This window comes from Anas acuta, chromosome 14, assembly GCF_963932015.1.
Source record: "Anas acuta chromosome 14, bAnaAcu1.1, whole genome shotgun sequence".
NCBI classification, from domain to species: domain Eukaryota; kingdom Metazoa; phylum Chordata; class Aves; order Anseriformes; family Anatidae; genus Anas; species Anas acuta.
Window position 1 is genome coordinate 3,423,205 of NC_088992.1, and position 144,179 is coordinate 3,567,383.

Below are 144,179 nucleotides of genomic sequence, written 5' to 3' on the forward strand. Positions count from 1 at the left end.
TTGTCTAAGCAACTATCCTCAATGTTTTCAGCTTGCAGAATCCTGTGATCTGAATGCTAATCCATGCTGGGCATGACTTGACATTGAAGGAGACTGGTCTGGGGAGAAGGGAAGAATCTGGACAACAGGTGCTCTTGTCAGCATCCCTTGCCTTTGAGGAAAGCATAACTTATGATGCAATTTGTATTGCAACATAAATCATGGCTGCCTGTAGCTCAGTGTAAATCCTCTGGTGCAGAGTCTGCAGTTCATGTGATATGGTGGGGGCTGAGGGCTGATGGTGCAACAGATGTTGGTGAGGAGACCAGGGGACAAGTGATTGCCTCCACGACATCCAGCCTTCAATAAGTGACGGACAAGGCCAGCTTTCTGATAGTGGCAACTCCTCAACAGAAGATGGGTCAAGAGCAATATTTTGGGAAGACTTTAAGGTCCTTCAGTTATAGGAGGAGGTACACAGATGCTTTGGAACAGCCCATTCAGATTTCTACCTGCCTATTGAGAAGCTGTTAAAAAAATGAGACAAAACAGAGGAAACCTGAGATGAATAAGGTCAGCCCTTTTCTTCTGTGTTAAAAACAGAGGAGATTTTGTTTGGTTTTGGACATATAGCAACACGGCCCTTCTTTTTCCATACAGAAAGGGAACATTACTGTGCTCAGATGTCCAAGAGAGCTTCTGAGCATGCAGCATGTGACATTATGGGATCTTTAGGGAGATGTTCAGTGAATTCTGTTGCAGGTGGCTGTTTCAGCCTCCATGTGCAGGAAGTGGGAGAGGCCTTCTAAGTAGAAGGAGCCTGGGCTGAACAGTCTCTGGGAAGAACTCTACAGCCAGGCCTGGTGAGGAGGCCTGTGCTGTTTCTGGTATTATGTCATTAGGAAATACCTTGCACATAAAGCTGGATTGTAGCAGAGGGGTCCATATGACTGTACAGTGTCTGTGCCTGCTTTAGAGAACACAGGGAAAGCCATCTGCTTCTAAACACTCTATATTTCCCTCTTGTCAATGCATACATATGAGTTTCTGGACAATCGGCACCTGGGTCTAACTGAGGTGCTCAAGTCTTCATACAGAGCAAACTCAGCATGAAGCCAGATCACACTGGTGACTTATAAAGCCCAAGATCCCAGTGTAAGACATTCAACCACCACCATTCTCTGTACTTGAGTATGACAATGCAACTATGCCACAAACCCATGCAATGATTTTGAGTACTGAGGCAGAAAATCCCTCTGAATCTTGCCGTCATGGTGTTTTGACCTCATTCGAAGTTAACTCTTGTATATATTGTTTGAACATGATGTGTTGTAATGTGCAGACACCAAAAGAACAGCAAAGGTTGATATTTCATGGCCTTTGTAGAACTAACTCAAACATACAGGCTATGGCTAGTTAACAACGACTAGTGTTATTTTCTTTCTTAAGAATATAATTCCAGAGGGCTGGAGAGGAAACTGAGAAGTAGCCACTACTCCTCTGGATATGAGAGGATACTTGATCTGAAACAGCTGATAAAATAGTTGAGTGTTCTTATAAAATAAATCCCAGCTTCTGAAGAAGCTGCAGAAAATGGATTTTTCGCAGCTTCCACAGTCTTAGAGCAAGAATCCAGAGGATGGAGGTGGGACATGTTTCTCATCTAGTCATGCTCTTAAGTAATGTTCTTGTCACAAAACCCTCAAAAAATGGCAGTCACCTGACACTGGAACAGATGTCATTGTTCTTCAGCCAAACTCAACTTCTAATACCTTTTTTTTTTCTTTTTTTTTTTTTTTTCTTTCTTTCTTTTGTGTTTAAGATAGATTATAAGCAAAATAGAAGAGAGAAAAGAAAGTCTGGAGGAGCTTAGAACTTTACTGCACATACCACGAAGAGGCACCAGAATGGAAAGCTCTGCTGAGCTTTGAGGAGCCAGCAGGCCTGGAAGCTTGTAGGCAGGGTTGAAGGCAGCTTCCCCTTTTACTGGGACTTGGAAAATTCATTAGACCTGAAAATTGCCAGATCTACTCCGAAGGGAAGGGAGAAGGGTCATGTAAAGTTTGGAGAAAATTCAAACTGCTTTTTCTTTTTTTTTTCTTTCTTTTTAATTTGCAGATTGTGAAAAATTGACCCGAGCTTCCAATTGTAAAATTTTGTCTAATAATAAAGCTGGGTGGGGCTGACCCAGGCAGGAGATACAATGATGAAGTGTTGCGCCTGGGCAGTTTCCACTGGCAGAGATCTTCTGGAAGCCAGACTGGATTTTAAAGCTCCCCGCAGGAGTGAAGCTGGCCACTGGTGCTCATTCTGTTCTGCTGCTTTGTCAGCGTTAATCCATACATGCAGCAGCACCCCTGTTATTTATAGTTGACCTATATTCGAAAACTGGTTGCGATGGTGTATAAGAAAGACACAGAAGGTAACCTGTAGGACATCTAAGCCAGAGAGGTGTGCAGTGTGCGTATCCAAGGGGAGAGTACGGAACAGGTTGATAATGAGTTTCGAAGGCCAGGATTTGTTGGCCAGTGATTAATAAAATGAGAAACTGAGGTATAGTGCAATTAGGAGGATTACTGTGAGCTCATAACTCCTCCCCAGCTCCTGAGAGAATGATTTGTTAAACTGACCTTTTCCAGGCCTGGGCTGGAAAGATATAAATTAGCTCATAATGCGAGAATATTTTTGTTTAATAAAACTACCCCCAAATTTGTTTGGAGTTCCCAGGCTTCTCAGGAAAAAAAGAAAGAGCTATTATGTTCTACAAAAACAATGACATTTTACCCTCTGTATTTACTCTTCCCCATAGAAAATCTGCAGTAGGCCAAGGTCTGCATGACAACGATGCTTGGCACTTCTACCGTGTGCTTCACATGCCCTTACAAACAACCAAACATGCCTGGAGAAGCACTTCATTAACCAGTCACTGCTCCAGCCTTCTCTGCCATAAAACAAATTACTTGAAAGCCTTGATGATAAATAAACAAGGGTGAAGAAGGGTGGACTAAACATAGATGGAGAAAGCCACTCAAAGGCTTAAGTATTAAAGCTTTAAGGTGAGCTATGAGCTGTGTGAAGCCATCCCTCCTCACTGCTTGCCCCAGCTCCTCTCGGCCATGGCACACACAGACGTTTTGGGAAGATGCTGGCCAAAAGGCACCGGCCAGAAATCAGCCTATTGCTTCTTCAGTGTCCCCAGTTTAAACCCTAGTTGCTGTTTCAGGGCTCATTTTGCAGTGCCTGAGAAGTGCGTAGCCACAATCTGGCTGTAAAAGGATAAAAATGAAGGAGCCATTTTACACCTAGATGGAAAACGGCAATCTGGCCAAGCCACAGGCTCTGCCACCTCAGTCATCCTTGCTGGATCAGGGCTGGCAAAGAGTATACAGCAAGATATGGAGAGGTGTTTCAGCAGCTTTGACAGGGGTATCAGTGTTTTATTTTGAGCACAGGGCAGGAGCCATGTGCACAGACAGGCTTCAGGTGGGCTTCAGGCCACCACAGGCCCAGGCGGGGCCTGGTGTCACCATGGCAACCAGCGGCCTGAGGCGAGCCTGCGGCCTGTGCGCCTCCTTCTGGGCTCTGCCTTGTCTTGCAAAAGTTTAACTTTTATCGTCTTTGGCTGAGTAGTTGGGTTGTTTCTTCATTTCAGCATTTGCTCTATGCCCTTAGGAGGAGAGGTTGCCACTGCTTCCCTCTTCCATATGCCATATCCGTTAGTGGTGTGCATGTTCAGGGCTGGTAGCAGAAAATGGCTGCATTTACCTCAGGAAACATAGGAAAGATGAGGAGAAACGGGGCATTGAGAGGGGTACTAAAATATCCCTTGTCCTTTGAAAACCTCACAACGTGGTTTGCTTGAGTACCAAGCAACTTAATTGTTGAATGTATTTAAAAAATATTAAGCTCTGCTTTTTTTTTTTTTTTTTTTTTTTTTTTTTTTTTTTTTTTTCCTCATGTTCAAAGAGAAAGAGCCTGTATTGGTATAATTCATTTTTTTTTAAAGCCTTTTAAAAGTTCTCTTTGGCAACACCTCTTTGAAGTCTAATCCAATTTGCAATATATGTCTTCCAAGTTAATCCCAATTTTTTCAAGGCAACCAGTAATGTTACATAAAGGCCTTCCAAAGAATAACAAGAGTGCAAGGCACAATATAGTTAAATCTCCTGATAAGGGGAACAATTCTGCTGTTATTTACAACAGCATAAATCCACAGTCGCTCAGGCAATGGTCTGCCCATGCAGGATATGCCTTGTGGAATCCGACATTTCTTACCTTTGCTGGGCTTGCTCTGTATTTACCACTCAAACTGAGATTAACTTTAAAATGTTAATTTTTAATGAGGCAGAAGTTTTATTTTAGAAGGCTCCAGGAACTCGTTCGAGCTTGTGTTCATTGCAGAGCTTTATAGCTTTCCTTAGGATCCCACCAGACGTTGCATATGCATTTTCTAAATACATTTCTATGCAGTCTGAGCTGTATTAAGTTTGATCACCAAAAAGGGAAAGTTAGGACTTCTTTTTCTGTACAGAAGAAGACACTGATTAAAAAAGGGTGGAAAACCTGATATGTGGAAAGAAAAATACATCAGAGGAAGTGAACTACAGGGCTGCACTACCAATCCTTAAATATCATAAGTAGAAACCTGTTTAAGTCTGGCAGACAGAACTCCCTGGCTCAAGACCAACGTTGGAAAAATCAAAACTAGAACTAAAAGGTAAACTTTCAAATGCTGTAAAAATTGTTAATGGAACATTTTCCCAAGGGACACAGTAGAGTCTCCATCACTTCACTCTGGTTTTATTGTACATGACAGTTTTCCTCACACAACCTCCTTCTCCAGATAAGCCTCCAGAACTCCAGCTGATCATCTGTCTTGGCTCCTCAGATACCAATACTCTTTTCGCTCTAACTAAATTACTAACATAAATATACCACAAAAAGATTTTCTCAGTCCACATTGAGCTTGATGTCGATTAGTTCTACAAGGGCTTTTGTACTCCAAAACTTATCTGTTGTCTTAGCAAGGCTATTTGGTCTAATGAAAAAATGTCTCCTGCAAAAAACATGCATTGGTTAAGCCATGCTTTATTGAATTTGGTGCAAAAATAATTGTTTTGAATGAAGAGAAGGACCATCCCTGTTATTGCTATGCTGCCTTGTCCTTCAAAATGGACAACTCTTCACTCAGTGTTGATAACTGTCTGCCAGCCTGAAGGTTATTCTGGTAAGATTTCCCCCAAAGTACCTTAAGCACTGGACAACATTATTGCTTCTTTGTCATCCGAAAAAAATCTAGGCAAGAGTGGTGTCTGGTTCGAGGTGTTGCACGTTTGGTTGTTGCACTTCATGTTCCTGAGTGGTGGGCGCAGCGGTATGTAATGCTTGTGAGCCAGCTTTTTCTGAGCCATAATGGCTTTCCAGGACTTTCATTATGTGGCCCATGTGTTCTACATTATAACTCATTTTTCATTCACACAGCAGTAAGAAGATAGGGCAGTCCTGCTTATAATTGTCTTTTTTTTTTTTTTTTTTTTTTTTAACAAATAATCTCTATTTACCCTTTGCTGATGGCTCATTTGCACCGTGAATGGTATGATATGTCTAGTAACATGACCCAGCAGATTTACTGCACAACTGGCAACATTAGAGCACCCTGAAACATCAGCCAAAAACCTATGACATCCAGAATAGATTAGGTAGATTGTTATTGCAGATACAATATACTTCTACAACATTGTTCTCAGGGTTCTTTTGGATACTGTTGAGTGCATTTGGCTATGAAGCATAAATCTATTTCCAATTTGTATTTACCTTGCAACATGTATATGCTATTTGTGTGTGCATTATACCCGTGTACACACAAGTGTCTGTGTCTTCATGTGTTTGGGTATAAATACATACACATGTAACTCTCTACCACTGAAATATTTTTTTTAGTTCAAGAGCACCTCACATGCCACTGCAGTTATTCTCTTTTGAAGATTTAAAAGACATGTTCACTGAAAACACTTTATTTCCTGGAAGATGTGCTGTTGGTCTGCAATGTTAGGAGAAAGTAATAAAAATGACTATTGATGTGATTGAGAAATGAATGAAAAAAATGTATCATAGATTTTAGAAATTGAAATTAGTGATGTATGGAGCTGATAAAATACTGGGCAAGATTTTTCTTCAGAAAATGTGATGAAAATAGTTTCCATTAACAACATCTTGTTGGCAGGAACTAAAACATAACATTTGTACTTTTCAGCAGATACGTTTCAGTGCCCAGGTTTTCCTTTTTCCAGTGAAAAGGTGAAGTTTTTAGCAGAAGGAAAGCACTGTCCATGAATTTCCTCTAGTTGGAACAACATTTTTTCCACAGAAATACATACTTTGATTTTATTTTATTTTCATTTTTAAATAGGACCTAGCTGTGTGGTTTTCTGGCTTCAGACAGCAATTCAAGAGCTGGCTTATACTAATATCTGGCTAGATGAACAAACCTCAGTTAGATTTAGGTCATATGTTGAATGCTTATTTCCCAAATTATTGCCTTGTGGCTTGTGAGACTTAATAATGGTTCACTAGCTCAATCTGATCCCTTTGTCAGACTGTTAAACAGCTCATTAGGTCATGCCACAATCTACACAGTGGGCTGATCCTTTTTTCTGGTCAGAAAAAAAAAAAAAGGTCACTCGCTTGTGATAAGCACTTCTTTTATCAGTTATGGGCATAGTGAGTTTGTGTAGCCATAGCAGGGCTGGACATAACCCCTACTCCAATGGTTGCACAGGTATAATTATAGACTGGGAGATCCTTAAGTCTCTCCTGGGTGTGATTTTCCCAAGTACTTACTGCAGGGCGATGTACATAAACCTAGAAGTTGTTGGTACAGATCTTCTGGGCAACCAGTGGCTGCTGTGGCTGTAAGAGATGGTGTAAGCGTCCTTGAGTGGGACATGTTGAAGTCAAGAAAAGGATTAAAATACTCACATCTCCTGTAGCATATATCTGTGCCATTGTCACCCTCTTCTCTAGACTTAATCACACCTGGAGACTTTCCCCAAATTGAAATAGCTATGGTTATGTTTTGCTTTTGTTGTTGTTGTTGTGTTTTTCCTTTCTCTTTTCTTTTATTCTCTTTTTCCTGGCTGCAAAAGACCAGGCCTTACGCAAAGAGCAATGAAAGAGTATCAGCAAAAGTAGTTGTTCTCCCTTTACCAGAGTTACATTTCCAAGAACACGGTCCCCAAAGAAAAGAAAACGCAACTTATCCTTTTAATTTTAAACTGAAAACTGAGATTCTACTTCACATTTTTAGGTCTCCTTTGCCAAGAAAAAAAGTTAGAAAGGCCAGTGGTTTGCAGACCTACAAAATCCACCCCGAGCTGTTCTGAAAATAAACAGCATCAAAACTAGATAGTTTTGCTGAAATATAACCCTGAAGTAATAAAACAAATGACTAACACTTTCTATTGGTCTACGTAGTATAGCACATGAAACATACATGTAAGCAACTCAAGATGAATGAGTCATCTTGCCTTAATAAAGCTTACAAATACTTGCTAAATATTTGAGAAGTCACATGCCAGGAGCCTTCATCACTTGTTTTGTTAGACTCCTGCTTTGCCAAGTCAAAACAGTCAGAAATCATAAAAAGTAATCCACACAATCTGTCTGAAAATGCAGTTTTCTAGCATTATTTTCCTTGGTTTACAGCAGCATGTCCTCCTTTCTGCCATCAAAATTTTGCAATAGAGAGCATGACTTCCTCTTCTCATAAGGTAAGCAAATGTTTTGCATTTATCAAGTTCCCAGAGTCTAAATGGAGATAGAGAGTCAGCAGACCTCACATGTTTATGTTTCTGTACTGGAAATGAGCCACAGGAAGTTGCAGTTAAAAGGCTGCTGTGTCTCGAGGTTCAAGGGACACAATAGACTTCAATGCCTTTAACATAACCCAACATCTGAAGCTCTATTTGCCTTAAATGTGAACTGTAAGTGCTCCGAACATCCATAAACAGGGCCAGAAAACAGAAGGCTACACTATTTGTGAAGCCCACTAGTCCGTGTTGTTTCACAACCTCATTTTCTTCTTAAAAAAGCCCTAATTACCCATACATGCCACCCCCACCAATCTAAAACCCATCCAGTCTAGAGAAACACTCAATTGCTGTCTGGAAAGAAATAATGCAACATATCTCAGAGGTGCATGAAAAACCTGCACTGGTAATGGGAAAAATCTGGTACTTTGAACAATTTGGGCAGGTGGAGGGATTGAGGTCTCATTCAATGATTTCCCTTCAAGTTACTGATTCAGGCTGAACCTGTTAGTCACTAAACAAATGCAGTAAGCCACAGTCAACCAGGCTGCTCTTCCCTTGCAACTGTGCGCCATAAATCAGAACTCAGGTGTGTCCCTTTGGCGACAGAGATAAATACGTGATTGAATGTCAGAGGAGCAAAACAAGTGGTAGCAAGGACCAAACGTTATACATGGAGTTGCTGGGTAATTAAATTGACTTAATTGACAGTGGACGGATAAAAATTCTCTTGTGACCTGGCAATTGTGTTACATTTGCCATCTAAGGGTTTAATGCAGACTGAGCTCTCTGCTGTGCACATGCTCAGTGCCTGGGAGGAGTTGGTACACTGCTGAGGGGACTAGCCAGAGGCCTGCAGTTATAAACAGGAAGAAATATCATTTGGCTTTTACTATAAAATTTGTGTCCCACAGCCTTCCTCCCATCAGAATGCATCATTTGTCTCTGGCGCAAAGGAAGAGCTGTAACATTACTGGAAAAAGGAAAGAAGTTGCTCCTTTTTGGGGATGGCTTCTCTCCAGTTTTGCTCCAGTTCAGCCCTTGTGCATTGCAACAGCTGTATACTGAACTCCAAGCCAATTGTAACTATGAAAGCCAAGTTTCTAACTGATTGATCAGCTTTCTTTCTTTTTTTTTCCCACTCTTCAAACCCCAAATGTTGCTAGTAATAATATAATAATCACCTTTATACGTGCAGATTGTGGCTTGTCCCACACGGTGCCTCTTGTTAAGGTACCCTTTGCAAATTAAGGAGGCATATACTCCTTAAACAACCTTGTGAAAAATAAAAATAATTGAAAAAAAAATTGGCACACTGGTGAGAAATAATACTTCCCAAGCCCTTATCCAGAGCGCAAATCATGTTTTTCACTACATCTATTCTCTATTGGGGTGCTGGTATGTGCAATGTTTTCTCTCTGTTGATTTGCTTTGGGGTGCTAAAGGAGGCCATAGGTTGTGAATTACAACTAATTCCCCATGCCCTGCTCTCCGTGGTGCACACACAGAGAAAATGCATAAAGTTAAGCAATGTGCAACTAGAAGAAAATGTACTGAAAACTGAAATTTTTTTTTAAGGTTAAGAGTACCACGTTGGAGCTACATTGTCGTGTGAGGGTATAGGGCCGCTTTCACTGCAGTCCATGAGCAGTTTCACTGCTCCACCTCTCCAAACGTTGTTTCCAAACACATTTGTTTTAGACAGCCATACACAGAGTCACTTCAGTGTTTACATTTTGGTGTTTCAGGCATTAAAAGAAGAACAGTAAATTTCTGGGTATTTTGGGAGGATCTAAAACTGAACACTAGGGATGCAAACAGGACAACCCTTTCTAGATAGCCTCCATCCGTCGCGTAACCCCAGTCCCCAGGACCTTGCGCTTTTCACAGGATCTTTTGTGCACAAATCAGCTTATTATTGAAGGGCTGCGGACTCTGTTCTTTGGAGGAGATGGCTAACAGTAGAGAGATCTCTGCCAGTCACACCCATACCAAATAAATTGTATTGGAGATAAGTGTGTCAGAAGTGCATGTGGATAATTCATAAATTTAGTATACTTATTTATTTTTGAAAAGGATTACAAATTACGAATACATGTTAGAAATCCCCTTTGCCTTAATTGGTGGTCAGCTCTTACGTGAACTTTCTCTTTTCCTGAACCCATTGCTAGTGTCTGTGGTATTTTTAACTTCCCAAATCCTTGCCTCAGGCTCTTGAAAAAATTGTGGTTTTGTACCTGTGGCTCGATGTTGTATCATCTTCTTTTAGCTGTAAAATTTTGTAGATGGGAATGCAAAGAAAATGGAAACGTAGCGGTTAAGCACTTTTGCCTCCTTCAGTGGAGGAGCTGTGTTAAACAACTGTGTGTATGAAATGAAAACAGTACAAAGCTCTTTAAGATGTATTAAAATTATTGGCTTTTCCTTTTAATTAAAACAGGTCTTGGGGAGGAGGGGAAATGAGCATCACTAAAGCATCACAGTGCTAGAGGTATCTGTGGAAATGACGTTGGTTATTTTTTGCATAAATTATTGTTATGCAAAGGTGTGCCTGTCTGTGCATAGTCACGGAATGTCTACAGGAGGGAGAGATTTCCTTAACTGCACAAAAAGATAATGGGACATGAATGGGGATTTTAGCAAGAAGCACACAAAAAGAGCAGATTTTGTAGTCCCACCAGCTAACGGATCAGCTGGAACATGCACAGGGCACTTTTGGAGCAGAAAAGCAGATCTGTGCACTATTTCTACGTATCTTCATGGCAATTTATATCTCCCAAGGAAATAGCACTGCTTATATGAGGAAAGGAAAAAAAGCAATGACTTGTCCTTTTGGAGAGAAAAGAAAATGTGTTCTTATTCCTGTCTCTATTTTCAACATTTAGAGATACCAATTCTACTAACTTTGTCAGTTAGTTTTAAAAAGCTTATGTGGAGAACACACAGCCAGTTATTAAGTCATTTGTCTGTTGCAACAGAAAATGAGGAAGGGTTTGATCTTCACTCATGTAAGGGCATTGTCTTTACTCATAAAAGCTTTCCTTTGAACATGCAGGGGTTCCTAACCAGAGGCTGGATCACACCCCCACCCCTCTCCTACTAAATCCCGAGAGAGGTTTTCCTTGTGGACTTTTCCATACATCATCCAGGCAAGAGGGCAGTGGTTGCTGCCCTTCTCTTCCCCCCACCATCATATTTTCTCCCCTCACGGACTGAGCTGTAGGGCTGCTTTGCAAGCTCCAGCCCCACCCTGGGATCCAGAAAGGCCTGGTACCTCCCCACAGGAGGCTTTTTTCTCCAGATCACCTCCAGAGCCTGCTGCCCAGTATCTCTTCGTTTCAGAGCTGCCTACCAGAGGCTGCTCCCTGGATCATCTGGGGCTTTCCCTTTCCACTCTGGAGATGGAGAGACAATATTGGTCCATGCAGGAAGGTGGAAAAGCAGACCTTGTCTTGGAAACTGCCTCTGGGGATTTTTCAGGAATACCACAAAGCTATCTAAACAGTTGTGGAAAGGCAACATAACCCCACAGCAACACAAACTCAAGACAGGGATTTATAAACACAGATTTGGGAATTCTTTTGTATTTTGTGGCTGCTTTCAAGGAAATCACTCAGTGACACATCAGTGACAATGCATTGACTCAATTAGGTTTTCAACTACTGAAAATCAGTGACCAAACCAGAGAGAGTAAGATTAACACAATTAGTTATTTATGAGCATTGGAGTTGCAGTGAATAAGACTCTCTTTCCTCCACTGGAATGCTTAAGTGGAACGATATTTTCCTTTTTGATAGTATCTGCCTTGGTGTCTCCTTCACTTCATTAACAGGGACACATCAAAGATTTTATACTACTGTAAAACAGTCTGAATTATATTAATACACAGTGCTGCTATATGTCTGGTTTCCTACCATTTTCAGAATATGGAACTTATTTTCATTTCTGAGTATCTTAAAAGATTTAGCACCCCTTCCTTTTCAGTAATCTTCTTTGCGTTTGCTGTGCACTATGTTCCTTCCAATAAAACAAAATATTCAGACTCCCATTTTACAAGCTTTTAAAAGAACACCAGACTCCAGCAACTTGGTAAAATCTCTTTTCTACCAAAGCTTTAAAAAAAGAGTTGTAGATAACTTGGGAATGTGTGGCATTCTTATTTGCCTTGAAAGCCTTTGATTTGACAGTATTTGCAACCAAGTTTTGTAGGCAGTTCTTCAAGACAAGCAGTAACGGGACTTGCTTATCTTGGGCTGTGCAGCTCCTCGGTGGGAATAACCCTCCTTACATCCAATCTAAGACATTTCTTTAGCAAAATGTGCCTTTGCTCCTAATATATAATTGTAATCAGCACTGTTTAGTGGCTGTCAATTTTTACATAACAGTGGTATGTGTATAGTATGGCGATAGTATATTTTTAATTCCACTTTAATGATTTCATTGATTTTGTTCATGAGAAAGATCTTTAATTGGGCCTGAAAGGAGAACATTTTGTCAGTACAGCATTATTACCTTTAATATCATACTTTACATTTTAAAATTTCAAAATCATTTAAATCTAATCTAATTATATAAATATATATATATATATTAACGTTATGGTAAAGTTGTGTAAGCCTCATTAAAGCCCAGTTAAATCTTTGTAACTCTTTAAGGTGACCTCAGACCCTAAAATGCTTCAAATTAGCTGGAAATACGGTGTCAAACAAAAAGAGACACAACGGAAGGCTAGCCAGAGAATTCTACAAAATCTAATGACTAGAAGACACATTTCCCATTTTCAACAATCTGTTTTAGCCACTTCCAAAATCTTTATTTGATTTTGTTCCTTGAGGGTTTGATTTCTACAAACTAAAATAAGAAATTTCGAAATTGAGATATGTTGTTTATTTTCACTTACTTAAATCCTACTTTTCTTAAGTCAGTAAAAATAAAAAGATTGAGGCTAGCTGATTACATTTATCTTATTAATTTTACACATGGAAAGCCCCAACAACCAAATTGTGCTGTTTTATTTTTATTTTTTAATTTTGTTTTATTTTTTTCTTATAACAAGAAATGGATAGAGGTTTAGAGTTAAGGAATTTTTTTTTTCTATGCACCAGAAGGAATAACAGACAGAGCAACAGCTTAAATATCACTTGTGGATCATAAGACCCTTCTCATGTTAGTCCATGCAGCTGAACTGCATGATAGCAGCTTGTTAGTCCATAGGTTTTTATTGAAATGCCTATTGAGTAAAACATAATTCATGCTGCTGTTCACCCTTAAAACAGGAAATAATATACCCATTTAACTTAATCACAATTTATATTACATGTGCATATTTCTAAACAAGTGCTGTAGATGGAGAGTTTGGTAGCAATAATATTTATGAATTACACTTTTAGTTAGCAAAGGAAAATGTGTGACCTCTTACATTTTGTTTGACATTTGAATTTGGTATCCCGTATATGTGACATGGGTGATGGATGCTTATTAACACAGTGTATAAACAGGAAATGCTTCTAAGCTGACCATTTATTAGTGCTGTATGTGTTACAATTTGAATTTTGGTTGCAGTATCCTTCTCTGATGACTGCAGAGCTGAAATGTAAGGCGGATTTCTTTTTCTCCTGCTTGCTCCCCTGATTTAACAGAGTATAAAACAGATTTAACAGAGTGTATTTTTTGTACCTAAATCAGCCTTCTTTATGGAACCTGAGTAAGTATATGAACACGCAGGTTTTCCTATGAATTGTCAAAAAATATAGTCATAAAAAGTGTAACTGCTGGAAGGATTCTGTTGAGTTCGTATTGAATTTTCCTATGTGAAATAATTAAATAAATGCTCCCATGTTCCCCTTTGTGCCCTGACGTATGCAATGAGCCATTTCCCCCGTTACTTCATTACGGCAGAAATGCTGGGAAGAAGTATCATTGACTTCACCAGAGCTTTGTCAGTTGATCCACTTATGATCTATCTTTTGCAGGACTGGAGACATAATAATTTTTCATTCACACTTAATTATTTTTTCTTTAAAAAAAATACAAAAACTTTCTGACAAATATCTATAAAACTTTCTCAGTAAAAGTTTCAACGCTTCATTTCATCAAAGCAGAAGTGAAAAGCTCCACGTATTTATAAGGATTCTTCCAGCAGGGAACAACAATATATAGTTTTTCTAGAAAGCAACCCCTCCCCTCCAATCTCCCTGATGGTTTACTGGGGAAAACATAGAATAAAACAGAGAATTTGTTTCCCTTTCTGCATCCCATTTAAAGCCAATCCTCAGGAGAGAGAATTTGAAGTTACTTTTTCTAAGCACAGACTTAATATTCCAAAGCATTTGGATAAAATTATTTTTTTAACAAAAGCACTATGATGAACTAGTAAAGTATTTCAAAAGAGAGATTTTATTTCAATTACCTCTGCTAAAAGAGGTCCACTGTATGGTGCAGTATAGGTCAAGAAAATTGTTCTCCCTTTAAAAAGCCTGCAGAGTATCTCCAGTCAGATATTATAAGTAGCAAGTATACCATCAAGTAAAAACAGCAAGTAAAACCATCTTGACTGTTACAATTAATATTAAATACCTTTACTAAATACACAGCTTTCCACGTTTTGGGACCCAATCACGGGAAGGTTAGCAACCTGGAAATTGAAACTGCCAGATCTTTAATCTAACATTCTGCTTTTCGATGGAAAAAACTAACGTCTTTATAGATGAGAGTCAAAGGTTAAATTTAGTTTGTATCGAATTACAAAAATATGCTTTTGGTGAGGTTAGATTCTCATGCTCAGAGCAATTCAAACTGTAATGAAAGCAAACATTGAAAGAGATAATCCCATTAAAGATGAACTATTCACTTTAACCTCAAATATTTGGTAACTAAAATAAAACCATCCTAGTAGAAGGAGGATGAAGTTCAGCTTCTTAAGGCTGAACTTAAGCCTTAAGGGAAACTGGAACTCGATGTTATACCTCAGACTGCACGAGAAACAAAACAGCACTCCTGTTTCTAAAAGAAAAACTGATTTTGAGGGAACAAATTAATCCATGTTCTCCTCCTGAGGTCTACACAAAACGGTGGTGACCCTTTTGATAGTATGTCTTTGGACACTGCGGAGTAAATTGTGCTTTTCTCCAAACAGCAGCTCTCCCAGTAAGAGCACAACCCGTGCAGCGCTGTCGTACGGTGGGAGTTACGGAGCAGCGAGGAGTGCCTGCAGCTGTGAGCTGGCTCAGACCCACGCGTGACATCCCACAGCAGACATCTCTGCATCCCAGTCCTCCATGCCTCCCAGTACCAGCAGCACCAGGACGTCTTTCTTTCACATCGATCCCCTCAGTCATGCGTCTGATTCCTGAGAGGGAACTAATTCTGCCGGAAAAGTCAGGTCTGAGCACAGAGTAAAACCTCAAAGCAACCTGATTTCAGTTCCCCCAGTCTATCCCCTCAGCCACCACAGCCTAGCACAATGAGGGAGCGTAGTGGGGTTATTTGTGTGGGGTTTGGTCAAGGTACAGGGTGTGGTTTGGTACTAGTAGTTTAAAACTACCCATTTTTGAGGCAAGAAGCAGAGCAAAAATACTTTCAAAACCCCAGTGCTAAAGAATTGAGCTCTTTGATATAATATGACAAAGCTTTTGCCTTTCAAGATATACCAAAAAGCACCTTTAATCCCTGAACTTCTGATACCCCAATGAAAACTCACTCTGTAATGCAGTCACAGCCAGAGTCTTTCTTCATTCCCAGAGGCCTAGATGCCATTTTCAAGAATTTAGGAAGAGTTTCATATTCTTGCTTTTTACAACTTAAAATAGACTGAAGAGAGTTTTTTTTCCTAAGGTTAAAAAAAAAAAAAAAGAAAGAAAGAAAACAATCATAGACTGATATTTCTTTTTTATGCCAAGTTTCAGCCTGGAGAAAATTTTATGGCTGAGTTCTAATCCACCCCAACCCTGGTTTATAACAGAAATGCTGACACAATGATAACTATAGCGTTACAAATGCTGGCGCTATGATATTTATTGCTCCCCAGTGCCAGCACGGGTTAATCCTTATTAAACGCATTCATTTTCTGGCCTCGTGGAGAGCAGATCCTTGTGTGATCCAGCAGGGTATGGGTCCCTGGTAGCGTTAATGGAAGATATCACACAAGACATAGTAAGTGAGGAGTCTTTAAGGGGGCTTCTGTAGGTGTTTCTCAGGATTAAGTGGCCTTCTCTGGGGGCTTGAATTCAAATCCGGAGTGTCTATATCCATGAAATGTCTTTGCTGCAACAAAATAGCACACACACGGAGAGGAACTTTGTTCTTTTCAGCTACACGGAAGAGTATGGAAAGAAACATGGCGTTGTCATGTATTTCCACAGTCAGCAGTGCAGCAGATCCCCTGGATTAGGAATTATCAATCTCTTCCATGCCTGGACATTCTAAATCCTCTTCTACATTAAACTGTCCTGTTTGATAGCATTGCGAGAACGGAGCAATAACAAGAGCCCTGTTAAATATTATCTGCTAGCTGATCCTTCTATTATTTACCAGAAAAAGGGAAACTTACAGTTAAGTCGCATTCAAAATTGTTCACGTCCCTTCCTGTTCGACATTTATTTTAGCAGCACTAGGAACTGAAAAGCTCCAAACATTTTTTCCATAAAACTATGCAGGATGACGGGTAGGCTTTTTCCAGAGATTTACACGCTGACATCATGCTTGCTATATCTATATGATAAACTCTAAAAAAAAAATGCAGGAAAGTTTCAAATTTGGGTTAGAAAAGAGGAGGTTACAGCAGGCATGCTAGCATTTTGTCCTTGCTCTAGGTTCTCCAGTTTAAGCCTGAAATCACCTGCCAGCATCTCAGCCTTAGGAGTCAGTCTGGGGACTTTAAGCAAGGGGGCTGCTTCCTAGGAAAAAGATCTGTGGACAAAAGCAGTCAGCGTGTGTGCAAAGTTCACAATGAGTTCAGTGAATGATCATATTTTCCCCACAATAATAAATACTTCTATAATTTATAAATGCCTCGAAAGGCTGAGATATGTGGGGGATGCAGAGTCAAAGTGTCTTGACAGGAGAGAGACAAAGGAATGAGCCAGAGAGTGGACTGACTACTAAAATTCCTCATCTTTGATTTGTTTCTTTTAGAACTTGTCCCTAGAGGAAAAGCTGCACTTTCTAGAGAGGCTTAAAAAATAAAAAGAAATCCTCTGGGCTTGTGAACAGTCAAAGAGAATTTTAAAAACCTTCAATTTGAGCACAGAGCCAAAGAGGAATATCCAGGACTTTCTCCTCTTTTATTAAATAATTGTTATTTAAAATATGAACATTAAAAAAAAAAGTAATTTTTTTTTTTTTTTTTTGGTCAAAGGACTAAAATCAGAGATTTGTTTTCTTCATTTCAAGCAATGTTTTGCCTTGCTACATGGGGGCTCTCAACTAAGAGAGAGTCAAAGAAACTCTCATCAGAAGTACTTCAAACCAAAACAACAGTGCTCGAGCGAATAGAAAGCCATGTCTTCATCGTGGGGAAAAACATGTTTTCATTTAAAAGCCATTTTGAAAGAAAAGGGGCTAATGTACATTCCCTTGATATTAGAATGAACTGGAAATATAAATGAAAATAAAAATAGCTTTATTTTTTTTTGAATTTTCCACAGGGTAAAATAAAATGTCATGGCCTTCTCTAACAGAGAGAAAATAGTAAAATGCTCATGTGAAGAAAGCAGCCGCTGGAAAATTCAGAAAGGTGCCTTCAACAAGGATGCAGAAAAGATTTGCCTCTATTTGTCCTTCTGGCAGGTACAAAGGTTTTGTGCTGAATCATTGAGCCCAGGGAAGCAGGCTAGGTGCAGCACAGGACTGGGAGGTTTGGGGCATTCCCAAGGCCCATTGAATTTGAACGGGGGCTGGAGGATCTGAGTGCACTGCACGATTATTTGGGATCCACAGGAGGTAGTGCTGAAAGGCAGGGAGGTTGGACACTGCCACCTCACATCTGGCACATCCACAGCACCGTCCCAAAGAAAGGATGGGTCGGGTACAGACGGGCACTACGCAGTTGACTTGAGCTTGGTAGCCTGCCAACAGGGGTTCACAAAACTTCTGGCACGGAGAAAGTATTAAAAGGAGGAAAGAACAGTATTAAATCCCATTGAAATATTTGCAGGGCTGCCAAGAGCTTTCATGGCCTTCTCCGCAGAATGGAGGGGGGAATTTTGAGGTTCGTTCCTTACTTCTAGGGTTTCTTTGCTTCACTTAGCACTTGGCTGGTAATTTTTTCTCTGCCTTCATTTTGAAGAAGGATTGAACTCTACCACTGGAAGAAATGTTTTCTCACCTATTCCCCATTTGAGACAGAGAGAGATTATCACAGAAATCAAATGCAGCCTCTTCCTATCTGCCCCACCAAAACAGACTGGTCCAGCACAGCTTTGTACATCTTTGAAGTTAGCAGCAGAAGTGAGCCAGGTCTTTTTATAAGGTTGCATGTGAAATTGTCAGAAGAATGAAACCATTTGCAGATGGTGGAGTGATAAAGATGGGACGGTATCTCACTTGTATTTGCCCCTCATTTCCTTGGGAAGAGAAGAAAAGGAAAAAGGGAGGAGGGAAAAAAAAAAAAGGCAATGGAAGGAAAGAGAAACTCCAACAAACGAAATTCTTTTGACAACACAGTGTTGAAGGAGTAAGTGAGATTTCTGGCAAAACCACCAGGACTCTGAAGACAAGCTGACTGCTGCAGTATTTATTACTTTGCTTTGATGAAGCCTCTGACATCAAGGACTTTCTTAGTGACTGATTTTTGTCAGAATAATGCTGCAGGAACTGGATGTGACAGATGATTTTTTTGGACATGAAGCTTGTGCATAATGGCATGAGAAAGAGAACATAAAAAAGTCTGCCCTGAAGCAGCATAATGTGGCCCTGGAGAAAAGAGCTGTTATCACTGCTTACTGATGTAGTCGCAGCAAGAGAAATGGTTACCAAAAAATGGATCTTGAAGGCAGACAGTTCAGCACGGGGCAGATTTTGTAAGAGTTGTGTTTCCTTATCACAGCCTGGCTGGAGGAAATCAGGCTGAGGAATGCACCTCCAGAAAAGAAATAAAAATTGGCTTTATCATGTCAGATCTGTTCCCTGCATTGCAGTATTGCAACAGCATATGCAGCAACAATAAATGTGTTGTGCTTGCTGCACATTATTGGGCTTGTGACAACTGCAGATGCGAAATGCAATGTGCCTCTGGTTTCCCTTTGGTACATCTGAGTGCAGTGCCTGGAGGGTAAAACGACACCGTGATGTGCCTGCTGGATGAGGACTGTAACCCCTCAAAGAAACACAAACCTTCAAGCAGAAATGTTTTCAGACTAACTGTGGTATCTTCTATGTTCCTGTACAGCCAATTTTTCAAACATCGTTATGCCAGATACAGAGCATCTCGGATTATCTCAAGGTTGAAAAGTTTGTGAATAATTAATTTAAGACATAGTCTGGAGTAGTGGAGGATTTTCCAAATTAAGTGATCAATTAAAATATTAACCACCCTTTTGTCAAACCCGGAGGACTTTGAGATAGTAATCTTGGAGAAATCTGCAATGAAATCTCAGGTTTAAAGGAGGTACCCTGCTTGTTCTGCTTGTCTTTCTGTCAAATGGTTCAAACCGAAAATCTGACACAGAGTTACAGTGCTCTGCAGCAAAACTGCTATTTTAAAACCCAGAGGACAGTGTAACAGCAAAACACCCTAATCTTCTCTGGATATGTCAGTACATTTCTGTGTGCTGTATAAATACACCTTCCTGCTTCGATTGCACCTCATGTGGTGTCATCATGCTTGTTTTCTGTAAGAATGCTGTGAGATTTATAGTTGATTCTGGTATATTTTGGTGGAAGAAAAAGCTACATTTTCTTTCAGATGCCAAACGATGAATTTATTAACATCCTATTTTGGTTTGACTTGCCTAATATTGGCTGTACCTTGAGATATGGGCTTTATTTAATGCATAAGTCTGCCTGAATAATAATAATAATAATAAAAAGATCAAAATGCTTTATATCTAGTTATAAGTGTAGAAGAATACCTTACTGAATGACAAAACATTTAGCAGTGTAGGGCAGTACTGCCACTATCAGGCAATAGATTAATTGGGGTATGCTGCAATTCCTGCTCTCTTTTTGGTTACACAGAAAAAGAAAACTAAGCTGGCTACTGACTCTTGAAACATTTGTATGTGTGAGGTCTTCAGCAAGAATTTATAATTCATACTTTCTCAAGGAATGTGACAGGATTTCCAAGTACTGGAATGGCAAATGCTTAGAGATGTTGTAAATTAATCCATGTGTGAACCCCCCGGTTCTGTTCTCATTGTTCTCTCACGAGAAGACCTCATTTCTGTTCATTGACTCATTTCAGTTCAGCTGACAAGACAGGATTTCTCCCCGGATCTTGGTACGTGACATACACCTGTCAAGCAGAAGCTTCAAGGCAGCCCCGGGGGAGCATCTTTAAAAGACACTTCTGCAATAACAATGAACTCACCATCCATTTGCAGCCTGTTTCTCTAAAAGGATGAGCAAGCTACGAACACGCTGGCCGAAGCACTGCAGTTTTCACGGAGCATTCTCTGGAGGAGAGTGTGCTAATACCTGGGGTTGGACCTGCACCTCTTCTTGCACACTCACAACTGAGGGCAGATCGCAGCAGAAGCCAAAGGGCAGTGCCCTGCTGCAAAAGTGGTGCGAAGGGGAAAGGCGGTTGCCTCATCAGACAGCATCTGGTGTGTTTGCACCAGTACCTTGGCCTGAGGGAAGCAGTAAGCATGCTTCTGAAGGACGTCTGGCTCTCAGTTATATAAATATCTAAGTTACCAGGATTTTACAGTAACTCCCCTGAGCGTTGCTGATATCTCCTAGACAATATGGCAATATTCTGGTCCTGCTGCTCAGCTAAAACCTGGGCATGCAGAGTGCTTCCAGGAGCTGCAGTGCACAGCCTGCAAGTTGCTTCCTGACTTCTTTTTCCCAAAGACCCTTTTGGTGTGTGGCAGTGTTGCAGGTGTGAACCTGCCTAACCTGTGGCAGTGATGATACACCAGGGTTTCAGGGCCTCCGTTTTGTAGCTGCTGCTTGTAGTAAGGCTGCCTCCTCCTGTGCATGTGGGTAAGTAAAAGGGCACACGGAGCTCATGCAAGATGCCTCAGCGTTCACCTGGGTGCAGGGGAGACCTCCTACCCTCCTCCAGAAGTGGGGAGTCAGCAGGTCTGCATTCGGGCTTCTCTAAATCCTTGTCAGGAATGTGGATACCACCTCAGCCATGGGCTAATAAAGCAGCTGAAATGTCACCCTGTGTTTCAGAAAGAACACCTTCACCCCAGCAGGAATTTACTGACTGCCTTTATATGAAATCCTTTGCGCAAGACGGGAGGATTCAGCTGGTAGATAAACTGCACTAAAATATGTCACTGACTTTCTTCGATTTTGTTGTATTTTTGCAGCATGTGCTGGCTCCTAAATTTACAAACTCTTTTTAAAGGACCCCTTACAAAAATAATCATATTTAGATGGTTTATATTTGTCATATAACTATATATATAAATAATATATATATATATTAATTTTATACATAATACATAATATAAATTTTATAATATATATATATATACTTAGAGAAACTGCATTTTTATATGAGCTTTCCAGAGGATGATGTAGTCAAGCTCTGCAAAGAAATCTGGCTGATAAAGCTGTGAGGCAAAGCACGGCTTTGATAAATGCTCTGTTTCACTATTGCATTCCTACCAAGTACTGCTGCCACTCACTAAACAAATTTATTGAATTTTATTCTAAAGTTTGTGGGACTCCAGGTGTTAAGAATTTTCCTCCCAACTCTCTTATCCTACTCATAGTTTCACTTTTCTTTAAAAGAAAAGATTTAACCACTTGTAACTGTGTTTTTTTAACATTTTTAACAAATTAACATTTTCTAATAGTGGTCTCTCAGATAGGAACGAAATCCCAAGGAGCTGTGGATGCTCCCAATGGATCAATAGATGCAGGCAGCACTGGCATAAGTAAAAAACAAGTCTGGGCAGGACAGCACGTCCTGCAAAAAGAGCTTTCCAGTGAGATCATTGAGGCACTGATGTGCTGAGAAATAGTCAAAGGGAATGCCAGGAATTATTGTGAAGCGTGGCCAAGGCTAGCATCAATGTAGGATAACTTGTGTAAAACAGGCAGGCTCAGTTCCATCACTTGACACGTCTGCTTGTGTAAGTCTGTGTGCTTTGTAGAAAGCAGAGATGTCAAACTGTATCATGTCCCTGTCCTGTCGCTGATCGATTTTCCTAAGTGAGTATTTTCCCAGACCACAATCCATGGCTGGCTGGAAGCAGCCGGAAGCTTATTGTCAAGTGGTGCTGGCTTTTGTACTCATGTCCACCTGTTATAATGTAATATAGACTGCTAAATGCCTGTTTAAAGGTGACCTTGATATATCACTTTTGCTGTAATAGTTACAAGGATATTATGTTAGTGAATGGAAGGAGAAAAGGCTCATTTAATCACACTTGAATAGACTCATGGAATGGCAGAGCTTTGAAAATCCTTTTTAGACCCCGTGTGGTTACTCATTGATTTTATTTACATTGGAAATAATTGTGTACGTACCCAACTCTCTGTCTGGGCAGGACCTTGTATAGATTTCCTGTTATGCTCTTTGACTGGTCAAGTGGTGTTGCTCTTCAACACCAAGCAGGACCCTCACCATCATGGCACAAATGGCACAAATCACCCTGACCCTTCAGTTCATCTCACTTGGGCTAAAGTCATTAACAAAAATTACTGGCATTCTGCTGACAGTATCAAGGTGCATGGATTCACTTTTTTATTTTTATTTGTTTTATTTTTTTTTTACCATACAGATCTTTCTGTGATCTGTAGAAGAGTGCTTACTAAGAATTCTGCAAACAGTGCCACTTGCAGTGTCCTCTTGTATGACATAGCTAGTAATCGAAGTACAAACTCAAAACCTAGCTGAGCATTTTTTCCTTCTGTAGTTATAAAAAGTAAGAACAGAATGCGGTGCTGGAGGAAAGCCCCAGGAAAGATTTCTTCACATCAGAAACGTGGACTTATTTATTTATTTATAAATTTATTTATTTATTTTTGGCTAGTGTGTTTGTGAATGGTTCAAAGATGGCTTGACTACAAAGACTGAGACCTAACTGCAAGATGGAAAACACTTTGAGATCATTTGTTTTATTTCTATTTTTCTCTGTCAGGTAGTCACCTTTGAGACCAAGACCTGGAAAGTTTCAGCTAGGGAAATGGTGCCAATTCCACATCTGGAATCTCATTTCTGCTGCGCACACTGTTCCCCCTGTTTGGAGTTTAGGGGCTTGCTTGGGCTTCCCTACAGCTAAATGCTAGCCAGGAAAGTCGGGATCCAGGTACGTGTTTGGATTACATTACACCACCTCTATACAGCAAGCAGGGATGCTGAGACTCCCCACTTGCATGGTGCATGGTGGAAGACTCGCTGTCATTGTCAGGACCTTGGTGTCCCAGTGTGTAAGGATTCCCTGTGGGCACTAAATTCATCATTGGGAACCGAATCTGGTCAAAATCATTGGATCTTCCTCTTGCCTTCTCTTTTAAACATTTATAATTTTTATTAGCTTTGCTTACTACCCAGATTACCTTACTCTATACCATTTATTTAGGAGTTATTCCATGTTGAAGAACAGATGCACATTTGTCTGCTATGTAGAACATCTCAAAGGAAGTAAATTATACCACTATTTTAGAGTCCCTGGTGGTAAGAGACAATCAGCCTCTTCCCTCTGGCCCAGTCTCCAGCTATTCCTGCAATCACTTCATTGCAAGAAAATGAATCAGTTAGATCCATATGAAGCAATTCTGAAACCACACTCGGCTGAATGATACATTTTAGCCTTTTGGAAATATTTTCAACATTCAAGATAACTATTCCTTTGAGGGCTCAAACGATAAATCCCAAAGTGCCCGCAAGCAGTTGGGTAGCAGCCAAAAATGCCAAGTCAGAGGAAAATAATTGTTTTCAAATGGTGACAAACCTGCAAGGTCGGCGGAGAACAGAGGACCTGTGTTGCTGGCTGAAGATAGCCATGTAACTCAGGACTGTGAGCTGTGTACACTAAACAGAGCCTAACGTCTCCGCAGGGTGTTCAGAGGCTGCAAAAGCAGAAGGGAACTGGTCGGCACTGGTCTAACTCACAGGGCAGAAATGATATTGAAAGAGAACCCGAGGACATTGGGTTTAGACAGAGTGCACGCTGCCGGTGCTTTGGGTTGCTCTGTGTTTGTTCCTCGGAGGTGAGGAAACGATAGGCTTTGTATTGCTAAAGGAAAATAATTTGACAGTTTGGACTGGAGATTTCTGTGCCATTATGAAACGTGGTTTGAAATTGTCCAAGGCAATGCAATAATTACAGAGTTAACCATGTCTAAGGATGATGGATACTTCAAGTGGAGGCTGGGAGTTTGCCACTGCTGCTCTGGACTCCTTTGTACCGCGGACAGATGCCTACCCAGAGGGAACGTGCTGCACGGGGAGCCGAAGCTTCGGGAACAGCATTGAGCCAAAACTGCAGTTGCAAGTCATGTGGAATCAGCTTGAGGGAGCCTGGTGATTACTTTCTAAGGCTATCTACATATAAAAGTCTGCCTGGTGGTATAAATCAGCACGGTTCTGCTGACTGCTGTGTAGCTGCATCCATCTACTCCAGCTGAGGATCTGGACGAAAGCATTTAGGTAAAACAGAGGGCTGAAAACTACCAGAACACCTTTAAAGCTAATGTGCCAGCAAGCAAGAGAGGCATTCGGTTATGTGGAGTAGACTTCTTTCATCTGTGGTATTTAAAGCAGAAAAGTGAACTTTAGATTCTCACCATTTTACTGCATCTGTTAAAGCAGTATTGGCTTTCAACAATGAAATGAGTATTCAGGCCAAGTGTCTCTGCAGAATTTCGGGCACTCCACGAACGGATAAAATTTCAATTGCAGAAACAAGAGAAAGTACCAGACACAAATGCACCACATATTACATTTAAGGAAAGACGGTGAAGTGGGCAGGTTATACCGTGGGAATAGGCAGCAGCTGGTGGCTGACCCCAGCGTTACGGCAAAGTCACTGACGAGGCCACAAAAAATTAAGAAAATTAGTAAGCAAAGTCTTTAAGAAACCCAGCCTTTAAGAAATCCACCAGGGCTGCTCTGTGGGCTAGCAGCAGGGAACCGCTAAGCTCTGGGCTCGGGCTCCAGGCCGGGTCCCTCGTTCCCAGGCAGACAGAGTTGGCAACAGCCCGTATCGCTCTCTGGTGGCCCCTCGGGCCAGAAAGAGGAGGTATATTGGCAGCCCAGCAGGGGAGCAGCAGCCAGCTCCCCTTGCCAGAAGTCAGGTTGCTACATTGGCGGTGAGAAAAAGCCTAAAGCAGGGCCCCTTCGATGCAGCAGGCTGGCGAGGAGCAGCATGGAACAGACCTGCGGCTGTGCCACTGGGGTGGAGAAGCCCGGGCCAGGTGGGACTCACCAGTCGGAGGCTGCCCGTCCTGCGGTGAGCGGTCGGGGACCATCGTTGTGGGGCCATCGTTGCAGGTTGGAGCGTGGCTGGGCGCTGGCACGGCCCCACGGCCTCACCCCGCAGCCACGTGTGGATGTAGCTCACGCTCTCACCTGGTCACAGGTCTTTGGGGTGCCCCGTGGAGGGTTCCTGAAGACGTCTGTGCCTCGGCAGCTCTGGAGCAGGCTGCAGCTCTGGTTTCGCCACGCGCCGGGCTCCCTGCGTGTGACTTTTCTCTTTCCACTGCTGTTCTGGACAGGCCTCCCGTTCATCCTTTCGCTTCATTAAAAGGGCTTCAGCCCCTCCTCCAGCATCTTAAAAGACAGTGCTGGGAGAGGCAGCAGTGACGGGAGTGACAGACAGACCTGGAGAAACTACTGCACCCTTTTTCTTAAAGCCCCTGCAATTACCTTCCTTCTAGTTGGGAATCTCTCTCAGTGATTATCTGGCTCTTCTGATTTCCATCAGCTGGAGAGCTGCATCTCTGGGATTATCCTCTCAGCATCCTTGCCTGCCCCTTAATGTCACAGGCTTTGGCCAGCTAGTCCAGTTATAGCTTCTCTCAATTCCAGCCTCATCCTCCTGCAAGAGTAACTCACAAATAAAGCAGAGTGGGAGTTTCCATGTTAACGTGCTTTTCTCGAGCCCTCGGGAAAGGTCCTGAACATGATTTCTTCCGCTTGGATGGAAAGAGGTATTCCTGCTAGAGCCTCCATGAAATTACAGTCTTTTTTTTTTTTTTTTTTTTTTTTTTTTTTTTTTTTTTTTTTTTATGAAATGTAAAACAAAGTAAATATTACCTTAGAGTCTCTTATTCGTGTTGCAATAAAATGAGAGACTTCCTTGGAAATAAGTTTTAAGACACAAGTCTTGTAATGTTCACATTTATTGGAGTGGAGTTCACAGCTGACCCGAGGTCTGGAGGGTTTGGAAGCAATAGCCTGTGTGAACTTCCAATTCTTCCTCCTCCAGCACAAGGTGCAAAACCGGACAGTTATTCAGAGACTTCCCCACCCTCTGAAAGCTCGTGTGCTCATATATCTCTCATGGTACATAAAGAATGACATATTGCAGTGAATCTGCTGAGAATAGCTTGTAAAATACATCATTATATGAATCAGCCTCATTAGAAGTCTCCCTTTCTCATGATTTAAAACAGACACAGTACTTGCAGGAGTGGAAACCAGTGCTTTTTTTTTTTTTCTTTCTATTTTTTTTCTCTGTTGTTGGCGTGTTGTGTTCAACCAAATGTTGAAACAGAAAAAAAATAGTTCTCTGAACTCAGGGCCAGAATTAGAAAGCAAATACTGCATTACCCTGATGCCTCTCCGGCATAATTAAGGTCTCGGGTGTTTTCCTGGATGCATGACTTTCCAGCTTTGTTAATAAAATATTATTTTGCTCCTCTAAACAGCACAAAGCTGCATTCTTCGCATACTCCAAATCCCCCTGACTCTGGACCCTCTAACACCTCACATTCAGCATCCTCAGCCATTCCAGGCTTTCCTCCCCCAGCTGCTGCTGTGTTTATGAAGGGGATTATCCGGCATGGTGCCTGTGATAGCAGGAGACAAGGCTCGGTGACTCAGGGCCTCTCTCAGCCCGATTTTCTATAAGGACTGGCGTACCAGGTGCCTCCCAGCCGCCTGTCTCAGACCCCATTCAGGCTGCCCGTACGCTGGTGCAAACACTTGGAAATGAGCTCAGTGGTGTCAGTGTTTTACCTTAGACAAGGCTCCAGCAGATGCACGCCAAATGAGGCACCGCAGATCGCGGCAGCTCTGGGCTAGTGGCCATATCATGCAGGACTCATGGCAGAAAAGGGATGTGTCTTTGCTCCGAGGCAATGAAACAGCCTCCTCCAGTCCCCTTTGCCCTCCGCGTTTAGTAGAGCATGCTGAAAAACTGCAGGTACAGCAACTTTTTACTGTTTCTCTCTTGTCACTTCAACATCAGGGAATGTATCGCTATCATTTCTTGCAAGCCCCAGCAACACGCACTCTCTACAGCATGTTTTGGCTTATAAACCTCTGGCTGCACTCTTCTGGATAAAATGGATTTTTAATCAAATGTGATAAGCGCAATTACTCAGCTACCCTCAGGTCTGGCCTCCTGCTGCTCCCAACCCTGCAGCCCACGATCCCTGCTGGGATGCTCTGCTTGTGGGCTTGTCACAAAGAGTCTCACTGGCTGAACACCGTGGTACATTTTTGTCTCCCACATAAGATGTTGGGCCATGAACATCACCAGGGGTCTTGTCACACTCAAGGCTAGGACATCACAACCTTACAGGGAAGTCGTATTTATCTTGAGCACACTTTTATCCTAGACTCTGCTCTGATTTTAGAGGTGATGGGCAGCTTTTTCTGCTCTACCTGTGTAAGCTTCCATGGAAAGCACCACTTGCTCTGCTCTGCTGGTACCCATAGGCTTTAGACACCGACCTTGTATCCTGCAATATCCTCTTGAACCTGGAGTGCCTTCAGGGTTGAGAGCACAACCACGTCAGGCCCCGTGGGGGTATCTGAAGGTTAGCCTTTGATATCCAGGTTAGGACATAAAGGGCGTGCTGGGATGGTCAGAAGCTGAACCAGGGAGTGAGATGGGGCTGGGAGCCCAACAGCTGGGAGGGAAGGAAGGACTTCCATCTTCCATCTCCTGTGCTCTGAACATCTGCTTGCCTTTTTTTTTTTTTTCTCTTTCTTTTTTTTTTTTTTTTTTTTTTTCTGTTTTCTTTCCAGTAGAAAATAAAACAAATCCCTGATTTTCCTTGGACCTTAATTTGACTGTACTAGCTAGCAACCAATGGCTGGTGCCAAGAACTCTGTCTAGTCAGAAGATAAAGAAGTCTGTGCAAAACCCCACATATTCCTGTTCTACCCTAGCTCAGGCAGGTGGTGTCACTTCAGGGCACAAAACAACAAAAAAAATCCACTCTATTTCTAGCCTTGATCTTCTGTTCCCAAACATTTTCCTTATTTGTCACGACCTGAAGGATTTCTTTTTAATAGCAATTCACATAACCTTTGTGTCACCGCTGATTCTGCCCTGACACAAGCGGGTTTAGTTCTTATCACTCACTTTGTCTACCAAATGCCATTTTATGAGACCTGCTTTAGCAGAGTTTTTTTTTGCCTTGAGGACTGGGCAGCCCTTCCAATGCCAGTCTTGCCTCCTTCCTCCTGGATTTGCTGGGGAGGATCTGGTTGCCAAAGCTGGGATTTCACAGCTGTGGTCTGACGGGCTTCCTATCAGCACATACAAAAGGAGCGAGCACCAGCTAAGTGTCCCCTTCAAGGCTTCTCAGCTGGAACAACTGCTGCGGTTTGAAGTTGTTTTGTTAACTTCTTTGGCTAATTGATAACATCTGCATCTCGCCACCCTTCCTTGCGTCTCAGGCTACTTCCAAACAGATCAGATAGATAATGCTGCGGCAGATCTCGGTTTCTGTATTAGTGATATATTGTTACACTTCACGAAAATGGTATTAAAAGCTGGGGGATGTCTTCAGATAATGCTTCCTTTATAAAGGTTTCTTTCACACAGTCACAGAAACAAGCCCAGAGACACTAATAAAACTTCAGGTTATTCATTTGGCGTTTCCCCTGTGATCACGGTCAGATAAAAAAAACTTTTGAAATATTTCATGCTATTTTCCTTTCTTTTTCCCTACTCTACTACCTAAGTTTAAAAATTACATTTAGGCTTTAAAATATTGGAATTAGCTTTTATTTTTCATTATTTTTCATCATCCTCGTATTACAATAGAAGAATCAGGAATACATGTGATATTTTAGTAAATAAAGTCTTTGTATTCAGGATCACTCTTGAAGTCTGGTAATACACAGTGACACCATATAGGTCCCAAGGAGACATTATGGTTGTAATGGAAATATCGTATATCTCATATCTCAGGTCTGATATATCAGCTCGGCCATAAAAAGAAACAGGATATTTGCAACTATATTTTAACAGGGATTTTGCTGTTACCATGAGAACATGGATTACTCAGAAATTTTGGTGAGAAAACTCTTAAATGGTTTCATCAGTGTCTAGTCCCAGGAGTGTTCAGTTCTTTCGCTGCTATCGAAATAGCCATTAATGCAGTGAAAATCAGAAACTTATGAGTGTTTCATGGGTGTCTGACTGTACATCTCAGACTTAAGTCTCAGCACAGGTCAGATGGTCCCTTCTATCATATTTCAGGATTCCCAAGATCAAATCTGGGCCGTGCCTAGAGACACATGTCCGCTATGAGTTCTCTATAGCTTGACACTTTTCCATTTCTGGCTAGGCAGAGGTTCCCTCCTCCACCTCTCAGTTGCTCTTGGGACAGTTAGCGGTGTTGCTGAGCAGGGCCCGGAGATGTCTGCAGGCCCTGTGATGTGTGGGGAGCTGATGTAAGCCAAGGCTCAAAGACTCGAAGTTGCTCAGCCAGCCAGGAGAGCCTCGTGAAATTTCTTGTAAAAGGAATTTCTCAGGATTCGGAGAGACTGGTGTTACATAACCCCTCAGAAACAGTATTATACACAGGATAGGGCTATCCCCTTTATAAAATCCCCAGAAGAACCTGAAAGATGCCATGAGAACTATTATTACTGCGATTCTTTTATTTTGTGCCATTTCAGCATCGGTAACATCTACAAAAGAAACATAGATAAAATCCCAAACACAAATCTCTCATGACTTCACCTAATGCAAGCTCAACACATTTGGTCTTAATCTGAGTATCTGGGCTGGGATGAGTTCTGCAGAGCTGTAATAAAATAAATATTTTTCTGCACTGAGAATGGCTCAGCAAAAGGTTCAAAGTCAGGTCAGCGCAGAGTTCTTTACCCATGTTTTGCTAGACATGGAAATTTATCCTCACCTAAGGAGCTGTGAAAGCTCCACACCGGCTGGTGGAAGGGAAGGGACTTAAATCAAGTATCTCTTGCTCATTTTAAACATCAGATTCCATCAGAATTTGAGGAAGGCTAGGCAATAGGTACAGCCCCAGATTCTGGAAACAAAAACATTTCCACCGGAAAAGTTAAAAATAAATGAATGGGGGAATTCCATAGGGCTCCCTTTCCTGCTCTGCCCCATTCAAATTGGATTGCTCACAGAAACAAAGGGAATAAGCAGCCTCGTTACAGCAGACTCATCCCAGGTGAGCAAGTGTGAGCTACTCAACAATTAGCAATAGAGTGAGAGCTCTTTTAATTGTTTTTTCAAACAAACACAAACCACCTGTTCTGCCATTTTTCATGCAGGAACAAAAGGAAGCATGAGTCACAGGTACAGCATAAAAAGGAAGGCAGAGAGGCTTGGAAGGATGTTTGCCATTTTGATGCAGCACGTGATAGAGCTTCAAAATTTAGTGACCAATCATTTTGTGTCATTGTGTGGTTGAGGCAGAAATAATATGAACAAATGAAGACTTCACTGAGGTTAGTAGTTTTCCATTTCTTTGCAATTGCATTGTCTGTAAGCCTGCTGCAGATGAGAGGAAGTGCCCATCTTTTAGTTAGGTCGTTCCAAAGCTGTTCCTGAAGAGACTATCACAGTACAAAAGCTCTCATTAGCTTGGTGTTTAATTCTTGTCACCTTCTGTACAGTCAGGTGCTGCTGCAACTGTATCAACATAATTCCTTTTTAAGCTACTGAGAATTGATTGTGAATTCCCAATATAAAAATCTACTTTTAAGTGGTGAGTCCTTAAATGATCTAACATATAACTTTTGATCTAACATATAACTTTTCTAGAGGCTGATGCTTTCCTAGTGTGAGAAGTGATCCATCCTCTACCTAACTGTGTATTTAGTTACTGTTAACTCTATTTAGCTAGATAGAAATTCTCTATTTCTTGTTTCCAGGCCCACACTAGCCTATAAAAAGAACTCAAGAGTTTGACCAAACTTCTGCATCCACATCTAGCTCAGCCTACAGTCCTCTTTAGGAGTTCTAGTTCCAGGTTTTGCATCTCTGACTAATTACTAATTGTTTGAATCAGCCTTCAGAAAGGTCAGCCATAAGCACCCCAGATTATCTCAGCTCAAAGCAAAGGTATCAGGTGCACCCTTGCAGACCCAGGTTAGCAAGAAAACCACCATGTGCTCGTAGTGGAAGTAGATGACACTCTACACCTGGACCCAGAAACTTTCTACCCATTTAAATTCATCAAGTGCAGTGGAAGTAATCTTATCCCTCCTGGTGGTCTCCAGCTCTCCTTGTCCCATAGCATAGTAGTTTATTGAGTTGCTGCAGAGGCCCCTCCAGGAGGAGATGTCTCTCTTGGTTGAACTTACCACAAACATCAGCTGTGATGTCTTTTCAGAAGAGGACTTTTAAGGAAAGATTGAGGCAAGTATGTATTGTTTGTTCCCTGGCTGCCAGTAGAGAGGTTGATGTGTCCTGTCCTTGCAGAAGCAGTGGCTGCTTAAGTGAAAGTATTTCTTTATGGCCATTGCCATTTATCCTTTCATTTTGAAGCAGCACTAATCTCTCTCCTTTTAGGGTGTGTCAGTACATTTACAGACTATGATAAGTTGCCCTGAATTGAAGGGTTTACAACCATATGTATATTTTTTGATTTTGGGACACATATAGATCATGTTAAAAACCAGAAGTCCATTGTTCAATCAATCAAGTTAATCCTGGTGCTCCTTGATAACTATAGCTATCGCATTTCAGAGTGATTTTACTGGATATTACTGGGATTACTTGTAGTAGCCACTCAGTCTAGACAGGGGTTTCTATTACAGTGAACACAGACAAAAGGGTAAGAAATATTAATGCCCAACATCCATTAACCATGCACAAACTGCATATCAGAGAGTGGATCCTGTTCACTTGGCAGTGGTTCCCCTTCCCTTTTGTGTATCTCTCAGGAGGGCATTGGCTTTTTTAATTAAAAAAAAAAAAAAAAACACAACAGGTTGTCTTTATGATTTTAAAAGAGAAAAAGGAAAAGAGCTGCTTGGAAATATTGCCATTTAGAGATAAGGGGAGTTAGAGATCTCTTGTGGGACTGTACCAATATGGAAAGGTCCACATATTTTGGCTTGAGAGTTGTCTTCAGGACGGCCTGTCTCCTATGGCCTCTTCTCCAAGTTGTGAGCAGAGTTGTGGTCATCCTGCTGAAATGGACAGCTTAGAAGCTTGGAGGATCTCCGAGAAACCTATCATTGTGAGAGTATGGTGAAATCAATCCCAAGACTGTCATCAGGGCCAGATAAAATTATACTACCCGTTGTTTCTGAAACAAAGCCACTTAAAATGAGAAGCACTCGAGGAATGCTGGTCCTTGAATAAATGTAATGTGCCAGTGACATGTAGTTCCCACCATCCCTAGAAGATAATTCTGCCGCAACTAAATTAGGACAGTTGGCTGATTAAAATTAGACCTAGTTAATGGGGCACTGAGTGAGGTAATAAAGTTAAACTTTAAAGCATTTCAAACTCTCATTATGTTATTCTACATGTTCAGGCTCATAATGTATGGGCAAACATTGTATTTGCTGCTTAGACTGCTTGTTGTGTCCCAGATGTTATTTTGGGTATGCCATACTTCAAATTGTTGTCAGACTGCCTGTGATAGCTGAACTTCCACCAGGTCTTCCCAAGTACATTATGAGTTCAAGTATCAGTAGAAACACTTAAACACTTCACTTACATGCTACCTGTTGTGCTGTACTCGCTTGCCCAAAGATGTTCTCTTTCTTGGCGTCCTTTTAAGACTTTGGGAATTAAAAGCTAACTAGCTTGCTGTTGGAAGGGTCTGAAGATCCTGTGGAAGTAGAATTTTCTAAAAATTTTTCCCCTTTAGACAGCACAAATCAATATTTCCAGTTATATAGGAAGCTTGGAATTATTGCAAGATTACCTTAATCCCTGGGTGATGAGGTCAATTTGGTGCTATTTGGGTACATAAATCAAGGTTTCCCCGCAAAACTTCAGGTGTAGGCCTAGGGAACATGGTCTGCACGGCCACTGCTTTGAAACCACTTCTATAATCTGAGAGCTGACTTCAAAATATTTGAATGTGGTGGGTGCTGGGTGCTGTTACTGTCTGTGTCTATCTTTCAGTTTCCAGGGCTGGGCACTTTTCACCTCAAATCTTCCACAGTAAATTTGCCCATGACAAGAAGCTTTGTCTGCTGGTTGGTGTAGCTCAGCAGAGCCTTTGGTGGCTCCCAGATCTTCTCTCCAGTCAGAGGGAAATAAGTAGTGGATGTGTCTTAATTAGTTAGTCCCTGTTGCTGTAATTAATTCTAACCTAATGCTTTACAATCCTAAATATTTTTATACTGTGAGACGAGGATTGTGTTTACACCCATGTCTTACAACACGGAAAAGGCACCACTGAGAAGTTCAAGGTCCAAGTTTGTGTAAGTACCCAATTCTCTTGATCACTTTCCTCAGCAGCTGGTCTTTTAATACGGTTATGGACACGTTGTATTGGAGCAGGGTGATGCAGCTGGACTCTTGTAAATTTTAGGCTTAAAATAAACAGATTTGTCTTGCTGTGTACATGTCTATCTGGATCCAGCAGCTGAAGGTCCGCTTACACCTCCTCACTTGAACTTTCATTTCATTTTTGTCTGATTTTTGCTGATGTTCGCACCTGGTTGGTGGACAGGGTTGCTGTTTTCAGACTTGCTGAGGAAGTTGGAAATGCAGGAGGCTTCTTTGTGCATGGTCCCCTGTGATCCCTTCTATCCTGCCTGCTGCTCATTCCAGGAAGCTTGGCTCTGTTGGTCAAAGGATGACCAGAACCACTGGGAACCACCCATGGTGGTATGAGATGAACTGTGAGGAAGAATGGTGAAAGTCCAGAGATTTTCCTGACCCATAGCTTGGAGATCCTCCAAGCTTCTTGATAAAATCCATTGCTTGACTGCACTGTCACCTCCTTCAGTCCATGTTTCCTGGCTGCACAGCTCAGCACTGAATTTGAGAAGCAAAATCTTTTTCAGGCCTAGAGACAGTCCAGAACTGCACTGATTTACATGCCCTGAGATAATGGCCTCATGCTATCCTTTGAGGTTTTCTGTGTTTCTTTCATTGCTTCCCAAATGCCACTCAGATTCCTGCAACCCAAGCAATCAATGGTTTGTTAACTTCAGATTAAACCTTCGTTAAACTTTGCTGGTGGTGTGGATGTCTTGGAAGCTACAAAGTATGAAGGAGATCATCTGTGGGAAAGGCTGGCTGATGGCATTTCATTAGCCATCTGGCTGGGAGATCCTGATCAACTTTACAGTTCGTGAAAGGCTGTTAAAGTAGAAGTTTCAATGATAATTAATAACAGCATTCATCTCAGCTATTCTCTTGGTGCAGCTCTTGCTCCAACGTTGGCTTTCAATGAAGATATGCCATTGTAAGCTCTCATTTTATATAGAGAAAAATGCTTTTAAAGTTCCAGATTTAGAAGCTTTTACAGAGCTTAATAAAAATTCCCTTTTTGGGCAAAGTGCAGTTGACAGCTGTACTGGTACTGATGGTTTCTATTTAAAAACATGTTCCTTTCATTTGCTGCATCTTGCAGCTGCTGAGAATCTTCTGTTTGCTTCCTCTGAGTTTCTCTCTTAGCATCTCACAGGCATTGGAGTGAGGGGCCAAGTGCCTGGAACAACACCAGTGGAGAGAGAGAAGCTGCTTTTAATTTCTCTCTCCCTTGACTCAGCTCTGTATTGATGTGGGAAAGATCTGGACAAGTACCAGGTATTTGCAATATAGACTTGTTGGGACAGAGGCTACTCATCATCTACAGAAATGTGCAATTTCTAGGATAATAAAGTCCTATAGAAACAGTAACAATGGTGCTATGGGACTCTGCTAAAGGGGTGTGTATGTGTCCATCCAAAGAGGGGTTGGTTTCTAACACCCACCACAAAGTCTTCGTGTTCTGTATGTAGCAAATATAAATGCTGTTGATTTAGACTTTCCTTGAAAGGACAGATAAGCAACAATAACCAGAGTAAGATGTACTATTCTGACAAAAAGCCACATGAATTTACTGGGTAAAACCTCTGTCTGGGGAGTCCAGGGCTTGGCTCATCCTCCTGTTAGGTTTCTGGGTGCCCCTTGCTTCTAGGAGGCAGTCAGCAATGTGAAGAAAAGGCAATCATGTTAATCTCCTGCCTAACTAGTAGCTGGATCTCTTTACCAGCTTAGCACTTCTGGGCCATATATCCATGTAGGAACCCCAGTTGTACTTCTTTTTATGTGTATTGACTTAGTGGAGTGCAAACATGTTAAAAAGTTCACTTTCTCCTTTATACGAGTCTATAAAAAAGCTCTTAAAATGGAGTCATAGGGTTTCAACGAGACAAATGAATGATCAGCCGAGAGCTAGCAGTCCTTTCCGATGGATTGGGTGCTTTACTGTGAGGAATGGTAAGATCCTAATCAGCCTGGAGAGTTTTCATGCCTCCAGCACTATGTAATGACACAAAATATTACGATGCCTCCAAGTTACAATGGAATAGGCGGGTAGGATGCAGTAATAGGTATCACTCATGATATTTGATTCCAGTTAAAACTACGTTCTCGAGTCTCTAGGCAGCAGAGATTTCTTATGCATTTATGGGAATTTGAGTAAAACTAAACATACACACACTAGCTTGGAAATTTTTCTAACAGTTATTTGGGCACAGTAACATGCAGAAATAATTGTAAACACATGCAGGAGTAGATCAGTGTGTTTTCAGTGCCTACTTTTAGGAGAAATAACACATTAACATATTTTCTGAATTTTGCAAATGCACTGCAAGGTTGCAGCTCAATAAACCTAACTTTATATGTTCTTTTAAACTGATGACACGGTATTATATCAAGATGTTTTCCAGTTGGGAGTTGGGAAGCTGTACGACATGACAGAAGTGTTCGTAATCAGACATTTCAGCACAATTTTTGACTCACACGGAGCTGATCAAAAATCATCTCTCCGGCAAGGAACGGATCTGTTTACAAGACTTGCTGTGGAAGGGATCGATCCCACAGCCAGGGCAGTAAAACACATCCACTGCAATTGCACAGGAGCAGGTTGCAGCTTTCCAGAAGGAATCACTTACTGTACAGAACTGCTACACTTCATTTCTGCACACTGGGAAATGTTGGGTTATGTCCTGGAACTTACGTTTGCGGGGATGTGCTTATATTCTGTGTTGGTCACTGGGATCACAAACGTGGTCAATCAGTGAGAAAAGAAAGAAAATGGAATACTTCATCTGCTCCCCCCCAAACACCCAGGAGTGGTGGTGTTATTTTGGGGAGAGAAAGAGAAACACAGAAGCATTTGGAAACAACCCCCAGATAACTCTATTTCTAGAGTCTTTCTACAAACAAACAGGGTGAAAACAGGAAAATTTCATGACAGGCGCCACAAAAATGCTTTTTTCTCTCTGCTGGTAGCTTCTGGAGGTTTTCACTGTGAGTACCACCTGCTGAGCTTTGAAAGGATGCACCTGAGCTAGTGCTGGGGTTTGCTAATGGTTAACTCATGCTGCTCATGGGGCTGGAAGATCAACATTCATCCCTGGCACAACTCTTCAGGAATGGTGCCAGGAACCAGTAGCTGAACTTCTCCCTAGGAACAGAGGACAGCACTGCTAAATGCCTGCAGTCTTAAATGGTTGCTCGTTTGTCAAGGTGACACTTGTGGTCTTGCTGAAGCACGAGCTGAGAGACATCTCTGTTACCCAAAGAAATGTGTAGCCAATGGAGCCTGAGCACTTTTGTTGTTACAACAGCAAACGTTATCTGCATAATTACAAAGTCATGTTCTGATAGGGATTCTTATTTAAGCCTGTTACATGCTCCAGCAAAGCAGAAAATCCCTTACTGAGTACCGTTAATAATGGAGCATTAAGAATACACTGTTTTCTTTCCTTGCTTTATACACATCTATTTATTTTTCAAATAACTGTATTTTGGTACTTTCTAGGATTTCTCTCCTGGGTGCTGGAAAGGTCTTTCCCCTGGACCTGATGACAAGAGGCAATGTCACCACAAGTGTTTCTGGTAAGGTTCCCTTTGCCTTTTGGGAACTGGCGTTCTCCCTCCCACCAGGGTCTGTGAGAGGCTGGGACTGGGATTTAACTGGGAGACGAAGTGTGTGGGGGTTTGTCAGCTCTGGAGAATGTGCGTGGCCTTGGAGAGCCTGATAACTTTCAGAGGTTTTTCTGTAAGGATTAAACTGAGCTTTCTGGTGGAGAAATTAATGATGTGGTGCCAGAGGACTAAGACACTGCTAACTTTTGTGAAGTTTTAATTTTTAGGTAGTGCTGTGTGGAGCTGGGAGCTGGACTTGATGATCCTTGTGGGTCCCTTCCAACCTGGTATGCTGTGATTCTGCTCTATGATTCCTCTGGTGATCTAACTAGAAGAGCCCAGTGAGGTTAGTGGGATCATGGATGTCCCAAGCACGGACCCCAACCCCAGGCAGTGCTCTGGTGGTGGTGGGAACTGCTCCTCCGTGTAGAGCTGTGTGTAGCTGTGGGCACACATGTTGGAAGAAGCCACCCAAGGGACCCAGTTTCCTCCATGCTGCAGATTTGGGGACGGTTTAGCTGTGTGCTGTACCTACCCCGCTTCAGGTAAGTCCCTGCTAGGATGCATCTTCCCCCTGCTGTGGGGAACAAGGTCGTCTCACCAGTTTTAAGGCCCAGCAGTAAATTAAGCAATGGAAAAAGGACCCGGAGTCAACCCCTTTCGTGGGCTGGGCACTCTCAGAGCCGGTGAGTGTAACACTAACATTACGCGGCTTTATTACCAACATGTGCACACGCAGACTTAAAGGCCAGTGGCTAGACTGAGCTAGCATTTAGTGCGAGTGGGAGGAGGGAAAGAATCTATTTTTGTGCCAATACAAAGGATGAGTAATTACTCCAGGAACAGCTGTGGTGCCCCTGAAACTGCAGAAGGCCAGCTGATTCCTGCCATGCCTCCCCAGCCAGGAGGCAGCACCTGAGGCCTGCCAGGTAAAAGTCGGGCTCTGTGCTTTGTCCAGGTCCTTAGAGCTCCACTTGGAGGGAAGTGAGCGGGGAACAGGCTTTGCTTCACTGCTTAAAGAGTTCCTCAAAAAGGAGGAGGGGGAAAAAAAAATACCTGGGAGAAATATTTCAGCCCAAAGTAATATTTACTTGGGTGCTTAAAACTTTGTAAAATGCCCCGGAGGTCACGAGCCATTCATCCTGCTGTGTATTTCTCTTTAAGAAGGTGCTTGTAAGTAGTACTGGAACACATGTGTGATGAGGGGTTGCCATGGCAAACAGGTTTTGGCACTGTTTAAGACAGAGTTTTATTGCACAGCAGAATAAATAAGCATGTTAAAGCCGCATACAGTAACTTGTTGGCACATACATTAATGCTCCCAAGGGTTGCAATAACTTAAGCACCCTCCCTTTAAACATTTTTCAGTGTTTTTTCTTTTTTTATTGACTACATGCATTTAGTATTAGGGCTAGGAATGTCCCATTTCCACCCCCTTTTGAAGTGAGTAATTGAGGCAAAAAAGGAGGACTGTCTAATAAATCATAAAGGCCCATTGTACCCAGACAGGAGGGATGATTTTTCCTTTCCTAACCTGCATGAGGATAAGCCAGCAAGGGACCTGACTGTGTGCTAAATCCCAACCTGTTCCCTCTAGACATAGGAGTAGACTGTGGTTGTACTTCTGATAGAGCCAAAATGATCAGAAATCGTTTCACACAGTTTTCTGCAGTTTCTGCCTTGCTGTTTTGTGCCAAGCCAGCCTCCCACCACATCACAGCAGCGAGGTATTACTTCAGCCTCAGCACTTCTTGAACTACCTGTTCGGTTCCATTTGGCTCCCAGTTCGCACCAGTAAGTCCCCAGCAGGTCTGGAAATACTCCCAGCTCCAGGGAAGTGCTACAGGGAGGCGAGAGGCAAATCTGGGCCTGTAAGAGGGCTCAGGCTTGTGGTGCTCTTAAAGGTGAACATAAATTACTCTTTATAATGAAAGCTCTGGTTTAAGAAGAGTTATTAGTGTATTAGGCTGGGCTTTATTAGCTCAGAGCTTTCGGAGCCATGTGGGAGGTGTGACACTGGCTCCCTCTTCTGTGGGAAGCAGCAACCTTCCTGCGTGGAGAACTTTAAAGCTGCCAAAAGCAAGCAAAGCCCACAAAATCTCCCCCATCTCCTCCCACCTCGGTTAGGTTAGCATAAAAGCACATTAGTGCAGACGTGATCAGATAATGCCTGGCTGTAAGGCCAGTGGCGCAGCGCTGCCTCCGCTCCTGGGGAGTGAAGGATGGCTGAGGCCTTCAGCAGAGCTGGCGGTTATTGTTTCCTGTTAAAAAATGGGGAATTGGCAAGCGTGATAGGCTGAATTCTTTGTTTTATTGGTGAGTTGGGCAGTTACTGGCGAAGGGTGATAAAGTAGAGATGCTCACCTGAAAAGGAGGTTGCAGTCAGTACTGGCTGCTACTATACTCTGAAGTCAAATGCTTTGCACACTCCCTGTGTTTTTAGGATGAGGACTGTAATATATTTTATTCTTAGGGCCCTTTTTGCCTCTCACTATCTTACCAAGAAGAGCCCACAGCCATCAATGTGACCATCAGAGCCACTCATTTCTCCTAAACTTCTTGTGTATCCTCAGCCATTGCTGAACCACTCCTGGGCTCCATTAAATGGGAAAGGGGAAAAGAAAAGTTGATTAGTTTAAATGAAATGTATATGTTTGTGACACTGCAGGCTGATTAGCTCATTATGAGAAATAATAAAAGAAACTGTGAGGGAGGGATATTGTGTTGAGGGAAAAAGAAGGGAGGTGACTTTTTTTTTAAGGTGTTTTTTAGGCCTAGAAAGACGTCTCCTGGGCATAAACGGAGTTGAAGAGCTACCACTTCCTTCAGGTTGCTTGGATTTGCTTGCAATTAAAGCCTAGTGGAGCTGTCAGAGGCTGTTGACAAATATATTATAGCCAACTTAGGTTAAGCGAGAATTACTTAAAATTAATCCATCCCTGCACAATATTCCTGTTTCACTTCAGAAGAATGCGCCAGGAGGAGTAAGTACAATTCTGACAATGTTCGGGGAACCTCCTCAAGGTGGAAATTTGCAAATAGGGCTACTGTAGTATGTAATGAGAAGCTGCAGGGCTTTCAATTATCCCACATAGTCTGTCTCTTTGCAACTTGACTGACAGCTAATTATGCTGGTGCCATTTTTTTGGCAGTGGAATTTAATCTCCCAGATGGAAAGCAAATCAATCTGCCCATCGCTGCAGCTGAGGCATACTTTGGCTCAACTTTAATTTATTCTCCTAAGCCTGAGAAGGCGAGTCATTTCAAGGTGCAGAAATATCAAATTTCTTCTGTTAGCCAGGCTGGCGAGAAAGCAGGGAAGAGTTGGGATTTCGTAGGCTACGCTGTGAAGCGGTGTCGCTCCTTGCTTTGTATTAGGGAACGGCGGAATCATCTCCCCTTGATTCCTGTCCGAGGTGTCTGACAAGGAGGAAGCGTTTATGAGCTGGGTGCTAGTGATAATGGTTAAACATGAGTTGTGCAGGCATTAAGTAGGATTCGATGGAGGAATGAACTAAATCTCTGAAGAACTCAATACAGAAAGGAATTGGTGGCAATTTTCAAGCACTTCAGCCAGTGTGCGATAGCCTGGTTCCCATTGGGTTTCACGCCAGGGATATAAATACAATCCTTCTACTTACCTGCACTCTTCAGGCCTATCAATTATGCTGCTCCCTCTGGGTTGCCACTGCAGCTTTAGGTATTACCGTCCTCTGTAAAACCACCACGGAGCACGGTATGTCACTAGTTACCACGGGCTACAGACCTGATCTTCGAGTGCCCGGGCACCTGCAGCTCCTGTCAATGCTGTTTTTCAGGCTAGAAAACCCAATTTTAGCTAGGATCAAGGGGAAAGGAGCTCACAAAAAAAACTTGGTGTTAACGCAGGGAAATTGGAGCCTTGTTTTTCTGCAGACTTCTGCTTGTTTGGCTAACAAGGAGTTGTCTTGCTCTTTCAGCCTATGCGCCTCAGTTCCGTGTTTTAGCTTACCTTTTGGGGTACTCTCTCTGAATTCTTAGCTTCTCAGATTCATCAGATGTCTGGAGAAAAACAAAGTTCCTGCCTTGTTTTTATTGAGAAAAGCATTTCTACAAGCGCTCTGCTCAGGCCTGGTGAGTCAGATTCCAGCCTTCCTCACACTTGCACAAATACTTTGTTGACTTCACCATGGTATGTCTGAATGCTGAAGGGTTAGAAGCTTTCCTTTCTAGCTATTAATATCTTCCTATTTTCATATAGTGCTTATAATCATGCTGATGCTGCTCCTAATGAGTCATAGAGTGATATTTTGTAATTATGATAAGCTTGTACATAAGCAGCATTTGTTGTTGGCAAAAAAAGCCCCAACACATTCCTGTGCCTCCCATCACCCACCTTTGTTGGGATCAGCCTTTGCTTGGCCACCTTGCTTTCACTCTCTGTTGCAGGACAGGATGAGCTGAAGTAGCTTGGGGCATACCCAATCCTTTGTCCGGGGTTTGTCTAGGAGCAGTAGGAAGATTTCAGTTGGGGTTGTGGGCTGGATGTGAGTGCTAGAAGCCTGCTTGTACCTCTGAATCTCCCAAACTGCTCATCCAGACTTCCAAAAAGTTGAGAGCCAGAAAGGAGCTGAAGCAAATGCAGCAAGTTTTGTTAGCGACTCTTAAATAAATCATGAGGTAGGGAGGGCTGATTTGAGTGGGATGTAACATGAGACCCAAAGTCTAACCTGTCCATCACTGCGCTAATCATCCAGAAGACACATCTGTGCTGCTGCTCCTAAATAATCTGCCCTCCTCAAACTGTTTTAGAAAACTAAAGGTTACACAAATGTTGTTCATTGCTTCCATTTCGGGGTGGGGTGGGAGGTGGGGGCTGGACCTCAGGAAGACAGAACCCAAAGAGGCAGAAGAGCTGCAGCAGGACTGTGAGCTATTCCTCTTCAGATGGGGGGTTAGGAGAAAGACCCCAAATTTGCATTTTTGCTTAATTCCTCTCCAGGGCAAATTAACACTTCTGTCAGCAGCTAATTGCTTCTAAAACCCAGCCTGGCAACCTGACCATGACTGTGGTAGGGTAATTATACCTGCTTAGCTAATCACACAGCCTGTCAGCCTAGGATGAGAAAAGCTTCGGGAGGGTGATAGCCTGCAAAATCAGAGTGAACTGCTGAAGTTACGTGATTTTTGATGCACCCAAGAACAGTTTTACAGTGAATTTTCTCTTCCACTGTGGAAAAAGTCAGTGGACTAAAAGCAGAATAGTGGTGGAGAGCAAGATCTGAAGCAGTTGATTAAAAGTATTTTGTTGCCAGTAGCATTTTCAACCTTTTAAAGTATACGAATTGGTAAAGAGAGGACAATGATTTTAACTGTTGTTTTCAGATAAGATCCCAAAAGGTCTTAGCAAGAGAAGAACAAGCTGTAAAGTCGCTTTGACTGAGACTTTCTGTTTGCATCCCTCCTGAAATATGATTGATTTATTTTTGCATGGAGCTTGCACACTTAACTATAACAAACAAAATGCTAGGAGGATTCCCAAAGTGGTATCATCTTGGTCGCAGTACATGTTAGCAGGAATTTCCTCTGTTTTTCTTATGCATGTAACCAGATCTGTTGCTTTTTAGGTACTTGAATATAAGCCATAATCTACTCGGGCTGCACCATGTGGCTGAGTTCAAGCTTGCTCCAGGATCTTTGGCTTCTGCTTTCCTGACAAAGCCTGCTGGATTTCAGGACCTCAGAGCAGCATTCTTCAGGCTGTGGGAAACGTGGGTGAGTGCTGACTGGGAGGCAGGGCTGTGTCAGAGACCACCAACTCCTCCTCCAGGCAAACTTCCCCTGCTCCAAGTGCGGTAGGGACCAGCTGGGCAGCAGTTCAAGGTCGCTTTCAGAGTAGGCTGGGTCAAAGCAATGGAATCACAGTATTTACTGCAAACACTGCAAAAGCTTTATGAGCTTTTGAATAAATGCTAGGAAGGAGGAGGAAGCTCTGGTGTTTGTACGGAAGGAGAACACAGTGATGCTACCTAGGAGACTAGCTTCAAAATTGGCAGTGATTTTAGACAGGAGCAAAAGATGCTTCAGTTATGAGTTAGAGTGAGAACAGGCTTCCTGAAAGCTCTCAGGTTGGGGCCCTGCCCACTGTGAGCATGGCATTCTCCTTCTTATCCAAGGCACTGTAAGAAGCACTGATAACCGTTCACTGTGGTGCTGAGAGCTCAGATCCTCACCAGGTGGGAGCTGCTCCATGGGTCTTTGTTTGCAAAAGGACCTGCAGTCAAACAAGGCAAACTGCATGTCACAAGCAATCCGATGGGAGCAGTGGAACTGTTCATGGAGCCAGTGGCTGAATAAGCAGAAAATATTTCAAGCCAGGAGAAACAAGTCCATGTAATTTGAATTGCATTACAATTTACTTCAGGATTTTCTTGAAAGACAGAAGTTGCCATCCCTTCATTTTGTGTAGCAGTGTAAGTCAGATTTGTTAAATACCACTGGGTGTTGTACTTTAACTGCTTCGAAAACACCCCTGATCAAACACTTTTCATGTTATTGACATCAAAAATTTTGGGACTTAAGAAACATTACAGTAACTTCTACAGTGCAAAGAGACCAAGAAGCTGTAATTTGTTGGGTACACAGTTGGTCTGATGTGTACACTCCTGTATTAAATATCCCCATCTGAGCTTAAGAACTCAGGGCCCTTTTCATACCAAGTGTTTCCTTATGACCCTCATCCATGCTTTTGTCTACTCTTCAATCCTTTTAGTGACACCTAGTGAAATTTATGGAAAGTGCAGCACCCCTTCCACAATTAAATGCTAAAGTACTGCATCTTATTTATTGCCACTTAACCTGCTGTCATTAAAGACTGATACCAGATGCATTTGGGCCATTTAAAAATTTCAAGTTTGCATTCATACTATGGTCAAACACTTTACACATCTGCACAGAGTTAACTTATTCTCTGTTCCTCTTAACTTTGTGTACATGTTTAGAACAGCACTGTTAATTTAAATTGTCTTCTAGTATTGGCACTGTTGTTCCTCTGGAGCACTCCACTTGAAGCTGCAAGTATTCAGAATTCTGTGCAAAAAAACAAACTCTTGCAGGAGCTTAAACTACATGTTTTTAATATTTGATAATCAGGATACATATACGGAGTCCTGAGCTTACTGTTAACAGTCAGTCACATTTCATCCACTCATTGCTCTGCATCAACCCAGGATGGATGTGAAGCACTCTTTCATCAGCAAATGAAGTTTTCCACAGAAATCGAAAACGTATGCCTACTATCTAGAAAGTAGGCTAAAGACTTCAAAGGAAGAGCTTCCTCTTCAGAGAGAGCATTCATATGCAATAGCTTTTGAACATGTAACCTCTTCTTTCTCAAAGTACAAAAACAAGTGGCTTCCGTAAGGTTTATGTTGGTATGGATTTCAGCTGTGCAAACTATATGGCAACCAGTACAAACTGGGCTCATAAAGAGTAGGGAAAAAAAATAGAAAATGGCTTCAAACAAGCCAATATTCAGTGACTGGAACTAGTTCAAAAAAAAACAAACCCTAGGCCTTATTTGATATAAAAGGCTTGGACCTCTCAAAATAAACAGCCAATTAAGTCAGATTCTGAACAGGAGGATCTGAAGCACCAACAGGAAAGTCTGAATGCTCACTGCAGAAAGTTCAGTTGTGGGTGTCACCAAGCATGTAGTCATCCAGCCAGTACATGTAAGGTGCCCAGCATCTCCAAACAAGTTTCCAGGCTGATAGTTCAGATCTGGTTTCATCATCCTTCTCACAGCTACCTTTTCAGAATTTATAAAATAAAGACTTAAGGGAAAAATTAATTCAAGTACACTGACAGCAACAGTTCAAACATTTTACTAAATCAATTCACACGATTTCAAAATTGTAAATATAATTAAGAACAACAGGGTTTCTGTATCTTTTCTTCCAGATTTATCATTAAGACAATAAACAAACACAAATTAGGTTTATAGCATCTGTTCTCTTAAAAAATGAAAGGAACGCCACTCGATGTATTGATAAAGCACCACAACACAGTTACAAAATAGGGTCGGCCTGTTTCTTTCACAAGTAAAAGACTACATATTCCTAACAGCTTTCTGCTTCAACCATACTTCATTAAAATAAAACTATAAAATCTCCTAGATTACACTAAGTTCAGACGATGCCTGGTATACAGTGCATTAACAGCAGTAATGCCAACTATCAGTGCCAACATAAAACATTTTAGAAAGTAAAAAACAAAATAAAACTAAAACAAATCCAAAAAAACACCTTTATTTCCCTAGATGAGCAAAATTTAAAATAAGGGATGTTCTGCTTCACAATGAGTTAAGGATTTGGGGGAAGAAGATGGGTAAGAGGGAGCTGGTACTGTAGCTTTCTATGCTTAGTTGGCATCTAGTTTGGCCATTTCCTGCACATATATCCCTATACTCTCACTGTCGAAGAGCACGAAGTACACCGTCTTGATTGAAGAGGACATTGTTGACACAAAATAGCTGGAGATGGCTTTCAGGATCAGCTGGGCAGCCGTTTGCTTTGGGAAACCGTTTCTAATAAGAGAAACAGGAAAAAAAGAAAGGAAATCAAGACCCGCAGAACAAGCTTTTGATGGTATAACCTTGCAGGGAATGCTCAGCCTTTTCTCTAATGCAGCACAGCAAATAAAGCCACAAAGCTAGTGTTTACAGGCGGAATTAGAAGCTACAAAGTTGTTTGTTTAAGCAAGACTTAAAATGTTCAAACAGAAGAAAGCATTCCCAATACACGAACACAGAGTCCACACGTTAATGTGTTGAACCTTTCACCATCCGAAGGCTCAATTATGCTCATTTAACAGACAAGGAAACCAATGGCCAGTCAGCCTGAAGTGTTCAGGAATCTGCATATACCTTAGAGTTGCAGAGTCAAACCCATCGTGAAAGCAAACCAACCCCTGAAGAAAAATAAAAAGGGACCTGGAACTTGGTATACAAACAGCATGAGAAGAGAAAACAGAAAAACCTTGCTGCTTTCTCAGATGACTAAGCTGTGCGTGGCCAAATTTCAAAGCTGAGTACCTAGCCTAGGAACTCTGCTTACAGTTTTCTTTCCTCATTTATCTCTTGTAGCTCTTGTCTGAAAGTTTCATCTAATGTTAGGACAGGTCAAGCACAAGGAGAGCAGTCTGAACAAAGCCATGACCTCAACTATGAAAACGTTTTACAGGTCATGGCAAAAGCCCCACATTACACCTGGTACTGGAATGTGGTCTACGCTTTGCTGCTGTATTACTCAGGAAGTATTTCTGCCCACCCAGAGGGTGGTTTTGCCCTCGTCAAAGTCTGAGCAATCCCCAGGCCACAGTAAAGTACACGGAAATAATCAGCCTGAAGGTGATGGGATGTCACCCTTCTGTTAAGAGCAGGACCCAAAAGAATTTGAAGAGGCTGTTGAACATCACTTGATTGACTGACAGACACTTACAGGTACATGACAGTCAACACTCCTTGTAATAAAGTATGCATTTATGCAAATCTTTCTTAGACACAGGGTGATAAGGAGATACTAAAACCACTTTCACGTGAATTTTCAATACAGAGTGGCAGAGATGGATGGTGACTTAACAGTTCTAAGTTTGACAGGTTTCCATCTTTTTTTTTATTCAAAAAGATTGATAACATATTCTTTCATTTAAGCCAACAAGTGTGTTACACTGCCCTATAATATTGGGAAATATTATTAATAATTTAAAAATTACACAGGTAGGTGAGTTTGAGTTTCCTCAGCAATTCAAAGAAGCTGGACTAAATTCACCTCTGGTGTTAACAGGTGCAACGTGACAGCATTTGCTCACTGAAGCACCAACCTCTGCTAATAAAACACTGTTGTACTCTCCCTCTCATTACATGCTGCAAGACACAAAACAAGAAAGGCAATTGCCTGTGTCACGGACCGCTTACTGCACATTACCTGACCATAAAATACACTGTGAGAGCAATTCTGGGGTAGTGCTGCCTGTAATGGGGTATTACACCTGCTGCCCGAGGACAGTGCTTGTGATATTTCAGAGATGATGACATGAAATAGCACATCTTGCTGTTCCTTTCTTTTCTGAAAATGCCTGTTTTGTTCTCTCACTGAAGAAGAGAAAAAAAAGGAAAGAGCACTGTGAAAACACTTGTACTCTTCCAAAGACAACTGAGCTGCTCAGGCAGAACCAGCTGTGTGATAAGGTAATCAACTGGCAGCACAGTTTTGACATCAGAGCTAATTCCTGCTGGTGGCTTACACAGAGAAAGACGCCTCCACATCTGACCCCTTGCTGGTTACTTAGGAATGCTGCATCCTGGCATATTGAGAACAGACCTTTGAGGAATTTTGCTCCTGAACAGGCCAGCATCAAAATCAAGGTGCACGCTGTTTCTGCAGTGCTGATGAGGACTCTGAAGCCATGCAACTTCCAATTGAGCCATGTCCCAGTAAAGTGGTTGTGACAAGGCAAACGAAAGAAGAGCAGCCTGATCAAAGGGAGGCATGCACGCAGGGAAGCTGATAAAAATGAGCTGTTTAGGACCACTTGCTAAAGAAGGGAAAGAGAAAGTAGAAAAATCAGAAGTAGGATGCTGACCAATGGCCACGTGTGGGCTGCAAGAAGAAACAGAAGCCTCTTGCATCGATCTACTGGTCTGAGTTAAATTCTTGTGAATAGGTGGCTTGAGGCTTTAGCCAAGCTAGTGTCAATTCAGATCAAAGTTGGAGCCTCACAGCGAAATCCCTACTTTGAGGATGATTTTATTTTCAATCCCAAACTCTTCTTTCCCTGTTCTCCTGCTGGCCCTACCAGAGTGAACTCCAGGCTACCTTTGTACAGCACCCAATTTGTGCTTTCCACAAGTTGGCTGTAGCTGAGCATCTGGCCCACCGAACACTACAAGTATGCTATTTTATTTTCCCTCATGATTTATTTGAACTGCCCTCATGTAATCCCATTCCTCCACTATAAAAGAGAAAGAAACTGTTTATGTGGGTTTATTGGGTGATGTCTGCTTGACAGATGTCTGTACTAGAACAGCTGCATACATGTGGTGTCTTTGGCATTTGCTTTCTTTAAAAGCTTTACTTCTTTTAACACTTCTGACTTCATAAAAACAAGTAGAGTATTGTCAGAATATATTCTGTTTTCTCCAAAATTCATTTATGCTTGAATAACTCTAATTAAAGAGGAGAGGGAAAATATACAACCTCATACATGTCTCAGTGCCTGTTGATTCCTCTCCATCTTTTCAAAGCACCACTTCAACTGGCTTGAGTAAGAGCAACATACACATGCCAAGCTGAGAACATAGCCACAGATCTTGCCTGTCAGTAACCAGATTTCATAACAGAACGTGGATCTCATGATTATTCAGGGTTTCATCATCTTCCAACACCACTCAACTACTTTGCAACAACAGTTTGGAAGGCTCTTCACTGGGAGCTCTCCAGAAAAGAAAGGGCTCCATGGAAGGTATTCTTTTTGTAGCCTTGCTTTATCCAACAGCTAATTCACCAGGTCAGTATGAATCCTCCACTGTATTGCTCTACCATTCCATAAAGTTTGCTCAAGGTACCTCCTTAAAATGCCACCCATCCAAAACCACCTTATTTGGAGCTGTCTGATGCAAGTCACCTACATTTATTATCCTAATAAAACTTCGATTTCTTCACTGTCATTCACCCAAAAGCTCAAATAGTGCTTTCTGCCCTACAAAGAATGTGCAGGAATTAATCTAATGTTGCAACATGGCACACTGGGAAGAAGATTCTTGATGAAGATCAGCCAAATTCTTTCACGGCGATTTCAAAAGTGGCAGTTGTTCAGAGTTAAATGCACCACTGTGTGATTCAGCATAGATTTGGTTTTTCATTCTGAGCAACCAAGGGCCAAGTGCTCTAAACCTCCCTATCCTTTCCAAACGCAATAGCCTTAAATTAAAATGCTGGTCCATATTTAGATTCTTAAAAACATTATCCAGGAAAGGCAGTGAGCATCCTGTACAAATCTAGAGGACCTTCACTTTATACTCTGGCTTTCAAAAATCTTGACGAAGACTTTTAAAACCTTTTTTTTTTTTTTTCTTTTTCCTGAGAGAGTCTTATGATATAAACTGTGTGGAGTTCAGCTTGAAGACTTTGGGTGAAAGCTTGAAGTGACTTTGGAAATCCAGAGAATCAAGGCACTTCAGGTCTACTGCTTAAACAAATACTAAGACATGTAAAGGCCTCTTTATCAGGGAGTGTAGTGATAGGACAAGGAGTAAGGGCTTTAAACTAAACGAGGGTAGATTAAGATTAGATATAAGTAACAAATTCTTTACTATGAAAGTGGTGAGGCACCGGAACAAATTGCCCAGAGATGCTGTGGATGCCCCATCCCTGGAGGTGTTCAAGGCCAGGCTGGATGGGGCTTGGAGCAACCTGGGCTGCTGGGAGGTGTCCCTGTCCTGGGCAGGGGGTTGGAACTGGATGATCTTTAAGGTCCCTGCCTACCCAAACCTTTCTGTGATTCTGTATCTTCAGGCCATCCTACGACATGCAGTAAAATGAGGTAAAAGAGACCACTTTTCTTTGTGCTGTCCTCATATCCCCAGTTTATATGAACAAATTAATAGTCTGAAAAAAAGGCTTTTAATATACTCTTAAAAAGTTATTTTTATGCTCTTTAATCTATTTGTATGCTTCAAAGGTCTGCAGGGATCACTGCTAGACACGCTGAAGTTTAACTACTACTCAGAATACTACAGGCTCCATATGCAGCTTGAAGAAACCCAGAAGAAACATTGCATTCAGGGAACTGATCCAAACAAGCAAGAATTGAGTCAGCATTGTAGAAGTGAGTTTTGTACATGAGAAGGGACAGGTACAGGGGAGATGCCACTTAGGAAACATGGCCTGTATCAACTATCATGTTTATGCAACAGCCTTACCTGCCACTGCCAATTGAAGGAAACGCAATTGATTTCAGCTTCTTTTCATCGGCCAGAGCCAAGCAGTTCTTCACTGTCTTTTCCAGCAGCTCCTCGCATTTGTCTGAGCCCCAACCTGGGCTATTACAGTGGATCACAAATTTTGCAGGCAATCCGTGGCCAGCACTGACAACAGCTAGTAAGAAATGAAAGTGAAACATAATTGCTTTCCTCTCATTAGGATTAAAAGAATGCGTATGTGATTAAAATAGCAAACAACTGACAGACATTCCTTTAGCCCCTGTGAATGTTTTAGATTACGAATCACACAGCCTTAAAATATAACAACATGATTACAGAGACTTTTCCACTTCCAGCTGTACTTTGCTGTGGTAATTTATAAATCATAGTTATAATAGAGCTTATTTTAGAGAGAGCAAGAATTCATGACTGACATCAAAGGAAACACATTCCTACTGGGGACTGTGCAAACTCGTCTAATGTTGGAGGAGAAAGGCAATAATACGCTAGGACATAAACCTGTTCAAGAGATGATCATCCTTCGGTTCAGAGTTCATTGCAGAGCTACAGTAAATCCCAGGATGCTGCACTGTCGGTGTTATGACTTGTGTGACCTTCAGCTACTCCTGCTAAACACACAGTTTATTTAGCCAACTTCTGATCACACTGAACTCAAATTGTCTTATTTCAGAGCTATTAGTGTTCTGCAAACTGATAAGGAAGCCTGGAAAAGGGTTGAATTCAAGTATTTGCTTTATTTCTATCTTTGTTTCTGAGTAAGTACAAAGAAGATTTTTTGTGATTTCAAAACTTTGGGCCTGATTTTATTCAAGCTTTTATGTGCATGGGTCATCCAAGATGACTTAAACAATGCCTCTCTTAGTTAACTCTTTTGTCACATTTTTGACAGTTCGACAGGATGCATTTACAGATTTACAAAGTTTGATTCATGCTGTTTATATGCCAGCAGGTGAGGCCTTGGATGTACAGAGATACGGATAACTTGTACCATACTGATCATATCATCAGGCTACTCTCAGGGACAGGTGGGGATTACAAAGACACACGAGGGTCTGCTTACAGACTACGTACAGTCAGTGTCAAGAGCAGTTCCTGTCTCGGTAACAGAACGCATCCTGGGTTCACTGCTTCCCATCGCAGGGCAGCAAACTGTGCTCTGCCTGCCAGAAAACCGGGCAAGAGGTCCCTGCCATTTCTGACCTCACAGCTCTGTGGCTGCAGATAAAAACTTGTACGTTTTGGTTGTTTAAAAGTAGAGATGAAACTAAAACACCTTATTAACAAGCTCATGGAAGGAATAAACCTAGTCGGTCTCGCAAGGGCACGCACCGAACCTTCACAAACAGGCTTTGGGATATAATAATATAAAGCCATAGAAGCACCAGAATAAAATGGGAGTTTGTTCAAAAAAGAGATAAGAAAAATACCATTTTTTTAATTTTAAAAAATCAGTTTTGCAAAGGTGCTTAAAGACCAGAAATCCTCTACTCCATTCCGGAAGGTTTATGAGGCATTTTGTAATTTAAATATAGTAGAAATAACTCTTGGAGCACTATTATCACATATGGATACTATCCTGCAGCTGCTGAAGAAGAGAGAAAATAGACTTTGTCGTGTGGCATTCTGACAGGAGGTTAATCAGGAGAGAACACTTTAAAGGACAATGGAAGCACAAGGATTTATGTCCTTACAGGTTTGTAAATTCTCAACATGTTGAATAACCTCAGTGTTAGGCAACTTTAATTTGTCCTTATATGCAACTAAAACGTTGGCAGATTCAGACTACATCATAAATCCAAGAAAAATCTAATAAAAGCAGCTGACATATCTCTAGTCAGATGTGAAATGCTGATAATGTCTTCACACTGAGTGAATAAAATACTGCATTGATACGCATCACCTACTATAATGCTTCTCAGACTGAGAGTGTATTCTAGGGCAGCCGTTAATTAACTCATAAGGATTTTGTTGAAGACAACCGTTAATTACCCAAAGTGGCCATTCCTTACTTCAAATGCAAATGCTCTGAACAGGAAGTTTTACTTTTGATATAGAAATGAACAGAAAGAACACGGCCACATTCTGTGCTAGTTACAATAATATTCCGGGTAAGGATCTTGGTTGTTATATTAAAGGGGATAGCCATGTCATTGGGAAATCTGAACAGCAGATATCCATGTAATGGAGAAATTGATTCGTGTCAATTCTTCTCCAGCAGTCCAGTGTCTGCTGGGGTGGCAGAGAGCTCCCTACAGGGTCAGGCTGCCAAGCAGCACTCAGATCTGAGGGATGCATTGATGTTTGAGAAGAAAATTTTTTCTCTCCAAATTGTGGTCTATTTCTTAGCACAGTTTGATCAACTCATTAATAGGTTGATAAGCAATAGCGTACATAAGCAAGTGAAAAAAAAAGTAATTGATTCTACATATTTTTGTAGAACAATTCCAAGAAAAACTTATTAAAAATTTTAAAAAGCAAGGAAAAAAATTGTATTAAGCACCAGAAGTAAACAGTCATATTTTTTCCTGCCATAGCTCAAGTCTTACATCTTCCCCTCAGTTTTAGTCAAAATTCGTTTACAAAACTGCATGCACTCTATTTATTTTTATAGCATAAACACAGATGGCAGCACCAGCGTTCTATATGAACAACATGTATCAGCGATATCACAGATGGTGTCAGATTGCCATTACCAAACGTTAGTACTCCTATAGTAGATTTTTCTCAGATATTACATAAATTTTGATAACTAGGCATCAAAAAATCATAAGCTTCTACAGTGATGATTTTGGCACTTTTAGACCAATTACCCAACAGCTGCTTAACTTTAAGCACGTGCTTAAATTCAGTGAAAGTCAGTGGCTTTTTAGCAAAGCAGATGTTTAACAGAGTTGGACTCAACTGTTCTGAAAAATAAGCATCCAATTAATTGATTTTATGACCTGTGCCCTCAATAATCAACATTCTTTGTGTATGCATGTATCCTTGAACAGCCCTGTTTTTACTTGTAACGTTACGTCACCACACCATTTCCTGGCTGCTTTGGTAATGGTTACTTAAGATGCATGGTGTGTATTTTAACTCTGGAGAGCACAAGTACTGTGTAACCCATCAGAGTTGCCTGGGGACACCATGAACACGAGCAGTGTGCTAGAATGAGCTTGGCCAACTGACTGCAACAAGGACTGCTGCAGACGTTGAAGCTTGCGACCCCAGTGTATTTTTACCCTGTTTCCGAAGCGCAGAGCCTCACCTCCAGCTATGTCCAAGGGCCCGTTCTTTTTCCGAAGCTCAATGACAGCTTCCACGAACTCCTTGCCGCCTTTCTTTTCCAAAGTGCTCCCTGAACAGAGAATTGTTATTTTACTCCTCTGATCCCAGCTTTCCACAGCAGACACATGATTCATCATTATTGGCAATTACATCAGTCTAGATTTTTCTGCCCAAATGTTTTTTGGGGACTGCAAAGTAAGATCTAAACCTTTTGGGACTTCAGAATTAGCTAGTCATTAAAAACAACAACAACGACAACAAAAATGAAAAACCAAAAAAGACAACCCTAAGAACCCAAAAACCTCACGTCTGTATCCCTTGCTAACATTCTCAGACTGTGATTTTCACGTCAAAACATCTGACGTGCCACCCCTATCTCCTTCCTTAGCATAAGCATCTGTCAGTGTGAAATGCTGCAAGAGAATGTGCTAGCTCAAGGGTGGTTGAAGGTTCATAATTCCTGCCTTCAAGGTTCATTTCCCCTCTCTCTTATAAATGGTTTTAAAGAGCCATTTGCCACAATAAGAATTTGAGACTCACCTGATCTTGGTCCCTGACCCCAACAGGTGGCACCAGGAATGAAACAGTCTCGTGAGTGCAGCGGGCTGCTTTACTTGGTAACTGCCCAGCTTGTTGAGCCACCTTTAACCAAGAGGAAGAGCCTCAGAAATAAGGAGAATCTCTAAGGAACATATTCCTCCAATGAACTTCTCTAGCTACAGCTAAGGAACTGGACAAAGTCATTTTGGGAGTAGAAGAGCTGTGCAGTGTTATCAGGGCAACCAAAAGGTATGCCGTTTACAAAGGCAGTCCATCACTAAATGGTTTAGATCTTATTTTGCAGCTCTAGTTTTAGGTATTAATATAATAAAAACAGCCCAAGAAAGCATTTTCCTAACTACATAAGCATCCCAAATAATTTTGTACTGTGCATATTAATTATACAGGTAAATAAGTAAAAAGCAGTGGTATCATAAAGGCTCTTATTTGAGACATTACTTTGAAAACTGATTTCCAAAAATTCAGAATAGAATCTCTAAAGATCTAGACATTCATTTGGTGAAACCCCTTACTTTCACTGATGAGGAAAGAAAAAAACGCATTTTCTGATGGAAGTGCACATATTGTATGCTCAAGGAAGCAGAGCCCCTCCTCCAAGATTCAGTTTAACATGCAGAGCTATGGCTCTAGGAACTAAGAGGACTGCCAGAAGCTTTTGTTTTGACACCGTTGCTGAATTTCTTCCGACAGGAATATTAGAAGTTCCTTGTTTCTTGAAAAACAAGGCATTTGTTCGTTCAAAAACTGACTGTGTGACCCTACCTCTATTTTGCTATTGGCAGCTTATTGCTTTTGGGGTACAAAAGCTGAGGCTAATTAAAAAACACATCCCATATTTTGCTTACTTCATAACCAATTCACAATTGGTGTTTGCCAGAAGTCAGACTGCGAGGTCAGACTGTGTATGTCAGAGCACAATTTGCTCCTTGTACTCATTTAAGCTTATTTGCGTAAATACTTTAGTCTAAGTTTATTTAGACGAATTCCTCACTGAGATTGTTTCTGAAACTCAAAGCTACCTGTGCAACAGAGCGGGAGGCACCACCCAGCAAATCTCTCAGATAAGACAGTAATGGCTTTATCGATAGCAGCAAGTCCTAGGAGAGGGTGCTCTGAACAGAGATCCCCCAGGACAGAGGGGCTTCGAAGGGCATTGCTTTTTGCAGACGGCAGCACGACGCACAGTGCCCTTTGCTGAGCTTATTTACCTGGTGTGGCTGACACTGGGCACTTGTGAAATCACTCTGACAGGGAGGGGATGGGGATGGAAAGAAGCACTTTTCCATCCCAGTTAGATTCTTGTTTGTGTATTTCCATATCACGCTTGTGTTCACACTCGTGTATGTATCCCAGTTATATTCCCCATGAATCCATGAACTCAATCAGTCCTAAACCCCATGACACTCATAATCCTTAATTTCTCTTGTTTCAAGGCAAAACATAATTAAGCCTTGTACAGAACTTAGGAACAGAAAAGATCTATTAACTGGGTCATCTCTTTGCCATTGCAAAGTTGTTGTACATTTAATGGAATTTAGCCTAGTTTTGTTTAATTCAATCCAGGAAGACCAGCTTTTCCCCTTCTACTGGGAATTAATTTATAATTAAAAGCAATGAACAACCTTGTCAGTTTATTTCATGGAGCACTCTTCTCACAGATATACAGCAAAGAAGAGCAAGAGTAGTATATGCTGTGAATCAGTGATGGTTTCTGCATTTACTCCTAAATACGTTCTTCTGCTAAATAGTAATGCTCTATATTGAAATTATATTTCAGAACTAGGTTGTAAATTAGCTTCATCTTGGAAAGGACATACTGTATTTAATCATTTTCCACTACATTAGGAAGTTTCTTGATGGAAGTCTTGCTTCACAGCTTCAAGGTTAGTAGCTTATTTGCTCACAGGCATAAATATGTGCCACTCCCATGAGAATAAGGTCATTATCTCATGCTTTCCAAGCAGGCATCGGTATCAGTGTTGAAAACAGCGTTAGCAGAAATTTAGGCTCTAAAATTCTCAGAATAAGCCCCCAGTACATTTAAATTGTTAGGGAAAAAACAACGAAAAATTAAAAAAAAATTTAGATGGGTAAAAGTTAATCACTGGAAGCTAGGCATTTGTGCACTTCCATTCTTTCTTACAGCAGTCAGAGGCAACAGGAACCTACGCTAAGGTATGAGCAGTGCGGCTTTGAGAGAAAATTTTCTTTGTAGGGTAGCTTCTTAAGCAGCTCTTTGTCAAAGGGCAGGAGACGAGCACATTAGCTAAATGAGTCTGACAGACTTTAGAAGCACATTCTTTAGATACAGGATATTATGACACTTGTCTTTTAACGTCTCTGCATAATATTTAGCCAGCCAAGTCACAGCTGTTCCCGCTCCGACAGGCTACACAGAACTACATTTTTCTGCACGTTACTCAGAAAGTAGCTCCTTCAGAAACAGCAGCTGTGTCAGGCTTGCCCGCCCTGCGGCAGGACAAGAGCCCTTCAAGCCAGCACTGAAGCAGGGCCTTCGGCACGAAGGGATACCCCTTGCACAGTGGCTGACACAGTGTAAAACAGAGGCTGGGATAATGTGACTTTTTTTTCCTTTAAAAAAGCATGGTGTGTCATCACCCTCATCAGCAACTTCTATATTTGGCCCAAATTCTGATTTGCGTTCTGAAATTACTCAGCAGTTCAGTTAAAGTGTTGCTGCCTGGTTATGAAATCCTTCAAAATATTGTGCTTAGAGAAGGGTAATACCCAGACAGGAGTTACCCTGAGCAAACCAGAGATACAATTTAAGACGTCTGTCATGCTGTATTATGATGCCTTCTTTCATCAGTGCAGCTTAGATGACTGACCATATGAAAAATGTGTGTTGCATCTCTAGCCATGTGCTTGTAAGGACCATTGAGCAGGGCTACAAAGGTAATTGGTCTATAAGCTAAAGCCTGAAAAAAAATAATCAATCTTAAAAGAGTTCAGAAAATACAGGTGGAGTAGATCCAGCATGTCAGATGTGAACATCTGAAACTTGGCATGGAGAGAGCGTACTGGAAGTGGCCAGAAATCTAAAGATCGAGACTCAAAGTGTATTGAAAACAGGCATTTAACATGCCAAACAACCAATGTGGTAATTCATTTTCCTTGCTCACATGCCTGCATTGCACATATATTGCTCTTGCACTTCAAATTTTGATAATGCGTTCTATCATTACTTCTGAAAATCTGATTTGGTGATACAAATCAGAAATGCCTACTGAGTTGGCAATAATTAATTTCTTTTTCTTATCCGTCAGGACTGCTGGAAGTGAGAAATAAATGCAAATCTGCATAGCTACAACAAGCTTGTGGCTGCTGATTGACCATGCACACACATACAAACTCCGCAGCACTGAACTTTCCATTACCTACTTCACCACCGGTGTAGAAGTCAGAGTTTGTCGGGTGAACGACAGCATCACTGTCGATCGTGGCAATGTCAGCCTGTACAACTTGCAACTACAACAGGTAAACAGATGTATATCAACCACGTTGGACAGAGACCCAGCACAGGCTCTACATTTACACATGTACCAACGTCCATAGTTCCTACCTTTACATCTCCAAACCTTGCGCCAAAGGAGTATGCTGAGTTGTGTGTGCAGGTGTGTGTAGAGAAAGGGGTGTAGGGAACAGGAGGAGGAATATTGAGTACGACATGATCAAATCAACGTTAAAATGACAAGTCAGAGCAATCAAATGAGATCATTTCCAAAGCTTTAAGATCAGCTAATTCCCCATTTCACTTTGCAGAAACCTAGAACAACTAGTTCCCCACAGAGCATGACACTAAAATACGGAATCTGTTTAAAAAAAGAAATTCAGGATCATCAAGCCAAACAAAATAACTAGTTTCTCCATTTTGTCAGCACCAATAAGCTGACAAGCACTAATCTTGATATGAATAGCAAGTTATCATTTTGTTTCTAAAAATGACAGTCTCCTTCATATGGAAGAAACCACGTATTTGCAGGGCTTTACTGAATACGATTTCAAACATGTACGTGATCAATCTTTATTTTAAAGGCAAGGCATATTCTCTATATGTTGTAAAGGCTGAGACATGTAAAAATATACATATCTCAGAGAAATACTGACTTAAAAATTAGCCTTAAGTCTTTTTCTTATTAAATTACATAAGAACATTCCCATAGGAAATGCAGTAGTAGGAGAATTATGGGTTGCATTCCATTAAGGAAGTTTAAAAAAGAGACAGCAGCAGGTATAATCAAATAACAGGGGAAGGCAGTACATAATGCAGGGATTTTTCTTTTGCTGAAGAGCAGACAGTTGAAGAAGGATTTGGTTTTCAATTTGTAACAAGATAGATGTTTAAAAGTGATAACCCATCGATGATAATATCTGCAAGTTCAGTGTTGGTGTAATATCAGTTTTTGTTTTCAGCTGAATGTGAATGTGACGGAGTAATTTAAACACAATGGAAACATAATTTGACTGAATCAAACATGGAATCATGGTAGAAAAAATTGGGGGATAGTTAATTATTTAATCATTCCTCTTTAAATAATGTTACGCCTACTCTGATTATAAGAAAAACACAACCAAAAAACACAGAGATTGCAGTTAGAATGGAGAAACTGCTTATTTTGAAAACAACCTGACAAAAAAAAGTATTTTAGTCCTCAAAGAAGCCACATAAGAAACCCCCCAAAATAGCTAACAGTCACATATGATCATTATGGAAAAGAATTTAATTTGTTTTAACTGAATTCAGCTTAAAGATTAGCAAGTTTTCAGATTTGGTAATGTCTTTTGGCTATAGTTCTTCAACAAAAGAGAACGTGGAAGATTTGAATTTGGCTCTTATTCAATGTATGAAGCCCTACAGAGTAAATTCTGGGTTCCATAATTTCCATGTGACCGTTAGTTGTGTCAACCCATGCCCCATTTACCTAGGTCATCTTTAAGGTCAATGTCAGCATTGGTAGGATTGATAATGGCCTCCACCTCGAAGCCGGCTAAATTACTGATTTCACTGTGAATAAGGTTCAGCTGAAAAGAAAAGCATGAGGTGGGAAATAACAGGACAGCTGGGAAATCACAGAGAAGCTGCAGAAAAGTGAGCTTTGCAACACAGATGGAGATAGCATCACTGCAAACAAATATGCAAAATAAAAGGCAGGTCATAAGGAGGGTTTGTTATCCAAAAAAAATATTCAAACACAAGACTCAAACATTGTTCACACCAGGAGGAAGTAAATGTACCTACTAACAAGCTTTAGGCTGTCTTCTATCTGGAATTCTTATTTTGGCATTATAAAGGGCTATTTGTTTTTCCTGAAAGGATAGATGAAAGACACCCTAATAATTTCACGTGTTAATTACATTAGTCACATGCATGTACTGTGACTGTTCAGCACTGAAACAGGAAAAGAGATACTGCTTCTCCTTATTTAAGCTAGCAAACTGGAGCACGTCTTCAGGAAAGCAGGCTCTTGGCTCCAGAGCTCACTCCACCCCAGCAAGGGGCCACACTTTTGCTTCCCATGCTAGTGGTCCCCATACTCTGAGCTGCAGTCCCTTCACATGCCCACTTCTGCTGGCTTTGTGACCAGCAACCTACTGCAAACAGACACACTCACGTGCTTACCACTTCTAGTCATTATTTTATTTGCCTTACTTCCTTTTGTTATTTATGTTATGTTATTTTGTTATTTATGAAAGTAGAAATGTTAACCCCACCCATTAATGCCCATTAACTCCAAGTAACACCCCTGATTTCAACTCCTACCATCATATTTTGAGCAAGATTTACAAACAGATAAGAAGCCAAGGAAATATACAGACCATCAGTGGTAACTGACTGGTGCTGAGGTGCAAAGTAATGGCATGATTTCCTTGCTGCTGATGGTTTGGGTGTCTCCTGTGACCCACGTCACAGAAACAACTCCATAATTTGAGACAATTTGATGTAAATGCCAAAGTCAGCAACACTAAAACTGCAGTACACTGACAGATACGTAAGGAGGCTTATAAGCAGGGGTTTGGACCACTGCTCTGCAGCCAACCCTGGGAAGTCTGATTTCACATGCACCAGTTTTACTGGCCCCAAAACTTTGTACTTTACAGAGGAAAAAAAAAATCCAGACTTTTTTTTTTTTATGAAAATCCAGACTTTTTTTATATGGAAATAATATCATAATGCTATCATAAATTATGCTTAGATCTACAACATGCATATCCATTTAAAAAATCACCGTTTCAAAAGATGATTGGGCAACAGGGACAGCAACTACAGAAGGGAAAGTTCTCATTTATTTATGCAATCCTGAAGCCAGCTGAAACTGAGTGAGGCTTTCCTTCTAATCCAAAGCCCACTGGATTCAACATACAAAGCTTAACATAAACATTCAGGCACGGCAATTAATCTCATCAATAACTGAATTTCATCTCGTGGATTGTAATCCACATTCTGTAAACTTTTTATATCTTCTCCATGTGTGAGTTTATTAATAGGGAATACAAACCAATTCATGAAACCAATACGAATGAATGGTCATTTAAGCAGGCCAACATACACCGATTTAAGTTTTATGAATAAAATTATTTCTACTTCATTCATATGATTACATGAATTGACCTTCCTTTTCTGCAATATCATATATTTTGCATATGTTGCATGAAAAAACTGTTACCTTAATATAGGGTGATTTAGGCTAAAAATAAGTGTGATTCAGCCCCATTTTGAGTATGAGTCTGTATGGGAGTCTGTAACAAATCTAAGAAAGCTTACTTTCCAAATAGCTTAGAATCCTTTATTACTTCACACTTGGTGAGTTATTCATACTCGAGTTTGAGTCTTGAGTTTGACTACAAGCAACTGCTGTTTAAAAAAAAAAAAAAAGTCAAATCAAGTCAAACCAAAATGTTAAAGAAACTATGAATTTTGAAATAAAAAAAACAATCAACAAAATACATGCACACACCAAAAGACTGTTTTGTGGAAATTTTAGTATGTTCCTAAGCACATTTCATTCATTTTATAAGTGACTTTCCGATCCCTAATGCCCTATATTCTAAAAGTTTTTGCCCCAGATTTATTGGCTAACTACCATCTTGGTTTCCAACCTTTAAACTATCTCTGCACCTACGCATATATGGGATTTGCAAAGCAACCAGTTGGCAATTAAAGCTTCAACTTAAAAGCAACAACAAAATGCTCAAAAAGCTGCCCGTAACTGATGACGTGTTGGCAGCTAAGCATTATTCTGCTGAGTTTTGCATTTACTGTTCAACGTACTGTTAGCCAACTGTCAAGTAGTACAGTAAAAAACAGAAGTTCTCCTATAGGTTTAAATACTCCATTGAATAATTGCTCAATTTTACTACTCAACAGTATGAAGCATTTATTTTAGACAGAAGAAATTAATCCCTAAAGGGCCACTTAAAAAAACCCAACATATGACAACTTGCATGTACACGTGCAATAAAGAATGGATGTAACTTTAGGTAACATTTACATTAAATGCTAGATAAAATGCAGATGGCACTTGGCACATACATGAGTACTTTCTACTGAGCTAAGCCTTGCATTTCTCAGTTCAGACAGAATTACCTTTAAATTCTTGGAACTTTTTCTGATTTGAGCTTCATAGAAAAAACTATAGATGCCTTTTGCAGAACAACAATCTGAGATCTTTCTTAAAGTCCATACCCTGGTGCTCAGGCTTGAGGTCTTAAAAGTCTGCCTCTGCTCCATAACAGTCTCAGGAAAATTAAACTAGTTAATGTGCAGAATGTCACATTTCCACTGGGATGTCATTTGTAGGATGTGCAATCACTTAAATATTAACTGGATTTTAATATTGTATAGTGTAGAACTAACACATTTCTGCAAGTATAACTGAAGGGTTCTTAGCCATTCCCTGATCTCCAGGAACTTCTAGCTGAATGTCAGCAGCTGTCTTAAGATTTGAAGCAATAACAGTAAAAAACTGAACAATACTCAGGTTAGCAATATTTTCCATTGTGTTTTTCATTAATTAAATCTGGGGATATTAGACATATGAAGAGCCATTCTTGCAAGTAAAACCTTTCCTTTTGCCTTCTGCAAATGTGAGGCCAAGAAAAGATATTTGCTTTAAACTCTGAATTATGTGCTACTAAGAATGAGATTATTTTCTTCCTTCTCCACATCTAGCAAATTATTTCCTGTTCTAGCAGATAGTGGTTCTGCAGACTAAAGAGACATGCTGTAAAGGTGTTCAAGTATATCAAGTTCAAAAGACACTGATTGTTTGATTATTTTTTGTTTGTTTTAAGGTTTCTGTGTTTGCACGGTAGTTAACATCTCTATTAAGAACACACAACATTAAAATATGCTGAAAATCTGTAAGCACAAGTTCAAGACAAATTAAATAGCTGTGATCAATATGAACGTTTTTGCGTTCCAACTGAACAGCTCAAAATGTTTTAACACATTAAGCTTTCCTGCCATCCATGTAAAGAGTGTAGTTGGGTCTCCATTTCACAAATGAGGAAGACAGCAGAAAGATGAGGTGATTCACAGCATCTCAGAATCAGCCAACTCCAGAAGGCAGGAGTCGTATTGCCAGGCCTCCATGTGAACCATCTAAATGTGCTGTCCTCCCCGCCCGACAGGCTAGAAGGTTTTCCTTCCTTCAGAATGCTCTTTAAAAAGTGCGTCTATCTTAAATGGAAGGAAGGTCCTCCTCCAAACAGGCAATCACCTTTTGTCTTCACGTGCTTTGAAAATACGTAATGTGCACAAGCCTAAGACATCAAGCCACAATGCTTGTCTAGGCCAGCTATTGAAGGAAATTCTTTTATCATTGTGTTTATGAAAGTCATGTGGCACTAATTTAAGACAGCTACAACTAAACATTTCTTTCTCCTGTTAAGCATCAGAATTAACAGACTTTGATGAACATTTTAAATATCACTATTATCCTTTTAAACAGCAATTGCATGTAGAAGTGGCTAAGTAGAAGCACTTAGTTGATTCAAAGTCTCTGCATTTTTTAAAGATTGTTACATTTCATTTGTAAATTTCCAAAATAAAAAAAAACAATTATTTGAGATTACCACGTGTCACAAACAATTATCAACCACCACAAGTGAGCACCCAGTCTGCTAACCCTGCACTCAGCAGCAGACATCCTGGCTCATGGATGGTTTATCATCCTGGCTGATGTCTTTTTAACAGAAGAAAATCAAAAATATGTTGATTTGGAAAACAATGTAGAATACTTTAAAAACATTTCTAGGAATGAGCCACCATAACAGGGGTGTATTTTTGTTTTTATGCTAAATGAAATGTTTTTGATCACTGCAATGTAAAGTTTTATTTTTGCATTGTAGGATTTCCCATTTTTCAGTCTTAACATGAATGCTTGAAAGAATTCGGGTTGGTCTAAACATGCTGTTTTGGGAGTAAGTCATAACAAACAAGAATTTCATTTTGAACTCCCACATAACAAGATACAGAAAATTTGTGTATTTGTTAGACATAGCCTACTTTTTATGTAGATTTTTATACTAATCATTTACTGCTCCTAAAGAGGGTTTCTCTCATGGAGTCAAAAGCAAAATATAATCTGTGCTAGAAATATCTCAACAACATCTGTGCATTTTCCACCCGAGAAAATAATCCATTTCATTTGGACTGTTCCCTCACAGGAGCCAAACTGGTTTTCATTTTTCTCTTATTTACATGTACTGTGTTAGACACACAGCCTAACACCTGACCCCTCTCACGTCAATGGAAAAAATGTGGGGCTAACAGACAAAGAACCAGTATGAGGATGGGCACATAGCACCCCATGTCTTTACTGGGGGCTGCACTCCAAGGGAATGAGAAAGCCAGAAAGTCCATTTCCCAGCACAGGCTACTCACTGGGAAGCTCTCTGACAGACACTGGCTGTGCTCACCACTGCTTAAAGCAGTCCTGGAGTTCATCATTTTCTTCCTCTGAGCCCAACAGCAAAGCCCCATCGATTTGTAGGCCAGTCTTGTTAGAACACTTTAGTTCTGATTACAGGTTTCCTATGGTAACTAACTAAAAGGGGCTCAAAGTCAGGTATAAAACTCTTTCTTACTTGCCTTCTTGGCAAGTAATGTCATTTATAAGTTTCGGGTTCCAATTTAGTCATCAAAATGTTTATAAAAATATGCTCTAAACCACCCCCTGTGGAAGTACTCAAATAGCAAAAAGCCTACCAAAACATAAAAAACTACCAAACCAACAGTCTGGCTCTAGCTGTAAAATTAACTGGGGAAAACAAGAAGTCTTGCAAGAAATAATGTTACTTTCATGCATTTTAAACTTAGTAAGCAAGTTGTGGAAAGGTAAATGGAGAACAACCTCAACACGAAATAAAAACGAATCAGAGGATACATTCCACAATGGACAAAAATGGTTCATCTTTTATGGCTTACAACACAATGATCTGGTTACCGAATGATAGAAGAAAGATGCAGTTTTACTTAATAAAATTTTGTATGGCAAACTAAAGGCAGATTTCAAGATAAAAGACCAAATTAATTTATTGAATTGTCTCTTTAAATGAGTTGTCTCTTTAAACAGGTAAGTATTTGTATTAAACCACCCCATGTCCTCCCAAAGCATATTCACAGGGAAAAAAGGATCATTGACTTATAGCTTTTAATTAAAGCATCGTTCATTATTACGCAGCATTAACTTTTGTAAAAATAAATAAATAAATAAATAAAACAAAAAAAACAAAGCAGAACAAAACACAAAGCAACTACTATAATCAAATGTCTAAAGTAGGTTTTGATTAAAATATATAAATCCTTCACAACAGGAATGAAGAGGGATGCCCTTCAGAAGAGCCTGTTCATTCTTAAAATAATTTCACGTTTGGCAACAGATTAGCAGTACCAATTATGCTGTCTGTGAATAAGGTGAGATAGATTACAAGCACACAGGCTTTCCTTCTATTTGAATATTTAATTACGTAGGCACAAAGACTCATTCATGTATTTTTAAAGTGTTCTAGAAGTTGTTTCAAAGAATTTATTTCTTCAAAAACTAATATCACACACCCCCACATGTGCTCGGTAGGGAAATACCAATTGTACCTAGATGTTTTGGGGAAAAAGGGGGTGGTGGGAGGGGCTATTCCCTAAGCAGCACTGAAAATAGGTATTCATTTATAAAAATGTAGAAGCATACCTTCTGGCCAAGAAACAGGCTTTTTGTGGACAGGACCGTGAAACCATCTGCAGGAGTTCCCTCTGTTGTACTGTCAGCACTGGCTGATTTGCTCACTTCTCCCTGCTTCTTCTTCCAAAAATATAGTTAATTAGTTAACTCAAGACTAAGAGAAAAACACTGTTTAATAACACTAAGATATAAGACATGCCATACATGCTTACCAGGCAATAAAATGTCAGTACAGAAACTGGCATTTGGATTTTATCCTTAAGTCTAAAGTAACTGCTAAGAGCTGAAGGAATCAATAACAAAACCAACCTCAAAGTCTGTGTATCTACGCATGTGCTTTTCTTGCCTATGATAGTACGCTATTTACGGGACAGTTGTCTTAAATGTTGTAGGAAAAATATAAACAACCACACATTTTTAACAGCTTTCTAAAGACTTGCGTGCAAAAAAAAGCAGCCAAACAAAAACCCCTACATATCTACGTGTGGGCAGACGCTCGTTCTAAGGTTAAAACTGGCTTGTCAGAGTGCAAATTTTGTCCCTCTGTGAAGGGAGGTGATTACAGGTTTCCCAAACAGTTTTAGAAATATGGTTTTGAAACCTGTCTGACCTTAGAGCTAATGTCAGAAGAATACTTCTACTTTCCACCTGCCTAACAATAAGGAATAGAGTGAACAACTTTCTGTCTTGCTTAACCTTATCACTTTCCTTTATCTCCAGGAAAACTGTAGAGGTGGAGTCCCCTCAATCATTCATTTTTATTTTTAAACAGAAGTAAAATGATAGGCTTCAGGAATGCATTGATTTATTGAATAAGAATGAGAATAAGAACATTCTGATAAGGATGCATCATGAAGACAGTGAATTGACTGTTGCCGTTACCAACTCAAGTGGTGCCAAAAATCATTTTCAGTAACACTACTACTTGTGATTTCATATAAACGTTTGTTGCCTCAGCAATATCTACACTGAAGCTAAAAGCACACCTGAATCACTAAGCAAGCCAATGTTATCCTGTTCTTCCTTTCCAAAGTATATAAACTGAATCTGTGGCAGACCAACTAAGATGACTGATGCAAAGGTATGTTGGTGCTTCTAGGAGCTGAAGCCATGCTTTACTTTACACAATTGTTTTGAAAATTAGATTTTCAGGGGTCTTATTTCAATTCCCCTGGAATTTACTGTTAGCTGAATACCAATATAGTAAGCAGACAATGCAGTTTATTGTATGGAAGAAAAACAGAACCCCACAACAGACTTCCTGCTTTTGTAATCAAGCAGGAAAAAAAAAATCCAGATTTAGGAAAATTATTAGTGCTTGGTTATTAGAAACACTGAACTTGAGATGTCAGCTTCTAGGTGTTCTAAAAGGGAAAATTAAATGCAACAGTTCAAAAAACAAAGAGTAAAACAATCAGAAGTCTCTAAGTAAACAATAACAGAGACATACAGCATGAATACAGAAGCTTTGTTTGAAGGCAACATTTTCAAATACACTGTTAATTTCAGGTAAAATATATGTACTTTTCTTCCTACTTTCATAACCTATTGCTTTACAATAATTTTGCAGAAGGAATTATCCTTGATTACACATGCACATATTATAAAGATTCTCTACTCCTACAAACTGAAACTAAAAATGGAAAAACAGGCAGTTACATGCTCTTCCTAGCTTTCTCGCATAAGAAAAAAATCACATTTTGGTCCTCTTCTTCTTTCTGTCACCTCCACACTTCCTTCTCAATTAGTTTAATTTCTTCCTCAGAGTTAAAAACACCAAGTCTAAACACTGAGGAGTCTTGCCTGCCTGCCCTGCAGACCTGTGCTACTTCTTCCACCTACCCTAGGTACTTGGCAGCACTCCTCCTTCGGCATTTGCTTGTGCTGCTACTGAAATCCCTGAACTACTCTACATGATGCTCTCTACAGCAACTATGACCGAATTTGTTTGTGTTTCAAATAAACTGATTACTCTACCTTGGATTTCCTTGCCCCTTTCTTGCCGCCTGTTTTCTTTGATACAGTTTTTTTCTGTGATGGAGACTTTGCCTTCTTTGCTGGAGGTGGAGTGATGATGGCTTCCAGTTTTCCTTTTGACCCCCGCTTCTTTGCCAACAGCTCTGGGTGAATATTGGGTAACACTCCACCACTGGCTATGGTGACCCCTTTCAATAGCTAATAAAAAATAAAAGTTGTAGATGACAAATTCCAGCATTTACTCACCGATAAACAGAAAATGGCATTTACTGCAAATTTTGTACATTGCCTTGAGTTTTAACCAATTATTTTATGTTTCTCCACATATATCTTTGAAGAGAGACATGAAACGTGTGAAATATCAGAAAAAGTTGATCATATACTAAGGTGTAACTGTAAAGGGAATATATATTCCTCTTGCACATATGCTTGTTACTGTGAATGTCACTTGGGCTCACAAGAGAGCTGTTTCTTCACTTAGCTGTGAAGCCATGCAATGAAGACTTACCCAGCTACTAGAAAACAGGCTGCCCTGCAATGCCTTCATGTCTGTGGCTGGGGCTGCCCTGTTTTTTGAGGGATGGGGCCCTGAAAGTCCATGGTACAGGACTGCAATTGGTAGGATGCTGTGGGCAATGCAATATTAGGTTTTTGTTGCTGAATTTTCTTGAGCGGAAATTTTTTTAAAACAGAAATTAGTTCTTAGAAAAAGAAACTTCAAATGGAGGGTAACATTTATACAAATCTCTATACCTGGAAGTCTTTCTTCAAAAAAATCTTTATGTAGTTGAAGAAAAGCAGATCAATACTCAAAAGTGTGCAGTTCATTCAAGCCTTTAAAAGCAGAGGTGAAATAAATCATGTTCTGCATTTAAAACCACTTTAATCCATTTTTTAAAAACATCTAATTGGGACTAATTCAGTTTTAGGAAGGATACAAATGGTGATATCAAAGTCCCTCAGGTATTCCCACCTTCTGATTCATGGTTACTGCTCCCCAACCACAACCCACTGAGGCTCTGAGCTTACAAAAGAATGATGAACGGAAAATATTAGCAATTTTCAGGCAGAAGGAGAATGGTTTGGGGATTTTTTTTCTGCTCCATCATGATACACAGGGTTGGAAAAAGTGTCTTTTTAGGTGTATTTTTACAACACCTCACACAAAGAGACATTAATCCTAGCCAGTGCCTCTGGCTGCCACCACAACACTGTAATAATAATGCCTGAATTATTTTTTGGCTAAGTTAGACATCTTGAAATTTGCAAAGGACACAGACTTGCAAGAGTTCCAGAGCTCTTCATTCTGTGGTTGTCATGACAGACTTCAGTAGGAATGGGATAGGTCCCACTGAGTCCTAAGCTGCTTAAGGGGAAGACAAAAACCAACCAAAGAAGTATGTAAAAGATTCCACCACTTCTCTACAGACCTTATAACAATGTTCCAGTCTTTAACAGAAGTGGCTGTAATAGTGCAAGCAAATATCACACTAGAGCTCCCTTGCATTTTCACACATTTTAAGTGTCCTGAAATACATAATTAAGCTGAGTGCTCTAGTTAGTTACATAGCGAGTGTGCTAGTGAGTGAATGAGCTGTTTCCTGGTGGGCTGTTCAATAAGCAGAGGTCTTGAGTTACTATTCAGCTATATGGAAAGACAATTTAAAAAGCCCTGAAGGAAATCCCGGCCCTCACACAGTGGGGTTTTTTCTTACCTGATTTAATTCTTCATCATTTGCTACAGCCAACAGGATGTGTCTAGGAGTTACTCGACCCTTCTTGTTGTCCCTTGCTGCATTTCCAGCCAATTCCAGAATTTCCGCTGGGGGAAAAAAAAAAAAGCAAGCCCCTTTTAATTACATTGTGATCATTAAGAAAAATCAGTATGTGTTATTTAGCATTCAAGCAAAAAAGGTATCTGATTTGTATGGTACTCCTCACTGCCACAAAATACACTGAATGAGGCATCTAACCCTAAAATTTTTATTTGCTTTTTTATGTAGAACCACTGATGGCAGATTGCACACATTAAGTCCTATGGTCTAAACTACAAACAATTATTTATTTTTTTTTATATATATATATATACAAATATATATATTTGTCCTTTTAACACAGTTCCTCTAGATTCTGGACTTTTCAGTGTTCTTCTCAAGGTTACTGTGTGTTTATTTCCTGCAATCCCCCTTCTACAAGGGATCCCCCTACTCTACAAGGGTACTAGATGTGCAAAATCTTTATTTTTTTCTCAAACCTGTCACAAATATGACTTCCGGCTTGCATTGCTTCTTTTTTTTTTTTTATTATTACTACTGGAGAAGCTCCTATTCTCAGTTCCTTCTTTGTAACATTACAGAAGCAACATCCAAGTTAGGGTACTAAAAATACAAACTCAGTTGCTACACGGACTTAATGATTTTCTGTCTCTTGAGAAGATGTTCTTGTCCAGAAGAGGTAATTGATAAGTCACGTTTGTTTGTTCCTTGTAAATCATCCTTTTAGAAAAAATCTCCATTCCTGACAAATTATGTTTAACAGGTGTGCGTATGATGACTGTTATCAAATTAGGAAAGATTAACTTGCTCTCCTGTAAGGATCTGTGAAGTGCAAGGCTGGAGCTTTACCTGCTAACTTATCTGTCTTCAACAAAACAAGCCTTAGGCAAAGACCAAAATTAATTACAAGAAAGTCTGGGGAACAATAAAAAAAGATGGCATATGTTTATCTGACTTTGCAATTACATGCTGTTGCTGTCTCTATTATACAAAACCTTTTCATCCTCTGCATAAGCCTCTGTTTTACTATTGCTTTTGGTATACTACCCTCTGTAAACCTGTAAACTTTTGGAGAAAAAGAAGAAAAAAAGAAATGAAAATGCCCGTTTATATATATATATATATATATATACACACACACTCACACACATATATAAAACATGAAAATAAGTTAAAATTTAACATCAGAACTAGTGTATGAAATTGGTTTCATGTTTAACAACTGACTACTCCATGAAAGCCCTACAAGCTTGCTTTAGAGACAAATAGAAGTAAATTTGGACAGTAATCTTGAAATGAAAGCCTAGAATCAAAGGCCAGGCAACCACATGCCTTTACTGCAACACACAGTAAATCTTCAGCGGCACTAGCACAGACTATGGCTTCTTGTTAGACTGAATTTAACATGATTCACCAAGTAGTTTTCATCCTAAGTCCTATAATAAGCTAGTTGTGACACCTCCTGTAAAACTTCCAGCTGCTTCTGGATGTTCTGCAGTTGAGTTTCATGGTAGGCCTTTGATATTTTTGTGTGCTTTCCAGTGCACAATTTACTGTATTACAGGGCAAGACAGAATACAAAACTAAGCCCCCAGAAGTAACTCTTACAACGTTTCGAGCTGACAAGAATTACTTTATTTTTAAAGCAGGATTAACAGGGTAAGGTCAACCTGACTATGCTTTCCACACCTCCAAAGAACAGAATTAAGCTGGCATAATCCTTTTCACGTACTTCTTACAAGCTGCAGCTCAGACATTTGAGGTCTAGCTTGCATTCGGCAGGGCACACAGCTGCCTGTAGTGACAGTAGACATTCAAAATCTCATTCAGAAGACCTGTGTCACATTCAGAAGGACAAGCTGTGCTCTGGGGTACACCCCGCACATCCCCACTGACCTCAGAAGCTTCTGCGTCACTGCAATAACATCTCCACCTCTCCAGAGCAGGACTTGTTTTGTTTGCATCTCAGACTTTACTGCTGGCTGCGGAGCAGGGGTAGGCTTTGCCACAAACAGCAGCCTACTTTGCAGTTTGCCCCTGCTTCCCCCACCTCTCTGCTTCTTTACTGCGTCAGGCAGGGCTGAACAGTCGGGCCGTGTTATTCTCTGCAACCGATCAGCATAACTATGCAGACAGGTCATTTCGTAACTAAAGGGCCTAAGAAAGTGTTACGCCTGTAAAGCACAGAGGAATGTTTTATTTGTTCCTCATAAAACTAAAATGTCTGCCCTGTACAGTGGAGAACTGTTCTTCTAAGTGCTAAGCCCTCTTCCTTGGACAGGAAACTCATTTTGAAATTACAGTTTTCTAATGGTCCTTTAGGGAAGTTGAGGTACCCCACTTCCTCTGCAGGAACAGAACGCTTTGCAATGGTGTCGAGGACCACAAAAGAGGAGCTCTGGGAGAGAAGGAGGAGGGCACAGAGGGGGGAATTTTTCCTCTGGCCTCCTCCTCACAGCTCTCCAACAATAACCGAGCACTGCTGGGGCGTGCGGAGAGCAGCAAAACTACGCCGGGTGAACAAATCTGGCCAAAGGGGGACTCTCAAAGGGGCTGACGCCAATACAGGCAGCAATGTTTTGATTTATCACTGACAGAGACAAAACTGACCCAAACCCAGCAGATCTGAGCACTTATAAATGCTGAAATGAAGACTTTCTGGATCCGGATGGGATCCGAACTACTCGGCTGGAGAGGACGTGCAGCCAACTTTCCTTTCACATCTGTTTTATGCTACTTCAGCTCCAAGGATTTAAATGGTGTTCCAGCCATGTTTGAAACCAATCTTAAATGAGATGAAAATCTAGCTTGCTCTGTAAGGGAGAATCAGCTTTTCAGAATAATCTCTCTGGATTTAGGCATGTAGCTGAAAGAGGAGTAGGTGGGAAAAGGTATTTAAAATTGAGATTGGACCTGAATTCTCTGGTCAGACCCTTCTCTGGGGCAGCTTTGGAAGTCACTTTCCACCAGATTCAAAGCTTTGAGTCATGAAAGAGTGAAACCTTACCTTTACCTTCCTTAAAGGTAACTTTCCAACAGTAGGAAAAAAGTGTGCAGCATCCCTGGACAGAGAGCATCATTAGACTGGGACACAGGCAGTCAAATGGAGAGCCTAATGCATTGATTTTTTTCCTCTCTCTTTAATACTGTAGCAAGTTTAATGATTTAATTACATCTAAGTTTGCAATTTATAAACACAAACCAATTTAAGTCTGCCTGAATATGCAAACGAGTAAATATCAATCACCTACGAGAATTCACAACAAATTGATACTCAAAACTCAACTCACGCAACTGAACAAAGTCAACATAGAAAGCTTTGTTTTTGTCAAAGTAAAAAAATCTTAAGAGCTTCCATGATGTCAGGAGTTACGTGGCACGTACACATCCAGCCAGAAGACCAAAACAATATAATTTTAAAAAAGTGAGGGCTCACAAAAAGGATGCAAGTAAGTTGTATAATGTCTATTCCATTCCTTTCACATATTTACTACACACTAGGGAATAATTGTACCACCACCACTCAGGCAAGAGGCAGCTATGAGATACTTTACTGAAGATTCTTCTTAATTCCTAAATTCTTCGTAATTCTTCTTAAATTTGAAGAAAATATAAACGTATTTCAATATTATAAGCTTTCCTAAGTACATTTCTTTGATTTTTACTTATTGAAATCTCAGGTTAACTAGAAAAGATACTCTTCATGTTTGACTTACCCAATGACTTTTTCTGTGCCATTAGGTATATTTCAAAAAAGCAGAACAACATGCATTGCTTTAACTGCAAATATAAGGAAAAGTTTAGTAATAACCTGTGGAAAGCATATAATTAGGAAAGAAATAACTAAGTAGGAATGTAATGTCAGCATGTGATAGATTCACATATCAATTACTTCTACGTTGCAAGTATAAACACAGAAGTTTGATTCAAAATACACAATTATACTTCATATTTTTCTTTTCCATCTTTAAAATAAATGGTTAAAGTGAGAAGAAAATCTAATGTTAGGAAATTTTCTCATAAAAATTAACTTAAACGTTGTCATTTATATCAAGTGAAAAAATTCTTTGCAATGTTTGGAACTAGGCAAATGGATGTTGGTAACCAAAACTGGTCTAAGCGTCTTCTCGGCACTTGAACAAAAGCAGGTGTTTGTTTTTTTTTTGTTTGTTTGTTTTCTCTCCTGAGCTTTTTAAAGCTCAGTTAAACATTTTAAAAGAAGAAAATAGGTTGTGTATCTCTGTACTGAAGCCTGAGATAACACCACAGGAAAAGCTGTTCAAGGCATTTCCTACTCAAACACAACCAAGAAGTGTTAGAAGTCTCCATTGATACCTCCATCCTAAAGCAAATTTCCAGAACAAGTTCCTCATCCTTTACTTGGAGACTTCTCTCCTCTGATCATCTCTGGACATCCCCCAAAATTCCCAAATTCACTATCTGTATTTCCCTATTTCACAGTGGCACTGCTGTGCCTTGAGTACCGCTGCTTTGGTGTTTCACAACACTGGCAGATTTTGGGACAAGAACTCAACACTGAGGTTAAAATAAAGTAAATTACTATTAGAACCTAAAGCAGGCACATCACCAACTGCAGACCTATACGGAAACAAAAGTAACTGCATTCTTCTCCCACTTGTATCAACACACCAGCTCGGTCATCCTAATTTTCAAAGTATTACTGGTCATTACTGACTAAAAAGCTTAAATGACAAAGCCTCCAGCTTAGCATGCATTTTAGGCTGTATTGCTTCCTAAACGTAAATGTTCAATCTGGTCTGAGTTCATCCCAAAATTATTATTTTATTTTTTGGGGGGTTTACGTCTCGAGCTAAACCACCGCTGTTTGCATCGAATCCTTTTGTCCACCTTTTCTTCCGGGAGATGAAATCATAGCTTTGAAAATTAAGCTCTTAACAACTAACAGGTGACGTGTTGACACAAAGCCAATTTCTGAACACAAAAGTTCCAACAAGGAACAAGTCCGGGGTCTCTGAAAAATTTTGAAGCCTCTCCTCAAAATAAAATTGAGAACAATATCCAGAAATGAAAGCAAAATGAAATGTTGATACAATTCCATTGAGAAAATGTGCACTTACTACAAAGCCAGCTACATGACAAGGAGTCTGTTTATTGTACTTTAAATTAATCATCCTTCCATCAGCGTTTTATTGACTTCAGAATCATTTTACATGATTCCGGAAGGTTTTAACCCAATCAACCCCAATCAACCAAGATTGTTAAGAGTTTCCTGCATTCTTCTCTCTGTGTATTCCACCCAATCCCCCTGGAATCTGCAGTCCTAACAGTGAAGGCAGAATCATTTAATAACACTTTCCCTCGTATGCATTCCAGTAAAACAGTTCTCAGCCTCGGTTCAAAGTCATGGAAATTTGATGCAGTGAAAATCAATTCAAGAAATTTTACTGCTTTGAACAAGCCTTGATGAAACCTCAACTCTCAACAGAGCAATCATTCTCTTAGGATGCGATAAAAAAAAATCACTTCAGTTTTTAGTCTCTGAGCTGTATCAAAACTAGGCCCCTCGAAGGAGAAACTGTTAACTTTGCCAAGTTATTGTAAGTTTTGCTTTTCTGTGAGGCAGATGACAGACTGCTGTTTACATAAAATCCAAGTTCAGGCCACAAAAGCCACTTCCACTTAGAGCCTTCTGATCTGACTCACACTTCTTTTCAGCTCTTTTCTCATTTCCACACTTTAATACAATCCGTTACTTTTTTTTTTTTTTTGGTAGGAGATCTAACGCTATTTAACTTCCTTTTTTTTTTTTTTTTTTTTAATTCTTGGTTAAATATTGATCTGTAAAATGTATGAGTTCACTTTCTGATGAAACTTGAAAATGAACCTCAATCTCAAATGAACTTAAATCTCAAATGTTATTTATTATAACAGTCACACTGAGAACTGATTTAAAAAGTGATAGCCTATTCCTTCTCCACTGACTTAAAGAATCCTATCCAACCCAAATTAACCCTTTTGTTTCTGTGGAGCTTACTCTACCCAGCATTTTACACTTTGCTGTTACTGCTAACAGTTTACATATGTTTTAGAAATACACTCAAACATGATTAATTTAACTGCTGCCAGACGTCACTTGATCAAATGCAGCACGTATGCTTTGGTCTGGCTGTTACAGAGTGCAGGAGACTACTGATGTCTTCTGACTTGGTCCTCACTTAGTCTTTGACCTCTGCAGGCACATGTTAGGAACCTGCATTTCCAAACATTAAAGAAGTCAAGTGGCAGCTGACAATCATCTGCTGACACTCCGTGAGCATGAATAATGTTGTTAAGCAAAGAAAAGGAGGAGAGGGCTTCATATTGAAATTCTGGATTTTACTCAAGTGGCTCCCAACCCTGGGCAGAGGAGGGATGGTTACATGTAGCAGGGGTGTGTGCAGCCATGCCCACGTAAAGAGAAGAAAAGCATCCAAGTCACTATCAAGGACTCTACAAAACAACGACCTGATGCAATCCATATATGCTGTGCTCTTGTTGTTGTAGCAGTCATTTCAACAGGATCTGGCAGATGGTGATGATGGTTGTATTAGATACCGCCTCTGACAGCAGAGGAGGTAGGTTTCCAAATGTATTATTGAAAATACTACGACTCATTAAATTGCTGTTGTCGCTAAGTCCTTTCACCACTCCAAGCCTCTGCTTTTTGTATCAAGATGGCAATGGAAGTCATAATAAATACGTGCATCTGCACACAAATACAACTATTATTATTCAGAAGAAAAATAGTTGCAAATCTTTCTCTCTATTACTTTGTGGAAGCAGTACAGGAGAGACTATACAGAATATTCAAAAATATGTGGTTTTTTATTTTAAATCTATGCCTGGAGAATATATCATGTAAAATGTTCTATTACTCTGAGTGTTCAAGGGTAGTCTAATCTAGCTATAATTTCATCACAGCAAAAAAATGCATCTAACCTGATAACCTGTCCCCTGCCAGCGCCCAACTGCAGATTCTCCGGAGGATTCAAGGAACTGGCAAACTAAAAAAGCAGTTTTTCAAGAACACTACCAGACATCTGCAGCTTAGGGGCTTCTGAAGCTAGAAATGCTATCTTCATGTGCATCTCCCAATGGAATTTATTTCGATGGATGTGTCTAATTGTTTTCTGCAACCATTCAAATTTCTGGAATCCATAACATCTTGCAATAACAAGCCTCACTACATCACAGACATTTTTGTAATTTGGAGGAAAAGTACCTCCTGTTTATTTAAAAAATACTCTTATTTCACTGCAGAACCCCTATATTTATTTCTTCCCTGAGGAAGTTTATGTCAAGGACAGAGCATTTCATCTGACTGCACCTAACAATCTATATGGAATTTCATCCCTGAAAGAAAATTAGGGATAAATACAGTGTGGAAAAGAAGACTGAAGACCCAAGGCAAAAACATAATGTGAACAGAGTTCAGGCATTCTTATATAATCCATATAGAAAAAAATAAAAGAAAAAAAGCATTCTTACAATACTTGATGAAAGAACCTCTAAACTTTGAAAAAAGCTGAGGAAAAAAAATAGCTCTTACCTGTGATGTCATAAAAAAACAGCTGACACATACAAGTGAAAATTAATATTACTCTTTTAAACTCTCCATCAAAGTTCATAAAAGTCTGTTGCTATACACTGCTGAAAACCTGTTTCATAGCCCTGAGCCAAGATCCCTTCAAATTGTGAACTCCCATATAAATTCCAACCCTGAAGATTAGCTGCTTGCAACTGGACCGCTGTTATATACCTCAGACATTCAAGAACAAAAAATAAATGCAGCACCCGTTCTGAGGACAGAATAAAGAAACTTATCATAAACTAATGAAAGCATTTACATGCATGGCTGTAATGTCAACGGGGTTAAAAACACCATGTGTATTTTATTTCAGTGTGCTATTACTGCTAATTTCTCGCAGCAATATTCTGTATTACTTCATGTGTTGTACAAGGTGGGATTAACAAGGAGACCATGTCAGAGAAGGAAGGCCTGAAGGAATGACCAGCGATGCTACCAGCTCTCTTGTCTAACGGGACCCTGGCAGTTAACCCAAGTTCTTTACACTTCAACTGTAACACACATTTCTTAGAAAACAAATCCAACATACATTTTTAAATTGCCTATGACAAAAGGAATTTATCAATGGTAAAGTACAGCTTTTAAATTACATATTTAATTTCTCATCTAGCATTATGCCCATTTTAACCCTCACAGGGAATTTCTGTTGGTGTGTTCTTCAGTCTGGCATGAGTTTTCTGCAACACCCTTTCCCCTTATACACTTTTGAATGATGATTGCACCACTATTAAATTGAACAGCAACTTAGGCAAATAAAGAGATGTAACGTTAGTAGAATTCTATGTTTTCTCTTTATTCTACATCTAAGAATATTAAAATGTAACTAGAATTTAACAGTTATCAATGGGGTAAAGTTATTCATGATTAAGATGTAAAAACAAAAAAGCCCCAACAACCCTAACCTACCATTCTGTACATTTTCTCAATATGACACACCACAATGCAAATTTTGATATGTACCCTTCTGAAATAAATATCTGTACTGGCTAATCAGGATGCATTGCAAGGGCTTTTGTTTTGTGATAATACTTTCACTTATTTTTCATCAACCCTGATCTGCGTGGCTTGGAGAATACAGTGGGACCCTGACCTGGCAAGTCATGTTGTGTTAACTCAGCTTCTGTAACTAGAAGAGCCAATGAAATTTATGGGACTACAAGCTAAGACAGGCACATGCTTAAGTGTTTACAGGTCTGGAGCCAAAGGAAGTCTTATCAGTGAAAGAAAACTCCTCATTTACATACATCTGAAGCAGACTAATTCATGCCTTTATTAGTTCAGAAAGAAAGTTAACCACTTAAATGATAACAGTGCGAAGTTTTAAATCTAAAGTGGCATTTCTTGAAAGCATAGCTGTGAATCTCACCTCTGTTAAGAAAATGACTCAAGCCCTACATAAAACAGGAATGTTACAAAGGAGCTTTCTGTAATGGTATTTTTCAAAGGTCTCTGCGACCCTGATGTATTTTAGGCCCAGTATTAATCCATGTTAAAAACACCCTGCGTCTGAAGAGGTAGTTTCATGCTTGCTTAAATAGAGCATGGGTCCTACAAGCCCCTTAATTTATTTTAAACCTCTTCTGGGACACAGTTTGTGGCACAACACTGTAATAGGGATTAGCGTTTCTAAAGCTGCCTGTTTAAATAGAAGAAATGTATCCTGGTAGTGAATACGTTTCAACTGTATCAAATAGATACTGTCAATTAATTCCCTTCTTAAATTTCATTACTCCCTAAAGACCGCTATTATGTTGTCTCAAAATGCCTGGAACTTCACTCTGCTTTTAACCTAATGTTTTGTTTTTTTAGCATGGCCCTCTGAGCTACCCCTCTGCCTCAAAGCAGTTGAGCAGTACTTCTGCTTTGACAAACAGGGCAAAGCATTGTTTTCCTCTGTGACCCTGTAAAAATGTTCAGCAGCGAGCAGAACACGAGAGGTGAACAGCAGTTCAAGCTGATTAGCTTGCACATTGGAAAGTGAGCATCTGAAGTGAGCAGTTAAACTTACTGCATTCGGGAAGGACTTGCATTTTGCAGCCAATCGGCAGCTGGCCTAAGAAAGTTTTCCACATCGAAAATTAATCAAGATGAAAATGCAACGAGCTGAGCTCCAGCACATGAACCTCCATTAAGGGATTCTGGTGACATCAGTAAGCCTGAAAACAAAAACTCGGGTAAGCACCAGAATGCCTCAGATGCAATTTCTAACCCTGGGACTGAAAAGGTGCTTAGTTTACATTTTGACAAAATACATGATCAACAATACACAATGGGCAATAAAATCCCACTGGAAAAAAAGTCTAATGGAGAAAACAGACATTTTTCTCCTACCTTACTTCAGTAAGTACAGAACAAATATAAATCAAAGTCTTATTTCTTCTGTATTTCGGTTCTCCTGCTGTTTTATAAACTTCTCCTTCTCCTTATTTGCTATGACATTTTGGCAAATGAAAATTATTTACAGCATAGAGAAAGCGACTGGGGGCAGGGGGAGCAGAAATCGCTTACAGGCCTGGTTCTTGCTACCTCTAAATACACTCAAGAGATTTTTCTTTTTTTTTTTTTTTCCAAGGGCAAATGAGTGTCTTTTAGTGAGTAAGAGTTTGGACTATGCTGTAACCTCTGCAAGCTATAGGTCTGAAGGAAAGATAAGCGTTTACTTGTAGGGCTGGATCAATTCTGCCAAATAAAAACCATACATCATCAGAGCTGCTACGATGCCCCAGATGAAGTCTGACCTCTTGACTGACTCAGTATTTTATTTGATATTAACTGATGTGTACTACTTTGCAGAGAAAATAAGGAGTGGCTGTAGTTTTCCAAACTACATGTATGGGGAAACATGCAATGAACAATTGTAAGGAAAGTGCCACAATAAGGAAAGAAACAGAAGGAACTAGTAACACTGAACTTCTTGCCAGTTTAAACTAGTTAATAATGCTTAAGACTAGTTGTATAACAGAAGAAACTAGTCAATTACTCTATGTCATCTCTCTACAAGATAGGCAGCACTGCATGAACTGTTAACTGCCAAGAAGAAAAAAGAACCACACGTTATAGTCCATCATCCACGCTATTCCTCCAGGGTAAAGAAAGGAATTAGGTCCACTTGCTTCAATGCTGGTAAAACACAAGTATGTGTGGCACAGCAAACATGAAAAGTTTTTAGTTTACAGCAGCTGAAGCAGCCAAACTAATTTGTGTGCAGATAAATGGTACAGATTCCTTCTCTTGGAGCTATACAGTACACAAACATGCAAATACAAAGGCACAAGAAGGACATAAATGTAGTTTGAGAAGCACTTTGTTAAGCAGAGACTGAAGCAGGGCTTAAAGTCCAAATGGACACACACACTACAAGAAGCTGCAGAGTGTGTATTTTCACTTTTTGATGAATAGCAGTGTATATATGGTAACAGGAAGCTACCTTCAAAGGAAAAAGCAGATAAAGCCATACCCGCAGATGGATCCAGAACAGAACTGTAAGTCTGAACAGCTGGAAGTGTTATAAAAGTTCAAATCCCAAGCTGAACCAAAAAAAAAAAAATCCCAGATCTGTGCACATTATGGCCTAATTTCAGATTTACATCCAGAGTTAAACTTTCGCACAGGCCAGCAAAATTTAGCACCTCATCTTCTAAAGGATTAAAGCCAGTGCCATATTCTGTACACACATGAACTAGTTTTCAAACCTTAGTGGGTTCCTTCCTATTAGGTCACGTTTCTGTCATTTCCCTTCCAAAGATCTTCTTTCCTGCAATTGCTTTTGATATTTTATGTTTCTCCTCTCCTTCCTGGATGCACAGGATTGCTTTTTTGATTTAGCCAGTTTATTATACCACTTTGCACGGTCTCATTTCTATTAGGTCACATTCCTCCTTTTATTTTGAAAAGGTTCAAACACTTTCATTTAGCCTCAGATCAGGTGCTGACACGAGCATCCTTGAAAACTCTCCCATAAAGAAGTCAAGATTTCTCTGGTTTCATGAAATAACTGCCAAGAAGTTACAAAATTAAATAACACCACACAGAAGAAAGATGTCTAAGCATCCCATTTCCAGGAAGTGTTTCTGAATCATACTGAAAACAATGAGTTACTTGAACTTCAGAAAATATAGTCATTATTAAAAGGTTAATAAATTAAGCTATATAGTGTAAAAGACTTAAAGAATGGTGGAAAAAAGTCACCAGATTGAAACAGTCATAAAACAAAACTATTACTAACTCAATAAGTATTTATGTTTTTGAGACGTATCTATGTGTAACAATGAAAGAAAATGTTGAAGTACAGGATCCTCAGACTATCTACCTTTTCTTTTTTTTTTGGGGGGGGGGGGGGGGGGGGGGAGGGAACGGCAACACAAAAAGTTTAAAAGCATTCTGAGGGAGAAGAACAGAGGTACCTTCCCCCATAGTTCTTCTTCTTCTTCCTCCCCCCTTTTTCTATTTCCTGAAGGAGTGATGGGTATACATTTATTTATTTTAAATCTCCTCAACCGGTTTCCCAGGATGCGTGGCACTTGACGAAACACCTCTATTTCCCCAGCTTATTCTCTGCTGCCTAAACTGAGAAAACCTTTAAATCAAAGGGTTAACCAATAACATGTGCTGCTCATTAGCAGTGCCTTGAGCTCACCTGTACTGTTCTGTTTCTTTAAAAAGGCAGTATTCAAAGCCCCATTCACCCTAAGAAGCATTTTATTTGAGTTGTTATTGCTCCAAGCAGGAACCTAGCTGAAGGAAATGTTAATTTTTAAGGCCATCTATGAAGTTTAAAAGCATTCTTTTAGAGAAAAGGCTCAAATAAATAAAACCGTGAACACGAACAAGTGAAGAAAAGTCTGATGGCTTAGAAAATTCAATAATGTAATATAAATACCTTACAGAAATCAAATACTCTTAATTATTCTTCGATGTTACCAATCTTCGTCTTTAGGGTTGGAAGCTTTATAGAAAACAAGCCTATTTCTATCCTTGTCAATATAAATTATGAGGTGTATTTAAAATTGCCTTAAATGTGTATGATCATAGCTGTCAGACTCAGGTCATGTTATACATACTACATGCTTTGCTCAAAGTTTAAAAAAAAAACTGATTACAGCTTAAAGACCCTGAAACACCTGCATCTGTTGCAACCAGAACACTGAAATAAGCAATTGCACTGTACAAAGAACTGTGTTATGAGACATGCGATCCAATACGAGCTTTTCTGTAGTCATGCTGATAGAACCTGTCTCCCAACACTCATCCATTTAGCGCTTTTGCTTTTTGCTAAATCCCTTGCTTACATGTTTGCAAGTCGATCTGGCCATGTGAATGCAACCTGAATTGATCCTTCATTCTTGTCCGTTTTTTTCCAGAAAAAAATGGTTCTCCAAAAAAAGTCCATATGTTGATGCTATTGCAATTAAGGTTCATTTTCTTTCAGATGACTACTTTATATGCTCTTTTGTGGGGTAAATTTGCAATGTCTCAAGTCTTGTATGAGCAAAGAACTGCTACGTAATGCCCTTTACTTGCATATCTAGTTGCAAATCTAGGACAAAGCACTTTCTTCCATTGAAGTTTCTTTCTAAGCAGAGGACAAACAATACTTTCAGCCTCCAAGAGTGCACTGTGAAGATAGAATAAAAATTTAAGGTGTTCTCATTCAGTTGTGATGAGAGAAACAGAAAAATGACTACAACCAAAAGCAAACAATCTATGCTGATCTGTGGCAGATGAATAGCGTGCATTTACACACAGACCCCTTCAAACTGCAAACAGCCTACATAGTCTCAAAAATAATCTGCAAATTGGGGAAAAATGCTTAAATAACACTGAAAGCTACCTTAGCACTGTGTAAACACTGAGGAGCTCTCCATTTAAAAGGAATGTATTCCCTTATCAGTAATTATAACCCAAGCAAATCCACGAGGCACAAAATCAGAGCAGGAAGGACTGCAAGACTGAAGGCCCAGCCCATACTCAGTGATGTCAGTAAGAATCCTTCTGACTGACAATGTGGAAAAGAGTGTTTACAACAGGTCAAAGTGAATCAAATACTGCAATGCACAAAAGCCATCAAAGCTCTGAGGCAGGGGTAGCTGTACCTTAGTTTTGACTAAGATGCAGGACCAACATAGCCCTTACTTCAGCAGTAACGTTTTATTTAGTCTATAAATCAAAGGATCTGTTAATGCTTTCCCATTAGCATACTGTACCAATTCAGTTTATATTATTTATTTCACTGTTTTCACATTGTTCTGCAAAACCTACCAGTCAGATATTCCAGTACAGCAGCCATGTACACTGGAGCACCTACACCAATTCTGTACTTCGGGTGGCCTTTCTTAATGTAACGCAGCATCCTTCCAACAGGGAATATGACCCCAGCCTTTGCAGAGCGCGAAGTCTTGGTTGACTTCTTCTTCCCACCCCTGCTGGACATTTTGGCTGTATCAGGTCTGGAACAACGCTCTATATATTAGGGAAAAGAAAAAGATAAAAGGTTATCAATAAGGAATACCATATTTAAACGATTTCAGATGGTAATCAGAGAAGCAACTTCATATAAATTGGCTTTGGAATTACTTTTCTGAAATTCCTAACGTGTTAAAACTGGCACCATTAGTGGAGCAAAGTGTGATAACCACCTAAGATGTAAAATAGAACTTTAGCATGAAGGCAGAGGATGCTTTCTGCAGGGAGAACTGTCATGAATCTCTGCTCTCTTGGAAAAACTGTTGATTTGGCATTTGAACAACCATGGTAGGACTGTTATACTCATGAATAACTATGTTCCCAACTAGGAAACCATACCCACACTAAGGTTCTTGTACATTTTATTTTATCTTCCTAAAAAAAAACAACATGGATTTTCAAGGCTGTGTGGATTTACAGAACACAGACCTATGCATGGTAAACTATGTTTCCTGTAAACTAAACACGTTTTTTAGAAAGACCTGAAATGAACCCCTTGAGATTCAAACCTACCAGCATCCAGCTATCTCCATGCTGAAGTTAATCAGATTCCTAGATGGCATGTTGCAGCAGTACAACCTTCTGTCTGCTATCTTTCCCTAATATAACAGTGGTCTAAACACCCAGCAGCTATCTGACAACTGCATCTCAGTTTATCTCTGTGAAGAAACCTGCTGCTGATACAGCTGTCAAATATTTTTTTCCTCTCTTTGATTTCTGCTCAGGCTGTAATATAGAAACTGGCAAACCCAAGGAGGTGGAGATTTTGCAGACTCCCAAAGTGTCTTTGAAGGTTTAGGCAATGCACTGGGGTTTGAAATTACTGAGAAGACTGTTCTCCCACTCCCTCCCTCCAGCATGTCTGAACTCTAGGGAAACCAGTGGTATACATCAGTGATACATCCCGGCTCTTTCCTGGATGCCCAAATTTTACCTGATATGAATGCAAAGTTGTTGTGTGTTTATATACTCAGCAGAAGCTCTCCAAGCCTGCTTTCCCATCACAGCACTTAGTTCTGTTTCCCTACTTTTTTTTCTCATGTTTATGCTGAATTCTCTCCTTCTCCATATGAACTTAACTGTATTTGCCAACCATCTGAATCCGTGATTGCGTGAACTCAGAATTAGACAAAACAGGTTCACCAACTCTAATTTTGCAACTTCTGATCTGTGCTGACATGTCTTGGAGTCTCTTAAACCTCAGTGAGTCACTGAGATACCGACTACGTAAGTATCAAATCAAGACCACTCAGGATAAAAGAAGCTCACAAATTAAACATTTATTTTCCTTTCCACCTCCACACTTTACTCATCAAGGATTCTGTAACTGCACAGCACATTAAGTAAAATAAATGCAACAGGTTTATGGCTTGTTAAAAGTAAACAGAACAATCCCACCTTTTTAGCTCAGACAAAAGTCAGGCTATGTTTATGAAAGGGATGTCAAAAACCAGACAGGAAACTGGAAGTAGGAAGGCATCAAAAGCCCTGCTCCCCCTTCCCTTCACTGCGGACTCAGCTCTGTAACAGCTCTGACTCTGTGAAGAGGACATTTTCTTCCCTAGAGAAGCCTCCTAAACTGGAGCTCACAGCTGGTTTACAAACCTTTCAATTTAGCTGCATTTTGTCATCTTGTTAGCTCTGCCATTGTTCCGAGAATGGCTGGGTGGGGCTTTCACTTGGCTACGGGCTTTCTGCCTGCAAATTCTTATGGTCCATGCTCTGTTTTCATCAGTGCTACAGATGTTTAGTCTCACAAACGTGAAGAAGTTCACTGAATTTAAGCAACAGGGAAAATGGGCATGAGAAACAGCTGTGCTTCTAGCCTCACCTGGAATTCTTTTGTTTTGGAACTGACAGGTGAATGACAAAAATCAGATTTTTTGCAAGGGAAACCTGCAAGCCTTAAATGGTAAATTCATATTAATCATTTGTAATCGAGTTTTAGCTGTCACAATAAAGTACATTTTTAACACATAACACTTCTAAAAACAGGTCATTAATCCCTTGTGAAAATCCTTTCCATAGTTTTAGTGAGGATCCTGATGCAGAACAGGGTAGCTTGGGGAAGAAAAAGCTGAAACTGAATGCCACGTTAATTACAGATCTGACCTCCTAACTGGTATGAGTCTGAGAACTGGGATGGGAACAATTAAACAATCTACTCGCACTTCTACTGAGGGGAAAAAAGGAAGAAACAATTAAATTCAGTAGAGATGTTCCAAAAGGAACATATTTGTTCTGGACTGTCTATTTTCCCAAAAATTAGGATACAGAACTTGCACATTACATGTGGAAGGAAGATGGGAAAGGAGTAGAAAAAGGAAGCAAATAATGGAGAAGTTCTGGGGCTTCTTGTCTCCCCTGAGCTGAGCAACTGGATCAGGTCTTTGAGAGTGACACAGATGTGAGCTCTCACAAAGCCTCTCTGCAGACAGCTGTGGTCTTGATCTATGGAATCCAGCTCACTGAGTTTATGGGATGGTCAGGCTAGCTGGAAGACAATATGGAAGTCCTTATTTCCTGATGTCGTTGGGTTTTTTTGTTTTCCCTTGGGAGAACGTCATCCTGTGAGCTGCTACAACATTTGGATCAAAGCATGAGTAAAATACGGGGTGATATAGAATTATTGCCAAAGCAGCCTGGGAGGAGCTGCCGTAAATACAGCTCACCCAACCTAAAAATCCAAATGGAAGATATCCATGGATGGCCACGCTGTAACTGGCAACAGGAGGAGATGAAAGAGCACTGCCCTTTCATTTTCAGTTCCAAGAAAAAGATTATTCACAAAGTAAGGGAAGCAGTTCCTTCGTATGTAGAAACAAACAGTTACTGTGAATCACCGGCCCTGGATAAATATCATCTACTCAAAGTGATGCTAAGTTTGTTGTTAATGTAATTGTCTTTGATCATGCTCAACCAGTGTCCTTTATCAGGCTTGAGCAATACATTTTGCTTTTAGTTTCCATCATATTTGGAGATGAAGAAGCGTTCTCCCCTTTAACGTGCTATTTTCTTCTTAATACCTTCAAGTTTCCTATAGTCTGTAACCATCTAGCACCTACCCATACATAAAATGGTATATATTTTTCTTGTAAAAAACGATTATTTTACCTCTTCTACAAAATCTAGATGTTCATTTCCCCTTTTATTTTATACTGGTCACATTTCTCTCAATACTTAGTATGACCCTGGAAATATCCTGACAATTAACCCGATCCTCTCCTACTATACGTTAAGGAGCTATCTAGTTGTAAGGTTATTTATGAAAAAAAACATTGCCCAAATCAGAAAGCCGGGGGCTTGCATACTGAACAAAGCAAGCACTTTTGTAACTTTTAACATTAAATGTAAAATGTGATAAAGTGAGTTTCAGAGCATCCTGCCTCAAGGATCCCATCCTTACCAGATGTAAGGAATTGCTATGTCTTGACATACTGGGAGCGAACAGAGGGAAATTCCAGTTAAGTTCTAAACACCACTTTTCATTTTGCCAACTGCTTAATTTGGAAGGGGAAGAGAGAACCTGGAATGGAAGAGCTTTTTGGGGGCTTAATCTTGGATTTGGGATCATTACTTTACAGAACTTGCACGTCCTGCCTTTGAGCAGAGGGATGGATGGCCCAGTGAGCTCTCAAAGACTTTTCTCCAGTTCTGGTTTTCTATGGCAAAAGAGAAGGGAAAGAAAAAAAGATTTCACTTGCAAAAACCACAAAGAAATTTATTAGAGTTAAATGTAAAGAGCAGGGCAACAGATCAAAAACCAAAGAAAACTATGTGCCTTACATGTTTTCAAATGGTTTATCTTTGTAGCACCAGAAACTCTGGCTCACAGCCAACATTAATGAACCAGGGCTGTTTGCTGAGTCACTGCTAGCCAGCAGATGAGGGAGGCAGTGCTTGCCAAAGGGAGCTTTATCACATGTACCACAGCTCAGACAAGATTTGGGCAGGCAAAAAAAAAAAAAGAAAAAATCCCAGTCAATGGACCAGCCTTTTCCTTTCTTACTCCTCTCTTGCCTTTGCAATGCAATTACTGAGAAATTCTATCAAATGCTTAGCATCTTTAAAGGCTTGACAATAAAATGATATAGTTTCGAGGTGACAGTTCATGGAATTATCACTGGGATAATCATGGGATATCACTGAGAGGTCAATTTAGATAAACCCACCTTTGACTCTGACTAAAATTTAATGCTATGTTCTCCAGTGGCTCTGCTGTGCTTGGACACGTATTGCCCCAGCTGCAGAATGCAGCACCTGACTCATGGCCTTCTGAAAGCCTCTTAAAAGCTGTAGCAAGATTCACACCACTTCCTAATGTTTCAAAATTTACAGAAATGAGAATGTGATGGTATTATGTCAGCTCACAGCAAAGATTTTAACAAGGCTCCTCTGCTATCATATCTTTGCAAGCCAGAAATACGTAGCCTAAGAAACAAAATAAAATTCAGGTTTAGCAAAGAAATTGGCATAATTAATATTTTTCTGCTTGAAGCTGTCTGTTGGCCATAGCTTTCTGTATGAAGGTAGATACTCTACTACAATACTTTTAAATACCATCTACATTTAAAGGCCAAAGGCATCTGTTTTTCTGAAAGTTTACCATCAGATCGTTCTGGAGGTACTGACTGCACCCCCCAGTCAAGTGATGCCTGGTTTCTGATAGCTCAGACACCACTTCATTAACTCAGTCACTCTGACCCTTTTATCCAGCAGTAGCAATAAAAGAGCACTCACTATTAATAGTTTTCAGGTACTGCTTTTTAAATACTTAATAAATTACTGTGAGTTCCACTGCCGTCAGACAGGGATTGTTCTCCTCGTGGGCTTACCTTGGTGTATTAACTGCACTCAGCAAACAGATGATTACATTTAGAGCTACAGCATCACATCTGTAAGTATAGGGGAATGCAGGAGACCATTACTACAACAGGACAAATACTAAAATTTAGTAATTATTTCTCCTCTTTCCCATACAGAGACTAAGCTGAAAAGTCCACTTTTGTATCACAAGGGCTTAACTGCAATGCTATTTTCTTTCCATTGTTTCAAAAGATTAACAAGTAAGTGCTGCCACTCCATCTTAAACCTATTTATGTACTGTAATAGCTGCTCACTGAACTCTCTCTGAAAAGGTACACTTGAATTTGCTTTGACAACTAATCTGCTCTGTTCTTGGCTAATCAGAAGCTAGTCTGACATATTTATAAAATGCACTGCTTACAGAGTCAGTAAAAAAAAAAAAAAAGTCTCTAATAATGCTTGCCTAGCACAACAGTGTCTCAGGCTGTGATCGTGGTTTCCAGGTAGTACAGTCATAAAAGAAGAGCTAATAACTCAGTAACTGTTTGGTCTGTCGTGATTTCAAATTTCAGTTTAAGTGCTTTATCAAAGAAGCAATTCTTTGTGGTCTGGAAGAGAGGAGTGAAACTGGTTGCACAACAGCTGTTCCAGCACTACAGTAATTTCTTATCTGCAAAGGTAGCAGTATACATTTATTTTCACATGAAAACCTGAAAGAATACTCATCTACCAGTGCCCTATGGATGTCTTTTTTTTCCTGAAGGTTAGTAAGACTAAAACTCCCATCACGAGAATGCAGAGCAGGATGAAAAGAGGAATAACATTTTCACCAAATCTGTGTGCAAAACAGAATACTATTGCACAATTTTATTCAACTGGCACAAGTCCCTACCCTCCACAATGGGTCTGAAACCTTGAAACAAATATCCTCTTAATGTGCAAATGTCCTCTCTGAACAGTGCTGGGAGTGTGACAAGAGTTTTAGCTGGGCACCCTGCCACCAATAGTCAGGAAAATGTAAATACAATTGTATTCACTGACCGCTGTTGGGAGTGCTAGCATGAGAACAAGTCCAGTTGTGTGTTGTAGCTTTTTGTAGAGTAGGTAGGAAGTGTAAAATTTGGTACAGGACCTGAAATCACCAGACTGTTTATGAATTCGGTGTTCTGGAAAAATTGTTTCAAAGAACATTTTGAGAACTTGTTTGCCACTTGACATTTTGGACAGCAGTGAGAACACAGTAAAGAATTCACATGGATGCTTCCAAATCCAAAAATTTAATGAAGGTGCTGTACTTCTGAGGACAAGGAGTGCAAGAACTCAGCCCACAGATGGGGCCATGAGTGTTGTGCTTCCAGCATCACCCTTTTTGGAGCAAGGGCCACAAGCTGAATCCTGTTCATCTGCTCTTCTGGGTGGATCTGGGCAAGGCACTGTAACAGCTCTGTGCACAGAGAGGCTCTTGTTTACATCCCTCCCTAACAAGTGAGGGAGCATTGCATCTAGAACGCTTCTTTTCTAAACTCACCTCTCAGAAGCACTGCGCTGACAAAGCCTAATGCTCACTGATCTGCCCCGGATCAATACTCTTCTTCCCAAGGGAGGCTCTCTCTGGAGGCTCTTTTTTTTCCTCTTGTGGCATCAATTACTGCTTCCTGCTTCTTTATCCCTACTTTGCCAGTTTGCAGTAGCAGGTTTTTCTTCCTGCTAATGTTGATCTATAAAGCAAGCAGTGCTTAAGCACTCTTCCTCTATTACCATCATTAGGCCAAATTATAGCCTTAACTATGAATTCTTCGATCAGTTATGGCTTAATTTGCACTATCAACATTTAGTTTTACTGGCAATCAGTACTCTATGCTTCATACACAACAAAACAAAGTTACTCTTTAGGAACCCAAGGGGCCTAAAACATTTCAGCATGCAAGGTTACAATACATAATACTGCAAGGTAACCTGCAACCCCTACCCTGCACACACAACCGCCACCACAATGTAGCAACACAGCAAAATAACCTGGGAGAAAAGCAATGTAACTCCTTTCTTTCAGACCACTTCTAGAAATACACTCAGGAGTGGGCTAGGGACTGCTTGATACAAAATATATCACATTCGATTGCTAAAATATGTTCGTCGAAGCAACTGTAATTGTCTTGTTCATGCATGAACCTTTTAACTCAGTGCTGAGCCCAAGAACCCAGATTCGGGTTCCAGTAGCTGCTCACTTGCTGTTAGCTCCTTTACTTCGACTGACTCTCAGAACGGGGGAGGCAGCGGATCTGCAAAGTTCCCCACAGACCTGTTGCTAAGTGACAGCCTCACATAGTCCTGGGGAAAAAACGGTCCTCCACTTCCATGGTCGAGAGAGAAATAACAAGCCTCATCCAAACCCTTCGCAACAGCCCTTTTCCTTCCATCAGCATGAACGAAACAACCTGGCTTATGCCACCAGGCTCGCAAACAAACTGGCTCCAAACACCCGCTTCAGATGCAAACGCCCCGGCCTTCTGCAACTTACTTTGAGAGATTACGATGGAAACCACAGGATTTTAGGAGATAAGGGGTACGGAAGCAGCTGTTCCCCTTGCTGCCTGCTACATGCACAACCGTGTCGGCCCCTGCCTAGGTCTGGGTGCTGTGTAAGATGCCCTAAACCCTACACCCACCTTTCCTCTCAGCCCCTACCAGGGACAGCCCGCGGGGCTGCCGGGCTCCTGCAGGCAGACATATTGCAGCTACACGGGAGGTGACAGCTCAGGAAATCACCAGGGGCCCCCGTTTCCAGCCGAAAGCTGCTGTTCGCTCCCTCCTGGCTGCCTCTGACGGCTCTCAAAACGCCGCTCGGCTCCGTTTGATGCCGAAGCCGCTCGCCTTGGGCAGGTAACTTTTACGCCACGGGTTCCTCACCCGAAGCCGAGCCGGCTGCGGACACCTCCTGCCGCTCGTCGCCTGCAGCTGGCGGCGGTGGCTGCGGCTCCCCGGGGCCGGGAGCGCTGAGGCGAGGCCGGGACCCGGCGGGCCCAACGCCCCCCCCCCCCCCCCCCGGTGCAGCCCCCACCCCGCCCGCCGACCCCCAAACCCCGCTGCCACCTCCACGCCGGCTCCCCCGGCCTGAGCAGCGACAGGCCTCCGCAACCCGAGCGAGACAAACAAAAAAACCCACCCAAATTCACCTCAAAACCCAACACCCCCCCTCACCCCCCTCACACACAGCCGCCTCAGCGAGGGGGCTGCCCCCGGGACCCCTCCCCAGCACCACCACCACCACCACCACCACCACCGCCGCCGCCTCCTCCTCCTTCTCCAGAGGCCCCTCAGCGGCGCCGGCAGCGGCCCCGGCCCTCGGGGAAGGGCGCTCTCGGCTCCCCAGTCCCCACACGGCGACTTACGGCGCGGTCCCGGCCGCAAGATGTCTGCCGGCGGCCGCCCCGCTCCCGCTGCCTGCGCTGCGCCCGCGGGGCCAACGGGAACGGCTGGGCGGGCTCCCACAGTGCCCCGCGCCGCGTCCCTCCCCTCCCCTCAGCCCCTGCCCTCAGCCCCTCCCCGCCTCCTCCGCCCCTCACGGGGACGCCCCCGGTCCCCTCGGTCCCTTCACAGTCCCCTCACGGTTCCCTCACGGTCTCCTCACCGTCCACGGTCCCCTCAGCGCCGCCACCTCCGTCCCCTCTGCCGCCCACCCCCGTCTAAGCGGCGCCCGCCGGGCTGTGGAGGCGGCTCTCCCCGGTTCCCCTCAGTTCCCCTCAGTTCCCCTCAATTCTCCTCAGTTTTCTCCTCAGTTCCACTCAATTCTCCTCAATTCCCCTCAATTCCTCTCCGTTCCCCGCCGCCCAGCCCCAGTGTGGGCACAGGACCTCGGCCATTGTGTACAAATCGTGCCCGCTCCTCAAGGAGGAGAGGCAGAGCATGGGGTCGGTGCCGCATCCTTCCCCGAGCGAAGTTCCTTGTTCGGGGAGCGAGGAGGGAGCGCGCCGTGGCGAGCACTGCTTTCTCCTGCTGTACAAAAGTGGCTGGCTGCCATCTTGCCAAGGCCCCAGATGGAGCTTTTGGAGGAATTCCTGCTGTGGTGGCACAGATGTCCTTCAGCGCACCTTGCCGCATGGGGAGAGCCAGCTCCCCGCTGCCCGTGGCCCCTGCCCGCACCAGCTGAGGGTTACGGGGCAGGGGCTGGTGTCCCCTCAGCACCTTCCCTGCTCCTGCTGTCCCCCAGCTGCTCCCAGACCCTTCTGCTTCTCCCTTTCTTCAATGCTCAATGCAAGATGAGGCCTGTGGCCTCTTCCCCTGTGTCCCTTGGTGCGACTGGAGCTGTGACAGGTGACAGTGGCACAGCATCGTTGCCATTAACCCCTAGGGGCGAGGGGTGAGAAGGGCTGAGGGACAGTAGGTGGAGGCAAGGAGTTTCTCTCTCATCAGCACGCCATGCTCCAGCTCTTCTTGTTTTGCTCGGCATCAGCACATATTCACAGAAGCTTTGTCATATGATAAAGAAAGCAGAAAGGAAGGGAGTGGTATAAAGGAAGAATGAAAACCAGGGAACTGGGGGAGGATTACAGAAGAGAAATGAGGGTTACTATTGCCCCTGGCCTGAGATACATCACCCAAAAAAGTTTCTGAAATCGATGGAGAGAAGGCACAGTACAGGCAGAGCTGCATACAGTCCATGTGGTCCCCAATAGCAATACCATACAATTCCATTAACCAAGCTCAGTAATTCAAATTTTGCTGTTCTCATCCATAAAAATGGCCAGGATTGGTCTGGTTTTTAGTGCGGCTAAAAAACTCCTGCTCTCCCAAGCCATCCCTCATTACGTTGCAGTGCAGCACACAGTCAAAAGCAACCGCGGTCTGGCTGTGCTCCCCGAGCGCTAATTGCAAACCCAATGCTATTCACACACGCAGTTTTGCCTAACAAAGACTCCCTGCTAAGTAAAGCACCACATAGTCCCTGACTGCCCTTAACCTAAGGATATGGATACAGTACTTATTAGGCCATCTGCCATGGCTCATCTTACACAGCTGAGGACACGCTCTGCTTTCCAGGTTCCCATCCACACACGCCATCTCCCTCCCACCTCCTCCTCCACGTTCACACCGCAGCTCTGCTCCTCTTCTTTCCCCTTGCCTACTCCTCTTCCCAGCCCGTTTTGCTGTCACCCACACAAATGTTATTTAAAAACAAACAAACCAACCCAAACATCTCTGTTGACATGAAAAGCTGGAAAGGTCTAGATGGAATCTAAAGAACCTGCAATATTTTTTGTCTAATGGGGCTGATACACAGCAACCAGGTGAAGATAGCTATCTGCAAAAGCAGCACAGGTCTATGCCTTTCTACTATCATCGTTCATGGTGTCTGTTTTTAAGGGCAATCTCGATCTTGTGCCTTTGAAGAAAGCTTTCCAAACACTGGTGAGAATTTCTGAAGTTTGCCTGAGTTCTGCCTGAGTTTGCAGAGAGCCTGAACAATTTGTCCATGGAATAGGATGCTGGCGCAGAGACTGATGTTGATCATCATAATGTTAACACCGCCTGCCTCACCTCCCACCAACGCACAGATTTATCAAGCTAAATGTCTGCTGGGTCTGCAAAGAGGGCTCATTTTGGCTGGCTTTGAAAGGACATAGAGTGACACAAATGATTGTATAAAAGGGAGCATTGCTTACAAAAGTCTGTAAAACTACACTACATAAACTACCTCACTAAAACAAACTTTGGCTCGGGTTTTATTCCCTTTGCCAGATTAGTGATGTATTTATTTAGATATAGGATGATAAAAAGCACCTTTCCAAGAGCTCTGCTGCCTTTATGATTAATATAAACAGTTTGTGTTCTTACATTTTTGTGTTTTTTCATTTTGACATCCTGACTCTATAATCAATTTGAGCAACCTCAAGGGACTACTTGCAGAAGATAGTCTTAAGTGATTGAGAATCTAAACACCCAACTTGTTTATGCAGCATAGGTGGCAGAGAAGGAAATACTGCTTGGGAGGGGAAGCAGCAATGCGGGGAGGGTTGCGGCTGATGTAATCCCCTTAAACTTAGATAAGTATTTTCACTTTGGGATAACTATCTTAATTCTGAATGTGTCACCTCATTTTTCAGTGGTGCTTTTGTGTGTTTATTATATTGGATGTTCAGAATACATGGCCTAGGTTACTTTGGTTTGCTGAAATATCTTCACAGGATTTAGTGTGCAAAGCCAGCAGATCCCTGCTGGTTTCCTTCCACCTTCACATGGTCAAGAGAAAGTTCAAATTCCTCAGGAGTGACCTACTTCTCTGGAGGGGCTATCTGAACCTCCGTCAGCTGCTTAGTCTGCTCTCTTTCTGCAGACTATACCACTAATCCGTGCTTCGGTTAACTCCTTAAAGGCAGGCCACAATCACCTACATATACCTGTAATTTGTGTAATGCTATTGACATCCTTGCGTTCTGCATCAGACGGGCACGGTGACCTCCTACCAAATCCAGTCAATGCTCATCACGCTTTAATGTATCACACAGAGCCAGTATCCGTCCCCGCTGAGCGCAGAGAGCATTAACTGTGATTTCCAGAGGGCCGACACTGGCCTCGATTCAGGTTGTAGTAACCCACCGTGGTTGTCGGGAGAAATTCTGCACTACAGGAGTTGGATGTGTGTGGAGCAGGTCTTTTCGTTTGCTCTGGTTTCCTGCCACCATAAAGATATGCAGATTGCCCATTACCCAAAATTAACCCATCAAGATCAGGAGCTTATGCAAGAGAGTGACCACAAATGCCTGGATCTGATGCTGGAACCATTTTGTGCAGGGTCAGAGCCAGTGGTCATAATGATCCCCTTTTAGCTACATTATATAGACAAACAGAGAACTGCAGATTGGTTTCCAGCATCCTGAAAAAAACAAGAGCTGGCTTTGTTGAAGCGAGCTGCTCTTTTACACCTAGCCATTCTCTACCATAGGTGAACAGAATGAATCCCATTTTTGGATAGCCACTCCTTGCTTTGACATTCAGGTCCCAACAACGATGAGTGTACTCACCCTCTGCTGAATGCAAAAAACAATTATTTTTTCCTGCCTCAGTGTTCTCAAGGCACTGTCGGCTCTATATTATTGCCAGACATTCTGTAGCAGAAGCGCCAACTGGTGCTAATATGTTATGGTTAGATTAATACTTTCAGAGCAGAAGTGGGTGTCTGGGATTCATTTTCCAGGCTGGTAAACAGAGAGTTAGTACAGATAATTGACTTCTTTTGTTCAAAATCCTTTTTTTGTTGTTGTTTTTGGAGGCAGGCAAACTTTTGTGTTTTTCCAAAAATGAGATTTGCAACAACCAAATTTTTGACTATCTATGCCATTGCTGTAACTTTACTGTAATTGTTTTCTTCTAGAAAAGTATCATCTATGCAATTTTTTATCAATGTCCCCTATCACGCACACACACACAAATCCTTAATTGCTTTGAAAATTTTTAAAATGCCACTTTCTAAAAAGGAAGGCAACTTTTTTCCATTTTAAATCTGGGAGATGAAAACCACGATGATACTTGCACTTTTTAACCCAGATTGTGAAGTCATTTATGCGGCTAATGGATGCTGTGATTCAAAGACATGCCAAAAATCTGTAAAGTCATAATTAATCTGAAGAGTTGGGAAAACATTAACCTCCCATATAACGCATTTCAAAACCTGCTTCTTCGAAATAAAAGCGACCTAATGCGTTTCAAAACATACTTCATCAAAATGAAAGCAAAATGCTGTTTTGAGTTATCAAGTTGTCAGCAAAACTGCAGTGTGACGCAGTGACATCAGGAAGCATGAATGCTTGTCTCCCAGCAGTACGGAAGAAGCGTGCTCTAAAATAAGACTGAAGCATGCTGGAGCACACGGAGAGCAGGCACACTCGTCTGCCTCTTATGTGTAGTGTCAGCCTTCTGCTCGGAGCGTAACCTGGTTCAGGTTGTGCATTAAGCAGCGCAGCTCATTTTCTTCTGCTATTCAAAGCAGCCTCTTGCATGAGTGCATTCTGAATGTCAAGTGGCTGGGGAAAGTTCTGTGTTATTGTGCAAATGAAGTATTAAATCTAAGAGCTATGATTTATATCATTAAGCCAGAGGATTCAAAATTACGTCCCATGGTGGTCTGCTCTGTGGCTCCTGGTAGCTGGTGGAAAGCTTGGTGGATAGGCAGGCAGTAATAACTCACATCTCTTATTTTTAGTTATTAAATCCCATAGCTTCCCCAACATTAATTTTCCATGTAAGCAATAGCTATAGTTGCCAGAGGGATTTTATGTAATTGCAGATGGTAGGAGACAGAGTTGGTAATTGCAGAAATGCAGGGGGAGATGTCCAGGAGATGATCGTCTATTAAGATGTGGCTGTTGCTATGGCATACTTTACTAACTGCTCTTCTGCATGAGAGCTCGCTGATGCATCACTCCAAATAGCAGGTTATTTTTAAAACGGACCCATTTCTTTGCCTCCAAGAGAAAAATCAGATCACCTCTCTGAGGAATATTAATTAAAAAAGCTCCCATGCTGGACATCAGATATTGTATAGAATATAGTTCATGAAGGAGTCAAGAGATTTGGCATCTGCCACAGTACCAGGCAGCTCTGAAATCAGGGGCTTCCATATTCATCTCATGAGACAAACCTTACTCTTTAAATTCAACAAAATCCACAGATATGACGATCACTCTCACAGCAAACAGAAGATTGTTAGGGGCTAACATCCTGAGTTTAAAATGCCCTTTGTAACTCTGTTCATATCAGAACCCATTGCACCTCCTGTTTATTTTGAAGCGGGTTCTCTGTGCAGGGAGAAAACGAAGCAAGAAATGATGGTGCTGGATGTTTGTGTGGATATGAATTGTTCTTGTGTGTTTGTGTCCAAGCAGAGCCATGTGGTGCGGTCACAGGGGACTTTGGGGAAGGACCTGAAGTGCTGGGGGTGCCACTGCAGGCCACTTGCTGCCTCCAGGCTGGGAGATGGAGCTGGAGTGGGCTGAGGAAACAGGCATGGCTAAGGGAACAGGCACGAACCATAAATGTGGAAATGCTGGCTCAGCAAGATCAGCTGTGCCGTTTTGTAGCAGTCCACCTCCAGCTGTTGGTGGAGCAGAAATCTGAAGAAAATCTGAGTGTGAGGACAGATTTAATTCAGAAATACACACGAGTAACGAGTTCTAGTGCTTGTTTTGCTCCTAAAAATCTGCATGCTGTGAAGCATCAGTGCAACGAGAGAAGCACGTGAAGGTTTTCCCATGGCGGAGCTGGAGAACAGCAGGAAGGAGCAAAGCAACACCTCCCTCTGCAATGCACCCCGGCTCCAGCCAGGCCAGCAGCTGCCCCAGGCATGGACCGTGACCAACTGGGCCTAACTGGAGTCCTGGGTTCCTGACAACTGTTCAGAACCTCTGCTTTTAAAGAGCTTACACATGTTTATGAGAAACCCAGTGATTATTGCTGGATTATTATTACTATTATTTACTTTATTATTATTATTATTGTTATTATTGTTATTGTTATTGCTATTGCTATTGTTATTGTTATTATTATTATTTAAAAATATTATTATTATTATTTTATTTCTCATGGGTTTTGTGATATGATTGTGCTCATACGTACTGCTTTTGATGGGATAACCAGCATCCAACTATGTACCAACAAGCAACCAGGTCCATCCTTCTACATAGCCCTTGGAAGAAGGAACATATTATTTTCCCCATTGTAAAGGCAGAAAAACATCAATGCCCTGAACCCAAGCACCAGCCTAGAGATGCGAGACAGACTTTTTTTGTGTCTGTAATGTATAAACAGAAGATCTTCTTTTTTTTTTTTTCTTTTTTTCTTTTTTTTTTTTTTTTTTGACAGAAAAATATTCCTTGTTACTGTATTTACATAAAGCCCCACAACTTATTTTGGGGATATGGCCTTCCCTTCTTCTTGCTTCTTGCTAATTCATCTGATGACATTTTTGCTCATAAAACAGTGGCTTATGGAAAGCATTGGGGTGAATATCATGGAGAAATATGCCAGGATATTTATTTGGAGGTGCCTGGAGGGTCATTGCAGGGCTTGTGGATCAACCAGGCAAGCAGAATTAGGCTCACGTGTCAGTTGACCTGTCCCACGACTCAAACCATGGAAATCAAAGCATTCTCCAGGTGATACTTGTGGTGAACACTTCCCAAACAATTCATAGGCTAGAAATACAGTCACATAAACTGTTTATTGGATAATAAACGAATATGAAATATGAATATGTAACATAATGAAAATCTAAATCTATCTACTATTTTGAAAAGGAAATAGTATTCGGTGACTTGCTGACTGTGCTGATTGTTTTGGACAACCCCCCCAGCTTGGGAATATGCCTCCTAAATTAATTTTTTATTTCCCTACACGCTATGCACTGAATTCTCAGAGGTTTCTGTCTCATTAATATCATAACATTTTTCTAAGGTCTGGCCAGCTTTTAGAAAATAAGAGATGTGCAGTTTTATGCTAAATTACCCTTATCACAGATGGAAACATTTAGTAGTGCACAGCATTTCTCCTGAATGCACCTCATATTCTTAAATGGCTCTCTCTATATTGTTTTTTCCACTGAAGTTGCTTTTTTTTTGGTGCTAAAATAAAGGAAAGAAAGCAAAATCCTAATTTTCTTTCAATCCATGTCTTTGTAAAAACATAGGCATGCAGGAATCCTCAGTGAACATCTACTTTCTGCACCAATCTTGCTGCTCATTATCACGATATATTTTGTGCTCTGCATCTGTACACATAATTAAGTCCACTGTTATATAATTATTTGAAAGATATCTCTGGAAACTGGATTTGGCAAACGAAGCAACATCTGGTTACTCAAACTACTATCTCAAACCTTCCTCATAAAATACATTTTCTTCTTTTCTTTTCTTTTCTTTTCTTTTCTTTTCTTTTCTTTTCTTTTCTTTTCTTTTCTTTTCTTTTCTTTTCTTTTCTTTTCTTTTCTTTTCTTTTCTTTTCTTTTCTTTTCTTTTCTTTTCTTTTCTTTTCTTTTCTTTTCTTTTCTTTTCTTTTCTTTTCTTTTCTTTTCACAGAGATGACTTTTTTCTTGTCTCTCCTTAGACTTATTTGCATTTCATTATTTCTATGCTGTTCTGCCCAACGTTTTCAAAAGCGATTAGTGATTTTGCAAATCAGATCTGTTAGACATCTGTCTATTAGACAGAGCTACGAAAACCATCAATCACTTTAGAAAGTCCTGCCTGGTGCTTTTCTCAGTGGGATGTACCATGAGATTTTTCTTTAGCCCCTAAGCACTGCCAGGGGATGCTGGAGCACCCTCCCTGTGCCGAGATGATGCCGTTAAGGAGCTCAGCCAGCAGGTGGAGTTTAGATTGCGTTTAAACAGCAGAAATTCTGAGTCGGGTTTAGGCTGAGCTGGAATTGTGCTGCTGGAAATGCCTCTTACAGACACTGCTGGAAGAGCCTTGGGTCCTTAAAGCCTCCATCAGCTGCAAGATCACTCATTTGTAGGTCGCATCACATCGGAGAGATGGTGCAGGTAGCTGATTAACACACGGTGACTTTGGAGTAGCTGTGGAGGAGTGCCAAATAATTGTTATTGTGTGTAAATTAATAAAATAGTCAGCTGTCAGTTTTATACGTACCCGAACCGATGGGAAGGCAGAAGGAGCACTCAGATGACCTGAATTCCTTATGTAAGCTTTTTTTTTTTTTTTTGCTTTTTTTCTTTTTTTTTCTTTCGTTCTCAAGAGGAAAAAGATCAGATAAGATTTGATGGCAGTACTTTGCTAGAAGCAGCATTAAGCACTGAAAGAAACGAGAGGGTCAAGAAGAGCTGACAAAAATCATAACGTTCCTTGGATAGCAATGGGAGGCAGATGAGAGAAGGGTTTATTGCATTTGTCACTGAGCTGGATTCTGAATCCAGCGCTGACCAACAGCCAAAGCACGAGAAGCCAGCGCTGGCCGGCCCCTGCGAGCAGGATGTGTCTAGGGCTGGCATCTGCCCGGGAATGAAGCCAGGCTCCGAGGTTTATACCTCCGTCTTCGGGATGAACTGTGTGGTCTGGCACCACTTTATCTTACGCTGAGAGCTCTGGCTTAAGGTTAAAGGCAAGACCTGATTTATGAAGGCTGCTCCGATAAGCTCGTCTGTTCTGGAGGCAGCTTCTGCTGCTATCCAGAAGTCAGGGCGGGAGGCGTGCAAGGCTGCGAAGAAAAATGATCATGGGCTGTGCTCCGGGTAATGGAGATGTAAGCACTGCTGGCACATCGAGGGGTCCTTATGTCACAGGCTGCAGCCAAAAAGAAGAAAAAAAGGAAAAAAAAAATAATAATTTCACTATGCTGTGGTGATTTGAAGGGTGAAATTTTGCTGAAATTTTGAGATTTCCAGACTCGAGTGGCTTGCAGAACCTCACAGAGATGCAGCCTCCAAAACCCAGAGTAATGCTGGCCACGAAAGCAGGCAGGAGCATGCAGAAAGGGAAGGGAAAGCCACCGAGCCAAGCAGATCAGGGCCTGCCAGGTTAGCCTGACTTCCTCCGAGCTATGCGAAAGAAGAAAGGAAATTGGCAGCCATTAACAGCAGCTGATGACACAGCCCTATTGCTGCCGAGACAATGCGGATTACAGGCAAAACACTGAACAAAAATGAGACTTCAGCTTGCAGAGGCCACAGAGAAGCTACTGCTTTAATCCAAACCAGACCCATTCCTGCGCTGGGGGCACTAAACCTGTGACCAAGGGCTCGGAGGAGAGATCCAAACAAAAAGTGTGTTCAAAGCCATTGGCACGGGCTGCCACAAAACTGCTGAAAAATGCCTGGGTTTTGGAGGAGTTGAAATGTCTTTCAGGCTCTGGTGTCTGCATCCAAGCTCATATACTGCGATCAGCAAGGCACCTGCTCAGCAGAATGCCTGGGAAGGGAGAAAATAATGGGAGCCGTAAAACTGAGGGCTGGGATGCTGCTGATGTCTCAGCACCCATAAGGGCCGCAGCAGCCAGTGAGCAGATGGGCAAACTGCGCTGGGTCCAAGTAATGTTAAACAGAGCTCTAGAAAGAATTTACTACCGAGTAACCTCAGCTCAGCCAACGCCTTTCACCTGGCAAAAAGGAAAAATTTCTCCAGCCCGAGTGCCAAAAAATGAAAGTTGGCAAACGTGCAGGGAGAGGCAAGCAGCTGTGGCTGCAGAGCTGGTTCCCCCCCCAGACAGTGCGCCCTGCTGTGCTCCTGCGGCATTTTGCTTTCCACCTTAGGAAACTCCACGCTCTGAAGTTCTGTATGATTGTTTTCTGCCACAAAAATGGGCTTTGCTGCTGGGGGGATCTGTCCCGGTCCTGTATCTGGTGTTTTGGTTTGGCACTGTCGTGTGGCACAGCTCACCAGGAGGCGATGTGCAGTTGGCACCTTGCGCCATGGAGGCTTCTTAAAAAAGGTACAAAAAGCAGAGAAAATGTACGGTGATCCACAACACCTTCCCCATCTCCCTGTGCCGTGCTTCATGCCCGATGTCAGCATGCCGTGTTCTTTGTGCCTACCAACCTGACAGCTTAATGCCTGCCTGTATGGAAAGGAAAGAAAATGTGCGGAGGGTGAAGGCTGCTGGCAAGCTCTAAACCTCCCTAAACCAGAAGTAGGATATTTAGCCAAGATCAGGCTGTTTCTCTAACTCAGCCTTTCCTTGTGTTATTTTCTTCAGACTCTAAGCAAAAGCTAGCAGCTGATGTGTGGAGTATGAGGTCTTTGCACCTGAAATCGGATGGGAGCCCAACAGGAACACGATGGTTGGGTTCCCACGCATTCACTGCAACCTTTCCAGCACGCCGAGTTTTATTTCAGACATCAAAAGAAGTGAGCAGGCATTAAAAGAGAGAAGGGGGAAAGGATTCCAAGTTGCTATATAAGATAAAAGGAGGGCTGGGAGGGTGACATATGATTTTACCTTTGGAATTGCATCTGAACCCGAGTTGATCAATGCTCAATGAACTCCGGTTTTACTCGGGCTTGCTGCATACTCGGTGTGATCTCAGCCCTCCCTGGGGAGGTGGAGACAGCTTCCTTGGAGAGCATTGCACAACTGGCTCTGCTGTAATGCTTCTGAGCTGGGGCTGAAGTAACTTGGGGCATTTCACATTTTCCATGGATGAGGAGCGTTTGGGCAGCCACCTGGGAGGGCTGGGGCACCACAATCCACCCGTGTGCCTTTGTGCCTGGAGGTGTCTGGAAGAGGCTGGTGGCACTGCAGGGGTGTGCCAGAGCAAGGGCAAACCACACTCAGGCTGGGCAGAGCAAGGCTTCGCTTCATTATTCAGTAAATTACAACAGATGGTTTTAAAATTACATCATCTGCAGTAACTTTTTGTTTTCTGCAGAGATCCATGCCATCACCTCAGCCCGAATACAAAGCAGACAGTGGATGTTTTATTACCCCCACATTTTGTCCCGTTTCTACCAGTCAGAGGGTGTGAGGAGGGAGAAATGTAGAATGAGGAAGCACCATGGGAGAGGGTTGTCAGAGATCATCATTTTTGTTTTCTAGGAAATTCATGCATTTTCATTGAGAGCCCCCTGCTCCCATGCTTGATCCTGTAGTGCATAGCTTTATGATTTCAGGAGGTTGTCACCCAGGGCTATTGCTTTATTTATTTACTTTTTTTTTTTTTTCTCCACGATGCTCATGAAATTGTCGTCTCCTGCTGCAGAGAGAGCTGGTTGTTGCTGGGGCTGCTGCGTGCATGCGTGCTGCTCCCTCGCAGATGGCTGTGCTGTAGTTGCTGTGATACAAGCGCAGCTCTGATCTGCACCGCTCCCTGCTTTAAATCCGGGAAATAACCCAGCAGGCCAAGGAGAGCACTTGTGCAAAAGGCAAGTGGAACCCCCTCATTTTTGCTATCTGGCTGGATTAGCTACTGGAGTTAAAATAAGGAGGTTGTGATCGGTTAGCGTTGTGTGAGAATTGCCAGTGACTGGTTTATAAGAGGGGATGATAGCGTGAGAAGCAAACAGATTTAACGTTGCAGCTGGAATGAGCAGATATGAGCTACGGAGGCTGCAAGAGGATTCATTTGAAGAGAATTTGCTGGTTTTATCTAATAAAGACCTCTGTCAGATACACATCTTGAAGATGGGCATTTTCTCATTAGGCGGTACTCGCAGCGTGTGTCATAAGGTAGCTGATGTTTTGTTTAAACTGTGATTTGTCAGGGCTCTGGGTTGTGTAAACCATGCCTGTGTGCAGTGCTCTCCCTGGCTGCTGGGCTCCCAGTCTGCAGGCAGCATTACCTGCCCTACATCTGTTCCTCCAGAAGCCATGCAGGAGAGCTGGCTCCCTGTTAAAGCACTGAAAAGCACAACCCCAATGACCGTATTTTGGTTATCAGACAAACTAGCACTTATTAAAGCAGATTTAGTGTAATTAAATAAAAGACAGTTTTAAAGTAATAGAGAAACACACGGGGAATATATCAGAATGTGAAGACAGCTCCTGTACCAGGAGGCAAGGGAGGTGATGGATCAAACTGAAGACTTAGTCCGGACTTTCAAGAAAGGAATAAATCCTGAGTGCTGCTGCAGGGCTGCCAGGGAAACGGGAAAGGAGAGATGCTGGAACACTTCCTCAGGGCTTGGCAATAAATAGTCCGAGAGTTAGAGAAATTATGATTAAGTCCAATATTTTAGTGGAAGTGTCCCTGGTTTGCTCAAGAGCCTAAAAGAGTTCAGTCCCTCTCAGCACTTTTTTTTTTTTTTTTCCTGAGCACCAAATCCAGGGAGACCTCGCTGCAGAAGGTTTCGGCTTTCATCCATTCCAGAGTCCGTCTGCTGCCCACATATGAAAATTGTCAGGAACATGAGCTGGTGCTGTCCGCATCCAGCTGGTGAGCAACAGAGGAGGGATTTTCATTCCTGGGAAGTATCACCCTTCCCTCGAGAGCCAGCTCCGTTCCAGCCTGTGCATCTCATGTTTTCATCAAAGACGTTCCGATGTGAGACAGAGCTAGTGCGTTTGGCATCCCAGAGATGCTTGTTATGGTTTTAGGCAGCTCATAGCAGGATAATGCATGTGCAGCCAAGATTTTCATGTAGGTTTCAGGAAAATACAGGGTCAAACTGATTTGTTAAAGAAGCAGATTTAATCTAAGGCTTCTCTTCCTAAGCCTTTCAGCAAGGCTGCCGTTCAGAAAGATCATTTAAAGCAAGTTGTTTTTTCTTTTTTTTTTTTTTTTTTTTTTTTTTTTTTGTGATGCCAGGAGGGAAACCTACCTGCATTTTCCTAACGAGGGAGTCATCTCCTTTGCAAATGTGTGAGAACATGTTGCAGCTCCACCCTTCAGGAAGCAATGGTTGCAAGACACAGCCTTTTTCACTAGGGGTTGACAGGCTTGCCACACATTATTGTGTTTTTCCAGTCAGTTTGGACTTGGGAAGACAAAAGGAAACCAAAATAAAACTGGAGAACAAAGACATTGTTTTTCCTTTTTTTTTCTTTTTTTCTTTTTCTTTTTTTTTTTTTTCTGCTCATTTCTTTCTAGAGGCATTTATCATGTTCTGTAGAAAAAGCAAGTCGTAGCAGACAGCTAGTGTTGGTCCAACTTCGAACAATTAAAGGCCTTTCTGTGGCAAGCCTTTATGCTGTGCTGAGCACTTCTACACAGCAGCTAGCTGCCTGTGCTGGCATCAGAGCATTACAGGAAGAGTTACTTTCTGATATATTCCTTCAGATCAAATTTACCCCCCCCCCCAAAGGGACTATTAAAAATCCTAACCCCCCAACATAGTGAGGTTTAAGACAAAGAAAGGAAACAACTGAAAAACAAAGCAGAACAACAGGAAGGTTTCCTATACTGCTCTGTACATGATGCTCCAGAACCCAAACAACTGACCAGATGTGCTGTCCAAGAGGCTGATCTCTGCTGTTTGACTCCAGATTTTGAGCACATCAAAATCTAAAGCTGTCGTGTGAATGGCAATAAAGACAACTGACTTTGGTTGGGGTAGTCTCACTTTCAGGCTGACAGCAAAGACAATAAACAGTGAGGAGCAGAGGGCAACTTTTAAACTGCCTTTGCTTAATCTAAACTGGCCTCATAAATGTAAGCAAGCAACTATGCTAATTGGAAATATATGGCACCAAGTTGTCAATCGGAGCAAACTGGCACAGCTCCACTGAAACAATGCTGCTGCAGCATTTGACACCAGAAGATGATGTGCTCGTGGCATTTTACCCCAGTGGCACTTTGAAGATTGCAAGCCAGCCATGTTAAGGAGATGCTCATGGCTTAATACGGAGCAGATGGCATCTACCTCTACCTTCACTTCCCATCTGTGACCTACAAACCCTGCAGATTTGGTCCCTGGTTGGTGAGGTTTATGATTCCTTGGCCGTGGTGTGGAGGCACCGGCAGTGTGATACATTAGCTAGTAGGCATCGGTTTTGGGGAAGAAAATTACAGCTGTGATTTTTATTATCGCTTTACCACAACCTCTTTTCCTAGGATTCATATTGCCTTAAGAGATTAGTTTTCTTTAGCATTTAACCTCTCTCAATATTGCTGCCTGAACCAAATTTATGTCTAGGATAAAGCTATGTCCTCTTTTTATTGAATCCAGGTACTTTTCATAATGAAACCAAGGTCATGTGATCTTTGATTGTGGTACTTTGAATTCTTTATTGAAAATGTATATTATATGTTTTTATGACATTAATTAAATGTCTCAAAATAAACGACAACATAAAAAATAATTAATGTCCCTGTTTGGCTCATTATCTCTTTGGATATGATTTGTGTTCAGAGAGCTGGAAACTCATCTGACCCATACAGATTTAGATATTTGGGAGCACTGCCTCATGGCAAAATTTAGGACTGAAGAGAGAGGGCTTCTTTCAAGAGTATGGTACTGTAAATATATATTTTTTATTTGCTTGCAAGCTCTTCGGGTAAATTGCATTCTCATCTATACAGGATGTTATTCCACCTTCATCACCACAGAGTATCTGAGTGCCTTCCAGCTCAGCATTATGTGATCCAGCTAACATCTGCCATGTTCGTTCTCTCTTTCATCCTTACCCAAGCGTGTGCATGTTTTGTTGTTGGTTTTAGATCTGCATGCTGCCATGTGTCAGTGTTACAGAAAGTCATATGTGCATCAAACAGTCTTCTAAATAACTTGCATATTGATCCTGCAATACTCCTCTGGTTTATGGCCTGAGATTCAGAAAGCTGAAAAAGGGTTTTGAAGCTATTGTAATCTTGCAAGACAGAAATAATTATTAAAGAAAACATCAGGATTTCATTACCTTTATGTATATTTTTATATTATTCCAGAATCTTGGAGGTCTTTAACCATGAATTAGACCATTTGTACTAGAAGCTGTACAATCTGTACTTTCGAATCATTTACAATGTAATTATAAGACAACAGATCTTGTCTTTTGATACATTAAACCATATTATCATAGAAAAAGGATGCAATTTCCTATTAAATCTCATAGAGAACTAAATGTCAGCAGAACTCAATTTCTGTTAAATCTTACAAATAATTTCTATATAGGTATTATTATTAGCATTGTTTTTATTATTCGTCATAATAATGATGTGCTGTATAAGCCCAGAGAGCTATGCCCAAAAGGTGTTTTAAAGCTCTCCCTGGTGCATGGCAGGCAGGCAGGTGCTGTTCAGAACCCAGCTCGAGCTCTGCTCGGGGCGTCCTGAGAGAAACCATCTGATGAGGTACTGCAGGGGAACGTGGAAGTGCTTGAAAGTCAAGTCCAGTGTTAGAGGACGATTGACATTTATTGACTTCCTGCACCATCTAGTGGGGATTAAAATTAATTGCTCATTTTATGAAGTCTCTGAGCTGTTCAGGTGCCCACGCTTTCCTCCTGTGGGCACTGGAAAGGGCTCTGGAGGAGTTCTCCGTTGCACAACAGGGCCAGGCCTCCTTGGGATCATCAGTGCCACTTGAGATGGCGTGTAACTGCTACTGGAGCACATAGCATCCAGAGACAGGGATCAACCCAGCCGAGGTGAGCTCCAGGAAGGGCAGGCCTCGAGAAGGAGCCACTATTTCAGGTGGCTCATGGAGCTGAGGACACGCACGGGAGCTCGGACCCAGGCAGGCCTCCAGGCCATGAGAAGCAGAGCAGGCCATGGAGACATAGAGAAAATGTCTGCACACTGTTCTGCTAGGCTCTTTGTGGGGCTGGGGCACTGGGATTTCAAGAGGGCTGAGTGTGATTCTTCCCTTTCTTATGTGACCTCATCTGGGTGACAGCTCCGGAGCTCTCCTGCGTTACAAGGACTTTGCAGTAACACTTCTTGTAAAACACGAAGCTTTTCTGGCTGCCCAGAAGAGGAGCCAAGATCCGATCCTGCAGGTGGAAGCAAAAATCACTGCTGCAACCTCAGTATACGGCATTTCCTTCAACATAATTTGTCTAATTATCAGTGAATGGGATGACACGAGGTGATTACCCTCACGGTTTTCTGCTCAGGAAGCAGCAGCCAGCTTTCTCCTGTTGCTGAGCAACAGCCATGCTTTGAAATGTGCTTAAACTGGGGAGCGATAAACATTTTTAAACAGACATGATATCACTACACAGGCAACCCTAATTGCGATAAACAGCCAGGAGGTTGGAAAATCCCACCTACAGAATAAAGTTTATGAATTAAAAAATCGCCCAGGGTAAACGAGAAGGAGGAATATACAGAAAACCTTGAGGAAGGAGAAACAGATCTCCTCCCCTGGGGAAGAGCTCTAATTATTTTCAGATCATTGTGTTTGTTATCCCTGCTACTGTTCTTGTTCAGTCAACGCACTAACCTCCCCTTCCTAGAGCTGTGTGTTGGACGTGGTCACCCATGGAGGTATGTATGGTTAGAGCAGTAAGGAGAGGTACACTCTGTTGGGAATCCACGTGTTGTAGGTTGGAAATGCTCTTCACTTCTGATACTCTCCCCTTTTTGAACTGTCATTTTGGCAGGTTTTAGTCCTAGTCGTGGGGACCAAGAGGGTTTTAAATGTTGTCCTTGTGGTTTAGCAGCTTGTCCTCTGTCTTCTCTTGAATGAGGTCCCTAGGAGTAAGTTGACCACTGGGGAGCTGGGCCCTACAGAGGCATCAGGCCAAGACCCTCCCGCTCCTTCAGAAGGCCCCAGCAATGTGTAAGGGATGTAAAGGGATGTAATGGCCAGTTTTGTAGCATAACAGAAATGAGAAGAGATAAAAACCTGAATGTTCTCTCTGCTTGGTTTTCTCCTGGTGAGCACAGGATTCCTGTTTTCCAACATGAATTCCACTCTGGCAAGCACATCACTCAGTTGTTGCCATAACACCCTATTCTGTTTCCTAAATTACAGCGGCAGAATCTCCTGTGCCTTTGCCTCAGGTTTTTTTCCACCTTACTAATTTTGGGTTGTCGCTGCCTTTCCCTGCAGGCGCAGACACCTGCTCCATGCTTTGTCTCAGGGTTTGCAAAGGTCTCAGCTGCCTTGCACCGATCTCGGTGCGAGAGAGGCAAGTAGTATGTGCAGGTTGTTACTGTGGGGCTGTCTGAAAATAGATGTGCCAGCAGCCTCGCCGCTGCTGCTGCTCAAACACCACTAACATGACTGTTCTAAAATAGGCTTGTCTTAAAAAAGCCCACACTGCAACGTGTTAGAGACAATTCGTTCCTTAAAGATGCTTCTGATTCACGATAACTAAAATTTCCATCTCAAAATAATTATGAAACGGATCAAGAAGAAAGTTATATATCTCTCCTCACCCATGCAGCAAAGGCTTTCCAGCACAGAAGCGTGTGGTTGAATTTCCCAGTATTTGGGGTGCTGAAGCTGCAATATGCATTATTGGATCGTTTGTCTCCTGGGACCTGCTGATGAAGCTGTGCTGGGGGGGTTTGTTGGTTGGTACTGGCAGCTGTCAGCACAGCTCGTAAGGCTGTTGTCCCCTACCCAGAGAGGACAGCAAGCTTCCTGGTTTTAGGTCTTCAGGTGTTAGGAAGCTGCCTAGTAATGCTTCTTCTTAGCATAAAGAATCTAGTTTTCATAGGCATTTCTGAATATTCATATTTATATTTACTGAGAAGAAAAAATGAGTGTCAGCAATTTTTGGTGAATCTTCTGTGGCATTCACTTTTTTTTTTTTTTTTCCCCCCACAGCTTTTTTTTCCTCTCTCTCTCTTTTTTTTTTTTTTTTTTTTTTGCCAAAACATTCTTTAGTTGTGTCTGTTGCTTTGGCAGGTCTGGCAGAGCTGCAAACAGAAATGACTGCAGATGCCGTGCTGAGCATGTAAAAATAGAAACTCCATGAATATTCCTCTTAAAAACCTGACTTTAAGGATGTGCTTTAATTTGGGGAAATTTCTTGGCATTTCTCTTGCTCATTGCTTTCCACGGTACTGCTGTCTGTTCAGCCCTAAGGTATCTGTCCAGCTAACACCTACAGACCTTGCCTTCTTTGGTTCAAATTTTGATTCTGATCACAAGTACAGAAAAAGCCGTCCTGGAACTTGGATGGGTGTTAATAACTAATGGGACCCCACCAAATCGTCTGAAATACAAAGGTGGGTCAGATGAATGGTTCGTATAAAAGTAACTCCCGGTGAACCATCAGGTGGGAATTAAAATTTAATTTAGAATGTACTATCACTGCTGCGGTGGTGGTGGTGGTGATTTACTTGATTGACTGCTGGTTTCTTTCACCTTTGCGAGCCTTAGGTTTTTACTATCTGAGGAAATTAAGGCTGAATTGCAGCAGGAAATTCCTTGTACCCAGGTGTTTCTGGTTATCCGACAAATAACTCGGCTAGTGGGGAGGCAAGGATTAGGATGGGCTGGTTTGGAATCTAAATGATTCTCAGTGCTCGGTACCACACATTGACATTCCGGCTGCTGCTGGGTTTGTTCTCGGGGAAGGATGGGAAAATCCTACCGAGCTAAGTAACAGTCTAGCAAGCAGTGGTAATTTCATTGTTCTTTTTCAATAGTTAGGGTGAAAAGCTACTTTTATAGAGTCGTCCTGATTTAATGGACTGCTTTTTAAAAAAAAAACACTATTGAGTTCTGTTTGGTTGCGGTTTGAGTTGCCTTAATAATACAGCTACGTCTTCTTTTGCTCCTGTTCTCCATCTGATTCGTGCTAATTTCCCCTCCCAGATGCAAGCACTGCCTGGGGGATTGAGCAGGCCCTAGTCAGCTGGAAGGCCTCCGAGTGGCCAAGCTGCTCTTTTGTGAGTGAACACAATCAAAATCTGCTCTAATTCAGTTACTGAGGACCCTGTGCTGGACCTAGGTGGTGATGACAGCCTTCATAAATTAGCTGAGGAGGCGAACAAAGAGACAAATAGCTCTGGATGAAAGCAATGCTTTCTGACCCCAATATTCATGATACACTGGACAAACCTCACAGCATTCTGAGCAGGGAAAACACACGCTGGCTTCAGTGAGGATGGCTGTGAAAGAGCAACACACAGCTGTACCTGCAAGGCGCTGGGACTGCAGCTTGTCCCGTGGTGATGGAGCAGACGGGAACAGGCACCTGGAGGTGGCCCTTGCTCAGCCTCAGCTGGGTGCTGCATGAGCCTGGTGCATGCAGTGCTGGTGCAGACTCTGACAAGAAAAAGAAACCTGAAGTGCTAAGTGGAGTCACCCCAGGTTAAGCAAACAGGCCAACGCTCTTCATTAGGGCAGAATTGAGCAGCTGGCTTGCGAGCAGCCCTCAAGGATCTGAAGGGAAACGCTCTGGAAATGGCATCCAAGGGCTGCAGGGCCGGGGCAGCGTCAGGCCAAAGCTCAGGGCTCTGCCTGCCCTCGTGCACAGCCCTTGGGCTGAGGTTTGCCCACGGGGTGAGGTTCACCAGGGGGGCACAAAGGTTACCCAAACGCAGGCTTTTCCTGTTGCCCCAGGCTCCGGGGCCCTCCGAGCTGTGAGGCCCTGGTTCAGAGATCGCTCGGAGCGGTGGCAGTCGGGAAGGTGCCTCCCAGGTGCACTTCTCAAACCTTGAATTTACCAGAAGTAAAGCTAAACAGTAGGACCCGTGGGGCTGTTGTGGATGTGCATGCTGGCAGCCTGGCTCATAAAAGAGGCAGAGAGCAAGCAAGCGAGGGAATTATTTCCCTGAGCCCACAGAGTTCTCGTTTCTACAGACTCCTTGGCTTGGCTGCGTTGGCAGAGCCAAGTGGATGGTAATGGGATGATTTCCCTTAAGCAGGCATTAAGGAAAATGACTTCGGATTGTTCTGGGTTCCAGGCAGTGCTGCAGCAGCCTATTGCAGCGCTAACCAGTCGCATCCTGCTGCTCCGTGCATGTGGACGCAGCGCTGGGTTTGTAAAACCACCAGCCCTGCCGTTCCCTGGGCGTATCAGCTCTCCTCCCTAGTGCCACAAACTGCAAACGAAACAGCCCCAGAGCAGATCAGAATGATGCTATGCAAACCACCTTGGGTGCCAAATGGAAATGTAATTTGCAGGCATATGTCAGCAGAGAAAGTCCTTTCCTACAGGAGAAGAAATCCAAGCGGCCACATGGAAATACTTTAATTTCAGCGTTAGCCATCAGAGGAGATGGCTGTTGCAGAGCATAGGAGCCAGGTAATTTGGTTCTGAGCTTTAAATATGTGCAACGCCAAGAAATATTAGGGGATGTGGAATGTTTAATGCAGCACTGCAGAGTCAGGAAGGGAGCTGGAGCAAAGCTTTTGCTGAGCTGATTGATCCGTTCGTCGGAGCCGCAGCACGAGATTCAAACCGAGAGCTGGCTTCAGAAAACCTCTTTATCTCTCGGTCACGAGGCATAAAACAAGCCTGGGGGCTGCCACCTTCTCCGTGGTGTGATTCGGTCAGCCAGCAGCCTGTGTCTGAGAGGGGTGAGGGATGCAGCTGATGCTCGTACCTGTGCCCCCTCCCAGCCTTCAGCCCTCCCTCCCTGCCCCCAGACCTGTGAATCCAAATAGCTCCGGGGTAGGTGGATTTTTCCACCCTGTTCCAGGTCTAATTTCTCTTTCAAACTAGTACCGTATATCTTTCCCCACCTCCCACTTGTCACTTTATGGCTTGCTGGATCTGTTTCCTTTAATGCTTGAAAATATACAGTTAAAATCACCTTAAAATTTACTAATATGCCTTTTTATTTGAAAGGCTTATTTCCCCGAAAGGCTTTCCCAGTCTTATATGAGGGCATGCTCTCTAATATTAAACATTTTAAAAAAAAAAAAAATGGGTGCACATCTGTTTGATATTTAACTCAAAACAAATGGTGAGAGTGGAGAACATGAGCAAAATTACGCTTTAGATAGCTATAAAAGGTCATTTTTGCTTTAAACTACAAAGGATGAATAGGGGCATATGACACACATAATAAAGACGGAGATAGGTTTAAAATGCCCTCAGGCTGTGCTGAGGTCAGCTGCTAGCTTACAAGAAAAGACACATTTTGCCCTTCATTTTTTTTTTGCCACCCAAAAGAAGCAAGCTGGGGTCTGTGTGCGAGGAAGGTCGCTCAGTCTCTGCTTCAAAACACATCACATTTTTCTCCACCTTTTTCCTGCTGGACACCAAACACTTGAACCTGATAACTGAGTAATTAGCCCCAAATGATAACTGAGTAATTAGCCCCAAATTACCCTCTTTTTTTTTTTTTTTTCCCAGCTGAAAACTGGAGAAAGGTTTCACTTGCCTTGGTGAAGGAGTCATTGCTTGTGCCTTGCCATACACTGAGAAATTTTACTTTCACTATGATTTGCCAAAAAGCAGGCAGAGAGCAGTGACCCCTGAGCGGTGCCAGTGCAGCAGCGATGGGCTGAAGAGCTGGCGTTTGCTTCCAGCTGCAGATTCAGCCTGTGCTGGGCTTTTTGGCCAGGGCTTGATTCAAAGCTGTCAGGCTTCCCTGAGCACTCTCTGTGAATTTTGAGAGGGAAATGAAGCAAGAAATGGGCCATTTCTCATTTAGAGCTGGCACGGGACCAAACCAATGGGAGCAGATGAGATTTCCAATAAAACCCTCCCGAAAGGCAAGGGAGCGGGGAGACAAGGCGCTGGTTGCGGTCTGCCTCCAGCCCATCTGCTCCAGAAGCACTGGAAATGCGGGACAGGGCACGGCTAGCACCTTGTGCTAAACGTGGGATGGAAACGTCAGCTGGGATTTGGTCATGGGGTGCCTCTTGCATCTGCCAGAACATCGGTTCTGCCATTAGATAAAGAGATGAGCGAAGAAATACGGAACAAGAAGGTCAAGGCCTTACACGGAGCTCCATCCTTCTCAATCTGCAGCCAGGCTTGTTTGAAGCCTCGTGCTCGTTTCCGTACCGAAGGAGCAAATTTGGAGTCTTGCTGTTTCTTTGTAAAATAATGCTGCTTTTGAGCTGGGTGCCTCAGCACACACGCAGGTCATTTATCCCGGTGGGAGTTGTTCAAGCCCTGTCAGGGGACCGACAGCAAATAATGAGCTATTTCTACATTTTAGACATGACATATGTGTGCGCATTTAAAGCATTTGGAGCAGAAACTCGGTGCATTTTCTGAGTATTACTGAGCTTTGTACTCCAATCTGCAATCGCTAGGGAGCAAATTGTCCGTAGCTTCGTCCCGTAACACGTAGGGTATTAATGGGAACCAGGTACCCTCCTTCAAAGGGACGGGAACATCAAGAATCCTTTCTGCTTCTCATGTTCTAGAAAACATTTCACAGTTTTAATGAACATCCAAAAGGAAGAGAAAGCAGGACAATAAATTCAGGAGCTAGCTCAGTTACGGAGAGGTACAAACACATCCTCTGGCCGAAATGCCTTGGAGGAGAGGCTGATGTGCCGTGTTTTATCACACCAGGCACACGAGCACCCAGCTGCCAGCACGAGGGCATGCTGGCAAGCAGCTGCCCAGCTGCCTGGGCTACGGTGCCATTATAAACTTTATTTTTGTGCGCTCAGCGTGTACCGAGAGCGATCCCTTTGTTCCATATGGCTTCCATATAGTGACACTGCATCCTGTGTAGGAGAGGTCAAGGAGTGGATTATCAGCAAGTGTTTCAAGTCAAGAATGAAGGGAGCTGGCAGGGCAGATCTGCACAAAGCCTGCTCTGTGCTTCTCATCGGCGCAGTGACCTCGGGGTTTCGGTGCCTGTGTTCATCCCCCCCTCCTTCTCCCTTCATGTGCCGAGCACAGCACTGGCTAACGTGTTAGCACAGCATTTCCCTGGAAGGTTTTTAGAGGCAGAAAGGAAACAAAAGCAGCCCAGAAAGCCTGGCTGAAATGCCTAGCTGTGAGCAAGGAGGCTTGTGAGCTGGGAGCAGGATCTGTCCCCAAGGACACTTCTTACCCTCCTGATCTCAGAGCATCCCTGAGCCATGGGGGGGCATCAGGAGTGGCCTCTGCTTTGAAGGAGAGCTCGGCTCATCATCCCACTGCTGTGGATATCAAGAACTTGGCGGTGGGTCCTGGTCCTGCTTGGGGTCTGCTAAAATTAATGCTCCTCACTAGAAATCACTATGGGTAGTTTTGGGTTGTTTTCTCCCAGCTTTAGGACAGTTCAAACACTAAATTAATTGCAAGACCTTCCTTTGGCATGGCTGGAGAGAAACACTGGCAGAGCACAAGCTTGGCATGAGAGATGGGATCTCCTGGGGCGAGCAGGGCAGTGTCCCCTCACTGAGGGCAGGATGCCCCCTGAGCTCTGCCTGTCCCCCCCAGCAGCAGCCTTGATTTCTTTTCCCATTTCCAAAATATTTTTCGTCTCTCGGAGCGTTACACCAGACGTCGGTAGGTATGCAAAATTAATAACCGCATTTTAATAACTCGTGACCTGCGAGACCTGAGCAATTACAAACCTCGTCGGGTTATTACCGACCGAGTAAAAATTATATTCCATTTAAACATTCCTCATCTAATATCCCCTCGGCAGTCAGCTTCGCAAGAAAAACAGTGTTACAAGCGCTGGTTCTCTGGTACCTAATGAGTTAGCTTTGGCTGCGGATCAGGAGCTTTTGACGGGTGTAGGTTACATTGACCACTCAAAGGCTTTAGATATTTTGGACCCTACCTTGATGTTTAATGACAGAAAGTCAAACCGGGGCTGGGGGGGGCGCAGTCAGCTGGTTGCAGCGAGATTAAGAAATCCCGTGCTCAATCCTCTGAAGGAGCCCACAGGAGCTGGAGCTGGGGAGGGATGGGAGCAGGGCTGGGGACAGGGCTGTGTCCCCTGGCAGGGATGGGGGGACATCATCCCCATCCCCTCCCGTGGCAGCCCAGAGGACGGGAGGGCTGGGGCTGTTACAGAGCTCCTGGTTTAGCAGCTACGCCTGGAGGTGGGGGCTGCTGGAAGGCTTTTGCTCGGGGGAAGGTCTGGAGAAAAGCGATGCAGAGAAACAGAAATACGTGACTGCTGCCAGAAGAGGAGAGGCTAGGCAGAAGGATTTCAGCTCGGGAAGGAGCTGGTGCGGTAGGAATAGGGCATGGATAGAGATATCGAGCACAGGACGATCAGTCCTTTTGGCTGTAAGGCAAGAGGAGGGAGCACTCAGTGAAATTACCAGGCAGTACCTTTTGTACCAGCAGAGGTTTCACTAAATCATAGTCCCACAGCTCAGCTGTTGGTGTGAAACACGGTGCCTTGGGCTTGAACCTCGGGCCAGGAGCCCCTGAAAGCCAGCTTGTGGCAGCAGGGAGAGGAGGCGGGGGAAGCAGCACGCTGCACCCATCCTCTGCCTCCTCCTTTCACAAGCCTGTGCACCAGCCCCTGTCCACTGCTTCATCCGCAGTGGGGCTCATTATGTACATTTTGTGTGTTTCTGATTTTATTTCTATTTTACCATTAGGTCTTTGTTCGTCCGTGAAAACAGAGTCCCATTCTCTGTAATGTTACGTGTCGGAAGGAGCAGATGTCAGCAGAGAAAACAAGTCCAGAAAGTTCTTCCCTTATGCTCTGTTTACACTGGATCCTCTTCTGAAATGTTTTCAGCATCAGTATTTTTCCACCTTACCCTTGCACCATGCAAAAAGTGGAGATACTAAAAGGGGTGGCATGATTATGTTCCTGTAAATAATTTTGTGTTGACTTTGCTGTGCAGTGCGAATAATTTATTTGGGTTAAAAAGAAATATTATTGATCTTTTCTGCCTGGGGAGACTGAAGCTCATTTGGAATAATAAAACCTAATTTTCAGCTGAATATCCTGGAGTGTTTAACATTTCTGTCTTAATGATGTGGCAGATGAATCTCAGCCACCGTGGATACTGGGTGCCCAGGTGCTAGAGAAAACCCTGCTAGCAGGCTGCGTGTTTCAGAGTACCCAGATGCCCAGGTGGCTTACACAAGCATTCAGCTTGGCAGGAGAATTAGGAGTAGAGAGAAAAATTCTTTTCCTATTTCCTGAACCTTCTTCATTGGTTTATTTTTCAGGAATTACAGAAAAATCCTTAGCAGGTGGCATTTCACTCTGCTGCTTAAATATAAGAAGTTTTTTGACCTTGATGGTGTTGGCTCCTTTCCTGTGGACACAAGCTCCAGCATCTGAGCAGGCTGAGGTCTCCCCAGTGTGAGAACGAGCAGAAGTACCTCGTGGTGGTGCACTGAAAGGAAAAGTTGGGAACCTTACACTGCACGGGGGATTACTGCCTCGCCATGGTACAAATGCAAAAAAGTGAAGATGCCCCGGCTAGCAAGGCACTTCAACCCTGCACAGAGTATTTATTTGCTTAATTTGAGCAAAGATGCCAGATATTTGATTTAGACTTCCTGGGTGAAACCCTTCATGTTTTTTTTTTGCTCAGAGATTTGTGGCATGGGAAGCTGGAGGAACATTAGATTAGGTACAGCACCGGTACACCTCATCTATCACGGGCCAATAAACGCTGCCCAGCTGATTTCTGCCTGGAACCTCGTAACTTCTGCTTTGCCAAAGCACATCTTCCGGGAAGAAACACATCCTGCCTTGCTCTGAAGACCTCAAGAGAGAGAAAATCCAATTGTCCCTTTCATAATGTGTTAATCAGCTTCGTCACTTGGAGCACGACTTTGCTTCTGGTGCACTTTAGCTGACGTGCAAACAGCCACGAGGTCTTGTGAGCGCATCACAGCTAAAGGACTTTGCTCTGGGCTCGGAGGGACTGGCCCTCCCTTGTTGTATTCTCACTTTCCTGAAACTGTTTCCAGTATTTCAGCATCCCAAGTATGTGTTTCTCCTCTGGGTGACCCCAAAATATTTGCAGACTTGCAGAGGATGGTGACAATCCGATGGCTTCTCTGGGAGCGCATTATCTGCTCGTCAGTTAGTTTTGTTCAGACATACAACTTGGTTGTTGGTCCCAGTGTAAACGGATCTCTCTAAAATTTCCATTTTTTTTATTTTTTATTTTTTTTTCCGTGTCATGTCAGTGTATTAAAGTCTGCAAGATCTGGAGCACTTCTTTATCGTTATTTATAGTTGCTTATTATTTAACCCAAAACCGCCGTCTGGATGCTGATAATGCTCTTGCTTGTCGATTCCAAAGCAACTCGATGCTTATTTGCTATCTCAACCTGAGATTGTGAAACATAAGAATAAAATGGGAGCAATTTATTCTCCAGATCAAATTTTCTCTCAGCAGGATTAAAACTGCCACAGCAGTAAAGAGTTTACAAACTCACTAAAGAACTGTAATAACTTCCCTTCTGACTGCCGGGTCAAGGAAAGGTAATACATGTTTCCAATCAGCTTTGAATTGAACTCAAATTGTAGGTTTTATTTCACTTTAATCCATATGTGAGTTCACGTTAAAGGTAAGAGAAATCACAGGACTGCAAACATGGAGTAGAGTTAATTAAATTCTGCAGCTCCTTCTGGAGGAAGCCCCGACTCTGCGTGTGCAGGAAGGTTTCAGGGTGTTCCCGAGGGCAATGGGAGCCGTGAGATCACCCGTCAGGACAACAGCACGTGGAGTTACAGTGCCTGAGTGAAGTACATTGAGAGAAACCTTGCAACATTGGGGAAATATCTTTTTTTTTTTTTTTTTTTTTTTTTTTTTCTGAGCTATCCACAAAAAACTTCCTTCTCTCCCTTTCTCCCCCCTGCTACAAAAAAAAAAAAAAAAAAAGTAATAACCTGCTGCTGCCAGCACTGGAGGTGGCCCTGGGGTGACACGGCGCATCCTTGGCTCAGACCCAAAGATGATTTTTCTCCGAGACAGCAAACACTGCTTCGAGAAGTGAGGAATGCTTATTATTATTAGACCTCCTTCTCAGTTTCCCACTTATTGTGGGACTTTTTTTTTTTTTTCTGGTTTTCTGTCCAATCTTGTTTAAATGTGCTCTGGAAAAGAGCTTCTAAGTAGGAGAGCCTTTTCCCATGCTAAACACTAAGTCTGCATTTCACTGCCTTGCAGAAATGGGACCGGGGCTCTGGCCCCTTTGCAGAATCAGGAGCAGCGAGCAGTGAGCCCTTCCTTATCCTCCGGCAGGGCTCGTCACTGCAGCCCCTGCCTGCCTGCACCTGAGAGGAGATTCTTCTTCAAGCAATAAATGTTTATTTAATTAATTAATTAATTAATTAATTAATTTAATTTATTTATTTAATTTATTTATTTTTCCTGCAGCCAAGGCAGTCTTGGAGCATCTCCAGCACTGCAAGCAGCATTCGGTGCAACTCACAATGAAGGCTGCAGCTCCCCCAAGACCTGCACATCACCACAGCCCCAGCTGGGGGCCACGATCAATGTCCCCGTGGGGGACACCGAGCACTGGCAGATGTGTTCTGGGACCGGAGCTGGCTGCTTACAGCAGGGGGGGTGACACACCTTGACTTCTGCATGTGGGCATCCAGGGAAACAACTTTTTTCTTCCCACACGGAGCTGGCAGTGAAAGGGGTTTCTGTCTAAATATGAGTAGCGTTCCAGAATGAATTACATGCAGAGTGTGAGATTCCGAAAAAAAAAGAAGCTTTCCTCACTGAGAGGTGACATTTTAAAACTCCAAAATCTGAAGACATGCACAGTACATTCATTTGGCTCATGCAATAAAATAAAAGCCTCCCTCAAACGTGTCTCTTGCTCCCAGGCTTCCCACAGAATACCTGGGAGATTCTGAGGCACTCGAGCATCCCGTGCCAGCTTCAGCATCTCCTAAAATGTTTCTTGGTGGCTTTACCAGCCCTTGGATGGGGCTCAGAAAGATTATGTCCTGGGCTGCCTTTGTCCCTGGCGCTTCTGTGTGGGCCTGGAGCTTCTCCTCCTGCAAAACCTGAGCTGCTCTATGGAGGAGTGTTCAGAGCGACAAGAGCTGAGCTCATGCCAATGAATCAGAACCACGTTAATAGCAAATCCTCATTCCCCTCAATTCCCCTGCACTCATGCTTGCAAGAGTGCTTGAAAGTTATTTGTCCTCAAGGCCGCGGATCCGTGAAGAGGCTTTTTTTTTTTCGAAGATATGCCTAGCAGCCTTTCCCCGTTTCTCATCTTGTCCGCTTAATTTTCCCTCTACACCGAAATGTCCTTGGCTGTTCCGAGGTTCTGTTCCCTCAAGTTCTTCTTCCCTGGCAAACTCGGATGCTCGAGTGCTCTGTCCTCAGCGTTTAGAGGTGATTGCGAAGTGGTTCGCCACAATTCTCCTTTTTACATAAACACTTCAAAATTACTTCAGCAAACTGAAATCCTTGCACATCAGCAAAACAGGCGCTGATGGGGATCTTGTGCTCCGTGCATCCAAGTGCTGGGGCGCGGAGGGTGTACTTTTACATTACTTCTCTATACCTTTTATGTAACAAGCTTTTCTCTCTCAATAATTTTCTGCCTGTGAATTCAAGCTTTTCTTTTAGCAGGCTCTTCAGATGTGAACACAGCCCTCTGGTTTCTCTGTTAACACTCAAGTGTGTTAAAGCAGCAGCCCTGTTCTTCGCCTGGAATTAGTCTGGTGAGGTTTTATGTTGGGTTGTTCTGCAGAATTTTCCGCTTATTGAAACAAAGCTAATTAACTCTTGCTGGCCCGGCTGGTAGCCACTCACACAGCGTGTTGTTTTCTGGTTGAATTTTTGGATGTTTGTTTGTTTTTATATAATTCACCTCTGTTTTGAGCTGCACTCGCCCATCAGTCCATTCCAGGTTTGAGGCAAGAAGATTTCTTCAGAAAGCACCCATGCCTGCATCTGCCATGCTCGAGGCCTTCCACCTGATTGCAATCACAGCTCCTTCTCTTACATCGATGGCTTTTCTCCATCCCTTTCCTGAGGTCAGGCTCCAGGAGAAGGTTAATTTCACAAGGTTCAGGGCGAGTAGGCTGGCTCCATCCCTCCAGCCTGAAGCTGCGTGTGCTCTGGCCACGAACAGATCATTAACTCCGCAATGAGCAACGTCTTGAAATACTTCAGCTCTCCGGTCGGGGTGATAGCAGCTCGTTATAGCAGCGTCTGAGCCCTCTGCATGTTCAGGGGGGCTTTGGGGATCACGGCCATTTCTTCTTTATGCTCCATCAGGACGAGGAAGGAAATGGAGCCTGGCTGATGTTTTATGGCCCTGTGCAGAACATGGGGTGACTGCACCTGTAAAGACACCCCAGTCCTGCGGCCGAGTGAGCCACATTGTGTTACCCAAACTGCAGGGCAGCCTGAGTTAACCCCAAAGGGATTTCCTTTCTGGGAGCTGCGCTGGGGAGATAAGCCCAGCATATAGCTATAGGAGCTGTCTGCTACTCTCCAACAAACTGAGATTTAAATTAAAAGTTGCAAAATCCATCCTTTATTTCCTTCCTCCCCACCACTTGTGCAGCCCCCTGCAGCTCAGGGCAGGGGGACGGGGTGGCACCTGAGCCACTGCTCCTGAACTCATCATGTCGATCTCCCCATCCAGGAAAATTGCCTAAACAGCTGACAGAAGTCCTCTTTATGAGCTGATTACAAGTATTCATCATTACCCGGGGCTGAATATGTCCATATTTTTGGCACGTGTTTGATCCAGACTGGACCTGAGGATGCTTTCTCCCATTGCTCGTCCCATGTCTGTGCACGCAGGGGCTTATCCTATTACTGGTTATGAGCAGCAGGCAGATAGAGGCATTAGAGGAGATTTGCTGGGGTTCCTGCAGCAAATATCTAAGAGGGAGAGCCATGAAGAAATACGGCAGGTATGGCTTCAGTGCTCCCCAAGGCGCCCTGTGAACAATTAGGGGTGGATTGTGTAAATGTCCAGCGAGAAAAGGAAAACCAGTGGCCGTGTTTCCTCTGGGGTGCCTGAGGAGATAAGCTCAGCCTTTGGTCCTTCTCTGAGATAACAGGCGTGCGATGATATCTACCTCCTGTTCGTACAGCATGAATTATTTGGGACAGGGCAGGGATGTGTTAGACACAGCTCCCAGCTGCTGTGCTTGGGGAGGTGACAGTGGCCTTTGTCCCAGGGGCAGGCGTTGATTTCCTCGGGCTCCTCCAGCCAAATTTCACCCCAGCAGCCCCTTAGCAGAGCTTTGGGACCAGCGCTGGCTGCCAGCGTGCTTCTGGGGGGAATTCCAGGTCTGGAGGGAGCTGGTGAAGCCTTAACCATTTGGTGAGCTGGGGTGTAGAGAGAGGGAAGGGAAGAGGCTGAGGGAGCTCCTCCTCCTCCCAGCGAGGGGCTCGAGCATCAGCTGAAATTCGGAATGACCGGGGGAGTATCTGGTGGGGGCTCCTCGCCGCAGCCCCCTCGTTCTGCAACCTGCTTCCTCTCATTTGGCCCACCAGACACCAGATTTATTAAACTCGCAGGCGAGCTGCAGGAACCATCTGTTTTCCAGGGACTTCAGGGATGAGTGGAGCAGGGAGGAGAAGGTGGCTTAAGGGCTAATTGAAGGTCTTGCGAGTACGTCTGGTTTTCTTTGAGGGAAGAGTGGCTTAGGCAGGCTCTTTGTCTACAGCTAGCGATTATAAGCGATGTGGTATATTTTAATGCATTGCTGGGTGGTCGGATGACATGGTGAGGCCTGACAAGGCTTATTTCACAGCTGACATAAAGATGTAGTGCTGCTCCTGCAGCGCGGCTCTGTCAGGAACAAGGGGGAGACGAACGGCCAGGAGGAGCCGAGCACGAGGCTTGGCTGGGCACCAGGGAGCTCGCCTCGAGTTGGACTTTTGCCGTGAGCGGGACTTCTTCCAACTTCTCCCCTCCCTTCCCCGATCCCAGGCTGACACGTGGTTGGAAGGTAGGAGGGCAAAAGCAACCTAGAAGCAAAAAACGGGACACCAGGCTGAGTTGGAAAGGCTGTAACAGGCAGAGGGAACCTAAGACACAAAAAAGGATGGCTTCAGAGGGTTAAAACCTTTCTTCTTCTCTCTGGTCTGCAGCCCCCAAAGACGGCTGAGGAGCAGAATCAGAGCTGTGCTTTGCTGTTTGACAAGATTATTGCCTTATGGAAGGTTGGGAACATAAATTGTATTAATTTCCATTTCATTGTGTCTGAAACGACTTGAAATATGCTTTTGTAACCAAGCAAGCTCATTCTTAACTCTCCCTGCTACACATTCGGGAAGAATTTATAGGCAGTGGTAGAAGTATTCATAACCTTGCCTATTGTTCGTGCTGTAGCCTCTCTCTTGAACAGACTCGCACTTCCTAACGCTCATCCCCAATGCTGTAAATCAGGAACGGGTGTGAGTGCACACTCACCCTCTCCTGCGCTGGCCATAATGTTCTGGGAATGTTTCTTTTTATGAATAAGAGCTACTTCTCTTATCTTGATCCCTCTGTCATCTGGGGAGGGATCTCTGGCCCCTCTGCTTTGATTCCCCGTGGCGTCCTGCACGTGCTGAAGGCTGCCTTGGAGATGTGCCCATGGCTCGGTGCTGCGTGGTGCAGAGCCCAATGCCAGTCAGCACTGCCCCATGGCTCCACCCCTGGATTAGCAGGTTTATATCGGCGAGAGGCCCATGGATGAAGGAGAGGACCTGCTTCTGCTGATTTGGCCCCAGGGTGGAAGGACCTGGCATGGACAGAGCTATGCAGATGCTGGGGATGCTTCTAGAGCAGAAGTGGCCACCCCGAACCATATCCCAAGCTCCCATCTAGGGACATGAAACATAGCAGGCAAGCTAAACGAAGGAGATCACAGATCATGAAGGAAATCTTAGGACAAGTGAGAAAAGGAAGGGATCCAACCCAGGAGGGGAATGCCAAAGCTGCAGTTCTCATCGTTTTCATCTGCTTGCACTGGGCAGAGGAAGGGCGACGCTGCTCCCAGGGAAACTGGAGCAGCTCCACTGGAGTCTGCTCCTTCCAGATTTACCTTGATGAATTTGAGAGCAGAAACTGGCCTGAAGTACGCATAAAAATTTATTAAGGCTCTGGGACAGATTGTGCTTTGAGTGAGTATGTGGTGGGGGAGGGAGCAGGAATTTCCCTCTTCCTTCCCACAGGAAAGTGCTATAGTCTCTGGCATTAAAAAATGCAGGGCTTAGTGCATATATTTGCCCAAAATGACATCATTGAACGGCTCGGGGAAGGTCAATTTGAGAGGACTGGAAAAGGGAGGAGGCAATGTTCGGCCTCCCTTCCCCAGTCACGTCTTCTGCATGCCCTGGCAGCGCTGGCATCCTGTGCAGCAGCTCCCCAAAAGGTGCAGAGCCTCCGCCTCCACCCATGGGGGAGTCGAGTCTCTTCCAGGTAAATGGAAAAAACATGAGTTTTCTTATTTTAACGTATTTCAGTTCTTCTAGGATGTGATCAGCCAGAAGCATGTTTTTTCTGACTTGTCTGGTGCTTGGTCTTCTCTTGCCAGGAGGACAATAAAAACTCGTGGTCCTCCAGCCCTACCCAGCAGGGCTAAGTGGGAGAATGCTGCTTTCCCAAAGATGAAAAAATGCTAAGTGTGGTACTGAAATAATACAGAAAGACAAGAAAATGATAGAGATGATGAACAATTCCCCTGGCATCACAGAGTTCTCCCTTTTGGCTGATCCTGACTTGTGCCAAGGTCCCCAGCACTGCACGCAGCGGCTCTGCTGGTGCTCCTCATTCCTTGGGATGCTTCTGGCTTCCCCGAGCCTGTCCCTGGCAGAGGAGATGAGTCCCGAGGAGGAGGAAGATGGGCAGGAAGCATTTCAGGCAGTGATGCAGGGACAACTGCTGAGTGACTACGGCTCCACTCTGCTCCTCCCTGCGATGGGTTTGAAAGCCCTGAGCTGTAAGATTGCAAGAAAACATTATCTGTCCATAGAGGAAAGCCACCTGATTTCACCCCGAGGGGCTGCACACACTGCCTGTTGCTGGGGCACGCTGCCCGGTTCAGGATAGCGACAGCGTTAGCTTTGCTTCGAGATTTAACATCTTCTGTACGGTGTTGATTTACTTCCCGAGGAGTAAGTAACATAACACACGCTATTCTCCTATTTCACGGTAATCCTCGCTCTTTGTTGTCAGAATACAAGCCAAAGGTGCACATTTTTCAATGAATTGTTTGAATTACTTTCCTCATCCTGATTACTTTTCTTCACTTTTTCCTTCATCAACCATCCTTGGGGTATTAACCTTGTATTTATGCTCACATTAACCAGGGTCAGCATCAGAAAATGTTCTTGCGCTTGCTGTTGCTCAGCCACCTGGAGAAACAGAGAAAGGAGACAGTACCAGACATACACTAATTTCTAACATGTGTTTCCTGCCAGTCCTGGCCTCAGCAGCTCAACCACATAAGTCACTGCGGGAATAATTGCCATTTGAATGCAGCCTTTGGATGTTCAGGAGGCTGAGAAAGCTCTGCCGTGTAGTCGGTGTCCTGGTGAACATTAGCAGGCTGAGAGCGAGGAAGAAATGAGCCTTGGTACAAACACACCAGACGTGGATGATGCTCAAAAGATTCCTAGGTTGGCTTCCTCTGGAATATTTCCATTACGATTGTGGAATAATAAGCAGAAACAGATGTAAATTGTGACAAATATTTATATTTATTGTAAAAACACCCTCTGAATATTAGAAGAGAAGCCCGTGAGGCTGGGCTTCCTGCTGGCCATGCTCTTTCCAAAATCATCCAACATCAGAAGTGCTTTTTGCTGCACTCAGGGTTTCCTGTGTGTGGAAAGGACACACGAGGTAGGCTGTGGGGTTGTCCATGCCTGTGGCTTTTGGGGCCAAAAGACTTTTTCAGCCCCAGGGATGAAGGCATCTGACCCACAGCAGCAGGCAGACAGAGGCCAGAGGTTTGGTGGCATGAAAAAAATCCTGTCAAACCATGAGATAATTCTGCAGCGATTTATTCAGCCTTGGTCTGCAAGTGGATAAATGGTATCTCATCTGAGCAACCTGCAATTTTCATCGCCATCTGTAATCACCTAAATGCCTAGATGGAGTGGGATTTTTCCAAAGTGTTTTGCTCTGGCCCAGCTTTCGCCCTCGTTGGAGCAGAAGGGAGTTTTAGTGTTGACCTCAGTGCAAACACAGCTCGGGTTTGGAGAACCCAGCAGCCTCCTGTGACAATTAGGTCACGGCGGGTGGTGGAGGCTCTTTGCTGCGTGCTGAGGGCAGGGTTTGAGGATGTGCCCGGTTCTCAACTCGTTGGAAGTCCTGATGACCTCAGAGCTGAACCTGGCCAGGAACACTGCTCACAGAGGACCGATACTCCTCATAATTGGGGACAGGATAACACTGCAGATGCTTCCCTGCTGTTAGAAATGAAGGCAGCCTGGGTCGAGCAGCCCTGAGCCTGAATTACAAGTGAGCTTCCCTGCGCTCGTGTCTCTACCTGTGCCTGCCCTCTCCCACCTCTCCTGCCCGCCTGCAGCTTCTGAAACTAATCATCAATTTATCCAAATTGGGCAAGCAGTGGGAGAGAGCTCAGAATTAAATTCTTAAAAGTGTAAGAAAATAGAAGCTATGTATGTTTGTCCTGGTTGAGAACTGTTACAGACCGGCTGATGCAGAAGACGCTCCGGAGCCCCCACATGTGACAGCTGCTCTGAATAGCCCAGTCCTGGAAAAGAGCACTCTTCCTTGACCTTTAAAATCAAAACAAAGGAAAAGTATGGAGAGACCCAGGCTTTATTAATTTTGCTGTTCACAGCATAAATAGCCATGTTAAAACTCACAAAGAAGTTAATATAATTGATTTTACTTTTTTTTTTTTTTTTTTTCTTTTTTCTCTGTTGGGACAGCTTTTAGTAGTGGGAACCTGGTTTCTTTTAAAAGTCTCTGCCAGGGCAAGGGGCTGCGGTGCCAGGAAACTTTCCTGCTGCCTTTCCGTGGGGCGCGCCCCGCACAGGAGCGAGCTGGGCGGCAGCCCTTGGAAACTCGCTGCGCTCACCAGGAAAAGCCAGCACAGGGACCCAGCCTGGCCAGGTTTCCATTACGCTATTTGTTACATCTTCTCTTATTTCAGCGCATGTGAAACCTTTTTTTCCAGAGGTAAAAGGATCCTGTTGGAAATGCGGTGTTGGAGGGAAGTCCTTCCCCGCGCAGCCCCTCTCCCCAGCCCCCGAGCAGTGGGGACCATGAATCAGTTCTGACTCCATTTCTTCCATGCGGTAATTCCTACAGAAGTGACCCTGCTGTAAGCTGCCTTTCTCGCTTTTGGCGTTTCACTCCTCCTTGCCTCACTGCAGGGATGATGAGGCCATTTTATGGCTTTTCGTTTTCCTGATGTGAGCTCTGGCTGGTGCTGCTCGAGCAGCTTTCCCCAGGCAGCGGAGAGCTATATGGGCTGTGCTGTGCAGCTGCCACAGCACTTGGCCCTCCCTTCTTCAGGGGATGCATGTTTGGATGATGGCAGGAACGAGGGAGACTGGGAGGGGACCCCAACCTGCCAGGTTCACTCATTCTTTCCATTCCCTTGCTGTGCTTGCTCAGCCAAATTTTCTTCCCCTATTGCAAGAACTGGGAGCCACAGCCACAGGAGGGACCTTCCCCGTTCCTGTTTTAAAACCCTCCTGAGGTGCGGGCATGGGCAAGCACTGGCCATGGGGACTTTCCAGCTGTGTCCCCACACCCACTTGTCCCCATTCTGCCCATTACCATCAGTTGCCCCTGTCCGTGTGTCTGCCTGCCCAGGGAAGGAGCCCGTTGCGCTCGGCTGCCTCTCCATTAACCTGGTGACCAGGGCTTGCTGCACACCAAGATCCTTGGCGATTTGTTAACAACTGTCAGAGTTATTCTTTATGGGCCACTGAGCAGGCTTTCCCTCGTTGGGTCAGTTCTTAATTAGCACGGTTTAATACAACCTGGTTTTGTCAGCCTGAAACCAGCTTTGCTTCCACCAGCAACAAACCTGCAGCTCTGGCTGCTGCTGCAATAGCTGCAAACGGGGCTGAACTGGGCAGGGATGGTAAGGAGACAGCATGGGGGTGGCTGGGCAAAACCAGCAGCATTAAATGTGCTCTGAAGTTTTTCCCTTTTCACCTGCAGGGCCATTAACAAACAGCCTGAGGCACAGCCCCGCTGCTGGGGACTGGGTGCTACAGCCCAACAGCTTCATGTTGCTGTCATGGGTTTGGGCATCACTGGTCAGGATTTTAAAGCTCTCTTTTCAATGTGTTCGAACCTACAGTTACTCTTTTATGTCCCAACATCTGCCTGCGATATGGAAACATCATTTATTATGTATATATATGTGTATATATCTATATATTCCTCAGTGTTTACCCAGCAGCAAGCAGATTTCCTCTGCTGCAAATCCAGCAAACAGATTCCCACCACAGCCCTTCAGCTCAGGTCACAGAGGAGGTGGGAGAGGAATGCTTCTTTCTCTAAAAATAAATGCTCGGGGAAGCTGGCTATCAAGAGCCTTTTGCCTTTCATTGCCAGCTCAAAAAGCTGCGCCATCGGTTGTGGGATGCTGCATCCCCAGGAGGATCACTGCATCCCCTGCCCTCTGTGGTCCGCAGTGCTATTGAGGGGCTCAGCAGGTCACATTTTGGGGTGAAAAGAGGCACGAGACTGTACCCATGTGTTTTTCTGCTGCAGTTTGGTGCACGTTTGAGAGATCAGGAGTGCTGAAGTGATGACACAAAGCTGGCAGCTGCAACATGCTCGCTCCCGAGGACCCCGGACCTCGGCGCAAGCTGTCTGTGCAAGGAGGGGATTTTCCTTTCATTTTTACTGTAACTACATTCTATGGTCCATAAACTATATTGTTTTCATTTAATTCTGGGAACATAATGAATTTCTGTGGGCTTGTTTCCTGTTCAGTGTAATATCTTTGCTAGATGTGAGGTTTATTTCACAAGCTAGTTATAAATTTACTCAAACTTCCAATTGTTTCATCTTGGGAGCAATCAATAAAAAGAAACATGAGGGAGATTTTAGACCCTTCACATCCACTGAAATTCAGAGATATAAATCCATCGTCTGACTTTTTTTTTTTTTCCTGAGTGCTGAGTAATGCTGAAAAAATGTTAAACCTCACGCTAGTACCTCGCTGTGCCTATGTAATGGCTGAAGCATGAGATTCTCACTTTTTTTTATCCCCAAAAGAACGTTCTGCACAAAAAATCATGTCGAGTGTTGTGAAAGGGCAATTGGAAAGTGCCAGGATTGGAGGGGCCCTTGGCATCAGGGTGTCTGGGGTGGCAGCAGGGGGGCAGCAGCACCGGGAGCTGCAGTCAGGGGCAGCGCGCTGATGGAGAAGGAGCCACCGTGAGGGCGAAGCATGACAGAGAGAAATCATTAGGAATGACCAGATTGCTTGAAAATGTGATATTTTGTGCAAATACCTCATCCGAGCACATCAGCAGGTTGGGAGGCAGCCAATTTTCAGGGTGACAACGGCTCTGCCTTCTCGTTGCATTTTGCCTGGTGCTTTTTAGAAAATATCTGCATCATCCGAAAGGATCTGCTGTTCCCCATGCAGCTCTCCTCCATTTCGTGCCCTTACCTCAGCCCAACCTACTTTGTGTCATCACAGCATCAAATGGGTGATATTTTTTCCTCAGTTTCCTGAGGACTCGATGAAGGCCACGGGATAAAAGCGAACCTCCCTGTGCCTAATCTGTAGCCAGCCCTTCTGTGCCTCCTAGCTGAAATACTCAGATTAAAGCTAACATCTGGCTATCAGCAAATAGATTTAGAGCACAGATACACATTTCATTTTCTAGATTTATCCCCTTTATTTTTTTGCCAGCAGCGAGGACCCTGGGAGCTGCCGAGAGCTCTTTTGAAAAGCCAGCCAAAAAAAATGCCGAACTCTCTTCTCACTCGTGCAGGCCTGTCGGGGGTCTCTAGCAGTGTCAGCCTGGCAGAAGGGGAAAAGGAAAGGGAAGCCGGGTTCCCCAGGTCCCCTGGGATGCTCACAGACCCCGACCAGCCTCACACCCAGCCTGTGCCTGCTGTGGGACCACCAGCTTCTGCCCAAGGGGGTGCAAAAATGCCGTAACCCAGCCCTGCGCTCCTCGCCCGGCCACATTTCCTTTGTCTTCTCCTGGGCATTACGCTACTGCAGAAGTTCTCAGCCCTTTTATAAACACAAGTGTGTGTGTGCGTGTGTGTGAGCGAGGCCGAGGCGTGTGCCCTGCGGATAAAGGCAGGCATTGAGGGCAGCAGCACAGGCCGGGTGTCGGCGCAGCCCCACCAAGCCACCTGCAGGCCTCGGACAGGCCACACATAGGCCCTTGTTGTGCTCTGAGCCAGCTGATCCCACTTTTTTTTTTTTTTTTTTTTCCATTTCCATGCCACTTTTCCCACTGCATTGCACAGAGCCGCTAATAAACAAGAATTACATTGTGCCTGGGCTGGATTTTTTATTTTATTTTATTTTTCTTGAAGGCAGACCCCAACAATCTTGTGCTTTTTTTTTGCCAGAGAATATTTTGCTCTGTTCATTGTTGGCTTTGACAACTTGTCTTCTCTTTCCCTTTATTCCTGTGTGCTAAACACAGAATCACGGGGCCTGCTCATGAGGCAAGAGGTAATACTGGCTCATGAAGCAGCAACAAAATCTAGCAAGGTCCCTGCAACCACTCTCCCGAGAGGCTGTGAGGACAGTACGAGCACTCTTCTTCTGTTCCTGTGCAGAATGAGCTAAATTCACATGAGCCATTATCAGAGTAGGGAACTCTGTGGGCGAGGAATTAATTTGCAGGAGCTAATTCTGCATCCAGGTGTGTTGCCAGCCGTGTGACGCTTTCATAATAAACCAGCTCCTGCCACTGGATTCAGGCATAATGTAGGATATGTTATTGTTAATTAAAAGTGGGTTTTTGTTATATCCCTACACAGAAAACGAATGGATTTGTGTAGATTTTATGTTTCTGCTGCCTGCTGATCAGCTCCATTAAACCCCTCAGCCCAGACGTGTAGGGATGGGGCAGCGATCTGGGGCAGGAGCTGCAGGAGCTGGATCAGACGTGGCTGTTTGTGGGCTGGGCTCTATAAAATTTCCCAATGCGGTTACATCAACACCCTTAGGTGGCTTGGCAGAAATACAGAAACAAAAGGCAGGGATCTTAACGACCCTGCAATTAGCAGTGGCTGTTGACATCTTCAAACCACGTATCCTACACACTGCCTGGGAAGGGATGAGGGACATCAGCACTAAGGGACAAAGGGCATCAGCACTAAGAGATAAGGGACATCAGCTCCGAGGGACAAGTGCTGCTCGCGTGAAAAGCATGGTGTGAGGATTTACACATCTTGTCCAGACAGCTGGGGAGCAGCTCAGCCTCTGAAAGGTGGATCTGAAATAACTGCTGAGGGAGCCTGGGTGTAAACGCAGATGTGGAAGTTTTTATTTTATTTTATTTTATTTTATTTTATTTTATTTTATTTTATTTTATTTTATTTTATTTTATTTTATTTTATTTTATTTTATTTTATTTTATTTTATTTTATTTTATTTTATTATTTTTCATGTTTGGAAACATTTCTTATCGCAGGAGGGAAAAACAAACAAACAAAACCCAACAGCAGGCTCTCTCCTTATTCTGCCTGTGTTCAGGAGATGTCCCAGCACGCGGCTGTCATGGAAACGTGGAGGAGCACGAAGTTGGCCGTGAGGATGCTGGCGGGGGGCTGCAGCTCCAGAAATCACCAAACCCACGAACAAGTTCCTGATGGCAAATCCTGGTAAACCAAACCCTTGAAGAAGATTGGAGAAAGATCCAAACCCATCCTTTGTGCTCAGTTCTGACCGTGCTGTCTCGCTCTGCCAAACCAGCCCAGCAGTGCAGCACGGTTCCCAGGACTTTGTTCCTCCCAGAGATGGGGAAACACCAGGAGGAAGCTTTCTGCCCGGTGGTATTTCTGTGCTTCCATTTCTAGTTCTGCTCTAGACACGCAGGAGGGAAGATACGTGGTGAAATCGGTGTGAGAACAGACTTAGGGCTGGACCAGCTGGTTGGATGGTTGATGGAAATTTGGGCTTGAAAACATTTCCTTATGAGCTCGTCTTCTGCATGAGTCCTTCAGGATTTGTGGAGGTTTACATATGTCTATATATATTACCTTCTTAGGGGGGATTCTTGGTAATTTGAATTTCAAATCCCAGCCCACTGCTCTGTGGAGATGCTGGCACTCCGTGCTCCAGAGGAACTGCTGCTCTGCATCACGTCTTCCACCCACGGGAGGCTCCTCCATGAGCATTGAGAAGGAATTCGCTCATGGAGAAAGTTCTCCTATAACTGTAATAATTATGGGCCAGTTAACGCCCACAAGCACACCGATGGACACCGTCCTTTCCCACATGGCCACATCCTCACCTGACTGGCATCAGCAGCAAAACTCTCATTCCCTGGGCAGTTTTATTGCCACTTTCATTTCTTGTTATTCCTCATGCATTATTTTCGCCTTCTCCCTTAGCCTGAAAAGCTTTCTCTTCTGACTCCCCATGTTCATTTTGCATGTCCGTGCCTGGTCGGGTTGTGTAAACACCTCTTCTGCTCGTGGTGGGCTGGCCATAAATCAAGCCTCGGGTGGCCAGCAGGGCAGCTCAGTGTGGCCAAGGCCAGCCCTGCTCCCCTCGCCCCCCTGTCTCCTCCTCAGCCTGGTCCACAAAGCCGTGATCTTGCCTCGCAAGAATCTGCGGTGACTCATTGCCTCTCCCTGACCTCCTGCCAATAACACGCTTAGCTATAACCAGTTAATTAACTGGAAAGTCTAATTACTTAAAATTCAGCCTTTTCCTGGGATTTTGCTGGTGCAGGAGAATGCCAAATCATAACCGTGCTTTTCAATATACCCTCATTTTATTTTTCTTGGGAAACATACAAGAGTTATGTGTAAATATTTCTTTCTCCAGTGAGCACACTTTATTATCCCTTTTCCTTTAGCTTTCATTAAAAACTGCTCCCACCCCTTCTTTAACTCCAACATATAAATAAATAATGCCTGATTCAAACAACCTCAGCCATAAAAACCTGCTTGAAAAGAATCTCAGGCAACTACCACATCTGGAATAATAGTCAACATATTTTAGAAAGAGACTTCATTTTTCTCACACAGGATACTAAATCATGATGGCTCCATGTGCCAAAAATAACACAGTGGGATATGACTATGGGAGGACGTGAACCTATAATGAGGTTCAATAAAGTACTAATCTTATTGGGTAATGCAATCTGGTTTGCTTTTGCTTAAAGAAAAAAAAAAAAAGTGTGTGTGTATGAGTGAGCGTGTGTGCAGGCGTACATGCTGGTGTGCTTTTAAACAGGATTCTGGTATCTTCTGTCAGTCCCTCTTTGCTGTTTTGCAATGCAAATAAATATTTCAAATCTCATTAGTTTTGTCCCAGATCAGCCTCGTTCCAGGAAGGACAACAGATTCCACCTGCCTCATTGTTTCAATGTAGGAAAATGTAATGAGACCAGCTACTCCTCTGAAAGAGGACAAGTTTTAGCACTTACGGAACATCTCCAGGGATTATCAGTGGTACAACACAATTTCTTCATGTTTGACATGATCCCTTTTGCTCCAGCTCATCCCTGGTTAGAAAAGGAACCACTATTTAGAGGGCCATGTATTAAAGCCACTCATGAACTTGGTGAAATAAAAGACGAGTCCCTTTTGCTGTGTACATCATGGTGGAGTTGAAAGGCGACAAGAAGAATGAGAAATATGGGACAAAGCTAAGCAAAGGGCAACTCCAAGTTACAGAAAACTCTATCAGATGCTGAAATCCCATATTCTGGTCAAGAGCTGCTAGAGGGAAAGGGCAGCAGCCTTATTCCTTTGGCTGTTCTTCCCTCTGAAGTGGAGATGGCTGTTGTGTGCCCACTGAGGGCTACCAGACCTCGTCCCCATTTCTCCTGGAAGCCCATCTCCCTGGTGCTGTCCTCTGCCATCCTATCTGGATCCTGCAGGGTCTGTGAGCGGGGAAGGCAGCACTGAGGTGGCCGTGCAGCAGCCTGGGATGGAGGATCCCACCTTCCTCCTCCTCCCCTTCAGCCTCAGCTCTGACGGAGGGGGGCACTCTGCTCCAGATGATGTGAAAACAGCTTGTCCAGGTCACCCCCCTGGCCAGGGGCAGAAATGGGAATAAAATGCAAGTCTCTGGAGCTCTGTCTAATGCATTACAGTTTTAGCCTGCAACATTCTTCCTTCCCTTCTCCGATGTTACCCCTGGGAGGCCGATGCAAATGTTATTCAGCGCAGGGTTTGTTGTGAAACAAGAAGACGCAACAACGGGCGCTCGGGCTGTCCCAGGTGGCTTTTGTCAAACCCAGCTCGACGTTTCCCCAGACATCTTGATCGCCAGCACAGTGCCAGCCCTTCTGAGCAGCCAATTTACTATGCTGTAAATAAATCTAGCTTCAACCGATATATTTTTTGCCATGTAATCAGTCTGGTTTCATAAAAATTCACCTCTATTGGCATTCATTCACATATGCCTTACAAATGTGCACGCTGTATTGAATCAGATGTGTGGGAAATGTATATTTTTTCCATATGGATCTCAATATACTATAAAAGGCTTTCCCCTGCCCCCCTCTCCCCTCCTCGCAGTCTCTCGAGGGCATATATCATAACAATTGAAATCTGATGAGAAAATGAAAAAATGCTCGGTGTTCATATCTTCCAAGTAGTTTTCCAGAGTCCTGCTGCTGAAAGGGACATAAATCATTTGCAGCGCTCGGATGACGTTGTTACCTGAATCTACAAAACAAAACACGCCGATTTCCTTGCTACTGGGAAGGGGAAAGCACTGCAGCCGCACAAATGTCTCAACGTTGTTTATCGCTGGGTTTACATTTAATTGGAGAAGCTGGGTGTGCTGGGGGAGCTGGCAGCAAAATAAAAAGGGGACGCAGCTTACGGGAGGCAACGAGCTGGCAGGAGGAACTGGGAGGGCACATTGCAACTTTGGGATATTTTTCCACCCACTGCCTAGGCTGGCTTTATTCTATGGGATAAAACCGGGGCAAGATCCCCCCCCCCCCCAGCAGGTGCCAAGGGCACCAGCCCCCACCTGCTTGCCTGCTGCCATCAGGTTTTAGCTTGCAGCCCTGTCGGGAAAGGGAAGGGGAAAGGAATGGGAAAGGGGAAGAGAATAGGAAAGGGGAAGGGGAAGGGGAAGGGGAAGCTGGATATTTCACAAATATCCAGCTGAGCTTTTCCAGTGGATTTTGCCTATTAAGTTTAGCCTGTGCTTGAGTTGCAGTGGTAAAGAGGTTGATTCAAATGAATTTTAACCAATTTTAAGTTTTTAATCCTTCTATCTAAGAATTTAAGTAGCTCATTCCTTTATAGCAAAAGATATTAAGAAATTTCTTTTCCTAATCATAGCTGAACACCAGGACTTACTGTATCTCAATAAGTGGAGTTTCTTGGATAATGTCTTTTTTTTTTTTTTTCCTAATTTTAATTTTGTAAGTGAGACATCAGAAAATTAAAAACTCAAAGACCTCTGCAGACAGTAAAAAAACTATGGGTGATGGCTGTTAAAAAAAGTACTGCCCGAATCATTTACTTTGTGAGTGATTATGAAGTTCTATTATTATTTTTATTATTATTTTTTAAGAAGTGCCTTGAAAACACCCATCAGGTTGCCCCGTCCGTGGCTGGTGTGGCCCAGGAGGAGGAGGAGGAGAAGGAGGAGGAGGAGGAGGAGGAGGAGGAGGGGGAGGTGGTGGCTTTCCCACGCTGCTCCATCTACTCCCGGCTTTGGAGCTCCATCTTCTGGAAGTGAGACAAAGCACAGATTTGTCAGCTCCCGGCCCTCTGTAAGGAGCTGGTACCAAAGCCTGCTGCATCCGTGGGCGCTGTGAAATATCTCCCATCAAAAAATCCCTGCCATAAACTTGTCATTAATCTCTATAAACGCTCTGAGATAAGGAAACCCCATGGCAGGGGGTTGGAGCCCGGGGATCGTTAAGGTCCCTCCCGAGCCATTCTGTGCTGCTGTGACTGAACCCCAGGCTTAGGTAAGGAGCAGGTTAAGCATTTCAGGGCTAGACCATACAGGGTGGCCATGCTTTATTATTATTTTTATTTATTTACATATATATTTTTTTTTGAAAGATCAAGTGACATGACCAAGAAGGAAACTGCATTTTCCATCTCCTTTTTAAGTTTTCCCCCTTTCTGTGGGGGGAAGCAGGAACCACAAAAACCCTCTGACCACTGTGTGGCCTTTTGGTTAGGAAAATGAAGAAAAGAAGTAGCTGAGAAAAGCTTTTAGGGCCCGGCTGAGCAGGTTGTGGTGCTGGGAATTGCTGCCAGCAATGCCGAGATGGGACCTGCCCATAGGAACCTCTCCAAAGGTGAAAAGCCATCAGGCACCTCCCCAAAAGTGAAAGCCCAGCTTTCCTACGGCTTTCTGGCTGCTCAGGGACTGTACTGAAGGATGGGCCATCCCAGGAACCACCAGCCCAGGCTTTTTGGAGCCATTTCCCTGGCACGGCTGGGATGCAGGGGGAGCAGTGACCCCTGCTGCAAAGCAGACTCCCACTCCTCTGCACGGTTTTGGCTTTATGGCACTGAATTTAGGTACCTGTGCACTGGCTCCCCTTGAGCATGGCTGCTGCTGCTCCAATGTGACACCAAAGGAGGCCAAGCTCACGTCCCAGGAGCAAGGCTGAAAAGGTTTATGCCACTCTTTTGTTCTGGGGTGCATTTTTCTTGCAGCATCTAAGCCATACAGATCCTTTTAGATCTAGTAGTTAGTTGTATATGGCCACTGGGACTCCTCAGGGACATCTTTCCCCCTTTCAGGCCACAGTGCTATGCACAACACACCTGCCCTGCTGTCAGTGTGCTCAGGGTGCTTTGCAAAGCAGAGTTTTATTCCTCTTTATAGAGAAAAATCCTTCCCGTTCTCCCCTCCAGTTTATCTTTGTGCCAGAGGGTGGTGCTCGATGCATGTCTGCTGAATTTGCTGCAGCTGCTGCTGCGTTTTCGGGCTGGTGCAGGGCACAGGGGGCTTGTAGGGCAACCGAGCAGGGCTCCAACAGCATTTGGGGGACATCAGCTGTTTCTGGAGGACTTGATTTTAAACTCACCTCCCAGCACACTTCAATCAAAACTGAGTAGCAATCAAAACCAGCAGCACTTCAGAGGCTCCAAGGGCAGCCCCATCGCTCTCAGGCAGGGAGGCCGATGCTGCCACACTGTCAGGCTTCCTTTTTATGGCCACTGCAGTAGTTAAGCAGATTATTAACAATTACATTATTTAAAAAGGGACTCAAGTAGCACTGTCATTGTTACGCTACCACTATATTGCCTATATCTTGATCCCCAGGAAGAGCCATGTGGGGAAAACGAAGCACGTGAGCACTGACACTCAGCAGAAAAGCTGCAGAAAGAATTCTGAAATCCCCAGGGATGTCCTGAAGATGTGCAAGTTGAACTCCCACCTCTTTTAAATGGCTGCGGAAATCTAATCCCGCAGACATTTGGGGAGTCTCGCCTCCTTTTTCCCCATCCTTTCCTCTCCACGTATAAATCTTTGTCTCCGTGTTCCTGCTGGGTGACCTGCGATTTTTCAGTGCTTGTTTTGGCACTGAGCGGTGTTGGGATGTCTCAGCTCTGCCTGGAAGCCGGAGCAGGACTCTCTCCTGGGAGATGGGTCTAAATGTGAGGGACTTGGCCAAGAACTTCCTGGTAGAAATCGTTATTCTCCAAAGTAGGACTCAAGGAACAAGCCAGGAGGCCAATTCGGACATCTGTATGGCTTTTGGCTGGGAGCATTGTAAACCATGGGATAGTGACCTGAGCAAACAGCAACGCAAAGCACAGCTGATCTGATTAGTTTCTTGGGCTCTGCCACGGACGTTTTATCAGTACGTTCAACACAGGCTGAAAGACCATTCTTCAAAGCTCTGGGCGTCTTTGGGGAAATCTCCTGTTATTAGTACCCATGGTGATAGCAGTCAAGCCCTAGCTCCTGGGCAAGGAAATCCATACCCCAGCTCTTCCATAAACGTGGTGAGCAACTTTCTGCAGGACACTTGCAGCAAATATGAATGTATTGATGGGAAAACACACAGCTGCAGCTGGAAGGGACCTAGAAAGCTTCTCCCTATCTATATATGTCAGGGGTACGAGGACTTGCTTCTTCCCCCTCTTTGAATAACTTTCCTAGGCAGGGCTGGGAGGCTGGTAGAGTTGGAGGGAGATGGGTTTTGTTGGTATTAAAGTGCAAGTGTATTTAAACATTAATTCTGGCCATCATGAATAATGAAGTGAGGAAGGGAAGTATGAATATTGCATTTCTTTTTCAATGAAAGGAGGTCAGAGTTTGAGTGTAGCAAGCAGCTTTTAACATCTCTCAGTGGGGACAGCGTAACCCAGTGCTGAGTTACATGGACAGACTACAGCAAAGTTTGCGCCTACATGGGTATGGGCATCAATGGTTAAGTTCTTCAAGCTCTTTATGGGATAGTGGTGATTCCATTTAGCATTTCTGGAACTGAAATAGCCTTCCAAATCCCTGTTAGTCCTCTGGCATATAATATTTAACACTGGTGACATTTGCAACATGTAAATGTTTTCAGCACTCAGGATCTGGAACTGACTAGGGGTTGTTTTTCTCCCTTGAGCTATCAGCACTGAAAGAGACAACAACAGAAGACGGACAAGGCTGGGCTTTGTGGGGTGATGCTTAAGGGCTGCCCGGTCCTCTTGAGGATGGGCAGGGCCTTCCCTGGTTTGCTTTCTCTTGAAGGGACTTTTCCTTTTTTTGGCACCAGCTTCACTTTTCCTTGTCTAGTCTGTCTTCAGCAGCAGTTGCTACTAAATATTCTAATTATGGTGCATTTAACAGCTTGCTGCAAATGTTGTTTGAAATGGGATTTAACCTTAAAATCGCTTTTTTTTTTTTTTTTCCCCCATCTAACTCATTCCCACTGCCAGGATTTGGCACCAAATGCTGGTGGCAGCAGTTGTTTTCAAGGCAGTTCCCAGCTCCGCTCTCCGTCCTGGTGACAGGCTAGCAAAAAGTTGAGCGAGCAATAAATATATAGACTCAAATTTCAGGGCCTTGAGAAGTCAGTTGGTTCAAACTCAGCTCCAAAACCATGGACCCAGCCCCTTTGTGCGCGAGGCAGGTTTGAGTTTGGTGCGGCCCCAGGAAGATCCCATTCTGACGGGTGCCATGACAATAAGCACGTTAATTAAATTAATTAATTTAAAGGGGCAAAGGTTCAGTGGGCGGGTGGTGCTTTTGTATTTCCGAACCAGTTAACTTAGCTCAAATTCAAACCTGACCAAGACAGATCTTCTTTGACTGGCAAAGCCCAGCGCAGTGCAGAGATTTAGTAATGCTCTTTGTATGGCCCAGCCCCAGACGAGCCTCCGCGGCCGGGACGAGGCACGTCCCTAGGTTAACAGAAACCCAATAAGATATCAAATTAGTCGGGGCTCTCTTTTCTTTCTGAAATCATTGGGAGAATTGTGATGCACCAGGGCGCAGGGTGCTATTCTTCCTATCTCTTAGCTCCATTGTGCGGGGGTGAACAAAGCCAAGAGGTGTAATTTAAAGGTGCTGTGACCTCCCATGAGCAGCTCTCCCCATTGTGCTGCCGGTTTTGTTTTCTGTATGTGTTTTTTTTTTTTTTTTTTTCTTCCTCCGCTGAGATCTACTGATCATAAATATGCATGAATAAAAGAGCCAGGGGAGAGGAGGGCAGGGGGAGGGGGCTCAGAACCAGCTTGGGTAAAGTCCTATTCTGAATTTTCCACTCGCAGCTTCCTGACGTCGCATGAAATAAGGGACCACACGGCCGGATTAGCCCAGCCGGAGTTCCTATTTCCAATTGTGCGAGCAGAACCCTGGCATCATAACAATCATTATAATTATCGCTTGCAGAGGGGGCTTATCATATAACAGCTTCTTTCTGGATGGGAGGGAGGGCGACCGAAAGGGGGCCGGGGGAGATAATTCCAACCGCAGGGGTTTGCGTCTTCATTCATCACTTTCCGAACAAGCCAGTGGAAAATTGAGGTCCCCGAGCAATTTACAGATTACGGCTCTCTCCTGGTACAGGGACACGTGCACACACGCACACACACGTAAAACAGGTACACGTTGGGTGACGGGCGGAAAGAAGAAACCAGAAATTCCCCCCTTTAGCCTCCTTTTTCTGCTCAAAACCCCGGGCAGAAACGGACGTAACCTTCCCTTTTAAGCCTAGCAACTCCAGCCCGGCCGCGCAGCTCCTCCTGGATTAATCTTTCTTTTTTTTGGCTCAGTGAATTGTGGTCAAGGCCATTGTAACGTGAGTGCTGCCGGGGCGCGGATTGGCTGGAGGAGGCTCAGAGAGGCCCCTTTTCACAGGGGACTAATTGCTTTAGACCACCAGTATTTGGGAGCTACAGATGTCTTCCTTAATTTGCCTAGAGAGCACAATCGGCCCCATCTGTTGCATTTTTTTCCCCCCTCTGTCTCTCAAGTCGCCTTCTTCCCCCTGTCTGCAAAGGCCTAAATTGAAAACTCATCAAAAAGTAATACAAGAGCAGTTTGGCTGGGAAGCTGCTGCCGTGGGGCTTTGCCTTTCATAAAGGCCCCCCTGCTACTTTTACACATGGGCTGGAGAGCGGAGAAAGGAGGAGGAGGAAAGCAGAAACAACCTAGAGGGGGCAAGAGAAAAAAAAAAAAAAAAAAAAAAAAAAGCTAAAAACTAACAGCCAGATGGGATATTTGGAGGCAGGATAATTTGATGTGTCATGGCTGGAGGAGAACAAGGGGCAGCCCCTTGTTTTCTGTGTGTACACACAACAAAATAGATGACTTCTGCGGAGGGGAAAGGAGAGGAGCCGGGGGCCGCCGGGGGGCGATTTCTTGGTGCCGCTGGCAGGGGGGTGGTCGCTGAGGGATTCTCCAGCGTGTACCTCTGGGCACGGGGGTGATGGAGAGGGGGCAGAAGAAGGGGTGAGGGAGAGGAGATCAGCCTGCAGGGCTGGGATGGTGCCTTGGTGCAGAGGATGGTGTGTAGGACCAGGGCTGGAGATGCTGCTCGGCACCTGCTGGTACCCAAGAAATCAGAAAAAGGTGCTGTGTCTCCGTGCTGGAGCAATCCTTTGACTCCAGAGCATCACCACAGGGTCCTCCTTGTGCAGGTCCAGGCGAGCAGCACAGCTTCACATCTAGCTTAGCTCTACAGCTCCAGGCTTTGCTTTAACATGACCCCAGAAAAGTCAATTAAAATATTCATTGGGCAGCTTGTAGGGGGAAAAAAAAAAGCCTTATCTTAGTTCAAATGCCCCATCACTGCCCAGCCTCAGCACACATGGGGTGATGAGAAAGCCCACACGGTTTCATGAACATAGAATTGGCATTTCCTCGTGGCAGCTGTGGCTGTGGTGGGCATGGTGCTGGGGACATGTGATGGCACTGGCTCGGCACCTGTGCTTGGTGTGCACAAACTGCAGGGAGTGCATGCTCCCTGCCCTCTGGGATAGGGAAAATGTCCCCTGCCAGCCCCAGAGTACAGCCCCGGGGGCTCCTTCCTACAGCACTGGGGCTGGAGCTGAGTGAAGGAACAGCCCGCGAGGACTCAGCCGGGGTGTATTTAACACTGAGGGCCTGCAGGGATGGGTGCTGGCACTGTCAGGGAACCTCTTGGTCGTGTGCTGCAGGGGAAGGCAAGGAGAGCACAAACGAGCCCGCTTCGTTAGCGGGCTCTGCCCCGAAACCTGAGCCCGGGTGCCAGCGCCGGGCCGACAGCGGGTGATGGATCAGCCCCATTTCCTGGCTGTCCATCAGGCGGCTCTCCCCGAGCTGCTGGAGGGGTTTTGTTTCGATGTTCACTTGCGGAGAAAAAAGTCCATTCATCTTGGAGGGCCCTCTCCAAACAATGCGGGAGGACTCGCCGCAGAGGCTCAGTGCTGCTCCACGGCGAGGACGGGCCCGTGACGGGTGAGCTGTGGGGCTACGAGTGCTCTGTGGGGCAGCTTCCAGCCATTTCCACAACCAGTCCCTGGGTTATTCCAGCAGCAGCTTCATTTTAGCAGTTGTTCCCTAAAAATTAGGGATGCTGGGCTTGCAGCTCTGCCAGTTCAGGTGGAGGCACTGGGTGAGATCCTTTCACTGATGGACAGTTTGGTGCTCTGCCACTGGGCTGGTGAGAGGGGAAACTCTCCCACCTGGGGAGCTCTGAGCAGTTACCGACCTCCGAGGTGCTAAATGAGGTCCTGAGACACTTGTGATGCTGGGGAGTTTTTGAAGAAATACCCACCCTAAACACCCGTATTGCTGCCCTCGCTCATTTGCCTATGACTTTTTTCTTTGCTTATTGTTTTCTACTTATCCTTGGGTATCCCTGGTTATAGCCATGCAACTATTGCTTCTGAAATAGAAAAAAAAAAAAAAAAAAAGAGAAGGAAAAAAAAAAAAAAGTCAGTGTATCAAACTCCCTGCTCAGACAGAAACCCCAGAAGCCCCTCTCTGTGCCGGTGGCTTCCCAGGGCAGCTTCTCCTTGGGGACAAGGCGTGAATGGCTTCCTTCAATAAGTCACTGGATAGCCCTCGGCGGGCGCACGCTTCCTGCAGGCCTCCGTCTCGCTACTCAAAAACTGGATACTCTGTTGTGACATTTATTTTTCCGCTGGTGGACTTCAGAAAAGAAAATGTCTGCGTGCCGGCAGCGCAGGGCGGCAGGTGAGAGGAGGCAGAGCCGGGGCAGTGGGTGCCCACCTCTCTGTGTTGTTTTTTTTTTTTGTAGGGTTTAAAGTAAAGATCAACATCTGGGAACTTGTGGAAGAATACGGCAAAAAGGCAGCTGTAGTTCTTGCTATTGAGGCAGCCCCCAAACTGTTGAAGGGCCACTGGAAAAGCCATTGAGCTTTTGTCTAATAACTCTGGTGATAATAATTAGCTCAGCAAAGGCAGATTTTAGAGGGCTTTAAGACTCTTGTTCGGTGGTTTGAAAGAATAAAAAGCAACCAGAGGCTCCTCTCATCCGAACATCAATGTGATTCCCGCAAAATCCCATTATTCCCCCTTTAGATCAGCTGTTTGACCAGCTCAGCCTTTTCCCTCCCCAGGGCAACAACTTTCCCCCTTTGTGTGTTTTCCCTCCCCGAGAGCCTCGCGGTGCCACGGAGCCTGGGTGTCACCGCAGGAGCCTGGGACCTTCCCCCTGAGCCCTCGCAGGTGCCAGCAAGGGTGGCCGAGGGACTGCAAATGGGGGTAGAAGAGAAGAGGTAGAGAAGTAGGCAGCTGTTTTTCTGAGCTTAAAAAGAAATAATTTTCTGTACTTCAAAGCCTGCTGCTCTCGGGCTTTGCTTTCAAGGTGCTGGTGAAGTTTCAGTGCCTGAATGTTGGAGGTAGAGCCCGACGTGATGCTCAGACCTCTGTCTAGCAGGAGGTAAAGGCAAAATCCTCTTAAAGGTGGTGTTTGCAGTGAGCCAGCCACACAGGAGTGGAGGAATTGATGCTGACACCGGCTCGGATCTGTCAGTCAGAGCCCTGCTGTGCCGTGCTTCTGCTGGAGACCTTCCGCACGTCCCCTCTGCAGGCTCGGTGACATCTCGAGCAGCTGGCCGGCAGCTCGGGCTTGTGTTCGCTGGCTTAAACAGGGAGCCCTGGCCACAAGGAGCCAGCTTGTGGGGACGTGGAGCTCCTGGGAACACCCCATCTGGATGCACTTACAGACAAGGGCTTAGAGGGAGCTGCACTTTTTGCACTCCCAGGGGACACCAGGGAACCTTTCGCAGGAAAACTCCGTAAGTTTGCAAAGATCCACAGCCACCCAAATTTCCATCAGCACAGCCACAATCTAAGGAGTATTTCAGCAAGATTTGACATAAACAAAAACTTGGATGAGAATAATAGAGGCAAAGCAGGTGGCGAGGCTTGACGATGCGGTGCTTGGTGGTCTTCCCCCAAGGGCCGTGGTGCTGGGAGAGCCTTTCTGGGCTGCAAGATGGAGCCCCAGGTCCCCCCAGCTCTGCACAGCCCCACCAAGGAGGGTCCTGCCTGGCCAGGAGCTTTCCTGGTTTAGCAGCACTGTGAGGAGCAGTTTGGGGCAGGGCAATGAGCCCCTCCACAAGGGAACAGGGTGCTTCTGGCTGCAACGCTGCACGAAGCAGCAAGCTCAGATGCAAACAAACCCCATCGTCTGTCTTGAGGGGAGTGACATCTCCTGGAAAGCAAGTTGTGCAAATAAAATATACTAATAAACTGCTTTGGAGACTAATAAACTCTTTTTTTTTTTCTTTCTTTTTTCTTTCTTTTTTTTTTTTTTTTTTTTTTTTTATGCAAATAATAAAGGAGTCTAATAAAATGTGCTTTTTTCTTTTTTTCTTTTCTTTTTTTTTTTTTTGATGGCAATTTTTAAGCGGCTGGAGCAGAGATCAGGAGTTCAGCCTCTTTCCTTGTTCTGTTTGTGGTATATTTATCTTCATGAAGAGAATGGGAGCAGGGGGATTTATTTTTCTGAATGAATGTCTCTAAGCCCCCCGTACCTCCAGGGCTTAGAGCGGGGTTGGATCCAATGACAGGAGAGTCAACATTATAAGCCCTTAGAGAGGGCTGAGTGCCTTGTAGATAGTCTCAAGTGGATGCGCTTTCAGCGCGCCGCTACCCGGCTTACATTAGCTGCTGAAGAGACTTTGTCTGTCCCCGATGCCCTCGGGTGACCCGCGACCCCTGCGACTTCGCTCCGCCGAGATCTGACGCCCGCGCCAGCCCCGGCCGAGGAAATGGAGAGGAGCATTGTGCCGCGGAGAAAGAGCAACACAAACACGGGGTGTGCTCAAAGGAAACAAAACCCGCTGGAAAAAACCCTCCCCAAACTGGCAGCGAGGGGCAGCCGGGGCGAAACGCAGCCACACGAGCTGCTGGGCAGAGCAG

General features: G+C 43.1%; 1 protein-coding gene and 1 long non-coding RNA gene across 8 annotated transcripts; one reads left to right on the forward strand and one right to left on the reverse strand.

Annotated features, from left to right (window-relative positions):
• The first annotated feature begins 30,424 nt into the window (after positions 1-30,424).
• Positions 30,425-45,120, forward strand: LOC137864026 (uncharacterized). Its single transcript, XR_011101280.1, has 4 exons — positions 30,425-30,801; positions 37,302-37,378; positions 37,636-37,953; positions 43,015-45,120. It is a non-coding gene; the product is annotated as an uncharacterized lncRNA (long non-coding RNA).
• Positions 45,121-45,257: 137 nt separating this feature from the next.
• On the reverse strand, positions 45,258-91,580 carry MACROH2A1 (macroH2A.1 histone). Of its 7 annotated transcripts, XM_068697715.1 has the most exons (10): positions 91,444-91,528; positions 88,084-88,143; positions 83,045-83,245; positions 69,118-69,224; positions 67,403-67,600; positions 65,435-65,545; positions 59,168-59,267; positions 53,644-53,733; positions 50,370-50,544; positions 45,258-45,974 (listed from the first exon to the last, which is right to left on the reverse strand). In XM_068697715.1, the coding sequence occupies exons 3-10, from the start codon at positions 83,214-83,216 to the stop codon at positions 45,809-45,811; spliced, it is 1,119 nt and encodes a 372-aa protein (XP_068553816.1). In that variant the 5' UTR covers positions 83,217-83,245; positions 88,084-88,143; positions 91,444-91,528; the 3' UTR covers positions 45,258-45,808. The 7 variants fall into 7 exon arrangements, with proteins under 7 accessions (XP_068553816.1, XP_068553821.1, XP_068553817.1 ...); XM_068697720.1 differs by lacking the exons at positions 59,168-59,267; positions 88,084-88,143 and adding an exon at positions 57,623-57,713 and having other exon boundaries at positions 65,435-65,542; positions 91,444-91,580; XM_068697716.1 differs by lacking the exon at positions 88,084-88,143 and having other exon boundaries at positions 65,435-65,542; positions 91,444-91,580.
• Between the last annotated feature and the right edge of the window lie 52,599 nt (positions 91,581-144,179).

What these genes read in the sequence shown, in the direction of transcription:
- MACROH2A1 (XM_068697714.1), bottom strand. Translation starts at nt 83,216, where the DNA reads ATGTCCAGCAGGGGTGGGAAGAAGAAGTCAACCAAGACTTCGCGCTCT. An exon ending in AAGGGGCAAGGAAATCCAAG is followed by an intron (nt 65,546 to 67,402) that starts GTAGAGTAATCA and finishes TATTTTTGGAAG; the next exon opens with AAGAAGCAGGGAGAAGTGAG. An exon ending in GCCCTTGGACATAGCTGGAG is followed by an intron (nt 50,545 to 53,643) that starts GTGAGGCTCTGC and finishes ATTTCTTACTAG; the next exon opens with CTGTTGTCAGTGCTGGCCAC.